Raw genomic sequence first — 144179 nt, 5'->3', positions numbered from 1 at the left:
ATGCACAAACATGAAAAATTGACAGTTTTGGGGACATGTACGGTCATAATAGATGTATCTTAATGCTTTTGTTACTAACTGAGTTGGAATTTAGGTGATTGCTGTGATTCTATTAGTATGTGTAGTTCAGATTGTAACATGAGTGCTTAAAAACAAAAAGTCTCACTTTTCTTGACGTGTTCAGGAGACCGAGTCCTGAGTCCTCGCAGTCTATTGATGAAAACAAGGGGAGAGTGAGTGTGTGTTAGAGAGAAAGTTACAAAGAGGAAAAGCAGTACATGGTTAATCACACAACATTCATACCAATCCAGCTTGTCCTGATGAAATACACCAACAAAAGAGAACAGAGAACACAAAAAACCTCATTAGCTTATTCATGCCTGTTGAGTGCTTTGCGCCAGGAGTTATGGCAGAACAGGCCGTCCTCAAGAAGAAATACATGCACCCTGTGCAGGAGCCAACTTGGCTGGCGTGAAGCTGTATATTTCTGGCGTACACACATACCCGAGCTCACTGCACCTGCCTACCTTCACCATGACAAAGCAGAAACCTGGCAACGCGTTTCTCCCTCGTGACATCACACAGTCTCGGCAGAAATACACACACAGCTGACTTTGCTCTGATTATGAATTGGAATAGTGAGGATTTTTGGCAGATTCTTCTATTCAGGGGAGACTGGAGATATAAAGGGAAGAGTTGCGTTGGGAGCCAGCTACGCTGATTTGTTTGGCGTAGCGCTGAGGCTCCCCTGAGCGGGCCTGGATACCTGCCTTTCAGCCGAGGTGAACCACCAAGGTGGCCTTTTCGCTCAGGACAGGAGCTTATGCACAGATATCCACAGACACTTCAGAGAATACAAATGCGCAACACACACTCACACACACACACAAAGAAATAACTACACACACAGGTTTACACACTTACCTGAAGTGCTCAGTTCTGACTGATTCTCTTTGGTGTGACTGCCGTCAGCTTTGGGGCTGGATGTACTGTGGTCTCCATTTGAATCCTCCCTAAACTCTTCTTCCTCCTCATCTCGACATTCTGAAAGGGTCAAAGAGGTCATCTTATTATCACACTCAAATGTAATGGGTTAGAACCTTAAATAATGTGTAAAAAGCATTGCTATACATTCAAAATGAGACTGTTGACCCAACAAGACTTCAATTTCATTGTAAATGTACGTATACCCCCAATAATCTTTAGGCTAGGTGTGATGTGAAACTACCATTATTTATAGTGTATGGCTATAGTACAGGAATTCTGCCCACAATCCCATTTGTTTAAGAGAACAGAGCACATTGCAGCCTAATAAAAAACAACTCTAAACCAGACACCCAGAGCCATATAACAATAGCCAGTTCTAATAAATTCTTCCATCGCATGGAAGGGAATACTTATGACGTAGGATGCAGTTACATACTTACATAAAGAAAGAAAAGAGAGAGAGAAACAGAAAGAGAGAGATTAAAAGAAAGATGTAGAGCAGTGATCCAGAATCCAACTTTCCGCCTTGCTTTTTCAGATATAACCAATCTCAACATACAATCTGAGTAACTCATCCAGACGGCCAGTTTTAAATGGATCATGTCCCCCCAGATTGACATTGACATGACTATTCAGATATTTTACTCACCCATCCCCTGGAACAGGTATCCATTCTTAGACCTCCCTGATGATGGGGCTTCTGTGAAACCAAACAATGAAGCTTTATTAAAAACTTTGTATATAATTAAAATATAATATTAAATTTCACATTTATTAGCATGAGCAAGGTGAAGACCTAGATTGATCAGCTATACAAAGGGAAAATTAAGCTTTATGGGCTGACAAATCTGGTGTCACACTGAAGAATCATCCTCTAAGAGGAAAAGAGCAGTGATTACAAAAAACACACTAATTGTCAAACATTTAAATTGATTTACCAATAGTGCAACAAATGTTTAAAAAAACTGGCAAAGAACAGAGAAAACATGTATGAAATGACAGACCATTTGCAATAAAGTCCACTTTTCAGCACAGTACAAGTGAATGTTCCTATGTCGTCTGAGTGAGTTTTCAGTTGTGTTAACACCTATGACAACCTCTGCATGTGAGGAAGTAGACAAGTGTGTCTTCATACCAAAAACAGCCTTGACTTCAACCATGAAGAAACAACGGCCCTGTTGTATTAGTAGGTTTATATCTGTGTTCTAAGTTGGCCTTCCAAAAACAGCCTTTGAAAAGCTCTAACCAACAAGAATACCATGTGACAACCTTTTGCATAGTGTGTGTGTGTGTGTGTGTGTGTGTGTGTCTTGTCTGTAGTGCATGTGATGTACCACTCATGAAACAAAATAGCCACACAGCCCGGAGACAGCCCAGACAGCTGTCGCACACTGACCCTCTCTGGGTTCCAGTGCATTCAACCTGCTGCAGTGGGTCAAAGGTGAGCAGTTTGCATGTTTCTGTTTTAGATGATAACACTTAGACTGATTATCCAAATAAACACTTCATACAACAATTACAAATATATATATTGGGGTGTTTTCCAAGTGTACAGTATTCTAAAAGAATAGTATGCCACACTTGTGCAAGTAAGCTTCGCCAAACTCGGCCCAGCGCCTTCTCACAGGGCGAGAGCTGCCACTGGCAGAGACTGTTTCCTCCTCTCCACTAAGCACACCTCTCTCGGCGGATATGTTGTTGTGATCGTCTCCTTCTCGCTTGTTTCTGTGGACTTCCTGTTAACAGACTCACTGACTTCCCATTGCTGACGGTGCTGTACTGGGGTGTGGACAGGAATATAGCATTATGTCAAGGCCCATGCCTTTCTCAAGAGCCACAGCTAGTTGGCAGCCCTTAAAATAGTAGGCAGAGCTTTGCTCTATGACCGGATGACACTGCCGGGCAGCATGTCTTAAAAACAACTATCCGTGCTGATGTTTGTAGAAAGGAAAACATGATTCGAGTATTGTCATACCTGAGATTATTTCTTTTCTAAACCTGCTAAAGTGCTTTAGACGGGTGATAAAAACTAAGCCCAACATGAGAGGTGTATGTGTGAATCAAGTGGAGCTTTTGCTATTATCCCAGCCCGTCCCTGTTGTGCACCTATTGTGCACCTGAGATTGATTTGCATCCAGACAAAGGATGGCCTTTCACCACACACTGTAAAACAACCAAGGAATGTCTTTGTGTTGTCTTTCTAAATACCATACTCATCTTTTGGGTCTTTGACTATGGAGAACCATGCCATAGTCCATAAATGAGCCTGCATGCATTTGGTATGGTCATTATATTTCCCTTCTTTCTGCCTTTGCAAGACCACAGAGGTTAATCGTAGACTCTATTTAGAATGCACAGCAGCACAAACCCAGTATCTGAATTATAGTACTCATAGTTTACAACCATATTGCGTGAGTAAATATTTTCACTTCTCCTAAACAAATTTGAATATACTGAATACATATTGGTTTAAACCTGGTCATATGAAGAAGAAATAAAACACCAAACTGCAAAAAAGAAGAGTGTTTGACTGAGGGCATCTCTTAGTGTCCTTGGTGTTGCCACATAATAGAATGTAATCACGGTCACGGCTCTTTAAGATGTTAATTCAAACTATCACAGTTCTTACACATCATGTGATGTAGGTGTATGTGGTACATGCACCGCAACCCTAAAAGTAAATAAGTTCGAAAAATAAATGTAATAAAATCAACAAAGGTATGTGAAGCTGTACCAAGGGAAAATGAAGCTTAATGGGCTGACAAATCTGGTGTCACACTGAAGAATAATCCTCTTAGAGGAAAAGAGCAGTGATTACAAAAACCACACTAAATGTCAAACAGAGTGTGTGAACCCTTGAAATTGGCCAGATTAGTGCAGAAGAATTTTTTTCTTCCCTTTAATCGTCTTAGCGCTCTCTGTAGCAAATCCATCCAGAACATTTTAACCCATCAGAGGCTCATAAGTCCTGAGACGCCCCCACCCCATATGAGACAGGCAGCCACACAGGATACAACTATATGACTACACACACAGTCATAGGTGTAGTCATACAATTGTAATGCAAACAGCCTCAAACCATCAGACAGTAGAACAACAGTCAACGGCTGAGCATTATGATGCTAAGCATTCTGATGCTAAGCATTCTGATGCTAAACACCTCAAGCAGCAGGGTGGTTTGTAACCTGGGCTTTCTGAAGCTCCAGAATGGGGGTCAGGGTGAACATAGCTTGGCGATACTGGAGAGAATGTTGTTGAACTACCTTATAAACAGGAATTTGGGAGGTATGTGAGATATGACCAGTCAAGGATAACTCGAGATCATAGAGATGCAGCTCACTTGACCTTATGGGTACCCAAGATAATACACGTGTAACAACATGAGATCTTTACAGAAGTTCCTGAACATTTTAGAAATTCATTGTCAAATCAGGACCTAGAGGTCCTCAAAAACGGTTCATCATGTAAGTGTTACATGTCTCATCACGCTTGTGTTGAATCTTGTTTTACAAGCTGTTGCAACACTTCCCATTTTAAGTGCTACATTATCACTTTAACAACGGGCATGGTCAATATTGACAAACACCCCCCGCCCTCACGCTGTTGAGTGTGGACTAGGTTACAGTATGCTAACAGAACAGTATGCTATAGCTCCTTTTCCCCTATCTACACAGATTGTATGGACACTATATGACACACAAAGAACTATGACAAACACAGCCGGTCTCCCATCCCCCTTCAGGGAGTTTGCAGAGCATATGGCAGCAGGAACCTCCACGTGTACTTCACAAGGTCTCTCAGGTTCCAGGAAATATGCCCCAAAATAACTAGCCTGTACTCACCAGATGGCACAAAATGAAGCACCTTCTTGCCGTCCATGTTGTCCATTTTTGTAATGGTTGTCCAGTTTTTCCCCTGCTGTGTGAGTGTCTCTCGGGTCAACCCATCACGGTAGTGAGTGTGAATGCTATCAGCTCCACTGTGTCTCCCTTCCCACTGCACACCGTTCAGCAAGCACCGAGGCAACAGAAGCCTCCGCTCTGCCCTACAATACTCCCACCCCACCCCACCCCCCACTTCCACCCCCTCCCCCCCGTTACGCACACCACATGGGGCCCCACCCACCCCACCCCCAACCCCACCTCCTCCCACCCCTTACGCACACCACATTCGGCCCCACCCACCCCACAGCGGCCCCAGGCCACACATGTGCAAGAGGGAGGAGGATGATTTGGAGGAGTGTGGTGTCTACGGCCATGTGTCATTGAATCTACTAAGTTCTGTTACTTCCTGTTTAAACATTCAAAGTAAAAGATTTTAGCTTACACTTCAAGGAAGATTTTTACACATCAATTGAATTTGTGCCACTTTTAATGCTTTTTTGTTTTAGAAACAAAGTTTATATCTGGCTTTGATTCCGAGTGGAAAGCAATTAAGATGATCTTTGCTGAAAACAGTCAGAAATACAGAGGGACTTCTGTTTGGTTTGTTTATCTCTGTGTATTACCTCTGATTTGTGTGACAGTGGCTTTTAAGAATACGACTCTACAATACAAATATGGTATATCCCAGGACTATAATATTTAAGTGCTAATATTAAATCACAGCTTTGTTCACAAGTCAAGATTTACTCTAGATCAACAATAGGGCTTAGCAAGATTATATAGCGAGACAGTGGGTATAACAAGGTTTTTATCTTGCAGTATGAGTTTGATAGGTTAAATCACATGTGTCAAACTCATGATCCGGCCCACCAAGCGATTTCATCTGGCCTGCCGGCTCCCCTGAATGTTGCAAAAAGTTCCATTGATATGAATGGCCCACGGTGTAATCTTATTTGCCCTGCCAGATAATATCTTATGTCTATCAGAGTTGGCCTGCCACGGCCGCCGGTATGTCACACTCACCACTATTACTGCAAGTCCCACAATGCACTGCCAACGGGTTGGTAGCCTACATCAATTTCAGGCCAACAAGCGCGAGCCCTTGCTCCACTGTCTGCAGCCTCATCACCTGAAAGTTTAGCTTGCGGCCTGTCTCTCCCCCCACAAAAAATGGCCAAACTAAAGGTGGGTTTTCAAGAGAGGTGGGAGGCAGAATAAATGTTTACAGATGTAAAGGGCAAACCTGTATGTCTTGTGTGCGGAGCCAATGTGGCTGTAATGAAATAATATAATTTAAGACGGCAACACCAAGACAAGTACAAACATCTGGACATGAAACAAAAGCTCAAGAAGGTAGATTGAAAATAAGGCTGGTGTCAATGCAGATGGGTTTCATAAAAGCCAAAACACAAAGTGAGGCTGCTGTGAAGGCAAGCTTTATTGTAATAGTGGAGAACGCTAAAGCAGACCGACCCTTTACGAAGGGAGAATTTGTCAAGAACTGCATGATAAAAGTTTGCGACATTGTGTGCCCTGATAAAAGGCATGCGTTTTTAACCTGAGCCTGAGCAGAAACACTGTTGCTGACTGTCTATGTGACCTTGCCACAAATCTACAACAGCTGATGGGAAAGGGAAAAGATTGAATCTAATACTTTTCTCTGTGGATAAGAGCATCAAAACATCTTATACTACCCAGCTGTTAATCTTCATCCGTGGAGTGGACTCAACTGGCATTATAGAGGTACTTTTGGGATTTAAATGAATGCATGGCACAACAACAGGGAAAGATCTCTTTGAGCAGGTATCCAAATGTGTAAATGAAATGGGGCTGCCTTTGGACAAACGTGTTGGACTGACCACAGATGGAGCGCCTGCGATGTTTTCGAAAAGAGAGGCATAAGAAATGAATGCAACTGATGTTTAATTTATTTTGAAATTTGATATCTGTGTTCATAGGCAATAACTAATAGGCCTAAGCTTGATTCAATAGGCATATGTTAAACTTAAATTCATGTTTACATATGAAAAAATATAATATATCTTTTTTGTTTTTCAATGAATAGTCTGCCCACGACTTGGAAGCAGTTTTTAATTTTTGCCATATGTGTATTTGAGTTTGATAGAGGTGTGTGAAATGAATCTTGCCCATTTCCCATGCACAGTGGCTTTTGATTTTGATACAACATACAATCTATACAAGTCTTTCTTGTTGTTTCTCTAAATCAAGATAGGTGTTTCATCCTGCAGCAGTGTAGATGTCATGATTCTGGACCTCCTGGCCTCTAGAGGCCGCTAAGCAAGAGAGTCCATCCCTGTTGTGTTTGTACATGTGCTTCTGTTTACTTCCTGTGTCTGTTTTCCCTTCATTGTTTCCACCTGACCAGTCCCATGACCAATTAAGTGTAGTACTTATACCTGGTTGTTTTTTGTGTTCTTTGCTGTGTCTTTGGTGTTGTGTGCCCTGGTTTCTTGTTACCTTATCTCAAGTGCTCAATTCTCAGGTCGCTGGTCGCCACTTGCCGGTCGCCGGCCTTGTGGTTATTTTGTGAGTCCTAGCCTCTTGTTTTGCTGTTCTTATCTGTCTTGTTTTTGAACTACTGAGCTTTTGGCTTTTGCCTTTATAGGTTTTGCCTTTTGAGAGGAAATTAAAGAGAACATTTATACTGGCACATCCTGCGTTTAGGTCCTACACTACCTTTTCTTGCCATGCTACGTGAGTTCGTCACTGGACCAGAATACCAGCGGCCAGGGTTCGATTCCTGAAGCTGGCCCTGACAGAGTATTAGAAGTTACCACATTGCTTAGATTTATGTTCATTTGCCTGGCCGCTTAGCTAACAGTGAACATTACTTTATCATTCATATCTAAGAAATGTAGACCACCAAAACACTTTCACTTTCTTCATTTCCTTGATGCGTTGTTGGACATTTCATTACAAATACCATAATATCTCATTTAAGTTTGCCTTTGTTCACATTCGCCCAGGGCTTGCCAGTGCGACTGATCAGGTCGCATATGCGACTGGAATTTTGGCCGTGCGACTTGATTTGAAATCACAGTCACACGCTTACGCCTGTAGAAATAGGCAAAAATTGCGGGTTTCAGGGTGTTTTTTCCCCCCACTAATTTTCCAAGAAGAACTGATTTTTACTTGACAATATTAATTTGGACTATCAACGTTAATGCGTTAATCTATGATATCATTGTAGACGGGCTTAATGCGATAAAATATTTTAATTTTAGGGAAAAGTTTCTATTTAAGAGGCAAAATGACGGAACAGTCGACCAAACTAAAGTTGTATGGAGCATTTGAAAGCTAAATTTAGCTAGAACAGAAGCAGCCCGTCTTTAATTTATCACCTTAATGCAAAGCACCCGACAGAAAGCAGTCCCAGGTTAGATGGTCGCCAACCCACACTCCACGACTTCCCTAGGAAAATAACTAGACCAGTCTGTGGTGATATTAGCGGAGAAATTGAGAAGTTTCTTAAGCGAAAGAACTACTACCAACACAATTAATATTCAGCGTAAATACAACCCTGATTCAATTATATTTGGTTTTGTGAATGGAGGTTGAGCCCAAGCGCAGTGTGTTGAGTGCGTTTTAAAGCTGTCTATTGAGGCGCTCAAATCTGAATCGACATTTAGAGACGTGACATCCAGCACTCACGTACAGATGAAAGGCAGCCCGCTCCTTTTAAAACAAGACGAGTCGACGGACGTCAGTAAAGCTGCATTAGTGCAGTTTTTTTTGCGTTATTATTGGAGTGTTATTCTCCAAGAGGACATGCCTTTCTGTGGAGAGCTACCAATTCGAACTACTGCCCAGGAAGTGCTATTTATGTTGATAATAGATTGCAGCCACAGATTTAAATAATTTTTCCAATTATTTGAATCATTATATTGAACATTATTTGAACCTATTTGTTTGCATGTCTGAAGCATCACCTATTTTAATTAGGCCTAGCTGAGTGGTCTTGTTTGCATGTTTTATCACTTGATTTGAGTGCATGCTACCTTTTGGGTATATTCTGGTGTTATTTCCTTGCTTGTTTGCTGTGCACAAATAGGCCTAAGCCTACGGCAACTAAGTTCTGTGTTTGATTTTATGTTGTTTTTTGGTGCACAATACAATTTTGATGCAATATCTGGAGTTAGATTTTCTTTTATTAATTTCTAGGCTTCCACCTGTAGCAGGTGCTGATGTTCGCTTATACATTAGAATTAATGGATTACAGATTAAATTAGCCTAATGGAATATAGATAAACTAAAATAAGCGGAGTGTCTGTTGGGCCCTGACCTGTTACAAATACGAAAAGTCGAAAAGGTTGGGAACCCCTGATCTAAATCACCTAAAATACCATGCAATTCTTTTCCACCTATCAATGTAGGCCTTAGCAAGGTTATGCCTTTCCATTGATCAATAGTAGTATTATACTTGGTTTGGCCAACTTTTTATAGTGGTGCGCCTAGATATTTGCTGGTGCTCCCAATTTTTCTGGGTTAGGAGCACAGTGCTCCTAAGCCAAAAAGTTAGTGTCAAGCCCTGCATTCTCCATGGAAAGCGAACCTTTGTAAATGCTCCCCCCAACCCTCCCATGAATGCTCTCCATGTAATTCCTGCATAATAATGTAATCATTCGAGGCATTCCTGCTAATTATTTTGTAGAGGTTACATGCCTTTTAAACCTTTTTCTCTCATCTAAACCTACATCAAAGGGCAACGCCACAAAACACCCAAGGCTCTCAGTTAAAATAAATCATTTTAGTGCGCACAAAACAGGTTGAAATGTGGTCAGATACAAGCCAGCCAAACAGCCCTCTAGGTGGTAAAAGTTTCGTGGTGGGCATCTTAATTGTTCCATATGTAGTGGAGAGAGAGAGAGAGAGAGAGAAAAAAAAAACACACTTTCATGGGCTCAAGCAGGCTTCATTACAGTTGGGTAGCAACAGAGATAAGTCATTGTGCTGTGTACTGTGCTGGTCTCAGACATATGGTTGGCCTTCCAGAAGCTCAGCTTCACAGGAATAACGGCCATAGGTGACTGTAACACTACACACTCTGTCCCGCCAGTGAATCAGTGCCTCAGTACTGGCTGCAGTAGCACAGTCGAGGGCAGAGAAAGTGTTGATTACAACTCTACGGTCGCTGGTTGAATTCCAAAGAAAGAAAAAAGGGTTGATATAAACTGCTGGCCATCAACAAAGACTCCCATTCGTTTTCCAGGACATTTTGGAGTTAAACCTTGACCGTTCTACCCCTTTAGCATTTGCATTGATGAGTTGGTATATTGAAATTATGTAACTATGTGTTCACAGTGCTTCCAATATTTCTCTGTTCTCAAGTACTTAATGTTCTACCAGAAAAGACATTCACCCATTTTTGCTAAATTGATACAATGTTCTTTGGCCAGCCATTTTCAAGTGATTACAAACACAATCTTTCAGTACAATGCGCATGATTACCCCTAATGCTTGAACACATGGGTTCAACAAAATCCAGGATATTATTCTACATAATTCTACATTATTATTCTCTTTCGGAAACATATTTTCTATTGTGAATAGGACTGTGACCTATGTGACCAAATCACACTGAAAACATGGCAAAAACAAAACTTGTTTTTGTTCCTTGGACCATAGAATGTGCCTCAGGAAATGTGGGAGCACATAGACACTAATCAGACACCCACAAGTCTACACCAGCACACCATTTTATACACGAAAACTAAACCTTTAAGGGGGCATTACTCCAATGTTTGGAAAGAACAGCACCTCTTAGTACATACATGAACTTTTTAACTGCTTCCGTCTGTGTTTGAACAAAGTTTGAGAATTGCATAAACCAGATGAATGAATGCAGTGCCAGGGTGGCGAGGAAGAAACTGAAGTTAAGCATCGCCATCTGCTGGTAGAACAGAGCACTGTAGCCTGCCCCTGAGCCAAGCGCATCCTGACTCGTCATGTGGCCTGTCTGTCTGTCTCTGCTATCTGCTGTCTGTGTTGCTGAGCTACAGTCGGATTCATCGATGAGACTGAAGCATGTCAGCTCAGTGATGACCACAACCAACCCCAATCTCACAGTTTTGGCTGTATCACCAAACCAACTGTTGTAGTCAGAGCTCTCAGGTATTCAATATGCACAGTACATCGACATTACTCTGTGGCAGCGCTAACTAGTGGAAAGATAAATTGGGGCGGGGGGGCTGAGACAAGGTGGGGTGAAGTTCTTTCTGCTGCCATCTGAGATTTGACAGAAGTAATTGTCTCGATTATTGTTCCGAGCTCGGGGACCTGGAGAATTTCCATGACAATAGGCACATTCAAACCCACAGAGATACATCGCTGTGCAGTCTAGACTCAATGTACTCCGACCTGCTGATAGAGACACAATAACACACAATGTAGTCAAGGTCTGTTGGCGTATCACAAAACCAGTGCCTGCATTATGGCGTTCTTTGATTCCAGCAACATTTACATTTCTGTCCGCTATCCAACACTTACTATGACAACAAGGAAACACAACAACATTTTAATGCATTATTGCACTTCCATTTGCATTCAAGCACATCCTGTGCCTTAGTTACCTTAGCTACGCTACTGTTCAAAGGATGTTTTTCCCCTCATGTTTTTTTACAACCTTACAAACACAACTTAATAACTATCTAAGAAAACATGACATTAGATGCACTCATATCATTTGTGTCAGAGTTATATTTTGCAATGGGCAATTATTAAAACCATGACCTGGCGTATGCAAATCATATGTCTTTAGAGGGAGCACATCTCTAAGAACAGTTTCACACAAGCATTGTTAATGGTCAACAAGGGGAATGTTAATTTTGCACACCTTAGTGTTCGAGTTCGTTTCAAGCTGACAGCTGCAGGAACATGCAGAAAAAATATTAACAACAAACCACGTGTAGGCATGAAGCACCCCGGCTAACTCTATTCAGAGAGAGCAGTGATATACATAACAGAGCAGGAAAACTGGCACTTTCATTCATCTTTCTGTCTATTCTGACGGGTGAGTTCAGATAGGTGACTGAATGGGAATGCTAAATGCATAACGGATGGCGAGGGGCAAACACAGATAAGGTTCATTTAACATGCATGGCAGTCAACCATTAAAGATGAGCAGACAAAAAGACTACCACAATCACCATACACTCATCAATCATCAATCAGGCACACAGACTGAGAGAGACACGGAGAGAGCCAATCACCGTGAACCTGGAAGGTACAAGACATCAGTGCAATGTATTTTGCTATTTTACTAAGTTACAAACCCCTTGGAGCAATTTAAGCTTTTTTTCACAAAACGACTTGGCAGTATAATGGTCGTATAATGTAAGGAACGCTATGAAATTGCCTCTGCAAACTACATGCACCTGGCTTCCATAAATGACTGTTTATATTATGTTGTGATATGACTTGCACCAGAATGAAACAATTTAGTTCAAATGGTGCGCATGAATCTTTGAACTTTGTGATATTTACTTCTTTGAAGGCCTTCAGGAAGTTATAAAAACCTCCCATAGCAATTTCTGCAAATTAACTTGTACATTTGTGTGTCAGAGTACACCCAATCTTACGCATCATTTATTTCTTTTTTTTTCTCAATGTGACTATAAACGTTCAAAAAAATCACACACGGCTAAAAATACCTGTCGTCTTTCTTACCTTCAGCGAACTTATTCACAGTGACTCCCTCCATGTCGTCTCTCACTCCCTTCTGGGTCTTCATGCTTGGCTTGTCAGATATGGTTGAGTGTTTTCCCTGGAGATTTGTCCACAGCGATGGTACCTGAGGACCAGAGAAAGTCACTCACACACTGACACTACCAGGGCAGAGGAGTCGTACCACAGGTGAGAGGAACGCTAAGGGAGGCGCACACCTTCCAGTCATGGAGCGAGAGCAGCCAATGAGATGATTTGGCCAGAGGTTTGGAAGAGGTTGCTGGGGGTGGAGAGACTGGGCTTTTGTGAGTTTATGAGCACAATAAGCCCTAAATACCACCATACCAGTAAACATTTACCATATATGATACCCAAAATGGTTTTATAATCTTTGCACTACTTTAGCAGAGGGAACAAACAAATTGTGTAATAATCAACACACAAAGTCCTGTTGATATCAGGGCTTTGCATGATTTTATAAAGAGTAACTTTGATCAGGATTGGAGTGAAATAATAAGTTGCCTTCAGACTGCTTTAGATATGGTTTGTAGTGAGGGCACTGAGAAATATTAGACTCCACTAAAGTATTTGTAAAACCCTTACAAAGAGGAATGGAAAACATTGTGTTCCGCAGCCAGTAGCCTGACCCATACATGTAGGGTGTTAATCCACACAGATCAGGGGTATCCATATTGGAGCTGCTGGACTTCATCTCCTCCATCCGCATCCTCTTTCAAAAGAAGCTGTTGCATGACAAAGTCATGGCCTAATGGGTCGCCTCACGGTTCCCAGCTTGAGACAAAACTTTATTCCTTTGAAAAGAAAATCTACAAGTGTGATCTTCAAACAACTCAAAGGCCTCCACAAAATCTCACACCATTCCCCTACCCGAGACCTCGGTGGCCCATCATTACACCCCCCCTCCCAAGCACCAATCCTAGGCTGGTGGAAAGTCCTACACCAGCTCTCTATCAGCTGCTTTGTAGTATTTTTAGGTCTGTCATCCCCTGGCTATGCAGGCTGAACACATCCCAGCCCCTGGCACAGTATATAACTGGCCAGTGGTTCGAGGGGTGACATCTCTACATGGAGATGGGCAGAGGACCGTGATTTTGAAGCAAACCCTGAAGCACACGCTGTCAAACAGAACGAGGCAAACACATAGACAAAACACACAACCACAAACAGACACAAACTTGCACAGGCCAAGCAAGGTTCAAGGCAAGACTCTTAAGGTAAGGTAAGCCTTTTAATCCATAAGTAGTTGTGCAATCAGGCTTGAGGACAAAAGAATTTGAGTAAAACAGCACTTGACTGGATGGAACTGGCACTGTGAAGAGTATTTAATTGAAATGCAAATTTGTGACAGAAAGGTATACAGGAGGTGCTTGATGTACCATAGCCAGCTTGGGTTGTCCTTAGCAATTTATATCTTTGACAAGAACCTCTCAGAGCCTGAACAAACTATTGTCTTTTCACCGTCTAAAGTTTACATTGAGAGGAAAGGAAACAGATTTGTCTGCTAGCTGCTATTTGCATAAGTGGCTGTATTTCAGTCACTGCAATCATCAACTTTCAAATGTAATCTGTTACCTATTGGATTCCTGAAAAGGTCACACAATACCTGCAGGTGAAATGTTTTCCTCAACTCTGAAGAAATGTCAAGGTTGTAGTACTAAATGAGTGAAGAGTGTTTCACTGTGTATGTCATAATCCGTTGTTGTTTTTTGATTTCTTCATCGCTCAATATGTACAGAGATCTGTTGTGATACCACAGGACAGGACAACATGGGTAATGTTCTCCAGCTGAAAAGTGAAGAGGCTCCAAAATCAAAAAGTCAGATTCTTAGTGATGTTGACATCCACGCCAGTCACCACCACAACTGCAATAACAGCAACAACACCAAAGTGACGGAGGAGCCACATCCTCTTAATAAGCAAACCACTGCCTCACAGGGGGACAGCCTTCAACCTCCAGAAAGGGACTTAAAAGCCCCTGCTGATGACACCTCCCCAACTTCATCTGAAGAAGTGGCAGATACATCTGTCATCAAACAGGCCTGGAAGCTGGAGGTGGGAAAGCCAGCGAGCGGCAAAAAGCAGAGTGGCGTCCCAACATCCCCTTCCAACATATCTGGTGTCATTTCAGTGAAGAGCGCTGTGTTTGAAAAGTGGGCCGCCATGGACAGGGAGTTCCAACGGCCGCTGGCAAAAAGGCAGCTGTCCGATGAGAGCAAGGCGTGCACCTTCAGCAGGGTGAAGAAGAGTGCAGCACACAGAGGACCCACAGAGGGACAGCACACACTTCATGCTGACACAGCCCTCACAAGGCACACAGAGAGCAGTGGGCCACAGCTAGCTGGAAATGCACAAGTCACACACAGAAAACTCCAAAGAGAACTTTTCTCAACCACGGATGTCTTCAGGAAGGTTGATGCCCACGCTATCAAAGTCGGCAAAGAGGTGAGAAGAAAGAAAAGTATAAACATAGGTCCATATGTATATGTTGAAAAGCATTTGAGTATGTATACTTCGCATCACAAAACACACTTTGCAAATGATTTTGCAGCTAAGAAGCAAGAAGATCTACTCTGTGCAGATGATCACACAAGCCATAACTGAGGGTGCACAAACTGACCTGCAGAAACTCCGGGCAATCTGGACATGGCTTTGCCACAACATCGGTCAGTGTCTCCTTCCCATCTTTCTATTTATTGTTTATTAAATAGCCTTACTACTGGCTGGGTTAAAAACTTTCCAATCTTTGCAGTTTTTCGGAGTGTCAACAGCCACATTCTGCAGTAGCGTTCTTTATTCGCCTCAGACCTTGATTATATTCACTTGTGACACACAGACAGATGCAGACAATGTGGTGGCGTAGTTGCTCTTTTTATACTTTCTAGTCCGCTTTCAGTCTGCAGCTGCGCAGATGGTGCCATCGTGGAGCCACAATTACCCCTTCTGACAGCTAAATTTACGCCACGCAGACCCTCACATACGACGTGCAAAGTATGATCAAGCCGTAGCTCTGCTAGGCAGAGGTACCACATTATAATATGGCCTGCTGTGTCCCTATCTCCACCATGACCTTCTACAAGTATTGCACTGGTAGTGCGTCATGTCTTAGCAGGGAATTACTGGGCAGGCTTGCTTAATGAGAGCTGGGTCAGGATGACCATGGCTGACATGCTTTCCACTTACATACAGCTGCCTACACTGAAGTGGCCCCTTGGCTCTGTAAAGATCCACATTAGATGAGACAAGCCGCTGTCAGTGAGTCCTATCCTTGTGGTGAAATATAGCAGCACCACAATTCAGGATAACAATGCAATAAGGGCTATTGGCCTCATAAAAATTGAAGTTCATCATGTGACCATTTGCATGTTGATCTCGTAGATTTGGCAAGCCCAGCAATCGGGCAATGAGAAGGATCAAATTATTACAGTCCAATATAAGTTCAGGGTAACAGACCATATAAGATTTCAGTCGGGCATGAAATAATCACATCTACAATGCTGAACATGGCACCATTACTAAAGAGATTACAAATATATCTTCTAAGTTTGCTCTGGCATCATTCATTTAATAGTTGGCTGTTTTGTATAGTTTGTAAAACAACTATCATTCTGTAATGATTCACTGCTGATTTCTAACATGTGTGTCTATCTGTGGGTGCATAGAATATGATGTAAGTGGATACTTGGGACTGACAAAGAAGGTGACCTCACCGGAGCAGGTCATCGAGACAGGCCGGGGCGTGTGCTGTGGATACTCCACTGTGCTTCAGCTGATGTGCAGGTAGGCAACTTAATGGCCTCTTCATTTCCTTTTGCATTCTATTGGGAATAAATAAGTAGTACACAACATCTGCACTGAATCTCTGTCCCTACATTAGGCCAATTAGCGACAATTAGTATTCATGTGTAAAAACCTCGTTATTAGAACTGAAAAATACGTCTGAGGGGATTTGCGAGGTGTCTGAGCCAGCTATCTAATGTTGGCATACATTTACCCACAAGGTAAACAGCGATGTATTGACGGATTGACATAGACGGATAGTTACAAAATTTGGGAGGTGCTTGCAGGCCACGGAGAGGTGCTTGCAGGCCATGGAGAGGGTTTGCCACGACGGAGAGGGCTCTCCGTGTCTCTGTAAACAGACAACCATAAATTGGACTTTATTTGTGCAAAACTAAGCTTTGCTTAACTGTCCTCACAAACAACATGTTACCCTTTTACCCCTAGTGCTATAAAAAACACAGGTGTCACACTTGCATTAAACAGACCAGAATCCTGTGTTACCAGCTTGGTGAGGGGGTCGGACTGCCTGTCTACCACTACTTTAAGGACTTCATAGAATTATATATAGTAACTGTTGTATATAGCAACTAGGTAATAACAAACGAATAAGTACCATGTACATAAATCAAACAAATAGCACAGTGCCCCCACTAAGGACATGCTATACCAGTGTAACTGGCAGGATATGCAAATCCTCAGATATAGTTACAATGGGAGCAGTAATGGCAAAGATTAGCTCCTATTCGCCTTATTCCCACGGGACGCCATTTTGAAACGAAAACGAGGCTTGGCTGGGTAACCCAACCTGAGGTCATTCTCTACAATACGAAGAGTAATGGACTAAAAATGGAGCACATATCTTCTGCCCTTGCCCCTTATTATCGCGGCATTAATAGATTATTTTTAATGGACCACATATCTTCTGCCCTTGCCCCTTATAACCGCGGCATTAATAGATTAATTTTTGCAACTCACCATCGTCTGCATCATGTTTATTTTCTTGGCTAGCTAGCAAATGTAAGCTAAGTTATACTGTCATAATTGCTAGCACGAATAAGTCAAAAATGTGTAAAATGGCAGGTGATTCATGGCATCTTTTTTCTTTCGGGATGATCTTGTAAATAACTATGCTTTTGCAGTCAGAAAGAGAGAGAGAGGGCATTTCCCTCCATGAGAAACAATGAGATCCCCTACATGGTCAAGGTAGCTAGTTAGATGCAACAGATGTGAGGAGTTGCTACATCGCTAACGAGCTGTTTGCGGCTAAGCCTGTTGACATTTCTCTAACCGGGATGATCTTGTGAATAACAATGCTTTTGCAGTCAGAAAGCGAGAGAGTGACAGGGCAAGTGTGAGAGCGAGGGCATTTCCCTCCATGAGAAAGAATGAGATCCCCTTCATGGTCAAGGTAGCTAAGTTAGATGCAACAGATGGGAGGAATTGCTAAATCGCTAACGAGATGTTCGCGGCTAAGCCTGTTGACATTTCTCTAACCGGGATGATCTTGTGAATAACAATGCTTTTGCAGTCAGAAAGAGAGTGACAAGTGTGAGAGCGAGGGCATTTCCCTCCATGAGAAAGAATGAGATCCCCTACATGGTCAAGGTAGCTAAGTTAGATGCAACAGATGGGAGGAATTGCTACATCGCTAAACACTAAATGGCAAATAAGCTTCTTCAGCAGACCGGTAGTCTTAAGGCAAACATACATAACGCAGTAATATGCCTACGGACCCTGGTATGGCAATAGCACAGAGCCCATTCTCCATATTAAACGTCATTGTAGCGCATTTAAGCTGTTATTTTAAGGTTAGATTGCCAATCCTTACCCTTAAGTACAATTGCTAAATACTGTTACTTTAAGGTATTAGAGTTCCTTACGTTCAGAGGCTGTTCAAAGGTTGCTCACGTTCTGAGCTTCTACAGTATTTTGGCACACACATTCCATGTTTGGTGCATTTCATAATAGTCAAGTAAATAAACATGATGCCAGCGTCGGAAATACATGAGGGCAAAGGGCAAAACTGCCCCTAAGAAATATAATTTTGCCCCTAAAATTACTAGGAGAGGAGAAAAAAATGCCCCCATAATTTTCTGTAATATTAATAATTTAATGAACGTGTCAAAAACATCTTTGGAGCGCTTCCTAATCAGACCTGTGACTGCGAGAGTGAGGAGTAATGAGGATCATTGCAGTGTCTGTCACCTCCTCAGGTTCTAAAAGATAAAATTCACACACCCAGCGACTGTCAAAAATGAAAGCTAGATTGGCTTGGGGTGGAGGATGACGACGACGAAGAGAAAAAGACCCGGTTTTGTTTTCAAGGCATGTCGGACTCGTTGTCAATCCAGCACAGGCAAATTCTTCTGCTGACTCCATCAAATACATGGAATTTCGTCACCAAGCGCCAAGCGCCAAGCAACACGCATCGCCTACGGTGAATGATAACTAGTAATAATACTTTTAGAAATGATTTAGTTCGGATAGGCTAGTTTAATGTTAGTTGCTAACGTTAGCATTGGCTACAAAGGCTTGCTTGCAAGCTAGCTAACTATTCTAATCTGTATTTCCTGTAGGCCTACTATGGTAGGTACATGATTAAAGGTGACACAAAAATCCATAAATATAATCTGTTATTATTATCAAAAAGGAAAGAAAAAAATGATTGTTAATAGTTGTTTAAAAAAAATTGTAATAACAACTAATAACCACGAAGAAATAAGAATACAATTGAATATGATTGTCTAATTTACTTTGTCTGTTTCGTTTTTGTTCAAAAAATCTAAGAAAACACTTTGAATTTGTAGACTAGTGCCTACTTATTATTGCCATTTGATGACAATTGTTCATAGTCATCACTATGAAGCCTAAATAAGTGTGTTTATAATTTTGAACAAAGGTTAAATGTTTTTCACAAGTTTCTAAAAGTGCCCCCAATTTTTTTGTTAAATGCCCCTGGATTTCAGTAAGTGGGGGGGGGGGGGGGGGAAATTTAGCCTGGTGACACCAGCCTACGTACCAGCCTTCCGCCTGAATTGATTTCAAGCTCATACTCAGTCTGGCCCAACCCCGTTGACAATCGTCTCCAGGACTCAAAATCCAACCGCACCAATCAGCGAACAGTTCAGAGCTGTGATGCAAAACTCACCTTGGAGGAAGAGACACGAAAAGCTATCGGGAAAGTTGTCTCAACTCTCGAGAACATCAGAAAATTAAAAGGAGAACAAGAGTATTGTCTTGTAAGTTTTATGATTGGAAAGGACGTTGTAGCTCTTCTCCCAACTGGCTTTGGGAAGAGTTTAATCTACCGAATGTTTACCAAACGTTGCTGATTGGTTAAGGGAACTCCAATGATTTTAAACCTCAAGCTAAGCACCCGCCCATCTCGGAAACGAAAATGAACGGGGTTAGGCCAGACTGACTGATGGAAAAAAATGGAGTCACAGGCTGGTAATGGCCAGGCTAGGGGAAATTGCCCCCCAAAAAATATGTAAATTTCCCTAATCTTTTTTTTCTTTTTCAATATGGCCGCGAGGGGAATAAGGCGAATTACCAGTGCTTACCAAACAATAGTGTTTGATGTTATTTCCCCTTTCATGTACAAATTAATTAAAGAAATTGTTTGTGTGCAATATGTAGGCCTTTATAAGTGACATGTAAGTAAATTGTCTAAATATGTAATCCAGCAATATGAAATTTGAAGTTTCCCCTACATTTGTGTCACTTTAGCACACATTCGTGTGACAAACTGAAAAGTATCAAAAATCACTATCATACTCGTCTAAGAAACCCAATGAACGCAAAATGGCTACATAAACTCCGCAAAGTAGGGAATATTGCACTAGGGTCCTTTATTCTGACACAGTGAAACTAGTGAAACAGGAAGTAAAACGAAGTCACTTAGATTTAAACTTACCGGCACTTTTAGCTGCTCAGGACCACTGATCTCAAAAAGAGAGATCAGTGCTCATGACGGGTTTGATTATTGTCATTTCACTGCCGTTATACATTAAAGCAAGTGAACAAATGGAATGTTGTTCTTATCTACAAAGGGAAAAAAACTTACATTATTAGAGGACTAAAGTTAAATGTAACACTGCATACATGTTTAACATATTTGGGTCCTGTTAAGTTGGTGCGCGTGAGGAAATCAGGAGCTCATTGTACTACTCATCGTACCTTTGGAGAATGAAATCCAATTAAAAAATGATTAAAGGTTCACTCTCGCTGTTACAGTTGTTCTCACGGTGGATGCGAACAGTTTGCCGTCACCAATAAAGCGGCTACTCACGTATTCTGTAGTCTATGATACTTGATGACAGGATGAAGTTCCTGGAGGCTAACTTAGTAGTTTCAGCTCTGTGACGGTGAAACTCGCCCAGCCTCGTCCCAGCTTCTTCATCAGGCAACGTGTACTGTACGAAGTTATAACGTCCCAGGTCTCGTTGTTGCCAATGTCTGTTGTGAACATACAATTTAGCTAATCTTCTCTGTAGCAGGCAGAAGCCTTCCAATTACTGCCTTCTAAAATCCAACTAGCACAAATACAAAAACGACTTCTCCTCATAAAGGATTAGGTACAACTTTGAAAAAAAACGAATTTTATGTTTCAGCGGGAAAACATAAATTTTTGCTAAACAGGAGGAAAATGCATCATGGTAACTGTACAGTGATTCTTGAGATAAGGGACAAAACAGGTTTTGATTTTCCAAAAAAATATTTGGATAACTTCCAAAATATATGATTACATTTATGTCAAATGAAGTTTTGTCTATCCAAACATGTTTTGGTTCAACCTCCCAGTTGTAGATTTTTTATGTTAATTGAATGTTTGCTGGGTCAGCACTTGATTTTCGTCAACACCATCATAAACATAAATATACTTATGGAAATTATTTGAAATGATCTTATCAGAAATATTTTTACTCATTAGTTTTCCTAGTTCCCCATAATGTACACAGGTCTTTAAATCATTAAAAACTAAAGTTTAGAGCCAAAGAAGTCAATGTTTAATGAGTAGAATTGAAATCATATCACGAATTACATTTGTCTTTAACCTTCAGATTTAACAGAGACATTTTTAAGCATTAAAAATACACATCTACATTGGAAATGTGTTAGTCTTTGAACAAATATCCTTCAAGGAATGAAACAGATACCATTTTCTTTAAAAAACGATAAAAAATATATCTGAAGGAGTTGACACTCTATATCTAAACTAGATTTAATTCGACACATTAAACTGAAATAGCAATAAAAATGCATAGGAAGTGATATTTTTGGCATAAACAGCATTAAAATGCTTAAAATGGACACTAAAATGGCCTTAGTCAACACCATCAGAGAAAGTCAACACCATCAGACACAAATGTTGATGGTGTTTGATGGTGTTTTGATGGTGTTGACGTCTGATGGTGTTGACAAAAAAAGTACATTTCTCCTTATATCACACAAGATTCTCACAGGAGCCATCTTGTTTTTCATCTGTTGATCATGGTCCAGCCAATCTATATAAATAAACACTAGATTGCAGAACATTTTACTCTAATGTTGACTCTTTAGCCATTTTGGAGTTGATACGCTATGGTTGTGACGTGTGCATATTAGTAAATAGATATGAAAAACAAAGTATTATTAAAAACTTACCAGAGCTCAAATTTTCTCATGTCACCAAGAAGACCAAGGAGGAAGGAAAGGGGTCCTTTGAGTTAAAGCTGCCCTAAATTATTCCTGATTTTTTTCCCAATTTAAAAAAGTCTGATGGTGTTGACGAAAACTCTGGACACATGTTCAACTGACCAGAAAGTAAATTCAAAATGTTTCAAAATAATTTTTTTTAATGTTTGTGAAATAAATACTATGTTATTAACATATGATATAGATAAAGTTCAATTTTATATCACTTTTCAGACTTTTTAAAGCATTGCAGTGTGATGTGACCTGCTTTCGGACATGGGTTTTTGTAGGTACTGGTCACATATCATATCATTAAGAATAAAAACAAAATGTTAGACAACAACAAAACACACTTTGTTGTGGTACCCTTGTCCTGTTGATGAGTTTGGTGAGGCTTTTAAAATATATTACGTACATTTTAAGATAAAAAAACTGTGATTTATGTCACGGACATGTTTTGTCCCAAGTCTCAAGAATCAGTACACACAGCACACAGTTTAAACTTCAACCACATAGCATTATCAATAAAAGAGAAAGCATTAACAAAATAAATAATATTCTGAAAGGGCCTTACAAAACATCTCTATTCCCCCTCTCATAAATTCACACTGTCAAAGACAATTTTACTAGCTTGCTCTGGTGACATAGGCCCTAAAGCTTGTCAAATATAAAAACAAATACAAAAAATGGGTCAAACTAAGCCCATTGACTAGCACTGAGTAATTTGGTGAAATTACAATATCAAAAGTCACGCACTCCTTTTAAGGATGCCATGTTGGCTGAAGACACCACAATATGACTGAATGATGTTTATATCAGATATGATCATTAATGAGTGTAATAACTTCTGAGGTAACAGACTATGGATGAACAGAGATGCTCAAACAGATATTCCCAGGCTGGCTTTTTTTCCCCCTGGCATTATCCCTAAACAAGCACCTTTTTGGTGGATGTAATTACTTGGCAGAAGTTATGATGGTGAACATTTGCGTCACCACCTTGAGTCTGTCACCCCTTAGGCTGTAATGCTATGCAGGGACTCTGGGGACCCTTAACCCATCACCGCCACCACTCACCCAACAGAAATGTGTGTGTGTGTGTGTGTGTGTGTGTGTGTGTGTGTGTGTGTGTGTGTGTGTGTGTGTGTGTGTGTGTGTGTGTGTGTGGACAGGACACATTATACAGAATCATGTAAGAAGATATTTAGGAAGGCAATTGTCATTTTCACATTGGGATAAATTAACCCTACCTTCATTTGGCTTATCTGTGGATAAATCTTCTTACCGGGATACACTATGAATCTTAAGATGTTGACTGTGTGGTGCATGTATGGGGATTGCACACCCTCACCAGTGTCATCAGTGCAGTTCTTAAAACAACGTTTATCCCATTGAGATTGATGATGACCATATTTCCACCTCTTCTCTGGCTGTATAGTGTGGTGGGGATAAAGTGTGAGGAGGTGTCTGGTCATGGTAAGGGTATTGGGTTTCGGCAAGGCCAAACATTTCAAAACACTAAATCCAGCCATATGTGGAATGCAGTGAATCTGCAGGGCCACTGGTACCTATTGGATTCCTGCTGGGGCGCAGGCAGCGTGGACATGGACAATAAAGCTTTCATCAAAAGGTGAGAGATACTTAGTCTTATTTAAACCTTTTACAGACTCTTGAATGTAAAGAAACTTTATAATATCATAAGTTATCAATTTCATCAGAACTTGTAATCACCAATCTGTGTGCCTGTGTGCCTTGGACATAATTTTATGTTGTGACAAATAACCTACTGTGTGCTACCGTATTAGGACTTGTCAAACCACCATTACAATAACCATTATAACGTATGGGAAGTGTGAAATACTACGTGTATGGAAATACATTACCTCTGCTCTTCATACATTTGAAAAAACTGTTTTTCATTGAAAAAAAATGTACTTGGCCTTATCTTAACAGATATGATGATTTCTACTTCTTGACTGATCCTGAAAACTTCATCAACTCTCACTGTCCAGATGAGCCTGGATGGCAGCTACTCGATAAGCCTATCCAGCTGGAAGAGTTTGAGAAGAGGGTCATGAAAACTTCTGAATTCTACCGGCTGGGTCTAACCCTTATTTACCCCAAACATTTTTTCCTAGTGACAGGTGACCCCCAGCCCCCTGCTCAAAATCTCCAAATGTATCAAAAGATATTATTATACCCTTACAAATGCATTCACCATTACTTGTCTCTGTTTTCACAGAGAACGGTGAAGCTACCGTCTCCATGGGTTTCTCCCAGCCACTGGATTTTACGTACCAAGCCTCCCTGCGAAGCGGAACGGACCAGGAGGAACTGAGCACATCCATCGGGCTGCTCACAGTCACCACAGGAAGCATGAAGCTGAAGCTGATGCCCCCAGTGTCTGGCACGTTTAACATCATGGTGTTCGCCCGGCCTGCCAACGCCACAGGGATGTTCAGCTGGGTCTGCTCCTTCCTGCTGGAGTGTCTGGAGCCCGCACCTGTACAGGAGCTCCCAGAAAACCCCTTCTTGTCCTGGGGCCTACAGCAGAATGCTCAGAGCTTAGGGCTGAAGCTATGCCAATATTGCTCAGACGTCACAATACTGGAGTCTGGCTCCTTCGAGTTGGTTCTACACACCACCAGACCTCTTATGATGCTATGTGAATTAACCCACAGAGACCTTGATAAAACAGTGGCCAAGCGATGTCTGGCAACACAAATTCAACCTAACCAGCTCACCTGTCATGTCCTCTGCCCTTTTATCGGTTACTATCGGCTGTCTGTGTTTGTACGGGACTATGAGAGTGTGGGTGACAGCTTCCAAAATGCAGGTAATTTCCTGCTCCATTGCACTTCTGGCGCCATCAATCTCAACGAGCTCTTTCCCGCCGACCTCAGCACTTCCTGTGGCCCAGGTGTGAGGACAGTCAACGCTGGTCTCTCCAAGTTCAGCCACACGACAGCCCAGCTCAGCACACAGCAGGGCAAATGTAATATCACCTTCCACAACTCACAAGACCTGGAGCTGCACACCATGCTTTCCAAAGAGCACCGCAAGCGGGCCGGGAAGCCCCTCTCCAGGCACGTGTTCTTCACCTACCACGCCAGCAAGGTCACCATCAGCATTGCCCTGCCAGAGGCTGGTGTCTACAAGCTGAGTCTTTATGGCAAAACCGCCGGCTCTACCAACCAAGACTTCAACCTGCTTTGTGACTTTGTCCTGCGGAACAGCTCAGAGAGCTCCTGGCCACCGTTCCCCTGCAGCTACACAGCCTGGCAGAAGGGCTTTGTGCTGTTCGAGCCTCGCAGCGGCTTGCTGGAGCCAGGGTCCTGGGTGCGTTTCCGTGTGAGGGTGCCTGGCGCCAAGCGGGTGAGCGTGCAGGGCGAGCAGCGCACGGAGCTGCAGCTCAACAAGAGCCGCGTGTGGGAGGGGGAGGTGTTCACAGGAACCAGCGCCACCCTGCTTAAACTGGCTGCCGCGGGTACTGCAGGCTGTGGGGAAGGCTCCAACAGCATGGCCATCATCATGTCCTTTGATGTTTTGAGTGGACAGAATGAGCTGTGAGATGAGCATTGGCTTGAGTTGAGAAAGGTGTTGGTGGCTGACACTGTGGTGGGAATCAATACATTATGGTCGGATGACTGGAAGTGAACTGTGAAATTACCACAAACACAGTGATAACATGTTTTGCAGTGCATTACTACAGATAATTAATGTGTCCTTCGGTGCAAACTCAATTATGAGGACTGTAATTAAAATTCCTTCAATGTGGAGTATATTGAACACAAGCATTTCGTGTTTATCAATAAGACAAGAGATGTTAAATATGTAAAGAGATAATACATAGAGTGGCAAATATATATTATACATATGCATCTTCTTCAAAAATAAATAAATAAAGTCCACTGAGAGGAAGTGTATATCATTAAACCTGAAGTACCTGGAGTACTGGACATCAGACATCACAATATACTGCAACCAGGAAATCCCACAAGATACTGCAACCAGGAAATCCATGGGATAAATTGCCAGCCCACACAGACACACACACACACCTCCAGTTTTACTGCTAACTGTAAAGGGTGGGGCGGCACAGTGCATATTCCATGCCATTTGACTACACACCAGTGCACTCGGGCAAAGGGCAGAGAGACAAGTCAATCTGTTGATATGTGGCACATAGTTATTTTATGAATTAGTCCTCCAGTTTTCAGCAGACTTTTGTTCCTCTCAGTAGATCTCAATCGTGTAAACCTGTGATACGTATAAGGGATATTTGACTGTACATGCATGCATATAAAATCATGTGGTATTATACCCACGATGACAACATAGAGCAAATGTGCTGTTAAACTGTGCCTGGGCTGTAAAATGCTCTTAAGCAAATATTGCACAAGCTTCAACTAGGTGGATATTGGAAGGTATATGTACTGGCACAGCTAAGAACACCACACCTAACAGCATTACCGTTTATCAGTCTTCTTCATCACTTCTGGTTATTCTGATAATGCAGACTTTGGTCTGTAGCCAGGGCAAGTATAAGATCTGCAAGCTGTTCAGGAGAGGAGATCAGTTGAAGATGGTGGTGGGAGCAAAGAGAACTGAATGAGAAGAATAGAACCCAAACAGAACAAGGCGCACAGTTATCAACAAACATGGAACAAAGGTAAGAGTCTGTACAGACAGACTGATGCAATGAACCCACGTCTTACTCCGACATTTAAAGAGAGCTATGAAGACAGGCGAATTGCTTGATTTAAAACAGTACCCCAGCGGTTAAAATGTCCATGAATGCTCTGTGACGTCTTTAAACTAATGCAACTGCTTCATCTTGTATAATGGACACACTGAATACAGTGTTCGTCATTTCTTTTTGATGACTGGCATGAAAGAAGGCACTGTATTATTAAAGCTAATATTTTCATATACTATTCTGAAATTACTTTCAAATGTAGTTTGCAACTCCAGGAGAGTTTACAGGGAATTTGATTATTCTCAGGAGAGTTCTATCATAAAGACTCGAACATGAAAATGAATATTTCTATTTCAAATGAATATTAAATCAAATATCTGACTCTTTCTGAAGTCCAGGAACATGAATCTTATAGATGCCATCAGATAGAGTGAAGGTAGGCAGCTAGAAGGACAGAATGAGGCCAAAAGGGGTGTCAGTGTGGTGGTGGAATAGAACCTGAAACCATCTTCACAGTGAAAGCAGCAGAGACTGAGAGGTGCAGTATTTAAGAGAGGCATATTTAAATAGTAGGGGCTCTACTGACAAGCTGAAACAATGACTGCATGATGAAATGTACCAGAACAAAGTGAATGTTGGTATATGAATTCATTTATGCTCTTGTAACAACATACATAACAATACATTTGACGTTGAGGGCAAAATAAGGTATAATGTGTCCCTGTGAAACATTTATTTAATTGATTAATTTATTTTGAAATACATTGAGTCAAATAATTAAATGATTTAATGCACATTTAGAAACAGTTTTCTATCTCTTTCCAGACATTATTGAAACCCAAGATCACACAAGATGGGAGCTGTTATCACAAGGCTGAGGAGGGTGGGCAAAAAAGGACGAAACCCCAAAAACAAAAAGAAGAAAGGAAAAGGTGTGGTGGTGAAGAAAGGAGGTCTAACACCTCAGTCCTCCCGAAGGGGTGCCAAGGCAAGCACAAGGCGGAGAAGGAGTAACGGAACTCAACGCAGTGAAACAACACAGAGAAAACCTCTGACTGAGGTGTTTGCAAATACTGATGAACCAACATATGAAAACGTAGTGATAAATAACACAAAACAACATGAATCTAATGACTCACAAAGAAACAGAAGAATGAGCACTAAGAGAAGGAAGAGAACTGGTTCTCAGCGTAGCCAGAAAGTGCATACTGTAGAGAGACGACAGCTCAACGACATTTTCCCAAAAGCAGAAGACACAACAGACAGCTGTAATATACATGATAACATCCAGCACCGTGCCACACAATTCCGTGCCTCGCAGAGAAGCGCAAAGGGGAGCCTTAGGAGGAGGAAGAGCAGCAGAAAGCTCAAAAAACACCTGTTTCCAAGCCCTGCAGTCTTCAGCCAGATTGATGCCCATGCCATCAAGGCTGGAGAAGAGGTAAGATTTTCATTTGGCTGCTATCTCAGTATCTGATAAGAGCACATATGAAACTGCTGACCTGAGGTCCACAGTGCACACATCTTTCCAAGCGTCTCCCAGCCTGTCAAACCCAATCAGCAGTAACATGCCTCAGCCTGATATAAATCACGAATTTAGGTGACAGAAACATACGTGTGTGTGTGTGTGTGTGTGTGTGTGTGTGTGTGTGTGTGTGTGTGTGTGTGTCTGTGTGTGTGTGTGTGTGTGTGTCATGTATTATAAGTAATATTGTTGTCTTTCATAGCTGAGGAGGAAGAGGATCTTCTCTGTGAAGGCCATCACTGAGGCAATCACTGTGGGTGCAGTGACTGACCTGCAAAAGCTAAGGGCGATCTGGATCTGGATATCTCACAATATTGGTCAGTTCCATAACTGTAATAATCATTCTATTCTATACTCCTGACACTGCATATCCATACCCAAGTATATTGCCTCATAGCAATTCTAATCATATTTAAATTAATATAACACTGTCTTACCATCGTGAATTAGCAGGATTACATTGTGGCCATGCTAAATGAAACCCAATAAAGCTGGTCATAGCATCATTGACATTGTGAGCCTACAAACTTGGCGAGCTCGTTTATTAGGCTTTGTGAGGGATGAAATCATTATAGTCCAATATGTGTTCAAGATTCCGGCACAGATAAAGCCTTGGTGTCAAAGAAAAGAATATCATGTTGGTTGAAGGCTGAACATTATGATGTTGCGAAAGAGATTAGGCCTGCCCTTAAACACCTCAAATGAGTTTATATTTGTTTGCAGGCCTAGACAGGGCTAGACAACACCTTATATATTTTGAAAATAAATATCCAAGTATTTATTTAAATGGAAGGCATAGTTTAGTAAAATTTTGATGCATCAGGTTATGGCCATGCCCTGCCATACTAGTGTAGATGCATCGGGTTATGGGTATGCCATGCCATACTAGTTGTATGTATATCTGTATAGTTGTGTTAGGATGTTTAGCTGATTTAGATCACTTAACAACATCTGACTGTGCTTGATGTCTGTGTAGAGTATGATGTGAGTGGATACTTGGGGCTGACAGAGAAGGTGACTTCACCTGAACGGGTCATCGAGACGGGCCGGGGTATATGCTGTGGATACTCCAGTCTCTGTGTCCAGATGTGCAGGTATCTTTGAATGACCGCTCTCGGTACAGATAATAACAAGCTGAAAAGAATTTCATTTAGAAAACTACACAAAGAGAACATTGCAGAATCGCAGTGCATACAGAACCTTTTCAGAGCCTTCCAGAACCTTTCAAGTTTTCATCAGTCAAAATGGATTCAGTTCATTTTTTTCTCATCAATCTACACACAATACTCCACTTTGGAGTGTTGTGTTAATTCATTAAAAATAAAAGAATCATCCTGAAGGTAAGTCCTGTTCACAATTTGTTCTAGATACAGTGTTCAACATAACAACATGTTATATAAATCTATTTTGGATGCAGTGTTTGCAATCTAAGAGGAAGAGACAAAGCAAAATAAAAGAATGGGAACAATCCACATGTAGTGCTTAGTGATATTACATGATAGTGATTCATTTGTTTACCAGCCTCTCTTGTGTGCTTCTGCAGTGAAGTTGGGATAGAGTGCCGTGAGGTGAGTGGTCACAGCAAAGGGGCCAGCTATCGGCCAGGTCTTCATGCAGAAGCCACCAAGTCTGACCATGCTTGGAATGGAGTGCGTCTACAGGGGCACTGGTATCTGCTGGACGCATGCTGGGGAGCAGGGAACGTGGACTTCTCCAAGAGAGTCTTCACCAAGTGGTGAGACTGGCTAGCTTGGAATTATTGATATTTACTGTTACAATGGAAAGGGTTATTGAATTGTGTTAATTCAAAAAAAGATCATAGATGATACAAATGGGTTAATAAAAAATCATGCAGAAATAACTAAGCTAATAGAAAAACTCATTACTAAAAGATTCGTACCTGTTTTCAGCTACGACGAGTTTTTCTTCCTGACTGACCCGGAGATGTTCATAAGTTCCCACTACCCAGATGAGCCTGAATGGCAGCTTCTTAGGGTGCCGCTCACACTGGAGGAGTTCCAGAAGAGGGTCCAGAAATCCTCAAGGTTTTTCCAGTTGGGACTGACTCTTCACCATCCCACACACTTCCTGCTGGTCACAGGTTGGCATTCCCATCTCATTGTCCAGAGTTTTTCAGAGAACCATTTACAACTTTAGTTAATGCTGAGTAAATCATTCCATCTATTTCGCTACTGTTTCTTTCACTGGTTTTTAATTCAAAATTCTCTGAAATCTCTTTTTTCATTTCAGAGAATGGTGAGGCCACCATCTCCATGACTTTCCCAGAGCCTCTTGAGTTCACCTACCACTTCCATCAGCGCAGTGGCTCTATTCAGAGGGAGCTGAGTACATCTGCTGCACTCCTCGTAGTCACAACAACTCACATGAAGCTTCAGCTCAGGCCCCCTAATAAGGGGACATTCGACGTTGTTGTGTTCGCTCGAACAGCCAAAACGTCTGGTTCTCTCTCCAATGTCTGCAACTTCCTGCTGGAATGTCCTAAGCCTTCACCTTTAGATGGGTTCCCTGAGAACCCTTCTAAGTCCTGGGGCATGGAACAGAAGGCCAAGGACATGGGGCTCAAGCCGTGCCAGTATGAGGCTGAGATCACGGTGGAGTCTGGCACTTTTGAGATGGTGCTCCAAACCAGCAGGCCTCTGATGATGCTGTGCAAACTCGCCCACAAAGACCTGGACGAAGCGCTAGTCAAGAGATGCGTCGCTACACAAAATGAATCTGATCAGCTCATCTGTCACGTCCTCTGCCCTTACAAGGGCTATTACCGCCTGTCTGTGTATGTCAAGGACAGTGAGAGCAGTAGTGATTCATATGATTCTGCAGGTACCTTTCTACTGCATTGCACAAGTAGTTCCCTCATCAACATCAATAAACTCTTCCCACCTAACCTGAGCAATAGTTGTGGGCCTGGGAACTCAACACTCAAAGCTGGGCTCACTAACTTTAGCCACAGCAGGGCCCTAATAAATACACAACAGGGGCAATGCAACATCACTTTTCGCAATCAGCATGGCTTGAAACTTCAAGCCAAACTGTCCAGAGAGGAGCGTCAGCAACCCAAGTACCCCCTTTCCCGCCATGTGCTCCTCTCCTGCGACGAGAAAGACGCCAGCATCAGGGTTGCCCTGCCAGGAGCAGGGGTCTACAAGCTGAGCCTGTATGGTGGACCTGCAACCACAACCACCTTACCCAACATATGTGACTACGTGGTACGGAATGACTGGGAAGGCTCCTGGCCTCCGTTCCCACTCAGCTATTCCATCTGGAGTAGCGGCTGTGTTCTGTTTGAGCCGCGCACAGGCCTCCTGGAGCCCATGTCCAAGGTGCGTTTCTGTGTGAAGGTGCCCAGGGCGAGGGAAGTGAGCGTAATAGGACAGAACCACACCCAGCTGAGGCTCAACCAGGAGAGCCAGATGTGGGAGGGGGAGGTGTTCACAGGCACTGATCCCCAGTTCAAACTTGCCGCCATCTTTCCTGGGGGAGCACCTGGAAGTATGGACATCCTCCTCTGCTTTGATGTCCTGAAGACCCCAAATGGGATGAGATGAGAAGTAAAAACAGTGTCCCAATTAGTTTTATTGATTAGCCTAATAATCGAGGCACTCTTGTGTTTATTATTTCTATCACAGTACACTGGTCTATCACCAACTTAATATTTAGGGTGATTTTTTGGCCTTGGCCTTGCTATTCTCTCTCATCTACTGGGCTGCATCATAGTGTATACTAATCATTTCAAAATGGCTTATTGCGCATGTATACAAGTGCAGTGTATTCTGCTGTTGCCATGCATGCGTTAATTCATTAAAGTGAGAGGGAGATGGGCAGGGTGCCACCTCCACTTCACTCCGGTATGAGTAATGGGTGAACAATGGTTTCTGCTTGCTCTAATCACTCTGTTGGTTTGGTGAGCAATAGGAAGCCAGGCCACCAGATCACTTGTATGCCTCAGGCACATGTAGCATGTCCGCCTCTGTGAACCTGTCTGCTCACGCATGTCAAAGGCCATGCAAGGTCCTCACACCCTCTCAAACTTACAGCTGCTGCTATTTATATGTTGCTGAGAATGACAAACATTTGCATAGCTGATCCATGGCTGTAAACAGCACTCAGCAGTTTCAGAGGCTGAGCTTTCATAAGTGTATGTGTTAGCCTCATGAGGCCATACAGCTGGTCACTCTCTTACACCACTGGACCGTACAGTACAGTGTGTGAACATAAAATGTGAAGGGGTAGTTTGTTGCAATGTTTAATAAATGTTTATAGGCAATATTTCAATAACGGCTTATGTGTATGTGCTACATGTCTCTGTAAATTCCCTGTTCTGCTGCGTTGTTTGAACGGGTAGGCAAATAAATGTTAAAGTCTAAAGAACTGTAGAAGGAAAGCCAAATAATGAAGGAGCATCACTTTGACTGTGTTGATTGGTATTCTGTTTTGACCTCAGCCTTTTCACAGAAAAGAGCACTTTACGTTCCATATATCACATTTAAATGCAATTTAAAAAAAGTCACATGTCAATTTAAAATTAAAATGAACTTTTCCAAGAGAGAATGCTATGGGGGCTTTATTACTTACCTTTCCCTGAGTTGTTGGGTTTAGCAGTTACAATGGCAGCTTGATAAAGGTCAAAGTCATCCTGTGAAGGCTACCACCATACCAGTACAAACCAGTTAATTGAAGGGACTGTATGACATTCATATCAATGTCAGCAAGCCTCATGTCAAGTCCTTCATATTTATGTTGCGTATTGGACAATTACAGATATACTTGTCTCTGTATTGGGTTGGGTGGGTTTGTGTCTCTAATGTTCTACTTCCGAGTTGTTTACTTGGTAATTCGATGTTTTTAGAGGCGCCTAGAGTCTGTGTCCTGGGAGGATATAATGTTTGTGATGGATTTCCTTTTTTCTCACAATTTATATTTATGTGTCTCGCTTTTGTGATGTTGCAACTCCTCGCTGTCCCAGATGAGAGTCAAACTCCGCCAAGGGGACAGAGCTGTCTGCTCAGAAAAAAAGACCAGATTGTTTTTTTCCCCTCATCAAAAAGATAACTTGCCTTATCATTGTCATTTTCATAGATGTCAAATTCACCAATAGGAAGAAAACAAATGGCCTGCACACCAAGAGAATCAGTTTAGCTACCGTGACCATAGTGGTGATGCCCGCCTAGATATGAGACTCTTCACATCTAATCAGGGCCGAACACACCGCACAGCTCTTTCATTTACAGACAATCATATGCTGTTAGACAAAAGTGCTGAGGCGTAGTCCTTATTGAGTGGGATGAAATGAGGAGTAAATGTGTGCATTAATCAGCGCAGCGTAGCCTCTTTGCCACTCTCATTTTATATACCATAGACCTCCACAAACCACACTGACAACCGCAATTGATTTTCATTTCCTAATTTCAAGCAGACCACAATAACGTTAATCACTGGCTCAATGTGCTGTAATCATGGTTACAAATCTGAAATGGGAAGCTACTGTGAATTGACCATTAAATCAGTTCTCCTCACACGCAACCTGGAGACGTGGAGAAAAAAACAAGCGAACGAGATGAAGACACTCTGCCTCAGTGTGTTGAAATTCACAGGTAATATAGTACTCCCACTGGAGAGACATCATGCGGAACGTTCCAGAAAACAAATTAAACCGGATCACTCTGCACAGTATGCTATCGACTCTCCACTTGCGAGCATAATGAAGGTTTCAGTTTTTAGAGGGCTTCTCCTGAGGCCGCAGAGTTCAACGAAAACATCAAATGCTCTTGGCCCAGGCTGAGTTAGAGACCTCTGGAGTTGAATCAGCTGGCTTTGTACGTATGATAGGATGGTATAAACATCCTCGAAGCAATACACAGGGAGACAAAAAACATTTTCATGAACCTGCGCTCTGTTCATGCAGCATACAAACTCATGCAGATACAGATACAGTGTGGCAGAGACCCTAGTATTTTGACAGAAGTTGACTTTTACACCAAAAAAAACACCGAAATGGGTTAAACAGGGGCCCATGCATTGTGTAATCGAGCTCATAGGTAACAATGTCAGATTATTTCCACGAAATAATTTCTGTGCATAACAACACAAGAGCAATATGAGATACAACAACAAAACCTGTTCGCTCTGAGGGGTATAAATAGTCACGATCCCTGCTCTGGAACACAGATTAGGCCGACACCCTCTCAGTTGCACAAAGAGGTGATTGCTGCTCCATACTACCATTACCAGTTCACTATATGCCAAGCCATTATCATGCAGGCAGGCAGCTGGTCATGTGCATATGTTGTAGAGGCCCTGGGGCCAACAGGCAGGGGCCTCACAAAACTGACAGCAGTCCTGCCACAACAGTCCTGTCCCAGCAGTCATCCCCGGTGCAGCGCCTGGAGCGGGGAGTGAGTTTGGCCGATGTGACTGGCTGGTGAAAGGCCAGAGTGGGCTCCTTGAGGACAGGGGTGTGAAAGCTTTCTTCTCTTTTGGAAAGTTGTTATCAGAGGGTTGCCTGGGAATTGGGCCCAGCAGTGAGAGGCGCACGGAACCTCTCACCGCTGAAAGGACGATGGAAGGACAAGACCCCGCTGGCACAGTGAGATTTGAATGAGCAGAATGCCAGCGTTGCCTGCAGAAAATGGGAGAGGTAATAAAGTAAATGTCAGTGTAACAAGAGATCCCTGTCATGAGTAATAATCTTTTACAGTGATCCAAGAGAGATGGAAAAGTTTAATTAATTTACTTGCACGTACCCTGCATAGAAGTGGTAAGCACAAAGAGTTCAAATGCCCCTTTGACACGATACTCCTGATGTTGACCAAAGCCAGACACACACAAGTGACACGTCAAACGTGCAATATAGATGACACAGAGCCAAGTGCCTTAATGTCAAGCAGAACCAGTTGGAGGGTGCTGGTAAACCCACCCGTACTCCTGTCATGCACGCTGGTGACAGTCATCATTCAGCAGACCTGTCCGAGCGCTGATCCCTCTGGCCCCACTCATGGAAAGGGTGTAAATGGTAACAAAACAACACCAGAAGTGTATTAGAGAAGTGTGTTGAATCAGGACCAGTTTTTATTAGCCTCCTAGTAGATTTCAATGCTTACATCATGGATAGAGATAATTTGCCTTATAAAACATAAAATCTCTGCCCACTTCAGTACATTCTCATCGTGGTTTCCATAACGATGGTATCAACCAAATGTATTAAATCTTGCCCTCAGAGGGAGAATTTACTGCTTTGAGCTGAGCGGGTTCTAAGATGTCATGGACTTTCACAGAAGGATTTATCTGCAGGGTCCTTCACCCTCGTCTGAGCTCTTCCGTGAGCTGTCTGATGAGCAGAGAGTAAAGGAGATGTGAGATGAACGGCCTTTTACTGATGGGGAAGATTAAATGCAGCCCTCCAACACAGGCTCTGATTCCAGATCAGCATGGTTATGGGTCTGGCAGGGGAGACCATGGCTGCATAGTCATTTAAAAACACTCAGAATTAACAATGTGTATGAATTGTGCTGTATAAATAACGCTGTTTTACCTTTTCTTGCATTGCAGTGTATCATGAAGTACAAGGTATGTCAGGTAGATGTAGTGGGGTAAGGAGATGATATCAAATATACTCATACACTGATAGAAGACCCAGGGGATGGTCCAACAGAGGGAGGCAAACGCTACTGAAACTGACAACAGTTCATACATAACCATGGTCTAATTCATTTTTACCCCATGTGTAAAAATGGACGAGTTATGACTACAAATGTATAATAGAGAAAAAGGTGAATAATGGAGACGGAATGAAATTACTGAATAATTCACTTCACTGTTCACATTAGAAAACAAACTACCTGCATCAGACAAACAAAGGATTAACCAACAGAGAGAAAAAAAGGCCTCAGAAAAAGGTATCATACACTGACGGTGAATGCATAACCTCTGAGTCTGGCACACAGGCATGGCAAAGTAGAGGCAGAGGAGAGGTAGAGGAGAGGCAGAGGAGAGGCAGAGGAGAGGTAGAGGAGAGGTAGAGGAGAGGCAGAGGAGAGGCAGAGGAGAAGCAGAGGAGAGGCAGAGGAGAGGTAGAGGAGAGGCAGAGGAGAGGTAGAGGAGAGGCAGAGGAGAAGCAGAGGAGAGGCAGAGGAGAGGCAGAGGAGAGGCAGAGGAGAGGCAGAGGAGAAGCAGAGGAGAGGCAGAGGAGAGGTAGAGGAGAGGCAGAGGAGAGGTAGAGAAGAAGCAGAGGAGAGGTAGAGAAGAGGCAGAGGAGAGGCAGAGGAGAAGCAGAGGAGAGGCAGAGGAGAGGCAGAGGAGAGGCAGAGGAGAAGCAGAGGAGAAGCAGAGGAGAGGCAGAGGAGAGGCAGAGGAGAGGCAGAGGAGAGGCCGAGGAGAGGTAGAGAAGAGGCAGAGGAGAGGCAGAGGAGAGGCAGAGGTGGTGTAAATCACTGCAAACAATAGCCAAAGGTGAGTACGAGAGTACGAGGGCTGTGGGGGACGAGTGATTTGGGTAAGGGGTTAGGGTTAGGGTGATTTGGTGATTTGGGTAAAGGGCTTTCCAAACCTGTCTGTGATCCGACTGCCGCTGTGGACTTGCCTCTTCTCTCATCACTGATCTGGTTTTCAGCCTGGCACTGAAATAACTTTCAATAAGCCAAATGAAACGTCTTAAGCACCACAACTGGAACTGAATCCCAACAGTAGCAACAGACAATAAGTTAAAGCCCCCCTTAAAGACTTGGGTCAATCAGTCACTTGGGTTTTGCTCAGTGCTGTGTAACTATTAGCCCATACCTGCAGGCTGGTTAGTGCCAGGCCGAGTGTGAGAACACAGGGACACGGACTGTGGACTGTGAGCCGGGGCATGGTGGGCCTCATAAGAGATGATACTGTTTCAGCTGGAGCGTGCCCAGCTCTGTGGCTCTGGGGTACTAATGAAGTAACCAGGGACACGGCTCTGGCAACACCGCCTCAGATCAGGCCATGATGAATGGTTCACAGGAATATTTAAAATGCACACTGAGACGGGCTTGCCCCAATCTCTGGGAAAGATCAACGCTGGGTTCATCCAGGGATTTGAATGTTCAGCTCTGGACAGGAGCAGCAGTGTGAAACTTTTCCTGGCAGAACAGTAAAGGCCAAAATAAATGTTGGTGAGAGTTCGACAAGGACAGTTCAAGTGGTGTGCTGACTCATTCTCTGCATCCTCTGACAGGGATTGATATTACTGTTAAAACACTGTAATACTCGCAGGTCATTGTTTGAGAAGCCACAGAGATCCCTAGCTCCACAGAGACATAAACATGGCCCCCAGCTGGAAGCAGAGAGGAGGCTGTAACTGAGTCTCTCACAGCACCCGGGGGGTGGGGTGGTGTTGGGTCGAGGTTAGCGAGGTCACTGAGTGCTGAAGTTTCACGTGGTCGCCGTCTTCCCACCAGTGTGGTGATAACGGTTTCATTCGCCCCTGCTCTCTCACTCTCTCTCTCTCTATCCTTCTCTCTTTCTCTTTTCTTTCTCTCTCTTTCTCTCTCTCTTCCCTAACTCACTCCTCCCTCTATTCTTTCTTTAGTCTTTGGAGTACACTAGCAGATGGCACAGACCAATCTCTCACACAGGCGCTCATAGGAAAACTCAAACTCACCCCTCAAGTACCATAACAGCTTGAATAGAACTCATCAGTCGTATGTTTTAGGAACCATATTCAACCCTGCAGGTGCCTCTGGAGAATCAGTTACATGTTTATTTTCTTGATTAAGCATTTGTCTTTCTTTTATTGTATCAATTTACAAACACCACGATTTGACTCTGGTAATGGAAAAAGATAACTGAATGAACAATACATTTTTCAGAAGACTAATGGGAAAAGATCTGGAATTTCTACTACTTAAAATGCCTTTTTTAAACCGGATTTGACCTTTGGTATGTTTTGCTTTGCTCATGACATTTCTTTATTTGAGTGCATGATAACATGGCCTATATGTTTGAGCAGAAGGTTTCCATGGTTGCAGACCAGTTAAGTGGTATCACAGATTAAGTCTGGGCTTCTATAGGTTGTGTAGATGAATTATAAAGGAAATGGTGAGGGTCTAATATGGCAACAGCTTTAATTCTACTCTCTTTCTCTGATCACAGATCAATTTTACAAATAGTAATTATACGGCAGATGGACACCTCTCTGAAAATATGGTATCTGTGGTATATTATTTGAGCAGTAGGGGGCACTGTCTCAACAAGAAATGGCGGCACTACATGATGACAAATCTCTGATACATAACTCATTTCAGTTCACTTCTCCCTCTCTCTCTCTCGATCAGTCACACACACTCACAGTCATGCATGCAAACTCGTGCACACACACACACACACCACACACACACACACACACACACACACACCACACAACACCCACACCACACATACACACCCACACACACACTCACAAACACCCCTCCCCACACACACGCACACAACACACACACACACAAACACACATACACACACCCATACCCACACACACACACACACACCCACACACAGCCCTCTCCTCTTGAACACATTAAATTGGATCCCCTGCTTATGCTTATTTGCTACTAAAATGGGCACTGCCAGCATTTCTTTCATTGCCTTTATATACGTATGAATCATCATGAGGTCGAGCTCCATATAGATAATCCTTCCATATACTTCTTCCTACCTTCTCTTCTCCCCTTTTAATTGCAGAATGCTAAGCAAGGCCAGAGTCCTTCACCATCTCAAGAGAACATTGCAGTATGCAGATGTGTTTGGACTCCTGTGTTTCTCTGTGTGTATAGAAGGCCTTGCTGGGACCATGACCCTGTCCATGTAACCTACTGAAAAAAAGTTCACCACAGGTGAGCTTACTCTGGCTTACTTAGTGCCAGCGTAATTGCTTATATCAGGGGTGTGATTGCATCTGAAGGACTTCTCTGATTGCCTTTTTTTCTTCCATTTGATTGCTAATTGCACTCAGCCTCAAATTGTAGGCACACTGTGTGGTCTGAAAGAGTAAACTTGGGAAAGAGGTGATAGATTTTAACCCCTGCTAGGCACAATGATTGAAACATTTACTTAAAAATGTCCTTTGATATAAGGTCAACACCCGCAGAGATATTGAACACATGAGTGAGGATAGGATATGTGGAAGTCAATAGAACAAGACTTTTTGATGATGGAGATGGATTCTAGGTCAATTGGGACATTTTATATAAAAGCGTTGCATCAATACAAGTTGGGAATATGCTTTCTTGCAAACGTTTATTGTAAATTTCATTCTATTCTCCAGAGATGCTTTGGAAGATCCAGAGCGAGATCCATGATCCAAGAGAGATGCACAGCATCCATCCCTGCTTCTGTTACTGTGCAGCATTCATACATGGGCTGAGTGTCCAATAGGAACACAGGAGGACTGTTATGGACAGACAGGTGCCACCAGAGATGCAGCTGGAGTCAAGAGACACACAGTAGAGGGATAAACGGAGTGTAACATTTCACACAAACACACACACCCACACACACACACACACACACACACACACACACACACATACACACACATACACACACATACAGAGAGAGAGAGAGAGAGAGAGCGAGAGAGAAAGAGAGAGAAAGAGAGAGGCTCTATAAGGGGAGAGGGATGGTGCAAAAAAGTGCAAAGTGAAGTGCACCACGCCATGCCTGTTGAGATCTGAACATTTAACCAGCGTGTCAAAAATGAGCGCTTCTTTTATTGAGCTGCCACAATAGAGGATCCCTTTGTCAAAGGCCTGCTACAAAGAAGATGGTTTCAGGATTAATTGCTTAAAGAGCCACTGACAAGTATGGCAATTTACCCTGGAGAGCTACTGACTGCGGCTGAAAATCCCTGCTTTTATAATTTGATGGCATATTTTTCCGTCAAAAAGGCATACGCTTCCAGAGCGACGTCAGCCATTTATGGGTCTAAAGTAATCTTCCCCTCACGAACGAGTGGGCTGTTGACATTCCCTGTCCCCCTGTTTTGCTGTACCAGTCAGTCATGGAGAGCATTCCAATTAATGGTTACATAATGAAGGGGGGCCTGTGCTTCAGAATGAGCGGCTTTTTAACCTCTTATCGCGGAGTAATCAGGGCATCTGCGGTGAGTCTTCCTTCTCTCTGAGTTGGGAGAGTTCTCACCGAGAGCCCAGAGTGTTGCTTTATGCACTATCTATCGATTTGCTGTGTCTCATTTCACCACTCATTGAGCCCTACTGTAGGAGTGACCTTGGGGAGGCTTAACCAGGGCGGACACCTCGGCTGAACAGGTTATGATGCAGTGGGCCTGCTCACTGTGTTTGTAAACACATTCCGTCAACATGAGAGGGAGAGAGATGTCATGACTTCTAATCAAGATTGCTCATTTCAGGGAGAGAAGAGAGAAGAGGCGTTTAACTTCTGCTCACAGCAGCCAGAGTTTCCCAGCAAAGAAAAGCGTGTGGATGCTGCATTGATAGCATTAATGCTCCTCCATCTAAACAGTGTATCTATCTATCTATCTATCTATCTATCTATCTGTCTATCTATCATCTACGTATCTATCTATCTTTTTATCTATATTTGTATCGATCTACTATCTGTCTATCTCCTCTCCTTGATGTGGCTTTGGCCCCCAGGAGTCCATTTGAAATGCAGTGCATCAGAGAGAGAGAGATGAATATCTGAATATGGAGTTGCATTTTGAGTAGTCAGTCTAGTAAAGCCCCTGGAGAGATTTAGTATGGGTCTGAAAGAGATCTCAAAGCAGTGGAGGATAGGACGTCATAAGCCTATTGATCTTCCTGATGCCCTCCTACCGTCAGACTAGAACAAATGCATCTGCTGCACTTAACGGAGAGCAGGGCTCAGAGCCACTAGGTAGATTCTATCATAGGACTAAATGTCTGCAGACAACCTGTTTAGTGTAAAGGGTGACACTGAATCACAACCTGTTTAGTGTAAAGGCCACTGAGTCACAACCTGTTCAGTGTAAAGGCCACTGAGTCACATCCTGTTTAGTGTAAAGGCCACTGAGTCACAACCTGTTCAGTGTAAAGGCCACTGAGTCACAGCCTGTTTAGTGTAAAGGCCACAGAGTCACAGCCTGTTTAGTATATAGGGTGCCACTGTGAAGGCCAGTGCTCACAATGCTGGCTCCACCCCTCAAACATCCACACCTGCTCCATCAAACCACACACATCCACACTTGCTTTACCACCCACGCCCAGCTTACATCCACACCATACAATGCATCCAACCAAAACCAAAACTCACACAAACAAACACACACACACACACACACACACACACACACACACACACACACACACACACACACACACACACACACACACACACGCACAGACACACACACACACACACACACACACACACACACACACACACACACACACACACACACACACACACACACACACACACACACACACACTCACACACAAACAAATACACACACACACACTCACACACACACACACACACACACACGCACACACACACACACACACACATAAACAAACACACACACACACACACAAACAAACATAAAATAACTGTGTTTACAACATGGATGCTCAAATAGGCACGTAATCCTTTTCGTTACAGAACATTCCCTTTTAAATCCCGGTGTTGTTCTGGTTTTTGTTATTATGGTACGATTCTGTGCTGGGTTTCTAATGGCCATTGTCAGAAATGAGGGGATTGAGCTGAGGCTCCAGAAACACCCAGTTTTCCCTGGTGGACAATGTTTACAAGGACACCTCCACAAAATAAGAAACTGTTGTGTTGTGTAGGCTTCAGACTGCCCCAAGGAACCTTCAGAAAAGATGATTTTGGCAACCAGTATAATATTTGAAATGAAACTGAGATCTGGGGATTTTCAGTATTGTGGAATGGAATGAGCTGCTGAGAGGTTCAGTTTAGTTTAGTTTGGCACATTCCGTTCACAATAGGGCACCTTTCTTGCCAGCACATTATTTTTTCTCTTTTTTTCAGAACTATGCTCGCTTTTTCAAGTCTTTGTGTCAGCGGCTATTTCAGTGAAAAATAATTGGTTCAGTGGCTCAATCTTGGAAAAAAGACACAAAGGCAAAAAATGGTAAATTTGTTCACAGTGCTTCAAAGCGTTTGGTCCCAAATTTCATTCAAAAACCTCACACAAGCTCAACCCAAAGTACAATAATGCAATTCTGTATAATAATACAATTGTGCACTCCAAACGCTTGGATCATTGAGTTTTGCATCTCCTCCTGATATTTGTGTACATAATTGACAAGAGAGGTGGGTGGCATGACGTCTGATAAGACGTCTAATGTATTACAGTTTTTTCCTATCGTTTTAGTCAATTTACCTAAACCATGTTCACATTCCCAAAACACTTAACACATTGAGCATACCAATAGACCATGTGAACCAAACTGGGGATACTTGCCCCTATGCTTAGATACAAATGCTGGCAATGACACCTTCTTCCAAAATTCATGGATACCTGTCCCAGTCAATGTTCACTCCCGGCAAAACGCTGTGCAACTATAGCATATTTTACCAATGTTTAGATACTCTGTTCAAAACAGTTAACTTTCATAACATATCAGTTATTATGACCGCCGCGCGACAGCGCGCAGCGGCGGTCATATAGGTTTAGTCGGAGTTTTTTTTCCATTTTTTTTTCTGTTTGCCGATTTTCTGTCAACGATTCCCGGGACACTGAAACACCGAGGTGCACAAAATTTGGTGGGCATGTAGCCCCACTAGATGAGCGTGGAACCATTGATTTTCGTTTTGATCCGTTGCACCCCCGTCGGACTGGACCCGTTTTAGAGAGGGTGGGGCGATTCAGTTTTCTGTGAATAACTCGAAAACCGTAGGGCTTAGGAGGACCACATTTTTTTTGTATGTTGGTCTTAGTAAACAAACAATTGAATAATTGACACACAGCTGATGTATGTTGGGTATATTGGGTCAACCACAGCTGATTCCAGTCTGGCTTAGAATCAATGGCATTACTTAGGTATACAGTAAAAGGAGGACTTTGAGGAGTGATGTTTTTGGAAACAGAAACCGAAAAAGATGTCTGGACGAGGAAGAGGTCGAGCAAGGGGCCCAGGGAGAAGAGCAGGCCCAGTGAGAGGAGCAGTGAGAGGTGTATTAGTGAGAGGAGCAGGAGTAGTGAGAGGAGCAGGAGAAGTGAGAGGAGCAGGAGTAGTGAGAGGAGCAGGAGAAGTGAGAGGAGCAGGAGTAGTGAGAGGAGCAGGAGAAGTGAGAGGAGCAGGAGTAGTGAGAGGAGCAGGAGTAGTGAGAGGAGCAGGAGAAGTGAGAGGAGCAGGAGTAGTGAGAGGAGCAGGAGAAGTTAGAGGAGCAGGAGTAGTGAGAGGTGCAGGAGAAGTGAGAGGAGCAGGAGTAGTGAGAGGAGCAGGAGTAGTGAGAGGAGCAGGAGAAGTGAGAGGAGCAGGAGTAGCGAGAGGAGCAGTGAGAGGAGCAGGGGTAGTGAGAGGAGCAGGTCCAGGGAGAAGAGCAGGCCTAAGGAGAGGGCAAGGTAGAGGTATAAGAATGCGTGGTGGTGGCATTCTTAGGGCTACAAGGGCAGTAGTGAGTGATGGAATTCGTGCCACTATCATTGACCATGTGATAAACCACGGTCTTTCACTAAGAGAGGCTGGTGAAAGAGTACAGCGGTCAACGGTTGCGTCAATTATACGCATCTTTCAACAAACCAACAGGTAAGTTTGCATTTTACATGGATTGTTTCTATTCTCACTTGACATGTCAATGAGGCCATACAGTAATGCATATGTTGATTTTTTTTGTCCCTCAAAAGAATGCAACGTCTTCCTCCCTCTGGGGGAAGAGGAAAGCTCCTCAATCATCAACAAGAGCTTGCCATAGTAGATATGGTTGTTGCAAATAACGCAATTAAACTGCATGAGATTCAAAGCAGAATTTTGGAGGACCAAGAGATATTTCACAATATCAATAGCATCAGCCTCGCAACCATTACGCGGACATTGTCCAAACACAGAGTGCGGATGAAACAGCTCTACACTGTTCCCTTTGAGAGGAACAGTGAGCGAGTCAAGGTGCTACGACAACAATATGTCCAGGTATAGTGTGTATATTCAATTCAATGTACAGTTCTATAAGCTTTGCACTTTTCAAGTAGGTAACCTACTCAGCAAGGCTTTGAACCGGTTCACGGAACGAAAACGAAAACCAGAAACTTTTGATGTTTTGCTAGGAACAGAAACGAAACCAGAAACTTTCAAAAATATGTTCCGGATCAGAATCGTTTACCTAAAATAATGGTAACCGGTTAATAACGTTATTTTTTCTCTCTTTCACAAGATTCCTAAATGCAATATGATTGGTGATGTTCTCTTCCGGTCGTTAACTTAGATACTAGACTAGAGAACCGTGCCGCGCGCAGCCAGCTGGTAGCCTATCGGATCAAATCTATGCACAAGCTGTAGCCACCAGTCTCTCAAACTCAATCTTAAGAAGAGGTAAATATTGTACCAAGTATCTCACACATGTTTGTTTTAAATAGGAATTCTATAAGATAGGCTACGAATTTCCAATGCATTGTTGTAAAAATCTGCAGGGTCAAGTTAATGAAATTATAGCTAAGTTGGACAGTTAGCATTGGCAGTAGACTACCTTGCTATTGCCCAGCATAACCGACCCTAGTTTGTTAAGTCTTTATTTAAAACGTAGGCTAATACGGTAGTTCTCATATTTGGAATTTTAACTTTTTTGTTCAGATGGGAAGACATTGCGAGAATCCTATGCGGCAGCATTATTCATTTGACCCCGCGACTAACAAATCCAAATACAACATTAATTTGAGGGATGTATGTAGATACCATTGTAGTTTTGTAATATTTGTATTGTCTCTGTTGACAAAAATGCACTGATTGGGCCCTGACGAGGTTTGGCCAAATGCTGTTATGTTTTGTTTGCCCAATAAACAACATAGCATACATTTTCCTTGTCTTAACTCATGTATAATACTTACAAAATGTCAGAATTACAGTTGCCGCTTACATAATGTAGCCTATAGTGCTTAATTTAATTGTTTAATGACAGGATAGAGACATATAAGATTATTAAGATTAAGTCCTAATGATCAGTCTACTTATTTGTATGTCCCGCAGCTGACATGGAACGCTATTAACCGGTTCAGGAACTTTATTTTTTTGTTCTAACCGGTTCAGGAACGTCAATTTTAGGGTTGGAACGAAAACCGGAAACGTTAAAATACTATTTCTGATCGGAACGAACAAAGCTCTGCTACTCAGTAATAGGTTACAGTACTGTATGGTATATAGTACTGTAATGGCATGATTTACATAAACTTTGTTTCAGAGAGTTATGGAATTGGAGGCCAACCAGGCCCCTCATGAATTCGTATACGTGGATGAGGCAGGATTTAATCTGGCCAAAAGGCGTCGACGTGGAAGAAATGTCATTGGAAAAAGGGCCACAGTTGATGTTCCTGGACAGAGAAGGGCAAATATCACTATGTGTGCAGCAATTTCAAATGCAGGATCACTCCTCCACAAATGTCAGGTTGGACCTAACAACACCGAGCGCCTCCTTGCTTTTCTTGATGATCTCCACCAGCGTCTGGTTCCAGAGCAGGATCAGGAGGGTGAAAACAGGAGGACCTTCGTTATCACCTGGGACAAAGTGGCCTTCCATCACTTACAAGCAGTTACAGCATGGTTTGAGGTCCACCGAAGACTGATTCGTCTATTTCTTCCACCCTATTCACCTTTCCTCAACTCCATAGAGGAGTTCTTTTCTACATGGAGGTGGAAAGTCTATGACCATCAGCCACATGACCAGTTGTCCCTCCTTGAAGCTATGGATGCTGGCTGCAGGGACATCACAGTTGATGATTGTCAAGGGTGGATCAGGCATTCCAAGCGGTTTTATCCAAGGTGCATCGCCTTGGATAACATCAGATGCGATGTGGATGGAAACTTGTGGCCTAACCCTGAAGATCGCAGGGATTAGATAAAGGAATTTTGTGCTTTTTTTAGTTCTCCCTTTTTACTGGGCTTTTTGCTGCTGCTTTTTTGTTCATGGATATTTTGTTAACTTTAAACAATACTGTAAAACGTTTTCTGTTGTATCATACTTTAAACAGTATTTCTACTATACCTCCTGTAGTAAACAGTAAAGAAAAAAAAACTGATTGGCTTTTTACTGGAATGCTTTTGAATGTGAACATTACATGTGGATATACAGTTCCCAACCAAAACATTTGGCGTAAATAACAGTGGATTGCATGTTTTGCATGCAAATATCTGTAAAACTGAAACATAAAAGTCTATGTCGCTTTTGTAATGTCCACAATAGCCAGTATTTTGAAACCTGGTGTACTTTGATTGGCTGCATGTTCCTTGTGAAGTGAAAACAAGAGTTATTCTTTGAAAGAATAATTTCATTCTGAGTCAGATGTCCAGTGTTTTGGTAAAGTTAGTGTGTGCAGAGAAAGATGTCTTCTATTTTGAAATGAAGAGTTAGTATATAGTTAACAAAATGTGCTTTTGAGAAGAAAATGATCTATTTGGCCAATTGTGTTTTGTAGGTGTAAGTCTGTGTTAAGAGTTTAGAAAAAGTATTTTAAGTAAAGGTAAGCTCTCGTTAGCGATGGAAAAAAAAACTGTAAGAGGCCACGTCAACCATTCCACTACCACTTATTTCATGTATAGCGCCACCTAGTTACAAATGAAAAAGCAAAAATCGAGTGTTGTAAAACATTTTAATTGTAAGTTGACAAGGTCAGAACTGCACAAAATCGGAGGTGTGGGATCATTATGACACCTTCTGACTGCACGTTAAGTTTCGTGGAATTCCGTTCACGGGGGGGCATGCAATAAATTGATTTATATGATTATACACCAACTGGCCTGTAGGTGGCGCGACACAGTTTTCTTCGAATATCCCGAGAACCGTAGGGCCTTGGAGGGCCAAATTGTTCTTGTATGTTTGTGTCAAGGGGCCATGTCAACCCATACCATCACCAGTCATTACATGTATAGTGCCACCTAGTTAAAAATTAAAAAGCAAAAATGAGGTGTTTTAATCGAATATATGTCAAAGTGCTCGAAAAATTACCAAATTTGCCAGGGACATCAAGCCTGGAACCGTCCATCTTCGTTAGAGTTTTTGTCCATGGATGGAGCAAAATGGCTCTGTAGCGCCCCCTAGAACATTGCAAAAACCCCTGCGCATTGGGGTTATTTTGGCGTAGCTTAACGGAATTCGGTACACGTCTTGATCATGCTTGGACGCACCAAAAAGTCTCTTGACGCCATGGTGGCAGGTCCACAGGAAGTCGGCCATTTTGAGTGGAAGATGCGTTTTGACGGCGTTTGCACACCTCACATCTGATCGAACGCCTCCGACAAATTTAATGGTAACGCCTTGAAATGTGGTCAGGTTACTCTTCAGCCATGGGCGACTAAAAGTTATATAAGATTTTCTCATTAGTCTTAAGGTGTGGGCGTGGCAGACCCTCAAACTTTGCCAACTTGCTAGTGCTTGCCACAAAACACTAAGTCTCTTATAACTCTTGCGTACATTGTTTGATCCAGAGAAAATGTCTTAGGGTGGACGCTGGATCCAGCCCAAACGCGTTCATATGCCTGACTGTTATCACCTATAGCGCCACCTGTTGGTGGTTGGAAACTTCACTTTGTTTCCAAACCTCTTTATTTGACCTGTTTTAACAAACTACATTGCAAAAGAAAAATATACCAAAACAATCCACAAAAAAGTAGTACACAAAACATTACATAACCAAATCATCAAAATCTATCACAAATAATTCCTTTAATACATAAAAATGAAACACGAACCAATTTACACACACAAAACACATAAAAACACACAAACACACTGACAACCATGACTCATTCTGTGCCAAAACCTACTGAACAGTTCGGCAGTCATGTCTAGTTAAGATCACTGTAGATGGAAAGATGCTGCATTTGGACTGACAAATGAAGTTACTGTATATGTTTGAATAAGAAAAATTATTTTACAGTTTACAGAGAGTTTATTTATTTTACAGTTTTTTCCTATCGTTTTAGGTCATGTACCCATACCATGGTCACTTTTCCCTATCACTTAACACAGTGGGCTTTAGAGACACACACCTCTGCATATCTGTTAACCTTTGGTGCAAAATGCACTACAACACTCACACCACAACCAATGCTGCCATAACTTAACACATGTTTCCTCTCAGAACACAATGACCTAAAAAACTGAAAGTGTTTTTCTTTTTTCAATGCAACACTACAGGAAATCTATGCCAAACTGGAGGACACAGCAACATTTTATATATGCAATTGGCAATGCTTTAAGATGTTAGTGTTTTTTAGGTCATTGTGTACTGAGAGGAAACATGTGTTAAGTTGTGGCAGCATTGGTTGTGGTGTGGTTGTTGTAGTGCATTTTGCACCAAAGGTTAACAGATATGCAGAGGTGTGTGTCTCTAAAGCCCACTGTGTTAAGTGATAGGGAAAAGTGACCATGGTATGGGTACATGACCTAAAACGATAGGAAAAAACTGTAGGAAGGGAATTATGAATATAAGTAACACGAGGGGTTAATAATTACGCTTCAGCATATTCAACTGCAAAAAAAACAAACCTATTAATTTCAGTCCCTATGTGAAACCAGAGACACAGCTAAATCAGCTACCACTCCAAATACATCTAAAAAAGTCTTCATAAGACTTCATTAGCTGATACTTGGAAGTGTGGATCAAAGAAGATAAAAAGATGTGTTTTGTAAGGTGAAGCAGAGCAGGCTCTTTAGAGACCACTGCCAGGGAAGGACACACCTTCCTCCTCACCATCAGCCTTCAATTTTGAATTACTAAGTGCAGCCAAATAAATAATTTATAAGCCATCCGATGAAAACATTTCATTTTCTGGTGTTAATGTACATAGTTGGCAATTGCATTTTGCATATACATATGCAACACTTGCATATACTTGTGCTTTTTGGATATGTGGGTAGACCAGAGCCCTTGCTTCAGTAAATGTGTAAGAACAAAATGAAACACACATCTTGGCTAAACAAGTCCTCACTTAAGTGTAAGTAAGTGCAAAGAAAATGAAGATGACATATTTCATGAACTCAGGGCCATAGCTTCGTCATAGCATTTACAACACTGAGAGAGAAATCAATCCTTATTCTCTCCTGCAAACACGGGCTGTAGAAATCCTGGAGCAGTAGGGGGAAGAGAGGCTGCTCAGAATACAGACGCACCGGCTGGGCGTTGAATGCCCAGGCACGTGCCGTGAGTTCAGGCGCAGGCTCAGCCGCACCAGGCTATCCTGCCGGTTTGGAATGCGTCTAGGTCTACCCGACGCAGGACCCAGCCATGCTGCTCAATTGCTTTATTGATCGCAGTGCAGGATTTAAAATTGTCGCCGGGAGTGAACTTTGGAGCAAATGGAGCCTCGGAGGAGGAAACGCCGCCACGGGCCCAAGAGGCTACGTGTCTGCCACCTCGGTCTGTGAGGAGACATTTCAAAAGAAGTCTGTGGAGTTGGGCTGGGGGTGTCGGTGGAGAAGGGACGGAGCGAGAAGCTGCTGGAAAGGCGGAGGGAAATGAGGTGGCCTGGCTGGGAGAAGTGCACTGAGTCGCACCACTCACAACTTCAACTACTAAAAGACTGAGTTCTCAATTCAAAAGCACACCAGTTCTCCCTCTCTCCTTCTCTTTATATGAAAATAGTGCTGCTGCTAGATAAAAACAAGTACTTGAATATGACGTGTGCAAAAATGTGTGTAACTGATACTTTCACATCATAGCTTATTGATTACCTCTCACCTTTAGGACACGTGGAACCGCAAAAGTTCAACTTGACACCTCCACAAAATGTTGCCTTCATGCCTGGCTGGTGAATACGTTTTGCAGAGAAAAAAGGACAACTATTTTCCCCAGGATGATGATAGCAAACACGGACACATGGGGAAGAAACAGGAACACCATTATCCATTCTATGAAAATAATTTCCTTGAAGAACTTTATTCTATTCATTTAATACAAGGATGCATCAAAAGTGGATGAATCAATGCTCTTCCTGTATCAACATCCCTGTTTCTATAGCAACAAATCTTAAATCTTAATGATGTCATAGCATGAAATGGCCCCTTGACCCTGAGGTTCTTGTTATAGGGTTCAAACAGTGGAACATTTTTTCAAGAAGTCTAAACTCTCCTTGCGCAGATCCAAGAAATAATCGCTGGACAACAAAGGAGCCGCAGAATCTGACAAACACACAAATATGGTGAGGCAGTGGGCGTGTCCTGAAGCATGTCCAAGGCCCAGGTCTTCATAACAAGAGACCAAGATACAAGAACAAGACTTCCTTTGACTGAAATGTTTGAGAATTATAAACACATATTGAAGTCCATGTGTGGAATTAACCTTAAGTTGAATTTGACCCGTGTCTGTACAACCAAATGTGTAGATTGGACTAACATTTTGTCTGCAATAAGTGTACTTCATGATGTTAAGGCATACTTAGGATGTGAGGCAAAGGGCCCGAGTGTAAAACGAGGATATTATTTGAGACCAGGCTAAGGGAAGAAAAAATAGAAAATTTGCACTGAGTTATAATTTAAATTAAGCACACTTACATCACTTAATCGCAGCTTTTATATTCACATAGCTGGATTTACACGTAAAGAGCCTCCTTATATATGGTTTGTCCTTTTCTGGAAATGACATTTTTGAGTGTAACAACTTTTTTTGCAAAGGTAAAGTGAAAAATAAACAGAAAAAAAACTAGAGATCATTTTACACTCAAGACCTCAGTTCCGCATAAAATGACTGTGTTTTCTCTTTTTGGTGGAGGTTAAGACAGGGTTCTGATAATAACATGGAGCAACAGCATGCTGAAACCAAACGCCTTGGGTCACACTGTGCCATGTTTGTGTGAAAAAACTGCCACACTTTGTAGCTTGGTAGGAGAATAAGAAGAAGGTGTTGCAATCCTTTACTGCCTTTAGTCCACTGAGGTTCTGGCTCTGAAAAGAGGCTTGAAATGACTATGTGTGTATAAACCATTGTGTTTTTATGTGTCATTATAAAGCTAAAACAGAGAAATTGCATCTAAATTATACCGTTGCACTGGCTATTTGAGTCATCAGAATCAATCTTTTTTCACTCAGGAGCTAGTCATGTAATATGATTTATGTGCAATGACGTTTTTGAGGATTAAACTATCTGCAACTCATTTAAATCCTCTGAAGCACATCTTTATAAACACGATAGTTCATTCTCGAGTCCAGACATAAATTGTGGTTATGCCAGTTATGTTTTCCGACTAGCTTGATCCAAAGAACTGCAGCCATTTCTTAACCTGTTTGATTTATCCAGCAGTAAACTGTGTACACTGACCTCAGAGCCAAAAACTAAAAATGACTCTTTCTGTCTGTAATTATCTGTAACGACTGTCTAAAGCTCTGTTGTTTTTGACAGAGACACTGCTCGCTTTCACCAGGATCATTTTGTTCTATGATTACATCAATTCATCCATACACAACATTTTTTTTTCGTTGTTTCAAAAAGTTGGAGTGAGCAATAAATGAACCGACAGCTTTTATTGGCAGTGATGGAAATGAATTGAGCAGAGTGAGAACCCCAGTCATCCTCTGTGCAGATGCCACATGATCACATGACAAACAACAACAGTGCATCCTCTCAGGGCCAGCGGGGCCCCTGGCCAACAGTCCTGGCTGCCATGGCAATCCATCATCAATCACAGCCATTTAAACAAATCACACCATTGGCATATGGCAAAGTTGGCAATTAAAAGGAGATGATTGAAGGGCGAACCAAGTTCAGTTCTGGTTGGTTAATGTCCTTCGTACTGAAGGTTTTCTGGAAAGAATGAACACACCAGACGTAGCTTCTGAAAGGTAGATGAAATGGTCCGATTCGCAAGCCCAGTCCAGTCACTGGAACGAGGATAGTGGATGGTATTTCCATTCCATGAAGGAGTGCACTTGGAATGATCAGAGCGTTGGCATGTGTCCACCTAGCTGAAATGAGTTTGGAGAGGCATGTTGTATATCTCCAGCCCAAAGGCTTTAGCATTTGCTATTGATCCAAAATAACACTCTCCTCCTGCTCCTCCTTGTCCTCCTCAGTGAAGTTGAACTGAATGATATTCAATCTCCATATCCTCAAGGGTGTTTTCCGGGCAGTTTAAGAGATGCATGAAATGCCTCGGGCAGGGAGGATCAGCTCGGCCACACCATCCTTGATTGAATTTTGTTCCCCTGTCTGGGCTAGTTATACAGGCCTTAATAGAAACCTATTTGGTTTCGATGTCTCCAAAGACAATTCCAACACAATTGATGATTCTGAAAACAGGGAATATTCACATACATTAAACTTTTGTCATGGCTATGTGACAGCATTGTACTGTACATATATACACCTTGATGCGAATGGTCTCCACATTTGTGTTCACAATATCTATCTGTATAGTCATTTATACAATGTGCCCCTCTGTCATGACGTCAATGTCCGAATCCAAAGGGAGGTTAAAGCTCAGTTTGTCCACAGGAACAAAAATATAACACAATGACTCTGCCAGTGTCCCTCTGGTCCGTCTTCCAAAGAAGGTCCTTCCAGGTTTTTTGTTTTGTTTTAAAGGAGCCCAGCCCGTTGTGCGGAAATGTCCCAGGCGTCCATGACATCCTTCATTGATCATAGCAGAACAGGAGGAGGAGGAGGAGGCCCCAGATGAGGAGGGGCATGGGTGACTCAAAGGAGCGAGGGCCGGCGGACTTGGGCTGAGTGCTGGAGGGACCAGTGGAGTCACCCCAGAGTCTGTCGTTCAATGTGGCCTGAAGGAAGAGAAAAGTAAAGAAAAGTATAACTTGCACAGCACGCTGCAAGACCAGAGTGTGGTGGAGTAGTAGAAACAGAAAGACTCATTTTAGCAGGGATTAAAGCAAAACTATTTTTTGTCATATTACCCATCTACTATTAGTCAAACAACTAACAGAGGAGGCCCCCACATTAGGGCATGTACACACTGTCCAGCTATTTATTTTCTTTTTGGAAAATGCCGGTGCAGCGCCACCTTTTTAGACCCGCCCCCTTTTGTCCATCTTGTGGTGGCTTCCCATAGGTTTCTATGTAAGAACGGAGTAGACAGCTGAGAACCAGGTGTGAACATGCCTTCATGCTCGCTAAACAGGCACAAGTATGACATTTCAGCACCAACCCACGCATAAAAATTGCTGCTGTTATGCAATGCAGCCATAAAGTTATAAAAAAGCTTTAACCTACACTCAAGACCAAGAGTATATTAAGGGAAGAACATACTTTTGAATAATTTTTTCAATTGCCAGTTTGCTTTTACGTTTTTGCTGTTTTCAATCAATGAAATAAAACTGATTGATTCATACGTCATACAAATAATCAACCATCTACAATTTTCAGTGCATATATTTTTATTTATCTTATTCTGACATCAAACAAAACAATGTTTTTGTTTTAAGTGAGCCTTTTATCAAAAAAAAAATGTATATCAATATGTACAATTCTTGTGCAAAAGTCTCGAGAGAGAAACTATCTCCCTGGAGCTTGGCTACACCTGATACCCATTTCAGGTTTTCTTCAGTGGGTCCAGATGTAGTGGCTCTGACTCCAGGAGAAGACGGGGAGGAGGAGGAGGAGGAGGAGGAGGAGGAGGAGGAGGCTGTAGAAGGAGCAGAAGGGTTAGAACCTTCCTCTACTTTTTTCACCCTAACTGCTGAGAGGACCTGCACAGCTTCCTTCAGTTTCCTTTCCTTTTGTTTGTCGATGTTCTCCTTCTTCAGATGATGATGATGATGACTTTGGTATTTCTCCTGAGAAGACAGGCACAAGCTCCTCAATGCAGGGCTTATTTACCCTGGAGGCGACTGTCTTCATGAGGAACCTAATATTGGCTAAGCCTTCATAAGTCTCAATTTTCAGCATGACCCTTTCTTTCTCAATGATGTCGTCTATGATGTTGAACGATCCTTTGCTGGGAAGGCTTTTCAGGAGGAATGTTGCTGCCTTGGTGCAGCCTTCTCTGAGAGAGTTGTAGACCTTCTGCACCCAGGGCATCTTCTCCTCTATAGCCTTGTTTAAGGCTAAGAAGCTGAGTTTCCCCACAGACTTCCTTTAATCAGTGTACAGCAGGTCTCTCTTCTGAACATCAAGCTTCAACAAGCCCCTCACACCCAAGGTCATGGCTTTAGGCTTGTGAACTCAGAGAGGAATTCCCGGAGTAGTAGTAACATCTTCAGGAACACTTGGAACGGTGGAAATACACCTGAAAATCACAATAGAATCTGATTGGAAAAGTGAATTATTATTAACCATTCTTTCCTGATCACATACATTGTAATGTAACATACTCTTCTTAGAATATATTCCTGAGAACCAACCCTTAGACTTAAAAAAAAGGAAATCATAAAAAATGGATAATGCAAACCTTGTGAATACAGTTAACCAAAAACCGAGGCTATTGTTATTGTTTGCTGCTTGATTGCCTTTAGCCAATATTTATATATACAAGTAGATTGCCAAAACAAATCAGCTACCTTTCACCTAGGGACATAATACTTGCCAGGATTTATACTGCCCATGAAAAAAGAAGAGATTAATTATACATGATTCCTAGAACAAATGGCTAAACCACTAATCATCTAATAACTGTATTTATGGTTTACTCAGATTCCATTTAGGGGAAAAACTAAAAAAGGATATATAAAAGGGAGCAAACACATAAGACATCTCTGTACAGTTCTCTCTACTTACTTCTGTATGAATCAATCAAGGCTGTGGGCCTGGCGAACTCTGAGAAAAACATACAGATGCCTGTCCTTGCAGATTTTGCAATTTACTGTTGCAGAAGAATGCTCTTGGCCTTCTCATCAGATTAAACGGCATGCTTTTCAAAACCCTGCTTCAGGAGCCATCTGCATCACAAAAAGCATATACGCATATGATTAAGGGGAGACAACAGAAATGGCTATATCTGTGCTGACTTATTTCATGAGATTTTGCAAACTGAGCTTACAGGGAAAATGGATGACATGAAAAGAATGCTAATGCTATTGTACCTGGCTTGTGTTGATCGGGAGGAGACAGGACGCTGTAGAGAGCACACTCAATGGATCCCTAAGCTCTCATATTCCGTTGCACACATCGAGCATTTGCAGGAATCTGCTGCTGATGGGATGTATTAGGCTCTACTTCTCCAAATGAAACTCAGCAGAAACTTCCTTCTGTTTGGGGAAGTGTCTCTGCTGATGTCCAGGAGTGATGGGGTTTCTCTTCTGACTTCTGACTCGTGTCTCTCCTCCAGACCTTTTCCTTCTCACTGTAGTCATCCAACCACACACCAACAACCTGACTCCAGTTCAGGCTATATGATTGGAGGTTGATTGGGTTGAAGCATCAGTAGTATTTACTTTCCTCGAGGGCCTGTACATTAGATATGGACAATCTTGAAAATGCCCTCTGGTCTTCGGCAAACGATTGGATTAGGTTAACTAGTGGTTGCAAGATAGTGAGCAACAGGTCATGCTCTTCTATAAAATTTCTGATTGCACACATGGTCAGCCATGCCAAAATTCGTGTATCTCCGGTATGGTGGTTGTCGGACCAGGGAAAGAGGACGTTCTGGAGAGCATAAATACCAGCCTTGAGATTAGCTTCTGACTGATGGCGAGCAAGCACTTGTTTTGCCACTACTATCATACTGACTTTTCTTGTGTCATACCATGCAAAAACATGTACAACAAACTAAAAGCCTTTCCGTTCTCCCCCGTTTCACCAATCTGCAACCAATCTCTATTTTTATTTGACTGCTACCTCGGAGCATTCCTTCAGTAAAAGCATGTCCATGCTAGCAAACCTGAAAGCAAATGCGGACCAAGACGAAGAGATGGATTACGTGCTAGGAAGCCGGTTCTGGGTTTTCTTCTCTAAAGTTAAAATCATATTTCTAAAGAGGATTTATTATTTAATAATTTGTTAATTTTCGTCCCCGGCTTTTATTTGGTCAACAAAAAGGTTGACAAAATAATAAGAATGAGTCAGGGATTCCAAGGTGTAACTTCATCAAAAACAGCACCAACAACAGCACAGCTAGCACTGATAAAAGCTTGCTTGCAGGCTAAACTGATGACTTTTGGGTGATGTAGCTGTCATTGTCGTACTGTAAAAGCTTTTCTTACATTTTCACGGGGTGGTCCGACCCGAACCACAGACCAACTACAAGTGCTTAGCCTGGGTGGCTAGGGGGACTGACAGGTGTGCTTATCGGTCCTTCACATGGCCATATAAAGTTTTTTCCTATCGTTTTAGGTCATGTACCCATACCATGGTCACTTTTCCCTATCACTTAACACAGTGGGCTTTAGAGACACACACCTCTGCATATCTGTTAACCTTTGGTGCAAAATGCACTACAACAACCACACCACAACCAATGCTGCCATAACTTAACAAATGTTTCCACTCAGAACACAATGACCTAAAAAACACTAACATCTTGAAGCATTGCCAATTGCATATATAAAATGTTGCTGTGTCCTCCAGTTTGGCATAGATTTCCTGTAGTGTTGCATTGAAAAAAGAGAAAAAACACAGACAAACCCTTCTTTGGACTACAGTAATAAAGTTTGTAATATGACAGTAAACAAATAATTCTAAAATGCTGAAATATGTCAATCCAAGACAAGAATCTGCTGACAGTGTTCATATGTCGGTTTCCCTCTCACAATAGATGTCACAATTGACAAGTGTTGTACATTTACTTTACTGTAATTGCAAATACAGTAAATGAGTGTTTTATCAGAACCCTAAAATAAGATTTTTTTTGGGGGGAAATTACGTAATACGTAATGTATTTGATCAAGAAACAAATTACGTAGAAACACAACAGATTTTCGTCAACATCGTAACATATGGTTTCTCTTGCCATGCATCGTGGATAAAATCTTTGTGCGTGCCTTATCCAGGCCTGGATGTCTTCGGGGGCTATGTCCATACACCCAGCAGCAATTGCCTCTAAAAGTGACATCTGGTCCTGTGGGCGTTTGGTATAGACCTTCCATCTCCATGTGGAGAAAAAAATCTCAATGGGGTTGAGGAAAGGAGAGTACGGCGGCAGGAATAGGGACACCATCCTAGGATGCGCTGCAAACCACCCTGTGACTTGGCGGTAGTTGTGAAAGGCCAGGATATCCCATACAATCACTAAAGTTGCTCAATTCTGCCTGTCTAGCTGTATTTCAATGAAGGAATTCGATGCCAATTCACCAAGAACTATGGTGCACAGGAAAACAAAAATAATAATAATTAAAATAAAATAAATAAACTATCTGGTAAAATAAGAATCATTTTTCTTATTCAAACATATAACTTACTGTAATGTGTCTGTCCAAATGCAGCATCTTTCCATCTACAGTGATCTATTCTAAATTACTGATAAGTTAGGTTTTTGCAACGGATCATCATTGATTCGTGATCCGTTCGGATCATCTATTTCGGTTCGGCACACGCATGATCCGCGGATTGATTTATGAAAAAAAAAAAATTGTGCGCATGTTCAGTCCACACACAGCCGTAACCATTCCTGCTAGTTCCAGGGACAGAGCTACTTAACACGCTCTGGGTAAAAGTCTGCAACAGTTCCCTTTTCAATAAGCAAACAGTCCTATGCCTCGTTGTGATTTATTGTCCTCAGCGTACAACATGTAGAACAGTGGGCATGGAATATAGAAGTAGGCTAGTCTTCGGTGACTACTGTAACGATAACTGCTGCCTCTAGTGCTACGTCTGTTTCCATATACTCGCGCTGCCACACAAACCTATCGCCTAGGTTACCACACAGACGTAACACGTAGCTGACATAACGATTGTTAACATAAAGAAAAACCTGCAACACATCGTAGTCATGGCGAGCGGAGGAACAGAAGAACTTCAACGCCCCACATTTAAATCCCCTGTTTGGGAGCATTTTAGCTCCCCTGTCAAATTGAATGCAGAAGGAAAGAGGTTGGTGGATAAAACCGTGACGGTGTGTAGGCACTGTGGCAGAAGAAAGCCATACAACAGTGGAAACACATCGAGCATGGCCACGCATTTACAGCGACATCACCCCGGTGTTTCACTGACAGGAGTGAAACCGAAAGCAGCTCAACAACCGCTCATCACCGCGGCATTTAAGCAGCCCCTTCCTCCACATGTTTATTTGTCTTGTCTATTTATTTTTTATTTTTATTTTTTTTTGCTGATCCGATAAATGATCCGATCCGTGACTCTGATCCGAGGAACGATCCGAACCGTGAGTTTTTTTGATCCGTTGCACCCCTACTATTACTTGAATCTGATGTCGGCCTGTGTGTAGGCCTACTTAAGTTGAATGTGTGTGTGTGTCTGCCGAGATTACTTCAACACACCATGGGGCTATATTATCCTTTATATTTAATATATATAGATTTATTAGTTTCACATATTACCATTGCCAAAAAAGGAAGTGTATGCTTTTTAGTTTGTGGCTTTAATTAGTAGCCTAAGAGAAGTCCCAGTCGTCCAGCAGCGTCACAAGGCTAACCTATAGAGCTCCATTACCCCATTCATCTCCATTACAACACACAGAACTGACAGTAAGCAATGGCAAATTAGATAAGTAGGTTCATGTAAATAGAAGAACATTATTATAAGAACATTATAACAAGCCTACGTTATAAGCATTCTAGAGGCATTCAAGTATATTATTGCCTAACGAGAAATATTAGCTATAGGCTTATAGGGGAGACAAAAACACATACAAGGCCATATCAAGGCCCAATGACACTAAATGGCCTATCTTGATACCTATCAAGATGCTTTTCATTAGATTGAAAATTCCTGTACTATTCACATCCGGACCCAATGCCCCATTCCTCACACACACAGACACACACACACAGACACACACACACAGACACACACACACACACACAGACACACACACAGACACACACACACACAAACACACACACACACACTCTCACACACACACACACACACACACACACACACACTCATACATACACACACACGCACACACACACACACACACACACACTCACACACAGTCATACACACACACAAACACACACACATACACACTCACACACACACACACACACACACACACACACACACACACACACACACACACACACACACACACACACACCAACACATACATATCACACTACCTGTGTGGGTATCAGTGGGCTCATTAAATTCTCTTCGGTATCCATGGAAACAAGTGCAGGAGTGGTGCCATTATCTGGCCAGCTGGTGACGTGGCTGGGCTGTCCTGTCTGGCCCGGGGTTGGTGTGAGGTCCACTGCGTTCTCGAAAGTGAGAAGAGCATTTCCTGTTTGTGAAAGAAAAAGACGTGTTGGGTCAGGGCACGATGTGTCTGTGTGAGGGCATTTGGACCCTGACTTTGGCACAGACACTAATGTTCCTTTTCTAGTGCTGTCCCGGTTTGCCCTAGTGGGTCCTCTCTCTCTCTCTCTCTCTCTCTCTCTCTGTTTCTCTTTCTCACTGTGGGCTCTCTCAGACGCCCCGCTTGTTAGAAATCCTAAGGAGAGAGTTCTGAGGCGGCGGTGTCGAGAGGCAGTCGTAACGGCACCAACTCAGTATTCCTCTCAGAGTTCCCCCGACCCACCCCACCCCACCCCACCCCTGTACCCCTCGTCCCCCCAGAGCACCTGCCACTCCACGTGTTCTCATTTACCCACCCACAAGTCACCAAACAGACGCCTCAGACTCACTCAGTCCCTCCTTTGTTACCGAGCGGCCAGATGAGCTGGCTGCCCGAGGTCTCGGACAGCTAACGCTCGCTCGCTCTCTCTCTAAGCAGGCAGAGAAGACAGGGAGAAAGACAGAGGGAGCTGCTTGTTCAAACATGTCGGAGTAAAACACTGTGACAATAGTCAATAATAAGGATGATTCATTATTCATCACATAGAAAGGCCATCCAGAAGATTGGAGCTGAGATGGAGGGCCAGAAATCTGAGACAGTGGAGAGGTTTTGAATTGCCAAGCTGCCGTCCCTCCACCTTTCCCCGTACACACACACACACACACACACACACACACACACACACACACACACACACACACACACACACACACACACACCTACCAACCCACCCACTACCCCCCCCCTCCACCACACTCATCCCCCTTTCTCCTGATGTACGGATATGCAGCGGCGCAGTGCTAAGTGAACGCTAGGTCTAGGTGAAACTAAAGCACTCTCCATCTGCCATCTGTTGCCAATCGCGACAGACACTTTCTTCACAAAACTTCGCACTTCAGCTCGGCACTTTTCACTGCACAGGAGACTACTTTCTTTTTACAAAATAGATAGCCATAAACTGAGAAACACGTGACCATGCCTGATGCTACAGAGGGGGGTAATTCTGTTTGCACGTGCACAGAGAAACAACCAGACCCATTACTGTTAGACTATCTGTTCAGGGTAATAACAAGTAGGAAGGGCAAAGTGTGTTATGAACAGACAAGGTGATTTTCAAACCAAATGAAAAAAATGTAAGCGGAGGCCTCTGAGGGAGAGAAATAGAGAGGGAGCGGGAGAGATAAAGAGAGAGGGAGCAAGAGAGAGAAATAGAGAGGGAGCAAAGAGAGAAAGAGAGAGGGAGCAAGAGAGAGAAATAGAGAGGGAGCGAGAGAGAGAAAGTGAAAGGGAGGGAGTGAGAGAGAGAGTAGAAAAGGGAGCAAGAGAGGTAAATAGAGAGGGAGCAAAGAGAGAAAGAGAGAGGGAGCAAGAGAGAGAAATAGAGAGGGAGCGAGAGAGAAAGAGAGAGGGAGCAAGAGAGAGAAATAGAGAGGGAGCGAGAGAGAAAGAGAGAGGGAGCAAGAGAGAGAAATAGAGAGGGAGCGAGAGAGAAAGAGAGAGGGAGCGAGAGAGAGAAATAGAGAGGGAGCGAGAGAGAAAGAGAGAGGGAGCAAGAGAGAGAAATAGAGAGGGAGCGAGAGAGAAAGAGAGAGGGAGCAAGAGAGAGAAATAGAGAGGGAGCGAGAGAGAAAGAGAGAGGGAGCAAGAGAGATAAATAGAGAGGGAGCGAGAGAGAGAAAGTGAAAGAGAGGGAGTGAGAGAGAGAGTAGAAAAGGGAGCAAGAGAGGTAAATAGAGAGGGAGGGAGAGAGAGAGAGAGAGTAAGACAGATAAGAGTATTGTTGTGAATACTTTGGCAAGATGACTGTGCACAATTGTCACACCAAATTAATAGAGTTTGAAGTTGAAGTTGAAATTGAGAGAGAAAGGGGAAACAAACAGACAAAGACTGCTTCTAATATCTGATTCGGACCCAACGTTCTGCTATAAAGTCTGCTCACTTCAATGCACCCAGCCTCCCCAAAGCACCTTTTTATCCCACTAGCCAGGGATACGAGATCCACATATGCAAGGAAGAGAACACAGTTTTTAATTCCTACCTCCCAGTGCAGCCCCTCTCATCCAGACTACTTCATTTCCATCAATTTAAATGTGAAAGTTAAACAAAAAAGCCCCTCACTTTCCCCTAAGAGCTTAGAGGAAAAGTAAATAAGTACTCTCCAGCCAAGCAGCTCATTAAGCAACTATACAGTTATGGCGACTGCACTTGAGGTTTAATGTAGGCAGGAATCCTCACCAAGGTCATTCTGACACAATTACAAAAGCAATCTTTTTGTGGCAGAGCCACTGTAACGAGCGGATGAAGCACATTTTACACATGATAGCGTTTCTCGTCCCCTTGAGCTGAAACGCTCGACCAGCGGCATTGGCGAGACTAAAGAGCCCAGTCCTTCCTGGCAGAATAACAAATGGGGGGCACAAAAAAAACAGCATGTAGATTTTCCTTTGAAGCAAACAAGCAAAAACACATCTGTCTCTTCACAAGCAAACAATAACAAACCGGTCTTACAAATAAAACTCACAAAACAAGCACAGACAAACATGACATCTTCGACAACCCTTGTGGGTGTATCTTCTGTCGAACACGCAAAGATGCGCTAGTGTTCAGATAAGGAGAAAGCGCAGGTGCTTACTCAGGCAGATGTTGTCGGTGAAGAAGTCCAGGAACTGTGCGCACTCCTCCTTCTGATTTCCGCTCAACGCACAGGTGCACCACGGGGACACGCTGGACGTGGAGTTGTCCATGTAGTTGGGAGTCACTGGGCTTCCTGTCAACGTGAAGTTAATGAGGTATGAAGACACAGATATAACACCTTCCTAGAGGTATTCACTCAGCCATGCAGAACAGTCTGGGCACTTTAATAGATATTCATGAAGCCTTCATGGTAACTCCCTGTAGACACATTGATGGAATAGCGTGCTAGTCCAGTGTTTGGGAAATAAGAAAATGTTTGTAAAAGATGGGATAATGTTTGGATGAAAAATATCCAGTTAGTTTGTTGTGACTGGCTGGTGGTTTGTATGCGTTGGTGAACATTTCACAGAATGGGAAGATAAAGATATGGAGGATCATTTTAAGTCATACATCTCCATGACGCACACATACAGCATAGCCCTCTCTCTGATGCAATGCGGTGTTCAACTCATGAAATGAGCCTAAGGCACACAGGCAGAGGAATGATGCTTCTATTTGAAACATCTATTTGAACATCCTCTTCCCCCCAGTTTTGCAAAATTAGTTGCCAAAAGTAGTACTCTCGGGCAAGCAAAAAGCTCTATTTGTTTGTGCTGAAGGCAAAACTTTGGTCTGGACACCTTGCAAGTACATTTCATATTCCCAGGTGCTGTTCTAGTGAGCATGAAAGAAAAAGGGGTCATTTGTAGAGGTTTCAGCACTATTGCCATCAAAGGCATTTTACAAAGAGGAAAAACACATTCTTTACTTTTCAGACAAAATATCCAGGACCCCTTTTAGACACCTACATGCCTCTCTCTCTCTCACACACACACACACGCACACACACACACACACACACACACACACACACACACACACACACACACACACACACACACACACACACACACACACACACACACACACACACACACACACACACACACACACAAACACACCAGACAAATAAACAAACAGACAGACACTGACACACAAACATGCACTCGAACCAGACAGACATACACACACACACACACACACACACACACACACGTACACCAGGGATTCCATCAGACTTTAATTATCAGTTTTTGCATGGTAAAATGAAAAACTGGCCAGTCAAAATAATAATGCATATCCTTAAATTAGTGTTAAACCAAAGCCAAATCATATCTTATTGTTATTATCTTATTTTATAGACTACTGCAGCCAGAAAAATCCCACCGCTTCTTACTCCTATTAAACAGCGTGAGGGATTTCATCCAATCATGCTTTATTCTCCTCACATCATGGTGATCAGGTAATGAAATTGTTCTATTTCTATGAGGAGGGCGTACTCTATTAGAAAAAAATCAGTGGCTCTCTACGTGGAGGGTGTACTCTTTTTGAAACATCGGTGGCTCTCTGGGTTTGTTTGATAGCACAGTATAGGTTTATTCACTTGACTGGGGCAGTTCTGTTCACCAAAACCACGTTTTGCTGTTGTTGACAAATAAACGATATATGGGATTCATCTTGTTGCATAGTGCCATTACTTTGATAATAACCTTTTGTGATCATAGCCTCGGCTGAACTTGCTGCGTAGGTTATGAGGGATCAGGAGTTCACACCGATTTAGCTAGCAACAGTAACCGATGCATCATTAGTGTTGTCCTTTTTCTTTTGCATTGTCTGGCATTTGAAAGCTACACTTTAGTTTCTTACTTTAGTTTTACATCTTTCGCCTAGTTCTTCAGTTTCATGCATCCACGCAGCACATTGTCAGTCCTAGGAGTACATTACATACATTATATACTGGAGTCCCAGTCCTTTGTCAACCTAGGAGTACATTATATAGGTTACATTATATTTGCGTTAGAAACATGTTATTGGAACATGCACTGGTACGTTTCTAATTTGTCTGGTAAAATATTTTTTTTTCCGAGAAATAATCCTAGCTGAAACCCTGACACAGACACAGACACTGTCACAGACACAGACACAGACACAGACACAGACACAGACACAGACACAGACACAGACACAGACACAGACACAGACACAGACACAGACGCACACGCACACGCACACGCACACACACACACACACACACACACACACACACACATACACACACACACACATCACGCAGACACTAACACCATCTCCCTCCCCTTGCGTCCTTTCCACCCGGCTCATTTTCTGCTTTCTTCAACGGCTAGTTATCTCATCTCTTTTCTCTCTCTCTCCGTGTGCCTTTCTCCTTTCTCGTTCCATCTCTGACTCCAGAGACCTTACACCTTCACATCTCTTCTCTGTCTATGTCTCTGTCTCTCTCTCTGCACCAACCTATCAGTCCGGTGTAGGCGATGAGACAAGCAGCATGGCTTCCCTGCTTGCAGCCACTGGCTGACTGCTCATCCGGCAGGCAGTCATACTGGAACTGGGCCAACCGGGACCTGTGAGGGGGACAGAAGAACAGAGTCACGGCAGGGATCAGGAAGGGGGGGGGACAGATACACGGACAACATATACAGACATGTATGTACACACACACACACACACACACACACACAGATGTGGCATGATAGGGAACGAGTTGTTCACGTAGTCAAACAAGGGATCAGGGATGCTGTAGCAAGGAAGGTGAGGTAACATTGGGGGATAGTGATCAAGATAACTACTATAGCCTTCTATACACAGGTACACACACATACACACGCAATAATATATATTCAGTGTTGACTGCTCTAAAGAGATCTTAAATGAGACAGAACTTGGATGGCTCCAATTATTTGGTCGTCAAAGTGCCCTTCTCTGTGATATTTTGGGAGGAGTTTCAAGTGGGCTATCAATAAGAAGACACTGTTGCATTTTATTCCTTGGCTTCAGCTCATTAGTGTGACCCTCGGGGGGCGGTTGAGAGTGCAAATGACGCTGGCGAAACCCAGAGTGCAAATAATAGGCTGTGAAACCTCCCACGTGATAAATCTGTGACAGTTATGCTGTTCATGGGTGTAAAACCCAGTCTCACATGATGATAAATGAGCTCCTCACCAAGATGAGGGCCAAGGCCAAGCGGTCTGAGCTACACTTTAAATTTGTTTTAGTTTTTTTAGAGTAGAACACACCCTGCCTGACATGACTGACCTTGCACTGTTCTTGTAAATAAATGAAACAAATGATCCATATTTGTTTAGCATAATCAATGTTCCCACGAGCTTCCTTCCGACTGAAAGCAGGCATCCATTTCACTTTCGTTTTGATGGCTTCTGCAGCTACTCACACGTCTGACTCAGGAGGGGAAAAAGACCTGAGGTTAAGGCTACCTTGACACGGGCGGGGGGGGAGAGTTGACCGAGGGGTGGACTTCAGCACCAAAGGCAGGTGAGGGACAGATAGTAGGTTGTGCATAAAACCAACAAATAAACAAAGTAAATGATTCAATAACTAACTAATTAACTGACTGAGTGATGAAGTGGCAAACTAACTGAATATTTCCAAATTCGCTGGAGAGGCCTATGAATACCATAAGTGGTCATAGAGTAGTGTGAACAGGGCACCTGACTCATGACCTGAGATTCTGATGTTGTCTGAGGTAACACGCGAGTGGGCGGACTGACCTGCACACGTAATCAGCGTTGCAGACCCTCATCTGAGTCAGGCAGCTGGGCTTCTCCTCGCCCTCGTAGGAGCAGCCGGGCACCACGGTCTGGCGCCGGCGCTCCGAGCAGGCCGTGTCGCTGCAGGGGCAGAAGAGCAGCCGATGGGTGTACTCGGCGGGTACGCGGTCGAAGAAGCGACGCAGCGCCTTGTGGCACTTGGGCTTGTTGCAGAGGCCCGAGCGTGACGAGGCCTTGATGCAGGCCGACACGTACTCGGTGCGCAGGCGCTGGCACTCGTCGTCCACATTGCACGCCTTGGCCGCGTCTAGGCAACGGTTCACCGCCACCATACCCACATCGGAGTCTGTTTTGGTTGGAAAAGACCGTGTTGAGACCAATATGAAGTATGGGAGGCAGTAAGTATGAAGATGAATTAAGTATGTATGAAAATAGAGTAAGAAAGCAAATAAATCAATAATTAATAACAGCCGTTATAAGTACAATAACAAGCAGTCATATCTATAAAATAGATAAATGTAAAATAAAATCTGGTGTTTTGTCTGTTTAATCATTCAAGGGATTCCATTTATCTCTTGTTCATTATGACCAGTCAAGCAGTAGTACTTTTAAATGGCTTTAAGACTAGATAGCCTTTAGAAGCCTAATTATAACTTGATTTTCACTCTATTGGCATTACAAATTAATTTAAAGGAGCTTCCGTGTCACTCCACTATTTAAACTCTTCACTCCCTTCACTTCCTTGTCTGGCCTCGTTTCGTAAAGGACTTTACCCTGAAGACACAAGCTCCGAGACTGTTCCAATCCTGTGTTCGTTCTCTAGTTCAACTCTGACTTCCAGGTCACCTTATCTATCCGCATTCTCTCCATAGCTTACCTAGTTTGCCTTTGTTTAATCTTTAACTTCTGAAGGTTGTAATTGTGGACATTTGACTTCTGAGACTTATATTTGAGGACTTTTATTTCAAGTCTATTGTGTTCTGTCCTCCCTGCCAGTTCTACGTTTGTGTTCTCCCCGTTTTTTCCCCTGTGCCCCCTGTTCTGGCTGTATCCAATAAACTCTCTCTACCTACGTCTCTGTGTTGCCTGAAGTCTGTGACATTCTGTGGCACAAGTGGTTAGTGCATGGAACTTATACAAATGGATTTAATAGCTGACAGTTAGTGACAGATAATGAAGGTAGCAGATCTATTCCTGCAACTGAAGTGACCTTAGGAGATCTCTCTTCCTCACGTGCAGGTAAGAATGTGGCAGAACATAACAGTCCTTGTGAGTCGGCTGTTGAGTGGTTGTTTACCATCACAACCAAATTGAAATTGTTACAGTAAATGACTCATAGGCAGCCATGAAATTATATTTAGGCATGTTGTGTTTGAATAAATGCCTCCAAATCACAATTCATTGATTGAAGCTATCGGGGGAACACACTCAAAGGCGGGAGGAAATGAAAATAAACATCCCATCTCTCCGCTCCTCTCCTCTCCGAGTCTATTGGATATTTGTGTGGAGTCTTCTCTGCGTCTGTAGCCAGCAATGTAAATACGGATATCACACAGGGTAAATAAAATCTGAGAATAATTTTGACCAACAACAATCTGTGGAGGATATTGCAAAGACAAACTAATAAACATGCCCGTGAAGGCCTGGTTCTTCCACTCCAGCACTGTGTTAAATTTAGCCTCCAATTACATGCAGGATCCAATGCCCAGAAACAAACACATCTTTTTAAATAAATGAGCCTAATTGTGCTCAGACTTTTGGCGATGCTTTCATTTGCCAATGTGCCTGTGGGATAAATAGTGGAATTCTCTCCGCCTTGGGGCTAGCCCGTGCGTGGTCAGCATGGAAATGATAGGTTGACCAAAGTTGCCTTTGAGGGGGAGGAAGAACATTTTAAAAGTTATGGCTCATACTTTTTTGTGTGTGTGTGTGTGTGGCAACTTACCTGCAGTGATGGAGGCCAGGCGCACGTAGTCATAGCCCTTCTGCACTGCCTCGTAGGGATAACTCTCCACCAGGTTAAGACCTGAGAGAGCAAGAGTTACGGTTAAGGTTGCAGCTGAATGCCATTCTAACGGCTGTCATTAAAAGATAAAGCGGGCGGAAACAGCTTTGGCTATTGCTGAGGCAGCTGTTTAATGTATGGCCTATGGAAAGCTTCCCTGCCTCTTGCTGCCGCTCCACTAGACCTGCTACATCAGCATGCATTGAGGTGCACATATAACGGATCCCTGCAACACCACAGCTCCAGGACTAGCTCCCACAGACTCAAGTGATGTCAAGACAAAATATTATTGCATTTCTATTTTATATTTTGTATATGTTATTGTAATCTGTATTTAACAGTATGTTAAGTATGCGGTGAGTCACTCTTCCTTAAAGCATGTACTCTTTGAGCCAAATGAGAATGATAACCCTGGTATAATCAGCCCCAAAACCACACTATAAAATTCACTTTGTGCAATGACTGAGCTGAGATCAACAGGTAGGTGGAGCACGGCAGTAAAAACATGGCATCTGACCGTGAATGCCGGACTGGTGGAGACTCCAGTAGATGCTCAGGCAGTTCTTCTCCTTCTTCATGCCCCTCCGGCACTGGCAGCCGCGTAGGGGGCTGGAGAGCAGAGCCGACACGGCGTTGGCACACTGGCTGCGGGCGCCAGGGCCCAGCTTCATGCTGCCGTTGCCCGCCACACATTGGCGCAGCGTACGCAAGCGGGGGCTGCAGGTCTCGTCGCTGGAGCAGGAGTCCCCGGCCAGCATGCAGTCCGTCCCAGCAGACAGAGCCTCCTGAAGGGCTGTGGGACCAAGGGGTGGACATTAACACCAAAGGCAGGCATGGGACAGATAGTAGTTGGTGCATGACACAAACTAATAAACAAAGTAACTGATTAATTAACTAACTAATTAACTGACTGAGTGATGAACTGGCAAACTAACTAAATATTTCCAAATTTGCTGGAGAGGCCTATGAATACTATGAGAGGTCATGGAGTAGTGTGAACAGAGCACCTGACTCATGACCTGAGATTCTGATGTTGTCTGAGGTAACACTTCCTTTTTACATAAAGGCTGCTGATGAGTTGAGATTAACAAGGGTAAACAAGAATCATTTCAAGGTTTGTACCACATCATATAATTGTCAAATAATTGTAAGTTCTTCAGATGCATATGCTGAGAAAGGCACGGCAATGTAGGAGAGCAAAATAATGAAGTCAAAACAACAGCTAACCTATTCCATGTGCATGCTGTGTTTCTTTCTGCATGTCTTTCCCACAAAAGGCTTCTTTACACAAGTCTAAGATGTGCAAGATGCTTGCTTTGGAAAAGCCTCTTCTTTCTGAGAAATCTTTGCTCAGCGAGTGCATGTTTCAGGGCAAAATAGTTTGTCTTTATTTAAGTTTAGAATTTAGTTTAGGTTTACAGAAACACGTACGCTCCAGAATGTAAGAGAAATGGCTGGTACAAATTATGTACAAGCTGCACCCCAGTCAATTGGCCCTGAAATTTAATTGCAACAGACAATGGCTCAAGGGCAGATTTAAACAAGGAAACAGCAAACGATTTCCAAGCAGCACCAGATTTATGCCAGTTCTGCACCTTAGCTCTGGCATGCCAAACATGTTTCTTGACTGAGCTAATATACCTCAAAGCACACACCACACCGCTGATACATAGCAGTACTCCAAAATGATCCTTTAATGACTTTGACAGTCTCACTCTTTCTTTTCTTTTTACTTTACATTTTTGCTACTCTCTGTGCTTGGCCAAGATGGCTCAATGTGTCAAGACAAGCACGGAGAGCGCCATGCTGCAATCAAGATGTCACAGGATGTTGGGCTCTCTCCAGGCAGGTGAGTGTGTGTGTGGTTGTGTGTGTGTGGGGGGGGGGGAGCACACTGACAAATGATTCACCTGGCTCCTCTCTGCAGTTCCCTGGTTGACATTTGGTCTGATTTCAGTTTAAAAAGATCTTCATTCCTTTAACCAGAATGAAAAAAGTTGTCACGCGTCACCGACATACATTACATGCATGTAGGTGTGGGAAGGGCTAGTTTTGTAAATTAAAGCACACAACTGTCTTCTTGACTCAGGCTTCTCATGGCTGGGGGAGAATATCTGCATGTGTGAAATCCACAGACACAAGACACACACACACACACACACACACACACACACACACACACTAATGAAACATGAAGTACAAGACAGATTGGGTCAGAGGTTTTGCATCTTTAGTGAACATGTGTCAGTAGTGTTCTCTCATGAGTAGACTATTGGGCTGAAGCACGGAAAACAGGCAGGCACAGAAGTGCACGATGTACAAACATATACTGTATGTTGAGAAAGTAGATCCCCCTAACAAACTAATCAGTAGTTGATTGAAAATATCTATACATAATGTTGTGCTTTATATGACTTTTCCATAGGGAAATTATATCATTTTCAGCTGAAAGCTTTTGTAAGTAACACAAAGCAGGACACCAAAGACAACATATCTGTGTGTCTCTAAGGGGCTGAAGTTGGATTTGATTCCATGCTTGAAACCTGGGCAACAATCTTCCATAGACACCACCTTTATTGCCTTTTTAAAAGCCCTTTTTCTCCATAGGGAAACCAACCTCCATTGTGACTTGCTCCATCCTGCTTTCGGAAACTATGAGGCAAAAATTGCTCTGAGTGCCGTATCGATTTCCACAAGACAATCTGCGGCGCCGGGAGAATCCTAAATAGCTGCCATGATTGTACAGGCGAAGAGTACAATCTTGTGAGTCTATGTTCCTACTCTAATCCTGAGGATTATTGACCCTGTAGCTCAGCGTGCCTCTCTCACACTGTGGCTGAGTCGACCCGCCCCCCACGCCCCCCCCCCCCCCCCCCCCTCCCCATCGGACACAACAGGCCGATGCAGTATTGACCAGGGAGGGGATCGGCAGCACAGTGGGCACAGGGGAGATGGGGCCTGAGTAAGGCAAATGCACAGGTGGACAAACACATTTCATCAGGTTTGGAGGAACACGTCTTGGTCTTATATATCAATATAGGAAAGTCTGGGTTTAGCTCAAATATAATAATTTATTATAGTAAATGATTAAGTCAAAAAAGGTATAATGAAATTATGTAGAGTATAAATATATGAATAAATAAATGGACAAACATGAATAGTAAATAAACAACTATAACAATAATAAATAAATAAATCATCAGTAAACGGCATGAAGTGGTGTATCCTGTGCTCTCTGTAGAAGTGTGATGGGAAGGGAAACTTGTAAGATCATTTCTCACAATCTGGTGAGGACTGTCAGACAGTCTGATGAGCTTGAAGGTGGGAAAGCCCTGACTGTTCTCCACTCTCTCGCACTGGTGTCAGTTTTGTGCTGCATTGGCAGAAGCCGGGATAGACACCATACATCACAAATGCAAATGAGACTTGATTTGACATTTCCAGTAAGCCCGTCTCAATGGAGCAGCCGGGTTTAGCCAATTAACCATGTCAGTAATCAATTCCCCCAAAGCATTGGCTAAGTCTTCACTTATCCTGCCACATTAATCACCCTCAGATTAGCTGATCAGTTACCCAGATGCACTGGCCTAATGGTCCACCCTGGATTGAATGAGATTAAAAATGAAAGGTAATGAACTCTGCTGGAATGACACTGAAGAAACTCCTTACCTCCTCCTATACCTGCGGCACCCTGTGGGGAGGGAAAGTGATTCTATGATTAAATGTCAAATCATAGTTTAATCATCACTATCTGTTTGCCGCATGTGTGTGTGTGGTTTAGCTCTTTGGGAATACGGAAAAAAACGTCCATCTTGAGAGAGTGTCATAAGCATCAAAACCAAATGCAGACTGCACCTGTACTCTTGTACTGACACATGGGCAAACGCTGAAAACTATCACTTCAAGTAATCATTTTCATTGAATTGCCTTCATGGCATTGGATAGTTCTTTCTAACAACATGGCCACCTGCGTAGTTTCAATTGGACGTAGCAACAACAGGAGACTATTAACTCACAGTGCGCCACAGCAGCAGTCATGACCCTGTTTGAATGACAAGTTTAGAGGAAAAGCAGCATTTATTCATTCCGTAGGTTTGAGTGTCCTGAGCGTGTGGCCATTTTAAAAGCTTGTGATTCAGCCTTATTAGCGGCCCATTCCTCCCTGCTCTTGTCAGGAAATGGAAAAGATGAGATGAGATGGCAGGACCTGGCTGACTTATCCCCATTCTTGACCCATTCCAGCTCTCATTTCTACCAATCAGAGCAGCTTGTTGGTCTCTGCTGTAAGTAAGACATCTACACCAGACCACCTTGATGCCATTAGAAGCTAATTCTGTGTGTGTTTCTGGAATCATGTTAAGAGAGTAAAACCCACTGGTGACATCATCCGTGCAATAGAGAAATGTGATCTGAAATATGCTATTTCACTTTTAAAATGGCCTACCTACACACTTCCAAGGGACCTTTAGCTTTGATCCGCATTACGTAACTTTAACATTGCAGTGGGCTGCTAATGGCTTTAGCCTGATGGACTTAAAGAGAAGTACATAATGGCTTGAGAGCTTACAATGTTCACGTCAGTCTCTTATAAATGTCACTTTTACATTATGGTGACGGTCTTTTTATAGCTCCATATGAAAAAAAACACAGGCTTCAGAGAACTGATCATTTCCATGATTCAAAACATTTCAAATAACATTTTCCTTGAAACATAACAACCCCCTCTTACTTTTTCAAAGCTTTTCTAAGACCAGAAAAACTCAGGGAGTGCAGGTACTATTAGCGTTGCACACACTAACACATTAACATCAAAGGCAGAACCCCCCAAAAAGACAAAGCAAAAATAAAAAACGTTTAACTACTTGCTACTACTTTGTGCTGAAATGTGCTTCTACAGTCTTTCTGAAAGACATCAAACATATTCAGGTAGACTTGAGAGATGGCCAAAAGCAAAGGCTTACATTCCTGTGAAATGTTTTGATGGAGAATCTATTCAGACAAATTGAGTTTCAAGGGAATTATAATGCGTGGTGGTCAGAGTTATATCCAAGCCCACAATGCTACTGCGGTGTTATTAAAAGAAAAGCATTCTGTTCATTGTTCACAATCACTTCAGCAACAGAGCCACTTTTCCTCTGAACAGAGTGACCTCATCTTAACTCACCACTGCGCAGAAGACCCACAGGACATAATAGCGTTCTGCAAATTCCTGCATTGCAGATCGCGATTAGCCTCTGCTACACGCCATTCTTTGATTTCAATAGTCATTATTTAGACATTTCACAAGGACTGAAGCCCGAAAAGACTTGCTCAAGACCTTGCTCCTTGGGATATTATCTTAACAAAAGGATTAAAGAAATGATTGCAAGCCTGACACATTTCCACCAGCAGCACCCAGCACCCTATGCATCAGTGACGAAAGTCTAAAACCAGCCGGGACCAGGACTGAGGGATAAGCCTCCCGCTGCTTAATTGTGTTCTGTATGTAGCCTGGGCCTCCATGCACCCACCTGCCAGTCCCCCATGGCTACAAGCCATTGACTAATATGGGCTTTGTGATTAGTCAATGTCCATTACCTCGGGCAGGACATGATCCTGGTATAATCTCACACGAGTATGAAAGAGCTCGGTTCAGGCTGCCTGCGTCTGCTTCAGGGACCAGTGGCAAAGAAAACACTTATGAATTGCCATTATTCCTCTCCCTGATTTTCCTGCGTGGCACTTAGATCAGATAACTCTCGTCACGGCATCTAGATGGAACGGCCTCGAAGCCTCGATGCACCTATACACTTCTAGTGATTTTGGAGTGCGTGTGAGTGCAGAGCTGCAAATCTACGCAAAAAGGTAGAGATGGAGGGGGAAGGATAAGATCTCACTTCACAAGAGATCTGAAACACTGTTGCAATTCAGCCTGAGAGGAAAAAGGGTCCTGAGAAGAAGAGGGGAAATAAGAACGGAAACACACACACACACACACACACACACACACACACACACAAACACACACACACACACACACACACACACACACAAACACACACACACACACACACACACAGACACACACACGCACACACACACACATACACACAGACACAGACACACACACACACACACACAACCACAGAGTCATGGCTTTAATGCAATTGTATGGAGGTGTTAAATAAACATATAGCTGTGATCTGCACGAATCCTGACACTGTGAGAATGTCCACACTGGCTCACTGGCACAGTGGGTCATGCCTTAAGGTCCCGGGAAGCGCTGGACCTGCTCTAAACAACACAGCTGCAGCGGTCGCCAAGGCCTGGGAAGGCTGCCAAGGACAGTCCCCGTGAGGGCCGGTGGCAGGCTCTGGAGCGGGCACAGTCATCTGGGGCAGTACCACCACTGACCCCAGCACGCTTGTTTATTCATTGGCCTGTGCAAGGGGAACTAGCTCTGTGATGGCGCCACATACACACACAGCAGCAGCAGCAGCAGTGATCTCCCAATTAGATCCACGCAATTTGCCACAGCAGAAGGTGAAAAGCAACATTTCAGCGATTTAGCCAAGCTAATAAGTAGGACGTGTGTCCTGACAGGGAACACTTAGTGCAGCTAGGCCGTACACATGAGGATACCAGACAGGACAAGCTGGCAAAGGATAACCTTGATCGCTTAAGTATGGGCAAACAGTCGTTAAGACTATTTGATACTTGGGAACAGTGTTGGTGTTAGGTATGTGTTCTCAAAAGAGCCGCAAAAGTGTGTGTTTGGATACCCCAAGACTGTGTATTAATGTTAAGAAGAGAAACAGTAGCCAAGCCAATAGTCAAGCCAATGAACAGTGCATCTGTTTTCATATGACTGGGCTCTATTCTTCAGATGACCCATTATGCCAAACAATGCCTTTTAAATGGATGTAAAGAAACCTGTGCGTGGGGATGCATGGTTTCCAATGCTAAAATCGTAGAGTGTGATGTGCCCTGGCAATGCTGAAGCAAAATGTATGCCTTGTGGGTTCTAAGGGTTCTTAGTTCTAAGGGGCCTTGTTCTTGAAAGGAGCGCTTCAGACAGGTACGGGGCCGTGTTGAAAAAGAGTAAACACATTGTCCAAACACCGACATGTTGCATGGGCCTCATTTGAGATTCAAAGCATGCGTAGTTCCAAGGCTGCAGCAGGCTGAGCAGGTTCAAGTCATCATAATTGCCACCTGAAAGTCGTTCACACAATAACTTCCCTGTCATGACAAAGCAGCCTGCCATATCTGCCCAAACAACCAGGCCCAAGTGTCGATACCATGAATATGCCAACGAACAGCAATTCTCTTAGTATGAAAAACTGAGCGCCCCCTTTTTTTCTGTACCCTTTCCCGGCCCATCTTGGTGGCATTTCATTTGATTCATTTCTCTGACTTGAAAATAGATTTTAATTATAATATTGTCTAATGGAAAGAAGTTGCAGACGATTTGCATGAACCATGGCAGCCTGTGAAAATGGAACCTCAAGGTCACAACACAATGGGCGTTTTTATCGCAAAGCACCAGTGGTGGCATTATGGTAACAAAGAGCAATGGTTTCTAATGTTGGCAATTAACTTATCAGCACACAGTCTTTCAGTCAGTGAATATGAGAAGGCGACACGTCTGATTTATTTTTCGTACAGAGATAGTGAGAAAGCTATTGTGCGTTGGGAAAATGTCTGCCATGGAGGATCCGCAGCAGCCGAGCGTCAGGGCTGAGTGCTTGAATGGGTCAAATGGCAGTCCCAAGCTCTGCATCATCCTCTCAAAAAGAAAAAGATACATTTTTCACTCTCACGGATGTTCAACTCTTTATACATACTTAGAAAGAAGCTTTATTCCCCTTCTTTTTGGTAGGTATCATAATGAAGGCCAAGGTTTCTTTGGTATATGAGAATACTTTGAGAAGGCTTTTTTGAAACATCTTGGGCAGAAAAAGAAATTCTATTCAGCCCAGACGGGTTGTCCTCAAGGCAGGCGATAAATACAAAATTCCACCAAGGAGTGGATCTTGGGGACGGCCCAGTGTTCCGAAAGCCCAATATTCCGAAATCTCAATATTCCGAAAAATAGTCCCCCTGGCATAATTAATAAATACTTTAAGTCGCACAAAACATGCACAGCATTTAATTTGCGCAGCGGAGGGGAGATGCTCATCGGGCTATCACGCATATCACTTTTCCTAGGCAATATTTGTTAATTTAGCCAACTCTGGTTTTGAATATAGGGTACCGTTCATGCGAAGGAAATCACCGGCAGATTGTCGCAGGACATTTCAAGCACTGAAAAAGCATGCATGCGTTGTAAGATAAAATCAAAATGTATCAATATAGCATGCATAAAATGTAAAATGTAAGACCAAGAAAAAAGTAAGACCAAGAATACAGCAGGCCATCACTCTGAATGTCAGTATGAGAAAGGGTGGCATCCATAGACAGGAAGAAACACTTGACACATAGACAGGAAGAAACACTTGACATTTCAATGTGCAGACCAGCAGTTAAGAATACAGAAGTACTTATAAGGAAAAGTGCCAAAACACCTTGTAATCTACTGTGTACAGAGGGGACCAGACGGTATGTCACCATCCCATGATCATGGGGGGTGGCTTGTGGGCCCAGAGTGACATCACTGGGCTGGGGCTTTAAATGTTAGAACATTGTCTGTATCAAATCAGAATCCGGGTTCTCCAGCCGTTGGTGTGGTGCTGATGTAACATTATTGACTGCACTGCATTGACGGCTGAATTGTATCATCATTTACCAAGTAAACTTATCTTGCTACAAAAGGAGCTTCGTCCGGTGTCTCCTCTCTTAAACCAGCACGCAGGTATAAAAAATACCATCGCGATGAAAATGCCATGTGTGTATAATAATAATCTGAATTAAAGTACATGCTTGTGAAATGAATGCATTTATATGATTATGATTGTGTGTTCAATTCATTGGGTCGGCATGGGGGCTGTAGTGGTTCACGTTACTGTGCTCACAATTTCTGAACAGCGGGCTGTCGGAATAATGGCCTTTCAGAACATTGCCATGAACCGTGGATCTTGGGCATAGGCGTAGAAACATATTCTTCTCTGACAGGGGACATTTGCATGCACCGATCACCAACCATCACTGCCTGAGTCTGATTTATCTATCTGGCAAAAGAATATCATGCTCCTTTTTTTGGAATAGTGGTGCACTATGCCTCCATATATCTGTACTAGCAAGGAAACAAGCCTGTGTTGTGGGTTAATGCAATTAATATACTTGAAGTTAATATCCTGACAGGCTTTGAAAAAAGAATAAAACTATTGTTTTAGAAGGTTAAACCTCTTTACAGACTCAAGCACCTGGGAAGAGGTCGTCTAATTTGTCTGAGTTGACTTAAATGGCGTCAGCTGTAAACAAATGGTATTCATCCTTGTATTGTTATTTCTGTTCAGATTATGTAATATAATAATGTAATATGTAACAAATGATAATTAGACATTAAACATTGCTCAAAACGTCCCATATCTTATGCACTCTCCATTCATGTATCATACTGCTCTTGTGTTTTACACCCCTGTTTCTCACCAGCCCTGACCAGTCTTAGTCCAGTCTTTTACTTCAATAGAAGATAGAGGTGCATTCTCCTGCTCCTACAAGTCACAACACAGCGTGTGCCAGAATGGCTGCTAAAATGTTTAACATTTAAACTCTAAGATTAAAAGATCTAAGATCGTTTCAGTACCCAGCTCTGCATTTGCCAATGTGTTCCATTAGATGAGTCGAGATGATTAAAGTGAATAAAGTGAATGTGAATCACATATAACGAATGTAACACAATTTCCATGCCAGGCCTGAATACATTCTTCAGAATGGGGGCATTTATTGGATAGGCGACATTTGATCTCGACAAAAAGAACTTGTTGAAAAATCCCTTGGCTCTGCATGTTTCATCTAGTGGAAGGTGGTCCTTCTCTGGGCCGACCTAAATGAAGTGACTGACAGCGGTATGGTGGCATGATTTAGAGTAGTGCTCATTACGGAGGTGCTCACTTGGACTGCAGTTAGGTGGCAGCTCGGACCTTGTGGTATATAGATGGTGCAGGGGAGGCTGGAGTGGAAGCACAAGTTAAAGTGGCAGAGCCATCACACCAAACTGTCTGTCACCAGGGGGACGCCAGCTGTGGGAAGAGGAGGAGGGTCTGTGCATGCTAAACACCCTGTCAGTTTGAATGATAGGCTCTTGCGCTGATGAAGGACCACGCCGCACGTCAAGCTCTCCTGGAGGCCTTTGGTGCTTGCTAATCAGGGCGAGGTAAAGTCTTGCACGCATTCAAAGGAAACACTAGCCAGACATGCGGTAAGATTTGGGGAACTTTGATTCATTCCTGCTCTCTGATGCAATAAGACCATCTCAAAGCGAGCTGGTGTTAGCTCTCTCTGTTTCTTCATCTCGTGGCTCATTGTAATCCCCCACCAATCCACTGTTTGCATCATGAACCATCATTACAAGGTTTAGAGTGCTCCTACCACCTTGGAGTTATCAGAGATCATTTCTCAGAGCATCACCACAAACAAAACGTGTGTACAAACATGAAACTATGAATATGCAAATGACTGTGTACAAACAAGTCATTGTGAACAAAACTATTGTCTCTCTCAAAGTAAATATTTCTAGTTACACAAGAAACAAAGCAACATATTCTCAGGGAGGATCAACACAAAGGATTTATATTATCGACCTGGAGCTTACAGACCTTGAGACTTAGGCCTCTTCACGACTTTAAAGCGCTCACTGATGATACATGAGTGAGAGCTCCTCAGTACACAGTTTAAACACATACCTGTATTTAAGCACCTAGAATATCTTTACGCTTGGCTATGATGTTAAAAGACTTGAAATAAGAGTCCAAATGATCTGCCATGGACTTAGAATACAGGTATGAACCACAGTGTGTGATAATCTGATGCCATCACATTATAATTATACATCTGTTAGCATGTAGCCACTGATGAGATATGAACCATCATTACGATAGCTCTAAGGGCACTTCATCACATGTACAATGGAGGGTGTGGGGCGTTGTTCATGTCAGTAAAACAGATTTGTCAACCCATCGTGATTGACGTCAGATCACAGGCATGGAGCCTCGCGTGCAGACGACACTGAGCAGATTCAGGAAGCCGTACTGAACGAGTCCCCGTTCTGGCAGCAGTTCTGAGCTGAGCGAGACCCGATGATGAGCCCTGATACTGTTGCTGTGCTCACGGCCCAGCCTGGGCGTGGGGCTGATAAGATATCATGCCGGAGCCAAATCTGCGCTGACGCTGAGCTTCTAAGAGCCCCGCAGGAGGTATTACGCCCCAGAGGCAGCACTGAGCGAGCTGTGAGACTGGTGGCACACAATCACAATACTGCTGCACAGTCGTCCGAGAAGGATACCAATGGTGTGTCGACAACCAAGAAAAGTCTAGACAAGGTCTCAAAGGAGAAAACAGCAAACCCTCTCTTTAGGGTTGAAGATCGGTCAATGGACAAGATAAAAAAAGAGAAAGAGACAAAGAGAGAGAGAGAGAGAGAGAGAGAGAGAGAGAGAGAGAGAAATGGAGCTTTCAGAGGATTGCAGACCTCAGAATAGCCTCAGGGGAAAAAGAGAGATCAGCCACAGTGCCACCGCACACACGTTCCTCTAGGTTCAGCAGGAACATCCCCACTGTGAGAGGGTGTGCTGTGGTCCAAGAGCATCCACAAGGCTCCACTCTTGAGGTCTATTGAGTCAGATCTCACAAAGACACTGACTCTGAGGCATCGACCCAAAACAAAGTGACAGGGAACAGGATAACAGTATGATTATCTGGATATCAACATCACCCAGTGTCAGCCCAGCCAGTCCTGCAGCAAAGGCACGGCGAAGCTTGAGCAGAACTGTCCATTTCTAGTTGCTTTTAAAAGCAAGCCTTTGAAACATGGTCCTGCTGGGATGCAGGTGTTTAATGTCTGCACCAGAACCATTAGCCACTCCTGGTTCTGAACTCTGCCCCTCCATGCTGTGTAGTAACCTGCTACCACTGCACAATTAATCACACATCAAAATGACAAGCACTGCGCCAGTAACATGTGCGAGAGGGAGTAGGGTCATCAACTCTGGGTCTTAAGAGGAGCAAGATGGCTGGGAACACAGTCAGATGTCTCCCTGGTGTCCCATTTGCATACTGTAAAGGTGAATTGCAACATGGGATTATGGCAGGAGCAACCTGCTTACTTGCCATCGGAGACAGCCGGCAGGTAAATGAACCAAACGCAATTCCCCCCGCTCGCCGAGGTGAAAATCCTCATCATCTTTAACAGGTAATTTTCTTCAAATGCTGTTTACACGTACCGCTTGCAGAAAAATAATACACATTTTAATATACAAGTGAATTATAGGAGAACGTATTATGTGCCGTGTTTTACATAATTCCTTTCCTGTTGGCTTTTAGGGCATTAGATGCATTATTTTGCATCTCCATGAAAAACAATTGCCTTGCGGTTGATATTCTATTACATATTCTAATTTAAAAGACATTGATCCGTAGAAGCAGTCTGCATAATAAATCTGACTTATTATCAAGTAAATGAATAGTTTATAATTGAAAAGTAAACTCTTAAATTGAAGTCCACCGGGGCAGCCGTTTATGTTGGCTCAACCACCGATAACAACAGCGCACTGTGTGTCCGTCCTCCACACACACAATCTCCAGCCCACTGTGTGTTCCGCCTCCACAAACACGATCTCCGGTACCCGCTCTGCCAGATGACAGTCGCAGCATCTCCTAACCAGCCATTAATGCTATTCAGTAAGTATCACACTGCATAAATAATGATCATGTGTCTGCCTGCAGACCTTGTCTCGTGAAGGACGAGGTGAAACAAACAAAGCAATAAATGACTGACTAATTACAGACTGACTGCCGCCACCGCTGCCGCTGATGACCAAATGAAAGCGTGATATGTTTTTTCTGGTAATGAGACGGCGGTTAAATGAATGACACTCTGACACACTGACAGGTCTGAGCTCATCATCTCGCGGGGGCTGCTGCATTGCCTCCTGATTGCACTCACAATCAGGTGGACATATGGGTGGGTGTGTCTAGAGGTGTGTGTGTGTGTGTGTGTGTGTGCGGGTGCGGGAGTTTGTGTGTGCATGTGCCTACAAGTGGATGTTTAACCATTTGCGCGTTTTTCAGTAACCAAACATGTACAGCCTATATGGTATTTAAATCACAGTGAGCTCATCGTTTCAGCCCCTTCCACATTCCATTTCCCTCTGAGGCCACAGTGGCACAAACTGATGCAAATTAGTACTAAAAATTCAGCCTTGGGAAACGGTGTTGAGTGGTGCAGAGGCCCGCTGCCTTCCAAGGCCCTTCGCCTCCTAGTGTCCTAAGGCCTGCGACGGGTAGAGTGCCTTGAGACAGCGCTTATTGGTAATACAGTATAAATAATTAAAATGGAATTGAACAGGCCCCCTCCAGGGATTTCATTATTCAATTATAACGACCTAGTGAAGGCCACCTGTTTTTCACGATAATCAATGTCCACGGTGCAATCAGAGGCGTGTTTGAGAACATGTAAATGCATTTATAGACTCAAATCCAAAAGGACTTCTCATTACAAACATGTCTTCAACTTGGCCAGATTCAGAACTTCACAGAGGACCTGACGGACGAGAGGCTTTTTACCTCTTGTGTTGATGACTTACAACAATGTCACTGTAGGACACGCAGGGGCCGAGCACGGCGGTGATTCGTGCTCATTCGTCAAAGACGCCGGAGTGAAGAGAGTGTGCGTGCGGTATGGAGCTTGGCCCGTGCGATTTATTCCTTCACACTCGCCACCCAGGAGCAAGGAAATAAAATATGATCCGTCGTCTCCACATGCACAGCAGTGTCAGGGACGGCGACGCCAATTCAGCTTCGCTCTTTTATTTAAGGCTGAGGGAGCTTGTGAGAGACATCGCCCTAATGGAAACACTCCGTCAAGGAGAAGGACAGGGCCGGGTGGGTGCTCTTCTTTAACGCAGAGACGCACCAAAGAGCAGTCAGATATAAAGTTATCCCACTACAGTTTCTCTCCAGCACCAGTGTCTCTGTGGCCTGTGAGAATAAAACATAATAAAAACATAACCCCTGCTGTGAGATTACAGTTGATCATAACAGGTCTTAAGTACAAAAAGCACTTCTGCCTGCAGAAGGAGGCATTTTCATGGAAAGAACGGCTCTGCAAAAGGCCCCTTGAGGCTGTCGAACCATATGGCAATGGCAATGGTTTCTATACACCGGTCAAAATAAATGAGAACTACATAAAAAAAATAGATTGTAACAGTTCTTACAGGCACTGGGTAAACACATGAGGGGATCAGCCAGTTAAGCTAAGTGTGCGTCTGCTAATGTGGGAAATGTGTTATAATTCATGATGTTCAGAGGCACTGGGTGTGATTGGAATGTGTACCTGCAGGCCCTGACGCAGCCACTAACCACTGGAAGAGCATGTTGTGTAGCTTCCCATTTGCATGATATTCAAAGTGGTAAAAATGCATTTACGTTGTTTACTGCACAAACATTACTCGGGTATTAACCTATAGGTACGAAAAAAACTTTTTTTGTCACACAAACCAAAAATAATGGAACATAAAAATTCATGCAGCAAATATATGCTATATCACTTCTTCTAAGGCAACTAGCGACAATGAGCATTTGTTACTAAAGAAGTGCCAAAGCCTCGACAAACTAAAGCTGGATTTGACATTCACTGCGTAGAAGCATATTTCCTGTGCACACACACCACTGTCAGTGTGAAGCACGTACAGCGAGTGCCAGACAGAATGAGTAAAGACTCATGGGGAGGGAGAGGGCCTCCCGTGTTTGCCAAGCGCTGGCTCCGGTTTCATTCAGCTGCTTAAGTTCGAATCAGACTTAATTCCACTCCAGCCTGAGTAAGTGGGAGGAAGTAAATAGGCCTAATATGGAGTGATGGCTCTCCTGAGGATGGATCTGCAGCTACGGGAAGCCCCTGTCCTGAACAGCGCCTCACTCAGGCCTGTCACAAGCGTGACGCGTGACGTTCCACTCAGCCCTGTTCATTTGACTTTAACCAGCCACAGCCCCAGCCAGATGAGGGAGGACCCTGAGAGTCATGAAAGACGCAGATCACTTCATCCACCACTGCAGCTTTGCCAGTGTGTAGAACTGAAGACACTGTAACTGTAACGCTTTGCAAGTCTGCAGCTCTGCATATTACGAGGCAGATTGGACAGAAAGGAATTAGGTGTTTACATTATTACCTTTAAAATAACTAAAGGTGCTGAATCCAATAGATATCATTCAAATCTAAATAATATAGATGGCATGGACATGATGATGAATTTGCTCTGTACACAGAAAAATGACTGCGTTTGAAATTTGCCCCGTGGTGCCTATAATTTGGTTTGGCGTAATAGCTGTGTGTTGCTGTGTTTATGTGCACTGCCTCCTTGGCATTTGATCTTTATGTTCCCCAAAAGGGAACTGATAAACAACTGTGACTATACAGTGTGCCATTTTAACAGCAGTCATGTCTCCCATCATTTACCTGTGTGTCTGTGTGGGTGTTTAAATGTCAATGCGAATCTGCTTGTGTTCTTGTATGTGTATCTGGGCATGCATGCATCCCTTTGCAATGTGTATGTGTGTGAGTGAGTGTGTATGTGTGTGTGTTTGAATGTACGTGTGTGTGTGTGAGTTTGTGTGAGGCCATGGAGCCATGGTGAGCATCGCATTTGCAGGTTTCTACTCCCCGTGCGCCTGCCTGCCTGCCATAATGAATCAGGTGAGAGCAGGCTGAGATGGCTGCCGACCAGATGCTGCACATACAGCTAAGACAGGTGCCCTCCAGCCGCTTCCTGTCTGTTACCACGGTAATGGTTTGTCCCCCCCCCCCCCCCCCCCCCAAAAAAAACATTCTCCATCTCCAAGCTCCATCCGGGACCCTCCATCATGTCAGCACTACAAGGGGGTGGGGGTGGGGGGGGGGGGGGTGTCTGGGGAGAATTTGGGGTCACAAGAGTTCAACAGTACATTTTTGAGAAGTGCCAACAGGTGTTGTGAGGGTTAAAGTACTCCCCTTGTGTCCTGTTGTCTTGTGCCATGCTAGCGCCATTTACTATTCTGATGGAGGCACCATACAAGAAAAGAAAACAAACCAAAGGATGGTCCGAGACCAATCGTTTTATGTCCTGTGACTGTGATGAGACCATGATTAATTTCACTGCTGTGATTAATTAAAGTCCTCTCAGTGTGAGAGATCGACTGCATTGCAGCGCGGAGCAACAATTCAAATGTTCTGTGCACAGTGTGGCCTGCACACACTGATAAAAGAGGATTTTATGTGTCAGGAGAATTGCCACGTAACTCACCTCTGCCCACTCACACGCGCATTCAATGTCCACATTTTTTTCTCTCCTCTCATCGTAATGAACTGCCACGGGTAAGCAGCCCACAGTCATGTTTATGAAACAGAGTAATTATAAAGAACATAATACATTCATAGTGGAGGATGTATAGCTCTGGCCCACAGTAGGGAGAGAGGAGGCCATTCATTCAGCCTGTCATATAGACTCAGCTCTGACCACAATGTGATCAGACAGCTGCATCCATCACTGCATTACCACAGACATCCTCTTAGTGTCAGCTCACAGTGAACCAGGGACTTCAGTGGCATCTCACCCGCATCATTTTTTCCATCAGATATGCTTTATTCTTTATGACTCGTATAGTCCGTACGCTCTCATATACTGGTGTGTAAAAAGTGATACAAAAGAGCATCTCCTGTCGTCTCCGCTTTTCAATTCTGATTGGTGTCTTGGTGGCTAAAAATACACGCAGGCATCAGTTAGTCACAGGTGGGGCGGAGGCAGGTAGGAAGGGTCTTTTCTGGAGACTGGTGAAGTCGTGTGAGAAGATGCCTCAAGGGACAAAGAAATAGCATCTTAGGATGTGTCACTGCATCTGTCAACAGAAGTAAACTTGTCCCGTCTCGGAAAGAGAGAGTGGGAGAATAGGCCAGTGAGCTGAAAACCACACCTGGACGCCATTTTGACTGCAAGTGGACAGACCCTTCAAGAGGGACAGACCAATGTTTGATATCTAATTTCCCTCAGAACCCGAAACCATAGAACAGGGTACTTCGGAGCTGCTCTGAAGGAGGGAAGGCACAGCACTGGAAAATGAAACCGCTGGGAATACTTTGCTTGCTTTTATCTCTGGAAGCAATTGTGTATTGGTGGCCTCTAAAAAGCAAGATATCACCAAGAATAACACTCGGATTGAGAGCACCAAATACTCCCTATATATACAGTATATATATATATATCCCTAAAGCATCTCATAGAAAATGCTGAGAAGACTTAAATCTCTGGAATCAGCCGATTTAGACCCCAGAATAGTGCTGCCAAAAGTTTCTGTTTGTTCTTGGAAAGGCTGGCACTTGTTTTGCCGAAACACTAAAGCCCTCCATTTGAAGTTGTGTCACAGAGGCTTCGCGTCTATCCGCCAGGAGAATATCTCCCTGTGCAACTGTCAGCAGATGCTCAGCTAATGAGGCTCTGTTTGGCCCTTGGAGGACACCGTATCTCTCTAACCCCAATGCCATCTCCTGAATTTCTGAGCAGGCAGGCAGGGTGAAGAGTGAGAAGGGCTAGCCTTTTCTATCCCCAAAACTGAAACCCCTCAGCTCTACTTTTATGAGTGCAGTTTCAATCTGTGAGCTCATTTCCAGTCCAGTGCACCACAGCCATTTTTTAAAATGACCTGCCACAGAGATGAATCCTGACCAGCAAACCTGAGGGTTCTCAGCTGTGACTCCATCTAACTCCTAGTCTTATGTACTGTTTGGAGTTATTAGACTTTAATATTGTAGGCAGATGATTGTGTGCAGCATTGAATAATGTCATGAGAAAAGGTCACAGCCATCAAACTGACTGATAGAAGATGAATGTGCTGGCTCAGAGTTTAAGGCAACTCAAATTAAAAGGCGAGGACACTTTTTAAAATGGGCACTCCGTGGTTGAGGAACTGACGGGATGGCACAGGTGGTGGTTTTTATTTTCCAAAGAACTGGAAGCGAGTCCCCTGCTGCTCTTAAGCATCTGTGGTAACGACCATATAAAATGGACATTTATTTTCAAAGGGACTGTGGCAGGATCAAATTGCTATGTTTCAGAATTGAAAGAAACGCGTAATTATTTTACTGAAACAGAAAATAAAAGGGTTTAATTTACTTCTCCACAGTAACCTCAATCAATACCCTATTTTATCAGAAAAAAAATGTGTTATGTTGTTTTTCAACGACCGTCTGGAGCCTTTCAGTACTTTTACCTCTGTCGTGGTTGTGTAATGGTTTGCTTTAGCAATTACTGTTATGACTACGGCTATAAAGTGTATGTTCTGAGATGCATGGGGGGGTGCTGGGCTTGAGAAACCAATCATTCTTGTCTAAAACAAGAAAATCAATAAGAAACCTTTAGCTGGAGTAGCCACACAACACGTCCACTGTTATCATGCATTGCCATTTCAACACCTCTTCCACTCATATACAGATCCTAAGCTACTTTAATGAGAAAGGAGACTGGGCATGTCTGGATAGCCGCAAAGGCACTAAGGGCCTTGACAGACACTGACTACTGCAAATGTAAATTCCCCACATTTACAATTTCAGCCCAGATAACTGTCAAAGGCCTGCAAACATTGGGTGATTTATTAGATGTTTTTTCCACTTCATTATCTTGGCACAACAATTTCCCACAGTTAATTTCTTGCTATGCACCTAATACCCACTATTTCAAAGCTTTCTCTCTCACCTTTTATAGTTTTGTTATCACTCATATTTTAAATTGAAAATGGTCCCTCGATTCAATGCCACAGGAGATGATTCTTCATCTATTCACAGTGATCCATTAATATTCAGTGCTATCAGCTCTACCTTACAGCTGGACGGGTTTCCACAGATGACGAGGTGCTGATCTGGCCGTGATGGACTGGAGAAGTGTTTCCAGCACAATGCTGTTGGCAAATAATTAAAAGAAAGCCCTAGGAGTGGGGCACACTGCACTGTGCTATTGCAGTTAATGCAGTATCGTTTATTCCCTATGGATGTGTCACTATGAGCCCTGGAGCACATTCGTCATGCAGATATGATCAATGCTTGGACTGTAGTTTCTGGCAGCGCTTCCTCCTCTCAAGGAGGGGGGGGATGCAACTTAGCCAAGTCAAAGCCATCTGAAGGCGGTGTCCGGCTTCACAAGGATCTCGGCATGCCGGGCCACCACTTCTCGGTCGAGAGAACACTGGGTCGGGGGGTCTAAGGGTGGACACCTCACGAATAAAAAGACAACGCGACCTGTCAGCCTAAGTTGCTGAGGAGTTTAAAGTGGCGTTTCACTTGAGTCACAGACGTGTGATCCGAGGCGAGTCACAGCATCCTTCTGCCCCTAATGTCACATCTGATAAGCTCTGTCTGAGACCAAAGCGTTGGAATGGAGTCAGAAGCGTGACTCGTTCAAAAGAATAATCCAGCACAGCTGTTCGACAAAGAGAAGAGCAGCGTGAGATGAGATCGCTAATCCATAATGGCTGCTGATGGATATTTACAAAGGGCCTGAAAAAAGCAGGCCATATTTGCACATTGCTGTGCACACGACTGGTTCTAAAACCAGCAATTAGGTGGAATAATACTCTTTTTCTGCTATCCAGCCTTACATTATGAATTCCCTTGTTCTCTCTTTCAAAACAAAGTTAAGTATTTATGCCTTTTCATCTGACGTTCCTTTAAATGGAAATGAGTTTGTTTAGTTGAAGATTGAAGCCTTTGCTCTCTTAGAGTTCTAATGAGTGGGGATCCATAGTCATCAGATGGCATGTCAATCAGGCCAGGGCCCCAGTGTCTCACCCGGGTCCACTGGAGGATACTGCCTTGCTGAGGCAAACTGCAGAGGATGATGCATTGAGAAGTCAAGGCCATGCTAATAACCATAATGATATTACCCCACCACACAACAAGGTCAGGATTAACATGTGTCACTGTGCTGGTGCTTGATGGGTATTGATAGTTTCCTAGCTGTGGCAGTCTTAACTCACTCAGTGCTGAGGTGGAAATCAATTACATGTTCAACTGATCACTAGAGTGAAAGCATCCCTGAACAAAGAGCAAGAGACTGCGTGAGAGCACAATATGAAGAGAAGCGTGAGTCAGAGTGATGATAATACTGAGACGGCCATTCTCAAGGCATCCAATACCACACAAGAACTTGTGGCTGCATGTCTCTCACTCTGTAGGTGACTGTATGAATTTTGCTCTAAATGTGAATTTATCATCATAGGTAAGGTACTTTCCATCAGGAAATGTAGACAAACATTTTAAATCATTCACCTGCTGACTAGGAATAAGAGTGTGTGTATGTAATTATTGTGACACCCTTGCAATTCAACTTCATTGAAATTATGTGAAACAGCCAGAGCGTTAAATTGAGTGATGAAATATCTTCGTGCCTCTAACACATCCATATAGATGTCCACCCTCCTGCCTCTAATGATGGAAATGTCTGCTGCACAGTAATCATATAAACCATTCGAAAGCCCCTTTGGACCATTATATAATCAGTGAAAAGGTGCAATCAGCAAATATCAAAGTCAATGTTGGGTCTCACTCGTAATATATGACTCAGTTAGCTGTGATGGAAATGTATTGTCTGTGTTTATGCAGTAATGTATGCTTGTCTTCTGCTAAATGAAAAGGTAATCACTGTTGCAATAACCCCATGGCGCCTTGACAGTGGCATGTGTCAGACAAAGAGTATCTGAAGTGCAATCAGCAGGCACATTTCTGTTGGCGGGAGTGAGGTCCTCACCTCGTCTGCTCCGTTGCTAAATGAGTGCTTAGAGGTTTTGAGACACTTCGTGACCAACTGACAGAGAACCATACCTAGTCTTGTAAAGTAAACTTTAACATGGCTGATATGACATTTGTTATAGTGACAGAGCAGGACAAATGTCAGAATAAGAGCAGCTTGGAATGTACATTTCTTCCAGCACCTGAACTCCACAAAGAAGGTGGCAATTGTTTAGCACTAGTACTGGTTCGATAGAGAATACCCCTGAGAATGCAAACGAAATCTAAACAGGTGAATTTGACGTCCATGCTCTCGGAAAACAGAGTATTTAAGAGTTCATAGAGAATCACTGGATTTTTTACAAGTGACCAAGCTCTTTCAGTTTTCACGCAATCAAACTCAAATCTAATTTTAATTCCAGGCAACATTTCCAGGCTGGTGCCTTATAGACGCTTTCGTTCTCTGACATTTTCAGCAGTTATGTGGTGCCTTCATATATTGCATACTGCAGAGGACTCGTGTTGTAACATAAAATAAATCTTAAAGAAACATATGGGGTAAGTTCTGTCACAGTCATCACGGCAACCATACCTGTGTAATACAGAGTCGTACGACGTAATGAGATATGAAAGTAATCCCCACACGCGAAACATCCTAAGTAAATAAAGTTATGCATCTGTATAGAAAGGTACATGATACAAGAAAGTGACAGTACATTTTCAGAAAAAAATGTTGAAGGTAGAAAAAAAAGCACTTACCAACAAATACGATCTGAAACAGGTACAATCCCAAAAGGTCCATAGTGATTTGCGATAGCCTATTGCAGGGCACAATTATTCCAGGAGCAGAATAATCTGTATTTTCACGTGTCTGGATTTATCATGAGACTTATTTTACCGATCTTGTGTGAATACCATGCAAAAGCTGATGTAAAAACATTCTCCTTAATACCCTCTTGTTGAAATATTGAGAGCGCCCGGAGTTACGTTATTTTGAGTTATCTGCGCATACAATAACGTTACATATATAATGAAACGGCAATGAAATGCTGGGCACGCAGTTGGAAAAGCTTATTTTTTACGATGATTTAAAATGTCAGTTGAAGATATCCTGAGATGCGCTCATTAACTTTGTTGGCATAGTACATAGCAAAAAGCGAGTTACACCACACCGGATCGCTGACGACCGTTCCCTCTGTGTTCAGACGAGCAACTGGATAGAATTTGGTGAATTCAATGATCATGAGCCTATAGGCACGCATGTCACTTCAAACTCACTCTAAAGAGGAACTGCCCGGCATCGTAAGCGATAGAGAGATGAGAGCGTTTATTTGTGTGGAAGGGTGGGGGCAGTGTGCCGTGTTACAGTTTTTTACGATCGGATACACACAATTTTGACTGCTTTGTTTTGCTTTTCAATCGCCCCACACAATAAGCACAACCACACACCCAATGAGCAAAAACATCAGAACAATTGCAAAATGAAACACTCTTGTAAAATCTATACACTCATTTAACAAAACCATATTTTGTTACCATATGAAACACACACATTGCATATACTGAATTCTGTTTGTACCACTTACACACTTCTGTTATAAACCTAAAACACTTTTAGCAATACTACTTCTCAGTGATTAGAGTAGTGTAAGTGAAGTACACAGAGAAAGTGAAAATACACAATACAGTAAAAACACTACCCAAGACCAATGCATGATGAAAATATTATTTACGTAATTCTCTCCATATACCCAAATCAGTCAACATGTCAACATGGAGAATCACAACAAAACATGTCCCAGTTTTCATGCTACTTCAGTAGTGTGCATAACACTGTAAGCTCAGCAAATATCAGACAAAGGTGAAAAGATGTTTCCAATACAGGTTACAATTCCATTTACAGTAAAATGTACAGATTTGTCAGTGTGGCCAGCGTTGACTTGAGAGACCTGATGGATATTACGTACTGTATTGAAAATGGCATGGTCACCGATAATGTTTGCTTGAATTTCTCTGAGCCTGATAGCATTACGTATTTGCAAAAAGCATGTTTATGATCTCTATATCTTGTTCTTGCGTGAATATGGGCCTGTCCTCCTTTCAAGTTTACTGTATTAAATACATTTGGTCTTCTTCTTCTTTGAGCACATTTTCCTCCTGCTACAGGTCTTCCTCTTCCTCTACTTCCACCTTGACCTCAGCCTCATGGCATGGCCTCGGCCTCTTCCTCTTCCTCCTTCTCCTCCTCTGTGGATTCCCCCTCTCACCCTCACTCTTCTTCTTCTGACTCCTTCCATTTTGGTTTCTATAGTGCTTAAACCTGTTTGTTGTGTCTACAATTAAGCAATCATGTGTTTGGGCACTTGATGGCTGTGTTTATTTGACCGGCTCATAGGTGTGGTAACTTGACAGAGTGTTTTGGAATTGCAAGGAAGTGACCTCTTGATATACGTCTGTGTCTAAAGCATAAAAGTGTGTTAAGTGCTTTGCAAATCACTTGTGTGTATGGTTTCGCAAAAAATGTGATGTTTAAATGTGCTTATAGTTGTGCAGATCTGAGCCGTTGTTTTGCTCCTTGAGTGAAGGTTTTGATAATTGTGTTACACTTTTGATTTTAGTGTGTATCCGATTGTAAAAAACTGTAATATTTATTTGGAATATTTATTTTTGAGAAATCGCGTTTTCAATGTCATTTTATCTCAGGCTCAAGCACAACGTGTATTGTTGCATTAAGAAGTCAGGTTTGATGTGACATGTACACGTGTACCTGTACACGTCTGAAAAGCAAACAAGATGCATAGAACATATTTCCATCGGATGCAGTCTTTCTAACAGAATGAAGGCTTACACGACGAACCATATCGTACGTCAAAACTAACAAAAATGTATGAACGCGCTCTTTCTCGCGCGCGCACACACAAACAAACACACACACACACACACACACACACACACACACACACACACACACACACATGCAGAGAGAGAAAGACCATGCAATACAACTTTGAAGTTACATTCTTCTCTTCCATTTTCTGCCAGAATGATCTCCCGATCTAAAGTCTATTTGTGTTAAGACTGAAAAAAACTTAATTGGGGAGGTGTTGTCAAATCTAATTAAGTTAATTAACTGGTAATCAATTTAAGACTACATTGCAGTAGGGACAGAGCTGCCCAAGTGTCAGTATCACTTAATGTATCCATTGAGGTTCTGTTTGGCATAATTAAGACTCATTTTGTGTCAAAGGTATATGCACTGCAACTATAACTGGTCCCTTTTTAATTGGATAGCCAAATTATTTGCTTTGATGCTTGCAGATGGTCTTAATTGGGGGTTAGGTTTAGGATATAGATATTGGGTAATGTCAAAGTTATGGTTAGATAGCTACTGAGTACCAACCTACTGATTTTGTTGTATTTGATTGACATTTGATGATTTGAAAGGCTTTGGCTAAGGCTGAAATAAGCCACCTCAAGACAAAGGCTATTCAAAGGCTATTATCCCTTTTGAGATTTGTAAGACTTAGCCGTGGAGATGTGCAAGGAGCATGTTGATCCAGCCGAGTTGCAATTGGCCCAGCTCTGGTTTAGCTGCATCCAGAAGAAGCTGGAGACAACAGGCCTGGCAGGGAAGATAAGGACAGCATGGATACTGGCTGAGGTCGGATAGGGATTACCCGGGTTCTGCTGATTCGGACCATGGACCAAAGTCTTGGCAATGATGTCACAGATGTGACTCTACTGTCTAGGTCCAAGTGCAGAGCATCTGAATAAAAACACAGCTGTGTGCCAATTGGCGTGGCATTTTAAAATGCTTGTAACGGTGCCCTTCATGGGACTAATATCTGTTGTTAGGGAATATATTATGTTTACAGTGCATTGGTATACTGCCATTGTGTCATTTCCATAGTATGAGATCATAATAGTTTAAAGAGCCGTGTGTGACAACGATGCCTGTTCCTAGAACCTCTAAATAAGTCCAACTATTGCATGATACACTATACACAAAATACATAACAGAACTCAGGATGTTTTTTTTCAGAGTTGTTTCCATGTGCGTTGCGAGGCCTGAGCCTGTTCCAGCACAGGCATGCTACACACAGACACACACTACAGACACACACTACAGACCACAGAGTAAATCGGCTAAATGACACAGCAATTGAACCACTCTTGACAAGATATTACCATCTCCCTAGGATGGCAAATGCTTATACCAGGGCCAAATTAGCTAAAAGTTTGTTTTATGAATTTTTAAAAGGGAAATGGAGGGCCTCTGGGTGCTTAGAAAAATTGCACATTGGTAAAAACATATTTACATTTGTAATTAAAATTGGTAATGAATGTTGCAAGAAAGCACAAATCTTTGGCGGGGGGAGAGCTGTGGGAGAGCTGAGGGGAATATTCTTCTTTCTCGTGCGTCACAGCGCGGCGATGTCTGTCTCCCCTGCTCTCTCTGACAGAGCCAGATGGATTTGGTACCACATCCACTTTCTTTCCTCTTCGCAGACCTGAAGACACCCTGCTTTAATCTGCACACACTGCTCATAGCCTCTTAGGGGGAAAAAAATATATGACTGACTGGATTCTGATAGGAAACTCCCACCATTCAAAGAGATTTACGCTGCTCAAATCTGAATTAATCCATTGGGTTAGGGTTAGGCATAATGGGCAGGCATTAAAACAATTTGCCCATTAAAGCAGCATTATGAAATTGTGGTCTAAAACTAGAAGGCTTACTACCTTAAAAGAATACAAAAACCTTGCAAATACCATCAACAGCCTGGTTGGAATTTATAAAAGCTTGCTAACAAGCTAACTGGTATCTTTTGGCGATATTGTTTGCGATGTTGTTGTGCCGTGAAAGCACTTTTTTAATGTTTGCAGGGTGTTCCTTCCTGGACTACAAAACTACATCGTGCATAGCCTGGATGGCTAATGGGAACAACAGGTGTGTTTGTCTGCCTTTCACATGGTCATATACCATCACAATGAATTTGAGGATGATACCCAAACATACCTCAAATAGGGGCAAACTGTTGCATTAAGGGGAACTGAGGTAATACACTGAGCAAGGCTTCACCAAAATACTCCTACTTACTGTTTTATCGCAGTCCATAAATCATGGGCACAGAGTCACAACTACTACTTCTTTGAATTGGGTCATGTTGGCAGAGTACAGTTAAAGTAATACATAAAGCAAACCACATTGTGTTTGTTTATTAATGGAGAGCCCAGGCGATGAGAACTTCATGTGTATATTTATGGTCGGGGACCTGAGTGAGAACATGTGTGGTGAAGTGGATCTATTCTCCCTGAAACACTGAACTCTCTATGAGGCTCTGCTCGCCCACCCGTCCAGTGGCAGTGATGTCATTGTAATGGTTCCTTCACACAAAGCGGGGCTTGTTCTACATTACTCGGGACATGTGCTGATGTCCACCTTCTTTGTCACCCCTCAGACACCAGAATACACATTCTGACAACAGAACGCTACGGGGTTTCTGTACGCCGGGGTAATTAATATTCCATCTAGCAAGGTTTATGAATGTTTTTGTTTTTCAATGCTTTGTTTTCCAAAAATAAAAAATGCCATTTTAATTATGCGTGCACAATTAGTTTAAGATATTTGCAGGCACAGTATGAGCAGTTATTTTTGTGCCGTCGACAAATGTCTACCCTTGTAAAAAAAAAAAAATCACAGCACAATTGTTTACCTCTTCTTCCTAGCTGTTAATGGAAACTGTAAGATTTATTTAGCAAGTTTTAGGTATGTGCAGGAACAAGGGGGATGAAATTAGCACCTGCTACTGAGGAACGTGTTTTTTTTTTTTTTTTTTAAGGAGTTTCCGCCGTGGGCTTCCACACACTGCACAGCCCGATGTGGTCAGTCTTTCTCCCTCTCGCCACAACAGCAGATGGTCTGTCTCATGGTTACTGAGTGGTCAGCTTCGGTTACACCACTGTGAGGACCCCCTCAGCTTTTAAATATAATTCAGCCCACACACACACACACACACCTGTACACACATAAACACGCTGTATTCACACACACACAAACACACACGCACACACACACACACACACACACAAGCACACTGTATACACACTCTTACACACACGTACACACATAAACATTCTGTATATACGTATGTACACACACACACACTCACACAAAACTAATCTTATAGGGCAATGTTAAAAGCAGGAGATCCACTTGAGCAGGGAGCGTCCCAATGCCCCTCAGATCAGTCCTCTGTGACTGCCCTGGCCCTCTTGCCCTTGCCCAGAGTGCAGAGATAAAGCCCAATAGTCCTGTTTTACATCTCAGCACTGTATCTAGTCCTTACTCTCTGGGGCCTCTCTCTCACTAAAGCTGCTCCCTTAGGTTTCACCCATTATCACCATTTTAATGAGGGATTAGTTCCGACACTGCATGGGATACACCAGCCAGATCGGGTTCCCAGAGCATATCATATGCCAGATTCACAAAATTGTTCTTTTACCTCCCCCCACCCCGTCTCTCTCTCTATCCCTCTCTTTCAGTGTCCAAACTCCCCTGGTCCCCTGCTCCATGGGGTCTTCCTCACTGTCCTGATGCTTCTTCAGTTGTGGGTGACCAGGTCGACCTCCAGCGTCCATCACCGGCACACCCCCCCCCCCCTGACAGTCCCAGCGGAGACAAAAAAATAATTAGATGCCACCTGAATCAACAGCTGAGGATTCGCTGAATCCATAACTTATGTGTCGAGTTTCATGGCTGTTCCAAGGCACAGCTCGAGGACAGGGGCTGGCGGTGACCCGGCTCTCCTGAAATAAAGGGGTTCATGTTATAAAAAGCTTCACAGCGCAGCACAGCGTGACTGAATCTGGTGTTGGATTATTTGTATTGGAGGTCTCCATGGGTTCCCAGCTGATTAGAATAGAATGTCTGACCTGACCCATGCCTGGGTTCACAGCTGTGTCAGAGTGTGTATGTGTGTGTGTGTGTGTGTGTGTGTGTGTGTGTGTGTGTGTGTGGGAGGGGGGAGGGGTAAACAAATGCAGAGGCGCACAATTATCTAAATGAGGAGCCAGGGGAGCCCAGGAGGGGGTCAGACAGGGAAAGTGCTGCGTACGACAACAGCAGGCTGTAAAGCAAACACTTAAACACAATCCTATTAAAAGGGACATACATCTCCCTACAAGAACAGTGTACATAAGGGAGTTGATATTCTTTATTGTGCTTGTTGTTCTGCTTTCTGTCCAGGCGCACATGAGCGATGAGTTGAGTTCCCTCTGTGCTCTCTGCATTTCTGTCACACACTCTCCCACAGCTCCTCATCACCCCCCCCCCCCCCCCCCCATCAGAACACTGGCTCGTCTTCTTTCAAGTCCACACAGAAGACGTTTTCATTCCCTGCTACATCTCCAAACAGAATTTTTTTCCCTCCTTCTTGTTTTCACATCACTGTCTTTGATAGACTTCAGACAGTCTGTCTGTCTGTGTGTGTTGAAATGAGATTGCCATTTGCTTTTGGGGTGCGAAAAAGAAACATTAGCATTTTATAATGAGTCTACCATTTGACAATGTCAGAAAGACACCAAACACACGCTTCGCAATCAGTCTGCAGCCGCAGTGACAAAGGCATTACATGCTTAAGGAATGCTTGAAGCCCAAGATCTTACATGGAATTTGTCATTGACATTGTGTTTTCAGCTTTCCTTGGTTGTGTTCAAATATTAAAACACAAAGAACATGAACTGCTTGAATACTGCATGTTCACCCCCAGCCTTCTGCTCTCCCAGCTACGCCCTCCGTGCGAACCAGATAGCGATCATGCCTGGATTTGATGCATAGTTTCATCGAACTGGAACGCTTCTCTGCACATACCTGGCTAGTTCCACTGTAGACTTGTGAACCGAGTTCCACCCTTGATTTACCCCCCCACACACACACACACAAACACACATTGGTTCGCCACACTCTCCAAGCTCTAGGTTCCATAAAAACCCATCAAAATGTCACCACAGCCATGGAGACCGATAACCGATAACACTGGTGGCCAGCAACATTGTGGGCCCATATTGGCATCTCCCAGATATATTTGCAGTGAGAAGAGCACAAACAGTCCATCCGTTACATGGGCTTCCTAATAAACAGGGTAGTTTCACCCAGTGTTTTCTGAGCGAGCGCTTGCCCGTGACGAGCAGGGTAATAATGTGCTCCATATGCAGCCGTACGCGTAGCACAGTGCATCAAAGCAAACACACAATGAGGAGTTATTGTCTCTGGCCTGGCCTGGCGGCAGCAGCAGCAGCAGCAGAAGGCAGCAGAAGGCAGCAGTGTGTGCAGTAACCAGCCACAGGCAGCCCATAGTCATTGTAAAGCCTCTCACAGAGCCGCGGAAAGTAACATTATAAATATTAAGTTCATTTGCTCAAGGTGTCGCTCCCTTTGCACTTAAATAAATAATATGTAATTGCCATAAAGCGTGGAGCTTGTGGCAGAGAAGGTTTACGGTAGCTGCTGTGATGTCATACACTTTTCATGGGAGTGCCAAAGTGTGTTTAACAGATAACAACTTAGTTAAGGAGCTGCGCTGAAAGGGACCACTTTGAGTTATATTGTAGAAATAACCCAAGTGACGGGGTATGTGATATACATTCTTTATTCTTCCCATAGCAATGGTCCAAGTTTTACATTTTCCCATTGTCAGGTTTGCCTTTGGATATTGTGTTCTGCAGACCTTTTAGAAGTTTGTTTGGTGTACCATTGGCATTTATTCATTTGGGTTGGGGTTAGGGATGCTCTTATCCAAAGTAACTTACATTTGAGGAACAACACTCAAGCTACAGTAAGGCGAGGTCCAAACCAAGGTTTGTGTTTTTGTTACACAGTGTATACATTTGATGCGGTAAGTTTTGGTTTCACACTGCAGTTTAAACGGGCTGTCTAGGTTGTGTTCAAGTTGACTTTTGACTGATTTGTTGGACCAAATGACCCTCCCCATGTGCTACTGCGGCTCAGCTTTACTTCTCTTCCGGTTCTTTATCCAATTTCTGTTTAATCGGTGACGATAGCCTGCCTCAACGTCCTATAATTGGTCCAAAGGTCCAAACCATCCAAAAAAGATCACACTGCGAATGAACCGAACCATGGTTCAGTTTGACCCGGGCCAAGATCACCTCTTTTGATCAGCCCAAATTGTGGTTCTTTGGTCCAGACCTTAGGCCGAAGCACCTCTCACACTTATACCAAACTGAAAAGTCTGAAGGGCCGGACCAAACATACTAATCATTTAAGTTCAGCTCATTCATTCAAAAGATGAGCTAAAACTACCTCAATTACAAAGACATCTTACACTGTTAAAAATACAGAAAAGATAAACCCAAATCTGTAGTATAAGCCTGCGATAGCTGCTACATAATTCATTTCCTACACCAGAAGATTCAATTCAATTCAATTGTATTTATATAGCGTCATAACAATACAATTGTCTCAAGGCACTTGATAAAAGTAATGAGTGAATGTTTGTGGGTCAGGGCCTGGACAGAGCAACCTAATGACCAGATTCGTACTTCCTGAACTTTAAATGTTATGCCCCTCTATTGCGGCAGAATAATTAAGCTGCTTGAAGCAACTGCATCAAATCACGGTTAATCACAGTGTCCTCCACTTAGACTTCATAAATGTTGTCCACAGACCACACATTTGCTGTGGTCTGTATACATTTGTAAGCTATTGTCTCACAGCTTCAGTGCAATAAAAAGCTAATCAGAGGTGTGGACTTGAGTCACATGACTTGGACTTGTGTCAGAATCATAGACGTATTTCATAGGTCAAAATATGAATATTATTTTTCTGACAGGGATATAGCCATCTGGCTAGTTAATGTTTTTAACATAAATTCGGGGTAGCATGCCGTGTCAACTGTGAAGTTCACATCACATGAAACTGATTGAATTACTTAACTAGAATGCGTTTCGTGAACGAACTGCGAGAGTGTGCTTGCTCTGTTGCGGCCATGACCGAGAGAACAAGTGCCTTGGAATTGGGGCAGGTGTCAGCTCTCCAGCTCAACCTGCTGGATGAGCATGCACAAATGAGTATGCATGAGTGAGCATGCATGAGTGAGTAAACATGAGTGAGTATGCATGAGTGAGTATGCATGAGTGAGTAAACATGAGTGAGTATGCGTGAGTGAGTAAACATGAGTGAGTATGCATGAGTGAGTAAACATGAGTGAGTATGCATGAGTGAGTAAACATGAGTGAGTATGCATGAGTGAATAAACATGAGTGAGTATGCATGAGTGAGTAAACATGAGTGAGTATGCATGAGTTAGTATGCATGAGTGAGTATGCACGAGTGAGTATGCATGAGTGAGTATGCACGAGTGAGTAAACATGAGTGAGTATGCATGAGTGAGTATGCACGAGTGAGTAAACATGAGTGAGTATGCATGAGTGAGTAGAGCCCTGGTATGGAAGGTGTCTCTTAATATTCCTAGTTATACAGTTGAATGGAGAGGGACAGAGAGAGAAGAGGAGCCGCAGGTGTCAGTGAGAGGTGTCAGTGAAGCACAGGTGCAAGCCAGTTTAATGACCCTATTATGATGTCATAATGGCACAGAGTTCTGCCATGCAAGTCTATGGAGAAAAAAGGTGATGGAAAAAGAGGAATAAAAAAGGAGTGGCAAGGAGTACCGCCACGAAAAGTCATAGCAGGTTGCACCGGATCGGGCCGGACGTTTCGGTGTTTGAACGGCGTCTCTATCTCAATCGGGCGAGGAGTAGTTAGCTGCAAGAAAAACGGGGAGAATAAAGAAAGAAAACTTGACAACAACAATACTGTGCTTCCCTTCGGGCAAGCACACTAACTAGAATGCGTTTCGTGAACGAACTGCGAGAGTGTGCTTGCTCTGTTGCGGCCATGACCGAGAGAACAAGTGCCTTGGAATTGGGGCAGGTGTCAGCTCTCCAGCTCAACTTGCTGGATGAGCATGCACAAATGAGTATGCATGAGTGAGTATGCATGAGTGAGTAAACATGAGTGAGTATGCATTAGTGAGTATGCATAAGTGAGTAAATATGAGTGAGTATGCATGAGTGAGTATGCATGAGTGAGTAAACATAAGTGAGTATGCATGAGTGAGTATGCATGAGTCAGTATGCATGAGTGAGTATGCATGAGTGAGTATGCATGAGTGAGTAAACATGAGTGAGTATGCATGAGTGAGTAAACATGAGTGAGTATGCATGAGTGAGTATGCACGAGTGAGTAAACATGAGTGAGTATGCATGAGTGAGTATGCATGAGTGAGTAAACATGAGTGAGTATGCATGAGTGAGTAAACATGAGTGAGTATGCATGAGTGAGTAAACATGAGTGAGTAAACATGAGTGAGTATGCATGAGTGAGTATGCATGAGTGAGTAAACATGAGTGAGTAAACATGAGTGAGTATGCATGAGTTAGTATGCATGAGTTAGTATGCATGAGTGAGTATGCATGAGTGAGTATGCACGAGTGAGTAAACATGAGTGAGTATGCATGAGTGAGTAGAGCCCTGGTATGGAAGGTGTCTCTTAATATTCCTAGTTATACAGTTGAATGGAGAGGGACAGAGAGAGAAGAGGAGCCGCAGGTGTCAGTGAGAGGTGTCAGTGAAGCACAGGTGCAAGCCAGTTTAATGACCCTATTATGATGTCATAATGGCACAGAGTTCTGCCATGCAAGTCTATGGAGAAAAAAGGTGATGGAAAAAGAGGAATAAAAAAGGAGTGGCAAGGAGTACCGCCACGAAAAGTCATAGCAGGTTGCACCGGATCCGGCCGGACGTTTCGGTGTTCGAACGGCGTCTCTATCTCAATCGGGCGAGTAGTAGTTAGCTGCAAGAAAAACGGGGAGAATAAACTAGAAAATGCATTTCCTGAAGGAAATACCAGTGCATGAAATGCAAAAGTTAGGAAAGGAAGAAGAAAAGAAAGAAGAGTGAAAGAAGGAAAGAAGAAAGGAAAGAAGAGTGGAAGAAGGAAAGAAGAAAGGATAGAAGATGAAGAAAGGAGAGAAGAGAGGATGAAGGAAAGAAGAGTGAAAGAAGGAAAGAAGAAAAGAAAGAAGAGTGAAGAAAGGAAAGAAGAGTGGAAGAAGAAAAGAAAGAAGAGTGAAGAAAGGAAAGAAGAGTGAAAGAAGGAAAGAAGAAAGGAGAGTGAAGAAAGGAAAGAAAAGTGAAGAAAGGAAAGAAGAGTGAAAGAAGGAAATAATAGTTGAAGAAGGAAAGAAGAAAAGGAAAGAAGAGTGAAAGAAGGAAAGAAGAAAGTAGAGTGAAGAAAGGAAAGAAAAGTGAAGAAAGGAAAGAAGAGTGAAAGAAGGAAATAATAGTTGAAGAAGGAAAGAAGAAAAGGAAAGAAGAGTGAAAGAAGGAAAGAAGAAAGGAGAGTGAAGAAAGGAAAGAAAAGTGAAAGAAGGAAAGAAGAGTGGAAGAAGGAAAGATGAGTGGAAGAAGGAAAGAAGAGTGAAAGAGAAAAAGAGAGTGAAAATATTGAAAAAAGGAGATAAAAATGGAGTGAAGAAGAGAGATTGAGTGTGAGAGAAAGTAGACTGAGAGAGAAAGATGGAGAGATGGAGAGAAAAATTTTTTGAGAATGAATGGTGTCTTAATGTTCCTAGTTACAGTTAAATTGAGAGGGACAGAGAGAGAAGAGGTTCCTTTGATTTGGCGCAGCTGTCAGTAAAGCACAGGTGCAAGCCAGTTTAAAGACCCTATTATGATGTCATAATGGCCCAATGTAAGTCAATGGGAGAAATTTATATTCGTTTTTCTTTAATATCTTAAAAAGTATAAAGTTTAGAAAAGTGAAAAATACATAGCATAAGTGTCGTTTACAAGACCTACGCAACAAAGTTTGAATGAAGTTTCTACGTTAAGCGGTTCGGGCTGAATTAATCGCAGTAAAAGGTAAGAAGAATAAGAAGAAGAAGAAGAAGAAGAAGCCTAGGAATAACAATACAGGGCATTTCATGCACTGTAATAAAGAAAACTTGACAACAACAATACTGTGCTTCCCTTCGGGCAAGCACACTAATAAAGAAAACTTGACAACAAAAATACTGTGCTTCCCTTCGGGCAAGCACACTAATTAATGATTCAGGAAATATTATTTCTATGTTAATGATAGGATTAAAGAGACTTGATAAACAATGAATTTGTCCCACGTCTGATGATAAGTGGTTTAAATGATCTGCAGTTCTGTCTGGCATTTAAACCACCTATTATAAACACACAAAAGTTAGTGATCTCTGACCAGAACAGTATTTGAATGGCTTAAAGCAGAGCATTCAGTTGTGTTTTGTTTTCCAGCAGAGAAGAGGCAGCATAGACAGGTCCTCTAGTAAGCCTCACTGCCATGTTTTAACTGGCTTTGGCATTGATAACACACCCGTGCCAGCAAACAGAGATAGTCCAGCGCTGCCATGGCATCTATCTACAGCTCCCTCTGCCTCAGTACCAGATTGTATGGTCACTATCTGCAGCCATCACATTTCTCCCCCGCATCTCAGTGTAGTATGAAACCTGTGTTTGCCGTGCGGTAAAGGGGGGTCGGCGTAAATGCTGGAAGTGAAGATTCCGGTCTCTGTGACAACAGGAAACATCCAGGCAATATGGGCAGATGCAGCATTTATGAGCTGAGATTCCTGGAGATGGGCCTGGCCGTGAGTATGGGTGTCGGGTTACGGTAATAGAAAGACTACAAGCCGTGTTTAGGATGAGTTTCTGCCGCCATTAAGCTCCCAGGGAGGAGCGGCTGGCATGGTGTCTGCTTTCCGAACCATTACAGCTACCAGTGTACGAGACTATACTGATGAAGTCACCTAAGTGCTTATAAAATGCACAGTTAAATAAAGCGATTTCATGCATTGTTCAAACACAGCATTGGACTGCAGAGCTAGAGAAGTTCAGAGAGATGGGGATCTAATCAGTAATGGCGAGATTCTGACTGGGAGTGAACTGGTGTGCCTCAGTTGGTGTCCTGCATGACCACCCACAATGAGCACAAGCACCAGCCAGCACTTGATTGGAGAGGCCTGGAGACACTGCCGTAAATGTAAAGGCTATATTGGGTCTGTGGCCGGAGCCACCCTGCTGCTCATCCTGTGCTCAGCTAATTGATTAGGTCAAAGGTCAAATTGTAAGTGACAGTGAAAGGGAGAGGCATTTCCTGTTGCTGCATCTATAATTCAGTGGTTTCCACTTTCTCTCACCCCTTTTGCTCTCTCTCTCTGTCTAAAGCGGTCCGCATGCCTATCCGACCGTGCTCTCCGATCTCACGAGGCACGCCCTAAAACGACCTCCTTGAAGTGGGACCACACCTTTGAGCACCTCGGACAGCCTTCCGAGGGTCTCGGATGGCCTCTGGTGCACCACTCGAATTTTCTCAACTATCCGATCCGAGCTGTCCGACACCCCTGGCTAAAATCACGCTTCCTGTTTCGTTCCCTATATGACAGCACCACCGTTTTAAAAAAATCGCTGAGAGATCACTGGGAACCTGGGGCTGGAGGTCCAGGAGTGCATTAGGAGTTGGAGGAAGATCAGGGACAAGTTTGTAAAAATGAAAAAAACTATGAAGGGCACCAGCGGTGATGCAGGAGGAAAACCGACATCTCCCTTCTTCCTTGCTCTATCGTGGCTCTCGCCGCATATAAAGCATAGGGAGACGTTGTCTAATTATGGCAATAATAAAAACATTTCTTGGTTTTCGAACAGCCTCTTTGCGTTTGAGCTAGCATAGCACGCAGTGTAAATGATTAAATTGTAAAAGAACCTGAATTGTAGACGTAAAAAAGCAGAACTGTTTGTGTGGTATAATAATAGAAAATATTCGGCAATAACCGCCAGCTTGGTCATTGTCGTTAGTAATTCATTTCACAACAACAGCCTCTGATCATTAACGGAAAATACGCGGGATAAAAACAAACGATTTCTTATTTTATAGTTCTACTGTTGTTGTTGTTGATGATGATGTAATGGCCTTGTAACATCATAATAAACCGATGGTAATCTCAACAGCCCCTTGTAGAACCATGCAGGTAAAGGTGAGTCGTAAGATCATCCGATTAGAAAGGGCGTGTCTCTCGTGAAGTCGTATGAGGTGAGTTGGATAACCATGCAAAAGCCTTAAGTCTCTGTGTGTGTGTGTGTGTGTGTGTGTGTGTATGCAGAGGGGCACAAGCTGTCTAAATCCGTATCTGCCAAAACCCCCTGCAGCGCTTCTGCCTTGAAAGGTTGGTGGTGTTCTCCGCACGTCCCTGGACTCGGAGACGACCGCACAGAAACATTCTGACGCTTGACGAGCGTGAGCTTTGTTTGTTTTCTCTGGAGTTGCTCCTCAGTCCCGCGGAGAGAACGCCATAATAACAGTCTGTCACAGGCGAGACTCAGAAGTGTTCCTTAGAGCTACAAAGCTAAAGTTCACCACTGAGAGACTATCCTGCGAGGCTGGGGGGGCAAAGTATTTATGTATTTTGTTGTATCGGAGTCCAAAAGTCAGGTTCTTCTCATTTACAAACAGTAAATTCAATGCCAAATGTGTTCACGATCCAAGAGCGTCATAAAGTGTGTTACCTCTCTTTACCGCTAGCAAAACCACATGCCTCACCATAATGGCCAGGCATAGCTGATTTAACTAGCAGGAAATAGCGAGGTCCTTCCTCCATCCACCCACCCATATGGTTGGGAGAAGAATGCCTGGGGCTGGACATTCGTTTCAGGTGAAGTAGTCTGCTCTGCAACCTTTAGGGCCCCCATGGGGATTCCTCCCGCAGCAACCCTCTGTTTACTGTTTCCTCCAGCACTGGACCATGCCATGGTCGACGAACCCCTGCTCATTTAAGTCACTGGGTCAGTGTGTTTCTAGCCTTAACTCTCCTGGGGGTGGGGATGCATTTCTCCTTAAGTAGAGGTGCTTAGGGTGTGTGTGTGTGTGTTATGTGGAGCCTGGCACTGTTCTGTATTGCTAATAGCCAACAGCAACAAAATCCTCTACAAATACTCCTTAAAAAATCCTGAGCAATAAACAGACACATCTGCCAGTTGGAGTCTCTTATCCTACACCATGCAAAACAGGTTTACGTTTAATAAATGCTGAATTCAGAGCATTGCCTCGCCCATGGCAATTCCACATCCCATCAGACTGGGCCATTGGGGAAGAAACTTTCCAGAGTGCCTGGAATGGAGAGCGCTGTTAGATATATCCGGCAGGAAACCACTCCTGAATCCTAAAATGGCTGTCTGCTGACGCACCACAGCCAGACGGGTTGAAGAGACTGAAAAGCCAAAGCACAATGAGCCACTGAGGGATGGTTTAGTCATTTTGTTTACTTATTTATTTATTTGTGAGTTTTAAAGGGGATGCATAAACCACCTGTCTGTACCTTGATCTTTTATGCTCCAAAGACTACATCATAGGAAGCCAGCCTCATCCCACCATGGAAACACAGAGTTCAAAATTCAAAACATAAATATCTTGGGGTTATGTGGTTCAGTTAATGTAACTACACACAATTTGTCTGCCAAAAAGTGCCAAGTGTCATTTACACCCTCTCAAATGCACTTTTCATCTCCCCATCTACATGTAGTTCATATTAATCAGCACAACAGTAGGAAGGCCTTGAATGTGAAAACCAGCTGTGCTTCATTTTTCAAAAAGGTCATTCTGTGCCATTATCAATCTGATTGCTTGTGAGGTCATTCTGTGCCATTATCAATCTGATTGCTTGCGAACAACAGATTTCCAAGTGTACTGGAAAAAAAGGAAAAAGCAAAGACTCACTGGTGTTTCATAATGACAAATACAAGTTGGCGTAGCATGTACAGCTCATGGAAGCATGCGAGACATACCGGATATTTTAGCATGTCCATCTGTAAACAATATTAGAAAAGCCCAAGTAATTTCAGAGCTGCACGCAAGAGTCAAACTGTGGCAACCACACAAAATCCTGCTCTATTACAGTGAGGTCCAGTTATATTCCGGGTCTTTTCTAATGACAGGATCTGGAGAATCTGACAGGATTTATTTTACACATGGTGGTCTTAAAGAAACGTTCAAGCTTTGCCTGTGTTGTTTGTCCAGGAAATGCAAAACAGAAGGGTTTTGTGGATCTCACCCCTGGGGCTGCCCTTTCATCTCAGACAAATCAGAAAGACGCAGGGGCCAGGGGGGGACATCAGAGCCTGGACCTTAACCGCTACGGACTTCCTCCCCCCCTTCTGTAGTCAAAGTATGCCTGCAGGGCTTGATGAAGGGGGCAGCAACTGGCTGGCCTCTTCCCAGCACAGGCCCTGTGTCATTTGTGATGGACCTCGCACTGAATATTAACCAAGCGGGGGATCCATTACTTTTTAAATGATGAAAGCAACCTCCCATTGATCTCTAAAAGGTCCGCTCCCCAGTGGGCTCTTGAGGCTCTTTGGGCCATTTTCATTAGTGTGAAAGGAAGTCCGACTATTTTCCACAAGTCCCAGAAAAAAGGGAAGTTTGCAAGAGGTAGTAGAACAACAAGAAGAGTAGAGTTTCTACTGATTTCGAGTATGCTGGTCCTTATGCTGCCGGAACTAATCCACTTTGCCAGAGACAACATTTTCATTTCACAAATGCCTTCCAATAACCCCCTGCCTGAGTCAATAACCGGATCAACATATCTTTAATTGCTCACTGACCCTACTGTCCACCTTCCCCCCGAAAGTTGTCGATATCCATCATAGGTTTGGGCTTGTTGTGTCAATCAAAGACATACTTGAATGGTTTCCGTCTCTGTCCTTACCACCATTCCACCTGGACATAGAGTCCCCCTAGCCCACATCTTTAAACAGAAATGTCAAATAAGTGAATCACTCAGACGCTAGCATTTCCATTCCATAATGTTGCTGCTGCTCTTCCATATTTATCAGTGGCGGCACAAAGCCCCACTTATTAAGGTGACTTTCCTGTGAGAGCAGGGAAGCATGAAGTTGCTCAGTATTTAGATCACCAATGCACAATTAATCAGGACTACAAAAAAAGCCTCAGTGAAAGCCTCTAAATTTCAGAGCAGGGAGTTCTCTTGATTATACTGAGGTGCTGAGAGTAGAGGCTTTAATCTCACAGCTTTTATTTGGTCTCTCCCACTAATGAGCTTGTAGCAAAAGATTTCAAACAGACCTTTGGCGCTAGGGTTAATGTAGTCACACTACTGTTTGCTTTAGTTTACATGTCCAGTTGAATTATTCAATCTGAGCAACATCCAGAACTTCATTTATTTCAGGCACCTCTTGAATTGTATTAGCATGAGTTGTCAGCAATGAGACTTGGTTTGAGAGTAATTAGGCTGCTTCATGGTCGATCAGGCACAGTGCAGTGTGTGGGCACAAAAGGCGATGACAACTGTTTGAGAGAGATTAATGGGACATTGTGAAAACATTCAGTGTCCAAATATGGATGAAATCCCCAGCTTTGTGATGTTGAACTTCCCCATTCAAATTGTGTTGGTATCCCCAAAAGAATTCTGATATAATTGCTTCATGAATATGACCTTTTGAGTAGAGCCCATCAAAAAGCTTGCCTCCGGATGTGAAGGAAACTTGTGACATTGAAAAAAGCACTCCTTATCTGGTGGGACCATCTTACAGGCTTGCCGAATATTCTTATTTCCAGCCTTGGCTAATGCATAGTTGCACATTGTTGTGAAACAGTACAACTGTTAGTTTCACTGAACAAGAGGGAATGTTGTAAAGACTCAGGACTCGATGGTGGAGAGATAACGCTGAATGACCGATGTGTCTCACGATTTCTGCTTGCACCCCATGCTTCAGTTCAGTGGGCAAGACTTGGGCCTGGATTACCAAACACCCCCCACCCCAGCCAACCCCCCCAGGATGTACTCATTTGTGCAGGCATGCTCTGCTCTGCCTCCTCCACAGACCCTTTGGAAGCATCCGGCTCTGGATACTTTGATCGTGGCTCAGAATTGGATAGAGTTCGACAAATTTAGCAAATGTCAACATATTCCAATGGTCTTCAGCCAATGCTGCTATGCATGGGAGGAATACTAAACAGTTTCTTCTCCAAACCCCTCTGTGATTAAATTACCATGCATCAAATTAGAGATTGTGTGTGTGCACTAAAACAATGATTTGACAAAAATGGGAGAAACAGTGACAGAGAGAAAGGCAAAAGTGGTGCTTCCGTGATTTTTAAGAAATACACACAAATCAAATGGAAAATGTGAGTTGTATTTGGTCAGTCATAATTGGATCGTTTTCAACAAGGAAAATGTCCTGGAAAAACAAACCATTACAAATCAGTGTTCGTTTGTGTTTTTGAATTGCAAAGTCAGTCCGTGGTGAAAACAGACCACATCCATTTCCTCACCCAAAGTTTATGTTTTCATGTAGGGTCAGCGGTAGGTTACAGCTCTGGGTTGGATCGGTGGGACAGAAATCTGTGATTGGAGCTCGCAGTGGCCCTTGGAGGTAACCATGGGAGTTCTTGCGCTAACCGACTTGGACAGCCTATTTCCAACTGTTTCCATATGCGGCTCATTTTTGTTGAGAAGGTCCCAATGTCTTTGTCACAAAATAGGTCCCACTGGTTAGTTTAACAAGGTGGACTGCCAAACCTGAAAACACAGTGCATAGGTTAACACTCTTTGAGAGGGTGCAGTTTAGTATGGGGTTAACCCCCACAATTAGCATGACTGATGGGGCGAAGGCTATATAAATATAATTTAAAGAATGCGTGAAACTTCTCGACAGCTATATACTTCCATATGACAGCAACAACATGGGGTGGACATTCCATTACCACACAAATTATTGTTACAAATTGCTGCCTTCAATTAGCGGCTCCCTCATAGATCATTTTATGAGGGCAACACTAAGAGGAAATACTGTAAACATCTTAATCAAGACCAAAGCTTTCTCAGTAGTACACATTGTTTTTCCTTTAACACTGCAGCTCCCCATCACCCCTCATGTCAATCAAAATGAGGGTGGAAAGAAATTCATTTCCCCCCCCTCAAGGCCACACAGCCTTTCAAAACTTTCTCTGTGCACTCTTTTCAGCACTGGTCTGGTCTGGCTACAGACATTTGTAATGATCAGGGTGAAGGCAGATCATGGCAGGAAAAGGCCTCAGCCGAGATAAAACAGAGCGAGTTAAAAGTCTTGGCTGATGGTGAGTGACAGGAGAGACTCAGCATGGCGGTGGCTTTATTCTCACATTGCAGAAGGCACCACCACAGCCGTCAAGGATCACACACGAACAGAGGCCGGGTCTGGATCAGGCTACACAGCACTAGGAATGCAGAGGTACTTTATGAAAAATCTCACTCACCTTGGTACTATTCAAATGTCAGACTACGACAAATTGCAGGCAGGTAATTGTTCAGAGATGCATAGGTGGCATATAGGTCCCATGTTGAAGATTAAGATAAAGGATGGTAGGAGACCATAGTTCAGTGCTTGCAGTGGAAATGTATGGAACGTTTTTGGCTATTTCTATGGAACAATCAATCCTGAGCCAAAAAGGCAAGTCTTGAAAGCTCAATTGCTGAAAAATCCTGTTTCTAAATCCAAATCCACTAATTCTACCTTCAGTTGAAGCAGTACATATTCCATAAACATACAACTGTGAAGAGGCAAAAGTTTGAGTGTTATGAAGTAACACTTCAACAAATGAGTCTGTTATAGATATCAACCACCACTCCATTATTTTGTTGTTACCATGGTGACTTTAACAGCCATCACCAGACAGAAAAATAAGCACAAAAAACCCCTCATAATTTCACTTGCCCGCTCACCAGCTTTCCCAACACATACTGTTTTGATGCAGACTTTGATGTCTCTATTGGCATGTCCTTCTGTTGGAGAAAGGTATCTTTAAAAATGTATGCTATTCAGGACCCAGACGCAAGTTGAACTCACTGTATTCAGACAGACCTTACCAAACCATCCATATTTCTTTTCTCAGTAGATACAATACTGGCATCAGATGTCTCCGTTTTCATTTCCCAAATGCTTTAAATATTAATGTCATTGTGTATCGGCTCATTTATTATCCTGTATTTTGCACTCACATCTTTACACCTGATCTGAACGATCTCAATAATTCATCACAATTAAATGGCACTAAAGCTTAATGCATAGGATCTACGTGTAGTTATCAAATCAGACTGCCACAGTTAACATGGCTAAGACTGAACTAAGACTTGGGTCTGACCAGGTTATCTGCATCTAGGCCAGCGGCACTAATGATAATTGCAGCAACCTTTTGCCTCACTCCCCCCTCCACATACGCGTCAGGTTAACTTTACTTGCTCTGAAGCGACAGAAATGGAAAAATAATGATGGGTAATTGTGCTGGAATAAATTCACAAAAATGAAGCCAATTAGATTATTATTAATCCGAATCCATTTGTCATGTGTATGCACAAGATAATAATTTATTGCAGAGTTGAGGGTTTCTGGAGTATTGACATGCTTGTGTAGCACTAGGCAGGCTTCATGTGGACATGTTGATTGCATTATCGTGGCCACCACCACTTCGCAAAAGGGCATAATTTGCCTTCTTCTATTCCCCTCCGATCTCATTTTGAAATGTAAATTACACGTCTATGAGCCTTTGGTTAGCTGGAATAAAAGATCCTTTTTTCTCTCTGTGGTTATAATTGTCTTCTATTTGCCTTTGTCTCCCTCTCCACCCCTCCCCCTTCTCTCTCTCCATCTTCAAATACATATCAGCATCAGGGCTCTCTTTCTCCTGGGCCGTGCCCTCTGACCCCCGCGCTCCACCCACACCCCCTGCCCCCCCCCCCCCCCCCCCCCTCTCGCCACAGTGGGCCATTCTGATGGAACATTCCAGTGACGCCGCACTCCTGCCGAGGTCTTGGCAAGGGCTCAGAGGAACAAGGCCGATCAGTTTTTGCCGGGTCCAGAGATTGTTCCTGCCAGGCTGGCTCCCAGGTGGCGGTCCACTCGCAGAAAAGAACCCTTCCCTTTCATCCCTCGAAACAGCATCCAACTCACATCTTCATGGAATGCAAGGAAACAAACGCACTAGAGACTGCGGAACAAAAATCCATTCATTGATCTGTGCAAGATAAATACTGTGTTTATTCACATATGGCAAGAAAAATGGCCTCAGTATTAGAAAGGCTGCTTATGACAAGAGAATTCTCAGAAGAACAAGAACTAAGGACCCTTCACAATTCTGAGGGGCAGTTACTGAAACGGAACTAGAACTACACTACAAGCACAGAACCTGAAACGTACGATCTAAAATGGAGGATTTCTAGTGAAGAGCAATTACACTGCAAGAGGGTCTCCAGACCAGACCCAGCTAACTATAGATGTAATTATCTGAATTGATGGGATTGTCAAGGCAGATGCTCGGATGAGATGGTTTGAACCACTCCATGTGTACCACTCATGTGTTCTGCGGTAAAGGGGATAATCCTACCTTACTTGCAACTCTTTATTGGACATCTCCCAGTTAAAGGAAAAAAAGAAAGAAAAGATGGATTAATCTCTTGGCTATGTAAGAGATGGGACAGAGACAGCCACTGCCAGGAAAATAAGACATTTTTTAATGGATGAGCACATTGACAGACACCCAAGAGGCCAGCATACATACACCCACATCCTCAGCCCTCGCAAGCTCCTCTCCTTTCCGTCTCTCCTCACACACTGCCAGCAGCATCAGAAGCACAGGCCAGCAAACCAAAGCGTGCGAGACCGCCTGCCTCCCGTCTGCCAGGTAGCACTTGTGTTACGCGCTCGAGTCACGTCTGTTTTCCTACTCGTCTGCAGTCGAGGCTTACTTACGTAAGTAACGGCAGACCGTAAACAATTCACTCATTCACATCAGCGAACACACTGACATGATCTTTAGCTGAACATGATGGTGTTGGCATGGGGTGGAAAGGTAACAAAATGATCATGAACACGGATCCCATTCTCAGACTGGCATTTACCTTTAAGATGACGACTAAGAGATCAGAGTTAGAACTATAGATAGCAAGATGGATAGCTGACTTAAACACTCTGCGATGAGGATGGGGATGGGGAGGGATGTGTTGTGTTGTGACTGTGGGGCTTGGATGAAGTAAACAATGAAGTCTATCACAACAATTTGCTGTACTGTACCAACTGCACCGCAATTACGCTTGCTGAAAATGGAAGTGCAGTGATTACCTCAAAGAAAAGAGTGCAGAGCGACTCGTATCCCTGATGCATAGATGCGTTTCATAACAGCTTGGATTTAGAGAGAGCAGAATGGTGCTTCTGGATGCATATAGAAGAGAAACTATAGGAGAGATAGTATAGAGGAGAGACATTGTTCTCTCCACTGGTGAGTGGTGAGAGGGAGATGTACAAGCTCACCCTCGTGTGATAGAGTACGTTACATCTCAGTATTTGGACCTGTCCTGGGACCGCAAGTGTGAAAGTGTTGTGTAACGTGTGCAGGGTCATAGCAGACATCATCACTCTGAAGGTGGAAACTGGCAGCTTTAAACCTGGCACGGACATAACTGCTAACGTCACATTGAGATTTTCACTTCATTTTTTTTTTTTCTCTAATAATTTGGGCTGGCTGTTTTTCTCTTCTTCCTCCTCCTCCTCTTCCTCTTCACTGCCGTGGCCCGTGTCAGGATTCACACCAGGGGGTAGGGGTGGGGGTCAGGTCCAAGCTGGTCACACGTCCGTCATCTCGTCCTCCGTTTCACCCTCTGCCTCCCCCTCGTCTTCCTCGTCCGAGGTCACGTCCGGCTCGTCCATCTGCGACACGCACTTGGCACACGAGCAGACGAACAAGTAGTTCTCCCTGAAAGAGAGTGTGACCTTTAACCCCGCAGCCGGCTTTGCTGAGCACAATGAACAAAAAGTCTGAGGCAGCCGCTTGTTAGAGGGTGAAGGAGTTAACAGTTCACTTAGAAATCCAATCTGTGACCGGCAACCAACCAACCACCAACCACACACACACACACACACACACACACACACACACAAACTCACTAACTTATGCGTGCACTAGACACACACACACACACACACTTGGCATCATTTCATTACATTTGTACTGGACAGCGATGAGGAACGCTAATTTGTTGCATGGAAGACTCACCACGCTCCAGTTAGCCTCCCTTGAATTACAGTGGAACCAAATCTGTACAAGGTGAACAACACCTCCACCCACCCCACACACACACTTGGACGGGCGGGGAGTACAGCTCCTACCTGCCACATATCAACACACACACAGACACACACACCCAGCTCAAGTTTCCCTGGGTGGGAACCAGCTTCCGCCCCTCCTGGCAGGTAACTAATCAATGGAGAGGGCTGAAGCCAAGGGGCAGGCTGCCCTCCCCAGCTCCAGATGTGCTATTGATCTCCACCACCTCCAAACCCCTCCCCAGCTCCAGATGTGTTTGCCCCAGCTGGAGAGCTATTGATCTCCAGCGCCCCCCACCCCCCCACCCTACGGGCAGCCGCTCAGCTGGGCTTGCTCACAGCCATGTGCTCTCCATGCGCAGAGGGCAAAAAGGCATTTTAACTCTATTACTATGTGTAAACTACACTGACACAATGGATAACATGGAAGGAGATAAGTTGGAGGGAATGAAATAGGGAAAGAGAGACAGATAGATAAATAGAGATAGATAGTTAGATAGAGAGAGAGCGAGAGAGAATGGATGAATTAAAAGGAAAACGAAGCAGGACTTTTTCTTTTCTTTTTCACACTGTACATTTCAGCAGTTTCTCCTGTAAAGCGCTGGTAGTCTTTTACCTCAGGATCTTGTGGCGGCTGTGGCGACTGCGGTCTCTCTGGCAGCAGTCCAGGTAGCTGATGCAGATTTCCTGCGAAAAAACCAAGGACAGCGCGCTCAGACGGAGGCAGATGGGGGGATTCATGGCGCACCGGTCTCCAAAAGGAAGCATCATGGAATCATGCTTCCCATCATGGAAGCGCTAAGCTCACACTGCAATCCAACTTTAATGTGACAGAAAAAAAACATCCAGATAACTGACCCTGTGTGTCTGACTTTAGGATGTTCATGAACAGCAAAAGCGATATATGAAGAGATCATTAGTAATTAATGATAAATACACACATCCACTGTTCTGCTCACTTAAATCTATCTTTACATCAGTACTGTAGGATTTTAGAGGGGGCAGGAAGAAAGTGGTTGGGTAGAGGGGCAACATCAACTATCCATTTCTGCACCCTAATACCCCATTAGACCCATTTTCCTGCCTTTCAAAGGTGAAGCTTTTTCAATCTGCCTGACAGGCTGCCAAAATCTCGACTAACCTCCCTATTACAAGACTACAATTTCAACTGGCAGTGTGGAAGAGGTGTGTGTGTGTGTGTGTGTGTGTGTGTGTGTCATAGGTATAAATCATGCACTGCTAGTTGATGCCAGCTCCTCTTACCTCTCCTGCGCTGATGTCACTCAAGGCGTTGAGGTGAAGTAGGAAGTTGTTGTTGGGGAAATTTACTTCAGAGTTGGGGATGCAGCTGTGGTTGCCTAAACATCGCAGGACAACACATCAATCAAAGCCTTCACATTGAACAGCAGCACATGCAAAAATATACAGTTTTTTTCTTTTAGAAAGTCATATTGACGAAATTGAATTTGACAAACTACAGAAGTCAGTCATGTAGATGGTTTTTCCTACGAGCAGAAGGACCGTCCTGTCTGACTATGCTTGTCAGGAGTGAACATGCTCAGTAATCTACCCCCACGGGGAAGGGCAGTTTCTAGACGGAGGGAACTCACACGAGCTCTGAAGCAGGAAGAGACCGGAGCCCTCGCAGTTCAGGAAGTCGCCCGTCTCTGCGGACAAAAAAGGAGCTGAATGAGAACCTACGGGGTGGAGGCCTCACCTGCTGTCGCCCCAAATCAATCAGAAGCGAAGCAGGTTTAATGTGTAGAGAGAGGGCAGGAAGCCAAGCGTGGATGGGAACGAGAGGGAAGAGGTGCACTTCTGTCAGGCTGTGTGCTTCTGCGTGGGTAGGCGGATGGATGTCAGAGTCCATCAGTTTTAGGCCCGATCTCAATAGTCCCCCTTATCCCTTACTCTTCCCCCTTACCCTTGAAGTTGCGCGTTCATGTGGTAGTGGTGTCTCAATACCCAATTTGATCAAGATTAAGGGATAAGATTTAGGGCTATATGGCCCTTGGCGTCAAGATAATCCCAGACCTTACTTGCTCCTCCAAGGGCTATCCCAGAGCACACAGCGAAACCAGCCCGTGAATTTTCTAAAAAACATGGCTGCTTGAAGTGAGGGATATTTTACATGAATAAAGCTATCTACACAACTTTTGATATGTTTATAATGACTCGGTTTGATCTGAAATGTGCTACACGAACGATGCAGAGTATTGTAGGTCTTAACTGAAGCTTTCAAACAGCAGTTTTAGGTTACAGCTAACGCTTATGCCACCACTTCTTGGATTATATGGTAGCTTGCTAGCTAGATGCTACACACAGCCGAAAGTCTTCAAGGATGGTGGCAGCAGCTCAGAGGGAGTCCCACAAATGTAAGTATTTTTGGCTTATAATTAATTTAAAAATGACGACAGTCTTGTTTCGTGCTCTATACAGTCGTATACATATATATTTGCAACCATGAGCGTTTCGGCGCTCTGGTGACGTAGCAGCCAGCTGGCGACGATGTATGATGACGTACCCGAAACCAAGTAACGTACCCGAAACCGAGTGGCGTCTCATTTCATAGGGGAAAGTTTTCAGCCCTTGGCCCTTACACTTGCAAGTGCTAGGGTTAAGACAAAGACAAAGAAAAAGAAAAAGGGGCAAAGGGAAGAATCGAAAATTGGGCCTTAGACCCGTCAGGACTAAAAGAGAGGTAATGTCTGTGAATGTGTGTGTGAAAGACAGACAGACAGACAGACAGAGATGGGGAGAGAGAGCAAGATAGAGACTAGAGTTTGCAAGGTGTTTCTGTAGCCAAGAGGAAATGGTGACCTTTTTCTATGTCTTTGTATAACTGGTCAATAAAGGAATCCAGCTGCTCCCTCTTGTGGCCAGGAAGCTGAAGTGCATCACAGGCATGGACCCACTTGCTGAGGGAACTGGTAGGATCATAGAAAACATTAAATGAAACATTACAAAGATCAAGACTGACATATAAATAATATGTAAATAACTAGGCAAACACAAACAAGTTTGATTTAAAAAAAGATGGACATTTGATGTGTCTTTACCTGGTGCCAATCCCCTGGCCATTGGTCCCCACTAGGGAGAAAAGTGAGCGGAAGCCCTCTGGGGTAAACCACTGCACAGAAATAGACAGAAAGAGAAACACAGAGAAAAGGAGAGCACTTTTATGTTAAAATGGCCAAAGTTTTTATGTTCACATCAGTGTAAAAGTGATTCATGCCTCAGGGGAGATGAGCATTTCTTGAAGAAAGTTAAGATGTCTTAAAAAGAAGAAAGTTGAAAACATAATTAGCAAGTTTAACAAGTTAGCAGGTGTTAATGAGGAACTGTATGCGAGTTATACAGACCCGGTTGAGGTGGTCGTCGTAAAGTGCCGCTTTGAACAGGCTTCGGAGAAGGGTAAGCTGTCCCTGAAATAGAACATTTGTCAATTAAAATAAATACCTCAGGTTAAAAAAAGAATATCTTTTCTATCAATCTGTCAGTTCACTGTAACACAAAGAGATACACTTGCAAATGGAATATATATATATTTTGAAACAAAACAAAACAACCCTGTGAGATGACCAAGAGGACATGCCAGAACTACACATCAAGGACCTTTTAGAAAGATGACAAATACCTGAAACTCCTCTCCAAGGAGCTTGTGAGCGATTTCCTCCTCCTCGTTGGCGGAGCGACTACAGAACTGAGACAAGAGCCTTTGCCAGCGGCCTTTCTCTTGAGCCTACAGAAGCATTCAACAGAGCACAATTCAGCTCCTCGCACTAATTTTTCAGTTTTACACAACAAACATTGTGAGCATAAACATTTTGAGTTCAGTGTCGAAGGGGACAAACATTCTACAAAGGCTTTTGCCTCAGACAGAAACTCTTTGGATTAAACATACCTTATCGACTGATTTGAATGACAACTTCTAGTGACATACCTGTTTTGTGATGTGCATCACTGTATTGTAATGTGTGATTGTATGTTGTTTTCAGCTAGATAGAAATGTTTTACCTAATCTCTCAGTCAACCAAATTTTCCATTAGGTGGAAACGTGGCATGAGGCATGCATAATATGAGTGTGCCCTGATATTCAGCGCTCCGAGAGGTGGCTATATGTTCAGGAGTCTGCCCTGAAATGAAGTGCTCCGAGAGGTGGCCATATGTGGGCGTGGGTCCCCTCTTCAGTCAGACTGAAATTGCACATGGCAAGTGCAAACTCATTAAGTCAACAGCCAACCCCATTTCCTGGAGCATGACATGTAAGGTGCTTAAGACCAAATACAGCGAGCAGCTCAGCCCATAATAGCCCATGAATAAAAGCCCACCAATATTGGTTATGAAGCATACATTTACATAACAACCCCAAATACTGCTGAAATTGCTGCCTTGGGGCCCTTGAGACTTCTGCTTCAAACTAAAGGTAAACGAAAGAAAGTATATATAAACATATACTTCAGGGAAAATACCTATTTCAAAAACATCAACAGCTTACTATACTACTAGTGGGGAAGTGTATGAAGGTGTCATAGTGCATATTTCTGTACACCTATGTACTTGGTGTATCTTTCAGATATGAGCGATATGTTCTTGGTGGAATGTATACAGACATAACAGAAGCAGCATGCACACAGTGAGAGTTACCTGTTTGACTAGAGCAACCATCTTTGCCATCAGCATAATGCTGGAGGTTTCAGGGGGATAGTGGACACTCCTGAGGTAAAGAAAAAATGGATAGTTAGTCCTCCTGAAGGCAGCATGACCTCACAGTATATCCTTGGTAACAAGAGCCACAGTAAAGCTTGAAATGCTTGTTTGATTTGCCAAAACAAGGAATTTCCAAATGGACGACTACTGATGTTGTTCTGGAATTTATTCACAATTTTCAGTCCCTGAAAACAAATAGATTTTTTTCAAATAATCAAGATGCACAGAATTCACAGGAATAATAATGGAAAAAAAACATATGTCATCACTTTGCCTTCAGAATTACATCATCTTTGTACAGCAACATTGTTATGTGTGTACAAGAAAACTAGATACCTTTAAAGCATCTCATTGCCATGTTTCTTTCCCCCTGTTCACTAGCTCATATTAACACCTCTCACCTCCATGCATCCTGCAGTTTGTTCATGGGGTGATCAGGATCGTCCTGGGAAGGGCCAAGACACAGGATTCTGTGGTACTGCTCTTGAGCAGCTTGTCTACACTCTGCACTGCAGTACATCACCTGCAGAGGGAGACAGAGGAACAGAATATTATGATCAGTTTTCAATCGGAACATTCTGTACCACAACACCAACGGACGGTCTTTTGTCTAATCTTAGTATTTGAATTAGGTCCTTAGAGGAATCTGACTAATGACATTACTTTCATGACCATGTTGCCATTGGGCTTGCCTTCAGGCGGTTTAGGCTCTGGGCTCTGTAAAGCGCCTAGAGACAATCGTATTGTTATGGCGCTACATAAATAAAATTGAATAAAATTGAACTGTGTTACAGCAATTCCCAGTATCTGACTTCTCTAGCAAAGAACATTCCAGTGTGGTAACTGGCAATGTCGGCCAAAGAGGGAGATGGGGAGGTGGGTAGGTAGAGTAGTTGGCCCACCTGGCACTGAGGGCATGCTTGGTGCAGCTCGGACCGCACCCTGCACAGCTCAGGGTGGGGCAGGCTGAGGGCAGGGAGCCCACTGAGTCTCCGTGCATTCTCCTCCGCGGTCTCCAGGGACCGCAGGCAGTACTCACAAGCTGAAGAGAAACAGGTGTGGAAATATGGATATATATACAATAAGCAATTGTGCAGATGCTCAACCTTGTTGACTGAATGTTGAGTCATTTTGACACAGAATTTGCACCTCTACAATTCTCAGCTTTTTTAACTAGAACAAGGGTCTCAAATCTGGAACTTTTTTATGATGACGCCAAACACGTGCACACTGGGGATGCATTTGATTCGGACTTCATAAAGGCAGCTTACCTTTATATTTGTATAACGCATTCCACAGGAACTGAGAGGAGACGAGTGGACGCTCAATGAATATAGTGTCACCTTTGCGGATGTCTCTCTTTGCAAATAACCCCTTTCCCTAACAAGGGTCACAATAAAAGAAAGTGACTGATTAATGACGTCTTAGAAGAAGCGATCAGTAATCAAATCATTAGGACTGATAATGGCCTTGTTGTAACATTACATCTAAACGGGCGTTAAACTTACGTTTCAGGTAAACTGCTTTTCTCGGCTTGTATGAATGCAGAGGTAACGAATTTACTTACATTGCTACACATGTAACGTTAAAATTAACAGGATTTATTAATCTTAAATATACAGAGCTGTCATAGCAACAAGACAAATTAAAGCTGTAACATTTATAACGACATCAAAACACAAGTCCACAATTAAACTAACGTTTGGCAAAGCAATTTAACTGGACAACACGTTATCTAGCTTTAGCTTCTATCACAATCTCATGCACAGATGAGGGATAGCTTTTGATTTTGGAAACGATAAGAACACAATAAGCGCTATCCGTTATATCAACACTGCTTGATTGAAGAGGCACCGTTTACCTTTATATTGTCAATGAATTGGACTTCTACCGCACTGCTAACTTTGCCGGGTTCCACGCAGAGATAAAACATGTCATCTTGGGGGGCCGCCATGTTGGATTTTCTTTTTCAACCTTGACACGTGGAATTGGCCAATGGCACGTCTCGCTGCTCTTCTTCGTTTTTAGAGTATTTTCTACACGCAGTCGCGTACTGCCAACAGCGGAGAGAATGTTAAAACACGGATTTATGGAATATACAGAGCAAACCTATCTCATTCAATCGTACGAATATACAGACCAAACATATCTATTTGTATAGTACTAGGAAAAACACAATCAGCATGAATACATTAACAAAGGAGGAAATAAAAACTACTGGACCGAAATGTTTCGACATTGACTTCATTTTATTAATTTTGCATTACAGTATTATTTAAGAGTATTTGCATTGCAAATATCATTCAGTACTGATCAAAATTAGCAAATAACCTTTTGCAATACAATATACTGTATTTAAATATGAATAGATTAATAGGTAAGTTACAGATTTTTGTTACAAAATGTTATCTTTACATTTTAAAGACAATTATGCAATAATTAATTTTTACAGTGTACTCATCTAATGCACATTGAATTCCAAATATTTCACTGGCAAGCAATTAGCTGCATTTGAACTAATTGGTCATCAAAACACAATAAATAATGTCTACATTGAACATACATAGAATACAATTATTTCACAGATAAAAGAATGTCGTCTTTAAAAGTATTCTTAGACCATGCAATCAAAGGACATTACATATTATATAGTATTATTAAATTAAATTTCACCAAATCATTTTCATATTAAAAAATCTCAAAACAGGTAGGAACAATGAAATCCTTTGACAATGTTAGTAATAAAAAGAAATGCATCCATAATTGGCATTTCTGTTTGTGTTACAGTACTTGATCAATATCAAAATGGAAGCAATATTAGAGATATGCTTGTTCCCTTTTAGTTTGTTAGAGGTTTATTAGACAAATACTTCAGTGCAATTGAGACCCTGCATTATAACTCATTATACAGCATTAATCTGTTAGTATTGCTTTAGGGCTACATAAAAGTCCTCTATGAAATTAGAAAGGTCCAGAATCAGCAGACAAAGACTTTGCCAGTGGGTTGATTCAAGTTCCACAGCAGAAACGGGCTCATTCCATATCCACTCTCCTCGCTGCCTGCACTGCTCCTCATAGTCCCTTGTTGTAGGTCACCACCTTGCAATCTGTTGCCATGGCAATCTCTGGCTCAAGGTGAGACACCTCAATCTGTAAAAAATGGATTCTGATAAGCAAACCGTCCCCCACCTCCAGTCCTCTGCCCACTCACCCTTTCAACCAGACCTCCCAAAAAAAAACACCGGATGTAACCACACACAGAAATCCTGTATAAAACGCAGTAAGCTCAACTGTTCAGCAATCTCTCTCTTTAATGCTTTCCCCTTCTTGTGTACACACACACACATGCGCACACACACACTCACACATGCACACACACACTCAAACTCACACACACACACACACACACACACACACACACACACACACACACACACACACACACACACACACACACACACACACTAAGGCACTCAGCTGCTGCATCCACTGGTTGGGAGGGTGTGCAATACCTGAGACATCTGTGGGAACAGGCTGATGGCCAAAGGCAAGGACAAGCCGAACACAGCCAGGCACACAAAGCTGTGGATGGGCAGCATCAGCCTGCGGTTGGCCTGGAGCAGGGGAAGCCTGAGGAGGGCAGACACACACAGAACTCCTGAATACATTTCAGATGTTTCGACAGGCTTTTTAAACTCTGAACTTTCACTGTCCATAACAAGAACAAGGACAGAACTGGGTTACAGTGTCCCAGCTAATTAGAGCCAGTTTTGGGTTGGCCCATTATATTTAAGGCCTAAGGGACTGGTCCCATGCAGCAGTTGTCTCTGCGACCTACACAGACAGTGAACCATGGGGCATTTTGAAAGCTGTTGTTTCATCAGTAATCAATAGTCTCTGTGTGTATCCTTTTTTGCTGAATTGGAATCAACAATGGAGGGGTGTTTATCACCAGCTGGTTACTTTCAGGAGTTAGTCATACTTTTCGAGGTAGGCCATTATCATCGGCGGGAGGACGAATATGGGCAGTGGAAGGACCACACGTGTAAAGGCTGTCTCCATCAGTGCCTGAGGGGGAAAAAGAAAAACTATTTTTGTGAGTTTTCTGTCTACTGATTTGGGAGAGAAAACATCTTGTAATAAGCCTCCTGAGCAGTCCTCCACTGACGTGTTTGGCAGCGATCCGGGACGACCCCACCACGTTCCCGTTGTTGTCCAGCACGGCAATGCCTTCGGTGAGCTCGCTGTGCCTCATCAGACCCACGTTACAGATGTTGGCACTGGCTGAGAGTGGACGAGGTTAGGGTTAGTCACTGTCACACTGCACTGACTTCTCAGCACTAAGCATGGCTAACGCCCGCTCTAACCAAGGCCCTGTTACAACTACGGGCAGCTTGTGAGATCTGACAATCAGGAACACAAGACATCATATATACTGAGCTTGTGCTAAAATGAAATGGATCACATTACGTACAATACATTGATGTCTTCACCCATCCAACAGAGCAGAAAAGGTAAATATAGACGTCTTATCTCTTAGGAATTTGACTGATAATCCTCTGGGAAATACATAATCTGGAGAAAGCCATAATCATATGTATGCTCAGGCAGCTGCCCAGGGAGACTGTGTTTGATGAAATACTGGCTTTAAAAGTAATACATCAGGTGGACTCGTGGCTGTGAATTAATGAAGCAGATGAAATTAAACATAGCTGATAGTTTGGAAAAAGGAAACTGATATGACAGTGAATTAGCACCTATTGTAGCCATATTTGCAGAGTTGAAATCTGCTTATGAGGAGTCCGTGTTAATATATCAACATGATACAACTGTAACATTTTGATTTGACTGAAATATGTCACTTTCAAAACAGCCTGGCAGAAACTGTGTGGTGCCTCACATCTAAATTGTTCTTCTACCAATAATATACAAGCACCTTTCCTGAAACAGAACAGCTCCAGCATTTTTAACAAGCTAAAAATAACAATGGATGCACAACATTTAAGGCACAGTGTGCAACTAAAACAAACACTGAAAACTGCTAATGCTAAAGACTACTTCAACCACACTGATAAATGGTGTATACAAAACAACTTAAAGCAGGCTGAAAGGCCTAGTGTTGCCATAGTAACACCGTAGATGAAAGGGAAATATAACTGAATGCATGATAAAACATACCCACAGCAGGAAAGGGGATGAATCTCTGGATAATTACACGAGTTGCTGGACTGAACTTGCTGGACTTCTGGATCAGTATATTAAGCCCCACCTTCATAGACACCGTTTTAAACACAAGACACACACACACACACACACACACACACAAACATCACAATGAATTTGAGCACAGCAGGGTGTATTGTGTGTTTGATGTTTTAGTAACTAAGAAATACAATAGGTGGAGGAGGCTAGGTGAAACTCACTGCAATAGAGACAGCACTGCTGACAGCTCCAACATAGCCTTGCACAAACCTCGAAGCTGGCGTGGGCTGCCATAACATGTTACAGGATTAGATTCTTGAGTACAACAACAGGTGAACACAACGCATATTCATGCAAAGCACATGGTAGTATAACTGAAGGCGCACTGTAATAGAACTCTTAAAAAAACTTCCATATCAGGCGGGTTTTGTGCCATATGCTATAACAGACCCCCCTTAGGACTGAGGGGTGATCGTTCGTTTGGAAGTAAACAGCTTCTGCCGCTCCAATGAAACTCCAGCTGTTGGAATGTTAAACATTAATGGGTTGGCCTTGAAAACCCCCCCAAGCACATGAGGTATTACCTTTGTGGCGTTGCGGTTGGCATAGTTCACACAGGCATTATGGCTCTGGTTCAACCACTGTAGAGAAATGAATAGAACGCAGTAGAGTAGCATAAGTAATCAGTGTTGCATACATGCAAAATACACTAGAAACATTATGCCTCCTTGTATTTGATATTTTAATTACAGTTACTTTTTTCAATTTAGTTTTCTGGGTCCTCCATATGCCTGTGCCCCATGTGGTGTACGAGACACAGACACCCATGTGGACATCAGAGAAAAAACACCTCCTACATGATGCCAGCTGACACGCCAGCCTTCTCCTTAGTCTCCACACAAGCTGCTAAGGTCCCAGAGCAATCACAGAGGAGAAACACGCTATTCAACAAGCAGCATGCAATCCCCCTCTGTCTCAGTGTTGGTTTCGTAACTGACCCTGGTATCGCCTGGATCGTGGACTTGTCAAACTGTAATATGAGGCTATTTTTATAAAAATTGAGGGTTGTCAACAACTGACAGCTTTTATAAAAATTGAGGGTTGTCAACAGTTGTCATGATTACATTACTTCTACATTATTTTTATATCAATTTTACATTTTTATCAATTTCCCACCCCATTTTTTACATTTACATTACATTTTTTAACCACATTTTCAATTTGCTTTTATCCCAAAAAAGTATTAATAGTATTAAGTATTAAACTAATATTTAAAGCAGAAATGTGTGACTTAACTGACACCTTTCCTGTTATAGTGTTATACAACTTTATCTTGCTTGTTTATAGGGCCATATCTACATACTTGAAAATCAAAATAAGTTATTCTGCCAATACATCTATAGATTTTGTGTAACACAGCTGAACAGCTGCAGCAAAAACCCTATGTTTAAAATAAACACTAACTGTTTATGCATTTGCATTTAGGCTTCTGAAGGTTGGCAGAGGGATGATAAGGACTTTCTGCTGTCTAGCTAATGAGCAACATTGCTTTTTGCTGACCCTTCACCCCACTGCCAGGAAAACAACCTGCAGGTTCATTTTGCTGTCTGTCTCCCCAACCCTCCATAGTTAAATACCTCCCCACTTCCTGATATGTTTACAAGACGCAGGTTAAGCATATTAATAAATAATATGGTAACAATGTAAAAACTATTTAATTCATTAACTTCCGACTGCACAGTTCAAGTGCAAGTTCCGAACACGTCTTCTCGGTTATCTGTTAACTGTCTGAGTGACTGAGTGATTTAAGACAGAATTTGTTCCTTACCTGCCAGAAAACAGTTGAACCCAGTGTCTGACTAGGGAGCAGAAGGCCCACAACCTAAAAAGGTAGAACAGATAGCAAAACATTCATTTAAAACTACTAAATATGCACAGCTTTAAGTTATTGAACCTTTGTTAAAAGCCCAGCAAGCAATATCCAGGATATGTAATTTAAACCCCCTGCACAGGCCTGTAAAAACAGCACTGATTAAAATCCTGTCAGTCAATGTAACAACCTTCTCAGGCCTTCTCGGCATAAATAGTTCTCTTTCAGAGCTGCTTCATTATTTTTTAGATGTTATTTTGACACGTCAACAAATTATCCATAAAACCAATCCCAAACCCATAATAATAAACCCATGTGAACTATTCTGTATTTACAATGTACCATTTACAAGTGGTGTCTGCCTCTATCTCACTCTTGAGGACCTGCTCTCTGTGAAGATCAGTGAAATGAATGACTGTGAATGCATGTGAATGACAGAAAGAAAAGCTGTTCTAGGGAGATGACACGTGGTACCCTGGACGGCGCTCGACATTGAATTGACACTCTGACCAATCTGATGTCACTCCTGTGAGAAACCGCAAACTTACTACTGGTGTTCCAAATGGGACGTAGCCTGCCAAAATCAAACACACTCGATTACAAGGCTGAAAAATAACAACAGCCAACTGCAAGAAAATCAACCATATATAAACATCTCCATCAAAACACATCAATAAAAGTGTTTTTTCATGCATTAAATACTTTCTCCACAAAAAGAAGCACACAGTAGGCTACATGTGGAATGAGTATCACTGAATCACTGAGCCATGCATGCAGGTGTAATGACAATGTTAGAGGGCAATACCTGACATGCGAAAAGGCATAAAGATCTTTTCTCCTGTGTCAGGATGAATGATTGCCTGCATTCAGACAGATGACAACCTTAGTGGTCATACCATGACCAGCACTGTCAAATGTGCACCTATTTGACAGTGTCAGTGTGTTTTTGTCTTTCAAAAGGCAACACGTGTCCGTTAGAGATGCGCGGTTGGCAGTTGCACCCGCGGACTCCGCGGTTAAACCGCGGATCGGGCGGGTGAGTGACAAAAAATAATATTTTAATTAAATTCGGGCGGGTGGCGGTTTACCCAACGAAATTCAAAATATCGACACGTTGTTAAATGTCGCTACCTACATCCAAGCACATTTTTAAATAATCAAATTTTCATCAGGCAGTAAATTGGCCTAGTTCCGTGTATGCATACAAAGCAAACAAAGGAAGCAAAAAAGTTCAAATTAAGTGACGACCCCTATCATGTCGCGTCTCTTTGCAACGCCGCAAACCTGCAAGCTATGAGTCAGCTGTCAGTATTGGAAGAAGCCTTAACGTGTCGTAGATGAAACTGCCTGGGTTATTTTGTTTCGTTAGGCTATTAGTTATATTTTTAAACAGCCAGTCATTGTAGCCTATACCACTCATGGAATAAGGAATTTCAAAGAGCTGATGGAGTGATTTGACTCAGAAGTGACATTGGGCATTGGCAGCGCGAGATGTTCAGAACAACTTAAACTTCTAGCTCAGTAACATCACCAGCTAAGAAAGAAGGTAAGAAAAATAGTCGGAAAACTTTGATTTGCAAGGCAAGCAGGCAAGTGTTGGGGTTGTTACAGTATAAAGCCTACAATGCGGTGAAATTTTCGGAATTAGGCTAACAGACTCGGCGTTTCCTTCTAAACTAAAAACAAGGCTATATTACCATATTAAAATGGTGTACCAAATTGCGTTTTATTACAATGATAAAAAAAGTGTAGGCCTATGGTAAGGTCAGGTTTGCCGATGTGCTTGGCTATTTTAAAGTTTCTCCCTGTGCATCGATCGGAGACAGACGTCACTTCACTGATAATATTCTGGGGATAGGCTACAACATAGCCAAAAGGCTTTCATACTAGGGGCTTTATCCTTTAAATATCTTTGCGGCATTGGATCAGTCTCATTTCAAGAACAGGCAAGAACTTTCTAGCCTCGCGTCAGCAGTGCCTATACCTAAAAACAACAGGCGGATGGCGGGCGGGTGCGGTTTTGAAAATTGGTCAAAAAAATTGGTGCAGTTGCAGATGAAATAATAGCCCATCCGCGCATCTCTAGTGTCCGTGCCTTTTGAGGGATGACCAGGACATCCTACAGCATGTTTATTGCAGGTTTATAATGTGTGATAATATGCTGAGGAAACAACACTGTTATATGAAATGTATCCACAAGAAAAACAATGTCAACAACACCTCATTAAGTTTTCTTCTTTTTTTTTTTTTACAAAAAATAATTATATAATACAAATGTTATATATGTGAGCAACCATTTAAAACATTGTTTGCAAAAGACACTTCAGCATCAGTGAACAAACTTACCTGTTTGACTTTTTGTGCTTCCCAGAGCTTTGAACAAAAAAATAATGTTCTGTAAGAATCTTATGGAATATTGGATTGTGATTTGATGATGAATAAAACAATCTTACACCGATAATAGAAAAATATGTTTCACCACTTCTACCAAACTAATTTCTGCAGTGCAAACTATTAATTTTGTCTCTACCCACAGGGGGTTTGTTGACTCTCAAAACAAGGACACCACCAGGCACGTGCACAGATAGACCCCTAGTGGTGCTCTAACACCAGCCCTGTGCCCTGGTTGGGAAAAAGTGCCCTTTTTGCTGGAGCCCAATTTTTTTTTCATTCATCAATATTTTTAGAATACAAATTAGTCATCAATTTCTCCAAATGTGTTTTGATATCTAAGGGGTAGGGATGCACGATAATATCGGCAAGACATCGGTACTGGCAGATATCAGCTTCAAAACGTAATTATCGGTATCTGCAGATATGAAAAATTTCTGCCGATATACCTGGCCGATAAGGTGACGTTTAAATTAGGTTTAAATTATGCGCACGCGAAGCAAATGTTTATGAGCGTCGGCTGTGTGGCAGTAGCCTACTTCACAGTATCAGAGGATGATGACAAAACGCCTATTTGTCACAAAACTTTTCAGGAGAAGGAGGAGGAGATGCAGCTTGGCCATAACGTAGGTTGTATGCATAGATGCAGACCACCCGCGTGCCACGCTTTGCAACATTACCTGTCACGCTAATAGACGTTAATAAGTTACGGATTTAGGTAGACAACACTAGCTTGTTAGCGTGCATGCTACGTGACACCAGAGAAGTTGATGATACCTCATTTCACGGGATGTGAAACGTTCTGTCACAAGCCCACGCTATCTGTACATGGCTCACTTTTGCATTTATGGAATTTATACAGCTAACTTGGCAATAACGTTACATAGATTAGTCTAAAAATCCTAGAATGGACGTTATTAAACTGTAAGTCAGTTAACCAACGTTAGCTTGCCAAGTAAGCCAAGCTGCATTTCCAGAGTGTAGTTGTTCAAGTTCAAGGAGGTACTGTTCAAGTATGAAAATTTTGACGTGAAAATATAAATAAATCTGCCATATTTTAAGTGAATGTCTATTTCGAAAATGATACAAATCAAGTCTGTAATGTCCTGTATTTACAGCAATACACTAGCATAATAACAGATTAATTCTAGTACAGGATAGACTTTTCAATAATTAAAAAGCTGAGGTGTATATATCGGTATCGGCATCGGCAATCGGCCAAAATTAGCTTGTAAATATCGGCATATCGGATATCGGCTAAAATTCAATATTGTGCATCCCTACTAAGGGGGCATTTATTTGAGTTCTTGTGAGAATATGCCTTTACTCCGCGGTGCTCACAAGCCCCCGCTGCGGCCCTCCCTCCTCACCCCCTTAAACAGTGCTGAGCGCCAGCGCCAGGCCGGTGCAGCCTACTTCTTCACTGACCAGCAGCATCAGACAAACAGGTAATGACGGTGTTTGTGCAACCCCCCAACGTTGTTTGTTATAAATTAACAACAACATTAGTGCCACTGAAAACATTACGTCTGAAAACATAACTGGTCCGACATTTCCTAAAAAATAAACAAACCACTAGCTTGATTTCACAGCATTGTCCAGCTGTTTACTGACGTTTGTCATGTTTAATGACATTATTTGTCTGAAAGTGCATATTTTGTGTTGTATAAATGCCATTTAGACAATTTCGTTTAGAAATGTCACGAGAATTCACAGCTAGAAAATAGCAGGTAAACTATGCTAGCTCTCGGTGTCATGCTATCCTTGTCCCACATTGTTTAACGTGATATTTATGTATCTCTTCGTTTTGCCTGTTTTACAATGATCAAACTTGTATGAGTAATTGTAGAGGTTGAAAAAAAGTAAAATAAGGGAAATGTAAGCTAGCTGTCTTATCCTGCCAAGAGGAAACACAGGTTGAGAACAGCATAATAAGTGTAATGCTGCTTATGCTTTAACCTTCAGAAAACAGTAAAATTATTATCCATAACATTGATTTATCTCATTCACAAAATTTGCAGCATAATGCCAAAAAAAGACAGACTCAAGAAGCAGAAGGACAGGGAACTGCAGCAAGCAGCTCAGAGTAGCCGCTCCCTTTTAACTTGGAACAGGCCATCAACGAACAATCAAATGAGGGAGAATCAGTTACCCTACTAATATATAAGTTATATATAAATATCCTTCTGTGTTTTTTTAATTTATTATTATTTTTTTTAATTTCATAAATCATTTTGGCGATGGGTGCCCTTTTTTTTTTTTGAGCACCTGCCCCCCAGAATGTCTGTGCACGTTCCTGGACACCACCATTTTAAACTGTAACAATACCTGTGAATCAGTTACTCCAGGCGAAAGATTGCCTTTCTGAAAATCATCAAGAAGCTTCACACATTCATTTAATCGACCCTAAAAGAACAAGGAGAAATACATTATGATGTACAAAGACAACTATTGTCCACATATTTGTGGGCAACTTAATTTGTTTTTGACCAATTTAACTTTCAGCTGTCACTAACAAGAGAAACATTTTGATGACAGACGTAATGATCGTCAATGAGAGTTGCTTGCGCACAATTCAAGTCCAGTGTGGATCTCCATACCTCTGTCACAAAGAGTGTGCTGGGGTCTATGATGTCAATGAAGTGCTTCAGCCTCCCCACAAATGAGCTCTAGAGGAACAAGATGAGGAACAAAACAAAAGTTAACATCATAGGTAGGGTCAGAGTACCTCTACAAGGTCCCCACGTCTTGAGGGAAATACACAATGAGGTGCTTCAGTGTAGATTTCTGTAGATTTTTCAGACACTTTTGGACATTTGTGTATATCTGGGTTGTAGTGGTAGTGAAATCTTGAGTTTAGAAGGATTTTGTGGAATGCTGACTATTTTTGGTCGGTTCTTTAATAATCTTATGTAATGATGCCAATTTGGGTATAAGAATCTTCTCAGTTGCGTTTAGATACTCCAGTGCAGATGCTTCTGTATATAGAAACTCTCTCAGTATGTGATTCTATCATAACTAGAGATGCATTTCCACAAGGAAATGTGAATGTGTTTGCACCGCAGAAGCAGTGATCCGCTGCATACCGTAACCTATGCAATTACATGGATGCTAACACTGCACCCTAGAAAGGTTAGACTCTCCTACTGCCTGTTGAAGGAGCAATAAATATCATCCAACAAGGCGAAGGGCAGCGATTCCCCTAACACCAATGACCCACTGACATTCTGACACACACAGGCAGCCAACACACACTCGGCCACTATGATATGAATCAGTCAATGTTCGGCATGAGTTGATGCTCTCGAGACTTTGTTTGCAATGCACCTTATCAAGATCTAGGAAGAACTCAACCACTTAATTTCTCCGAAGAACGCCTGTTGTCTTTGCCTTCTCTACAGTAAGGGATGGCAATCAAGACGCTTTCCATTAGTGGTACCTCAGTGGTGGAATGACCTACCTAGTGCTATCTGATCAAGTGACAGCCATGGTAGTCTACATTTAAATAGTATTACAACGCGTTCAACCCTATGGAGTCGGAGGCCTCTCAGGCATCTTTTGAGGTAGATTGACATGGCTTGACATTTTTGTATTTTCCCCCCACCATCTAAAACATTGATCCCAGTGCTACATATGCTATCATATGCAACAACAACAACAATCTGAGAGCAGTGATAATGTCATTATTATAGTTTTGGACTGCACGGACAGAAATGTTTTTACACACATTTAACCAATATCGTCTTCACACAAAACACAAGCTGGCCTTCTGCGGTGGGTCTAGCTAAGAAGTGTGAAAATAAGGGACCATTTTCAGAAACTCAAAACACTGTTGTTGCACTAAGATGCAGAAAATGAGCGTGCAAACCAACTGCACCCGTTTGTCTGACTATAAATTCTACATTGAGGAGGACAGTGGATGAAAACTTCCAGAGGGAACACTGGATGTAAGAATGTCACTGTAACTCGTCCAATTAGTCTCTCTCACTTCAGTATGGCCATTGCTCCTCAGCACCCCCCCCCCCAAATGCTCCGTCTATGTGGCGGTGCCAACGCCAGTGGGTGCCAAGAGTTAGACAAACCCAATGGATTAGGGCTGCCAAGACTTTGCTTGGCAAATGCTGGGGACCAAACATGGCAGCCTCAATCAACTCTCTCTCTCTCTCTCTCTCTCTCTCAATTCTTCCTTTGTGAAATGAGGCCGGAGAGAGCATAATTAAATTCCTCCAGAGCCGTATGACAGTGACACCTCTGCCTTTTGTTAAGCTGTATTTAGTTCCCCCTCGCTCGCTCATTTGTGTTCATTTTAAACAGGTTAGCGAGCAGCACTCTGGAGCATCACAGCTGCTCTGCAGGAACATGTGATCTATGTGTGTGCAAGAGAGAAAGAGAGAGAGAGAGAGAGGGAGGAGGGGAGGGAGAGAAAGAGAGGGAGGAGGGGAGGGAGAGAAAGAGAGAGAGAGAAGCTGGTGCAAGAGAGACGCCTTTAATTATGCATGTCTTTCAGGTCCCTTGAGACTGTGCAACACCGTAAGCAGTGATGCATCTGTGCAAGAAGAAAAACACACCCCCCATTCAAGTGCTAAGAAGATCTCACTGTTCAAGAGAAGTATGGAGGCCAGTACAGCCAAATGAAGTCAACCTGAGACAGTATTATTATCAATTTTGAACTGTTTTATACAATGATCCATCAAGAGTTGTGTGAGACAGTGAAGTTGTGATTACACAATTACTTTAGCCTATCCTGAAATCACACATTCTGAATTAACAGCAGATGTTAAAGTACAGCAACATAGAATGCTGTATTTTTGAAAGCAGCTAAAGAATCATGCAAAATGCTGGCACAGCTGATTCGCAGCAGTCACTGAATATTTATGACACCCATTGTCCTCTCCATGCTATTATTGCACATACTAAGTCTATGGTTTGGGGGAGCAACATTAACTGGAGTTGTCGATATTACACCTTACTGACCTCTTTAGTAGGCTAACCCATAAAGGTAGCCTATTGACTAATTCTAGACCTAATAGGCTAGATGAATGAAATACCTTAATGGGAGAAAACAGCTTTCGCTTTCTCAAGAGTCTGCATATAACGTTGGTATAGCACTCCTAGTATGATATTACGGGCATATCATGGACCCATCTTATCTACTGTAGCTCATTAAATGAGGGGGGATTTGATGTGCCCGCGACAGACTCGCATTGCAATTAGCTTTTCTAATATATTCCAACCTCATAGTGGCGTTTCCTTTAATTTAACAATGGTAACCTATTGGACCAACGTACACTTTGCAATGGTATACATTTTAAGTAGATCTGAACGATATGGACAGCCTGCTCATTAATCTTACATGCTTAACAGAACTGACCCAGATTTCTGAACGTTGTAAAGTTAATCACAAAAATGAGCAAGTAATACGAAACAATGACATTTGCAAGCAAATAAGAAGACCGGAATGCCGAGTGAGCTGTCCCGATGTTCGAAATGATTAAGTGCTGCGCTATAGCCTACCTACATCCAAGCGAATCAGAAAGGGCCTCTTACTTACATTATCATTTGACCCTATTTGATGGATGCCTTTTAAGTGGCAGTAAAAGGCAACCTTCTAAATTAGTTTTACATTTAACCTTAATTAATTAAAATGTACCCTTGTATTACATGATTTACCTTTAGTTAATGATATGAAGACTTCTTGAATGTTCGCAGTTTGATTAACCTACAATGATAGGTTTTCAACTTCATGAAATTACTTCGAGTTATCTCATTTCAATCAAACAAGCACAGCCCATATGCTTGATGTTATTTACAACAATGATTATCATACAGTAATTACAGTTGATGTGGCAGACATATTACGCGAGATGGACTGTATACCTGCAACTTTCAAACTGCGAACAGCAGGCACTATAACACCACAAACATATCGGCAAAAATGAAATGTTCTTTATTTGTACCCGAGCCAACAATGCACTTTGCATGAATGAGAAAAACTCCTCAGAGCCTAGTTACCTGATCATATCGAGGTCTTCCCAATTGAAAAGGCGGACAAGCTGCAGATTCCGCCATGGCAGCAACGACGAACTGATATTAGATAATGACGGGTATCATGAAACGGAATTTTAAAGATTGAACTCCAGTAGCAAACAGTGAAGCAAGGAATCGCAAAGACTTCTGGGAAGTGTAGTGTTCGTTCCTAGCCACCATGTCCACAAGGAGCCCACACGGGGTTTAGGTGGTTAACACGGGATTTCGGTGGGCAGTGGTCTGGGGGTGTATATCTGGTTGAATCAGAGCCAGTTTCAAGGAGACTGCCCACCTCCTATTCATCCCGTTATACCAAAATATCTCTGTAGAACGCTAGAGGGCGCGCTGTTTCACAATGAGAGGTGACTGAAGGTGCTTGCAAATGCTGCTAAACAGTTCATAAGTGTGATGTGGAATAGGGGGCTACATTTGTAATTTAGATGTGCCATGATGTATCAGAAACATAGCTGTCACAACAAATTCAACATGCATGACTTAATAATTAACTGTAAAAGTGACAGTAAAAATGTGTCTATTGATCCTTCTGTGATTGGGGTTATTAAAGGATATCCCCATATGGTCATAGGCACAAGGCTGGAGGCCGCAGGTCATCACTTTGCTTCCTTTGGTGGAGTTCTTTGCCTCTGCCTCGTCCATTATTTTCGTAAAATCGTTCACTCAGATCAGACATGAAATGTAATATGTGAGCACGCAGCTTCTGAAGCAGTTTACACTCTGCCTACGTGAAAAAGAACAGATGGCCTTGTCCCTCATGCATAGTCATTCATTGTATGGGAGAATGGTGTGCGATTACAGATGCTTCAGGTGGGGCCTCTAGACGTGCTGCTGAGGATGCAGCCTCTGTGTTGACATCTGGAGGTCTTACATTCATAAAGGTCACAAAGTTTTGCTGGTTTCACTCAGTGGGGTTTAGGTCAACTCCAGCAGCCTGTGGAGAGCTAGGAGTTAATTAGGAACAAATGACACCCATCAGTCACAGACACTCAAGAATCACATGTGTAAAATTGCACACATCTGTGAAATCTGTTTTCACAGTAGCATAAATATCATCATAATAACAACACATTTTTACTAGATGGAACAATGATTGCTGTGTAACTGAAATGTGCCTTTTTACACAGTCATGAGTACAGTCAGGTGCATATATTATGTATTGGAGTGCCGCATTTTTTTATTTGATGCTTAAAAACTCTTCAGTCCTCATCTTCTCCAGGAATTCTTAGCATTGTCTTTCCACTCTTGACCCAAAAAAAGAGCTAACAGTCAAAAATACTCCAGACTTTTGGAGGCTAGCCACACCCGGGTACAGTATGCATGATGGCTGATGGATGGAAATGTGCTGAATATACAGCTTAAATCTCAGCAATGCTTAAACCTTGAAGCTTATGGGATCAGTGAAACTAGTAAATGTCATTGTCATGACAAATGTTTGCTTCTCTCAGTTTGTCCTCTAATTCAGTTAAGGTTTTGTGACTGAACAAGATTGTTGCATGTCGTATGAATTATGGTTTGCAAGAGTCTGTTATTGCCTTGCAGGGATGGTTCAGCAGTGGAGATTGTTGGCCTCAGCAAGTCTACCATGCGCTGGCTGGCTGAAATACACAAGGCTGGTGTGTTCTCTGTCACCATGACCAGGGATGGTATATTCTCTGCATGGACATGCTTTATCATAAATCTTGTGTACCTGCACAGTTCTCTCTACTCTGTGCATACTGGAACAGACTTAATATTTCGTATTGGGTTAACTTTTATGTGATTATAATATTAATTAACCTAGGGTGAGCTGCAAAATGTATAGAATATATGTTTTCATGTTTGTATTGTGTTCATTATTCCATTGAAACAGTAAGTGTATAACTGCATCTGGGTTCTTCTCTGCTACAGGGAAAGAGGTGTTTGTCTTCTATGAGGAGGGGAACAGAATGATCCAGGACTACTTTGAGAAGATGTTCTATGTGTCCAATGACACCGAAGACCCTAGAGAGTAGCTGGTCCATAAAAGAGGCATATACAAGGACACTCCAGTCGATGGTTTGACTACCAGCTCAGGCCCAACATAACGATTGCCATGACAGTGGTACGTTCTCTGACGTCTGACATTAAATGTAATATGAAACTTTAAATCAAAGCTAAGCCAGGGGGCTTCTTTCAGAAAAAGTTGTTTTTTTTCCTGGTCATCAGACTGTGTCTGACTGGATGTGTCTCTTTTTAGTGACATGGTGTATTGTGGTGTTTATTACAATGCCCTGGACAATGACAATTACAACTTGGCTAAAGGTTGCAATTATCACCAAGGACCTGTAAGTACATCATTCTCTCTTTGTGTTCTTCTAAATTAGTGCAGTTTGGCAGATTAGTGTTTCATATGGTCTTATTTGCAGGATTGGCTTTGGCCTGTTGGTTAAATCCTCCGTGCCAAACTTTACTTCTGCAAGATTGCAATGAAATATTAGTACTGTTAATGTGCCTTTTCAAACAATACATTGTAAATCTGACAATTACAAATATCTTTTCTTTCATCAGATCTAAACCTCCTTATTATATAAATCCCACCTACAGTACCCTTAGGTCTCTGTCAGCACAATCTCACTGCACTAGTAATTGTTTACCTAATTGTCCACCACAGTGTTTTCCAAGTGCTGCTTTTCCTAGTCTTCCAGTGTTCAAAGCTCATACATGGTATTATTTCCATTTACACATTTATGGCTTTGTGCATATCTGTCATATGGAGAGATGATGCATACACCATTTCTGCCCACAAGTGTGCTGTTACCTTGTGCCCAAGGGCTATAGTTCATAAAGACATGAGAAATATCACCCTTCCTGTGGGCTACAATGTAACACAAAGCTCCTCAGTGGTGAACTGTGACTACTTACTCATTCATATTTATGCCCACATGTTCTTACACACACCCCATCCCCCCAATTGATACATGCTATCAAGTGTAGATGATCATGTAGATCAGGCTAAAGTTTGCTATTGAACACACTGTGAGTGTAAAAGCTGATGAATGATATTTTCTGATCAGTTATGTCACTACTTTTTGTGGGTTTCTGTGAGTTTATGTGTATATTGTTCATTCCATGGAATTTTAGCGATGCCTCTGTGTAAATATTTAGCTTTTAACCTCAAACTGCACTGCACTCCCTCTTCTTGTGAGGGCCAGTGAGGCCAGATAAAGGTGGCAAACTCAGAAGCAGACTAAGGAACAGATGGACAATTTAGGTGAGCTTTTATTTAAAGTAAAAAGACAAAAACAGTTGGGCAAGAAACCCAGTGGGCAACAGAGGAGTCAAAAGGGTACTCAAAATATCCAAAAATCACAGCTGAGGTATAGGCAACAATCCAAGGTCCAAAAAACAGGCAGAGAGATTGGTACACAGGTGGAGACATGTGTGGTGGAACAGGCACCGGTGATTGGATGCCATGCTTGTCAGTCAGCCAGGATCAGGGGCGGACTGGCCATCGGGAATACCGGGGACATCCCCGGTGGGCCGATGGCCCAAAACACCAGCCCATTATCATCATCAACCGGCCCACCGCCATCAGGCCCACTCTCAACGCATATCAGTATAATATATAACATTATTTAACATATATTATATATAACATTAATTTAGTTTTCTCTATAAAATACAAATGTTTTGATGCACTGACTGAACTTTATACTCCTACTTGTAATCTATCTTCACACCTATGGTGACTATTTTTCGATTTTTTTTTTTTTTTTTTACGTTACTTATGTGTTTAACGGACTTCGGAAGTTCAACGTAAGAACATATCTCTATGTTATTAATGAACACCTGAAAATTGGTTCTTACACAGCCGAAGTGTTCTCAGCTGTGCCGATTGAGGTAGGCCTAGCCCTAGAGGATTCTGGGATTCTTACATTTGGATTTGCATACAAGCAACACGCCCAGCCAGGGCAAGCAACCGTATTGACGTGTGCAGTCAGCCCTAGCCCTTAACACGGATGAGGCACAGCTTGCTGCTGCCTCTGTCAAGCTCTTCCGTCAGTCTGATTTAGTTTGAGATGTTATTAAATGTCAATTACTCTAGCCTACATTTTATTTGGAAAACCACTGACTGGTGACATTGTGATAAGGTAAGATGTGGCGTTGACCTTGCCAAATGTTAGCTTGCTATTCACAGATGAGGTAACGTTCCCTACAGCAAGCCTAGCTAACGGTATGTCTTAAATTGAAACCGTTATGATCTGGTAAAATAAGCAAGCTGTTGTCAACATCGAGATTATCTATTTTAACATGTTAGCTGTAGTCACTTGCTTACAATCGATGAGCAAGCTATCCATGGTGGTAGTTGTAAATAGGGCAATCTTATCATTCCTAATACTGTAACTGGTGTCAAATAAGTTAACCAGCTAGTTTGTTATGCTAAAATCACTGTGTTACACCAACACTTACATTATAAACAATGTTAATATGTTATCTAGATCAGGGGTTTTCAAAGTGGGTGCCGCGGCACCCTGGGGTGACGTGACACATGCTCAGGGGTGCCGTAGAATGGCCCAAGGCTTGATCATTTAATATATATCAATTTCAAAATTAATTGTATTTTATTATACGGCTCTTCAGAACGTTCCAAAAAGTACCGTTGATTTGAATGGGCCATCCATACGTCATACCCATACATTAATTCCTGCTAGCAGACCTCTGCCAAAGATAAGGTCATTCGGTCATTCTACAAAAATAATTCCCTTCGGTACGAAACAACACCCTCCGCTGTGCGTCGGGGTGTTGTTCGCCCCGTCGGGAATTATTTTTGTAGAATGACCTCCTGACAATACATTATCCCTTACGTAATTATATAAATTAAAAAATGTATTTGCAGCACAAACAACAATAGGCTACAGTTTACAGTTGATTCAGGGCGTAACATCAACAACAGCTCTCTCGTTGACTTTGTTTGTTATTCCGTATTGACAGCAGTGAAGGTAGGCGCAATGGATACACTTTTAAAGAGAGTGCATCCATCTCCACAGTAACAAACATCGGAATCGAATTTAGCAAATAGAAAAGTGAGCCATTATAACGACCTGTACCTCCAGTATGTTGCGAGTTCTGCAGGGAGACGTTGGCTAATGCAGCCATGGTGCCTAGCAAGTTGGCAAGGCACCTGGAGACCAAGCACCCGACACACAACAACAAAGACTAGAATATTTTGAAAGACTTAAAACACAGAATACCACACAGAGCGAATGCTTTCTACCGTGCGTGTGTCTGAGAAGGCACAAAAGACTATTTTTTTACTTGCCGAGTTGCTTGCCAAATCTAAAATGCACACACTTCAGAAAAAAATCCCCCTCTCTGATAACACGATCAAACGTTGCATTGATGATATGTCGGGGAACATGGAATCTGTACTGAGTGAGAAACTATGGCTAAGGGGGACATTTGCGCTTAAAATAGACGAGTCCACTGATGTTAGTGGCCTTTGCCAGATGATCGTTAACGTGAGATACAGTATGTGGATGAGGACAAATTTACAGAGAACTTTATTTTGCAAAGAACTGGACAACCATGCTAAACTTAATGGGACACATGTGCCCGTCTTTGACTGCAGAGTTTGTTAATGGGAGGAGGGATTGTGGACAGTGCAACACCTGAGGCAAAGGCTGTCAGTTGAACAGGACCTCCGTGTTGCACTGTCCACAATCCCTCCTACACCTGAGGCAAAGGCTGTCAGTTGAACAGGACCTCCGTGTTGCACTGTCAACAATCCCTCCTTGCATTAACAAACTATGCAGTCAGAGACAGGCACATGTGTCCCACTAAGTTGATAAGTTGTCTGAAGGTTTGTTCCTGCTATGTTTTGTTACTGCCAGCTAATTTCTCGATTATTACCCATACGTTTTGGCTGTGATATAGTTGTGAGAGGGACAGACGTTGTCTGTTCATATTCTGTTTACTATTTATTCAAAAGTTCTATTAAATGAGTTGAATTAAAGAGAGTGGTTAATTTGAATATAACAAAAATGAGATAAACCATACCTTCTTAATGTAATGCCTTTAATAAAAGCAGTTATAGCCTATTCAACACATCACAAGGTTAAATCAAATGGCCTAAAGTACAAATATGACATAAAAAATAGGGGTGCCGTGGATGGAGAGAGATATGTTTAGAGATGCCGTGAGCCAGAAAAGTTTGGGAACCAGTGATCTAGATAGATGATTCTGGAATAAAACATGGATAAATGGATACAAAATAAATGAAGGGACATTTATAATAGACAAAAAATTGCGATTAAATATTGTAATAGTTTGACATCACTAATTTCAAGTATATTTATCTAATACGCTTTGAGTGTACTAACCCATAGGCTTTGTAGTTATACGTATAACCATCTGATCTGATAACCATCTGATCTGATCTGATACTATTCATCTTGCAAACTATACCTACCTTGGAGTGTTACAATAGCCAGTATCATTTTATTCCATGTGTCCATCCAGGCAAATTGGTGGATCCGAATGTTATTAAAAAACAAGCATATATGATGTAATTTCTTTGTAATTAACCAAAATAATGTTAAGTGTATGGGTATTTTTCCCAGTAGGCCACTGACCGATCGCGCGATCCATTGAGTGGGCAATGCGGTGTGTACTGAGTGGGCAGTGCGCTGTGTACTTAGTGGGCCGCGCGCCGTGTATTGAGTGGGCCGGTCTGACAGTAACTCCCGGGCCACTTTTTCCCCCCAGTCCGCCCCTGGCCAGGAGACAGGGCAGAGGGAAACGCCTCGCACGGAGCACACCGAACCAGCTGACATGCCAGATCACTGACTAGGGAGGGCGTGTACCAGGCTGGCTGAGACACTTCTCTAGGGTTCTCTTTTGATGATTTAGGTGAGGGTTTGGGGCAGTGTTCCTCCTTGCTCTGTTGAGCGGTTGACCTTGAGTTGACCTAGTATGTCAAGTATGCCCTGAAGAATCTCCTCCTGCCTGTCTGGGATTCATTCTGACCTCTAGTCTCTGTTTCGGCCCACGCTGTTCTTTTGCTTCTGCCTTTTCCTGCTCTTTTGCTTCCTTTATTTGCGTTTGATGTCTCTGCTTTTTAATTTGCCTTTTCTTCTCTTCCTTCAGCTCAGCATATATTATTGTGATCTGAATCGTTTCCATTTTCTCTCTTTTCTTTTTCTCAAGCTTTGATGTCTCTTTCAATTCAGCTTGAACTAGTTTAGCCTCCTTCTTCTTGGCCTCATTTCTGATTTTGTGAATATTTTTCTTATACTTTTGATATATCTTATCCTGAGCTGCATTAATTGACAGTATGAATGCCTCAATTTCTTTGCCAAGGCAGAAATTTTGAAAACAAAGTAATGTTGAGACAGAAACACAGTTACATTTTGAAGACTTTAAAGCCTAGCAGATAAGAAAAGGCAGTTTTGAAAGGTACAAACATGTATATAGTACCTGAAGATCATCATTGAGGAAGGCCTGATTCCCCTGGAGATTTCTCCATTCATTGCGAATCCTCCACTTCAGGAAACCATCTGGTACATTTCTGCTCTTCGTATGGCCATCTGTGGAACTTTCTGAAGCCTAAGGAATAAAAACAGACAAAGAAATCCAAAGTTAAAGCCCTGTCACCCAGTTCTGTACTAAAACAATAGAGTCAACTAAAACAATATAATTTAATGGTAAAGAAGATTAATTAACTTCATGTAAAAAAAGAAGAATTCATTACATTTCCAAACATCCATGTCTCAGCCTGGGTCCTCAATTCTGACATTAGCCTCTGTTTGATAACAGCAGTGGTCAGGGCTTCAGACAAGACAAGGTCTTCCATTAGCTTGGACCTCTTTTGCCAGATCTTTAAGGCCTTCAGCACGCTCACTTTACATTCATCCCTTTTCTTTTCAAGATATAAGATTATCTCATGTTTCTCCCTCAGCCTTAAATTCATGTCAGATGTGGCTTCCTCGTAATGTTCCTTCATTGTTTTAAGCTGCTGGTCCCTGGAGGCCACCAGAGTTTCCACCTCCTTCAATAGAGCCTCTGTCACCTTCTTGCTGGATGTCTCTCTCTCTCTTCTTCATCCCTTTTCATCTGGGCAATGAGGCTATTGTGTTCAGCCTCCATTTGCTCCCTCCCTTCCAGCCTCTCCAGGTTCTCTTTCTTAATCATTGCAGCCATTCCTTCAATGGCTGCCTGATATTTGATTTGCTCCTCTTTGCGAGCAGCTTCTATGTCCACCTTCAATTTCTCTTTCTCCATCTGCCACTGCTGTTGCTCCAACCTCCCATCTCCCTCCAAAGCCTCGATATCAGAGAGCAGTTCGCTCAAGGTCATTTTCACCACTTCATCGTGGTCTGCGGCTCAGTCAACTGAGTGTGAAAGCTTGCACTAAACTGATCCATTTAAACCTTTAAAGGCCAAACATTGTAAGTACAATAAATAGAATGTTTAGCCTCAGCAAAGACTAAAGAATTGGCTCTGACATGATTTGGAGCCTATGCTAAAAGCTGCATGAAAATGACTGACTAAAATCCCTCAACACTTTCATTTAAGACCCTTGGTAACCATTCACCCTTTACCATTACCCCGGTTACTCAGTTACCTGCGAAGTTAGGTGTATTTCAAAAGTTAGATGAAAATGAAGAGATCACGCACTGAAAAAAAGGTCTCTTTGGGGTTGTTGAAATTGCATGAATTTATTGAAATAACCTCACATGATTTATTAGTGGTGCTTCTGAAATTTAAAGAAAGGATTGTGCAGAAACTACATGAGATGGAGGAAGATGGATACATTGCAAGGGTGGAGCAGCCCACTGAATGGGTCAGTTCTATGGTGGCAGTCTGCAGGGGAGAAAAGATCAGAATCTGCATAGATCCCAGCGATCTCAATAAAGTAATCAAAAGAGAGCACTACCCAATGCGGACTGTAGAGGAGGTTGTAGCCTCCATGCCGGGCGCACAGATCTTCTCTGTCCTCGATGCCAAATCGGGATTCCTCCAAATTGAACTGGATGAAGAGTCCTCAGTACTCACAACTTTCAACACGCCTATTGGCAGATTCAGGTGGCTAAGGCTACCATTTGGCATCAAATGCGCACCTGAAATATACCAGCGCATCATGGATGGCATGCTTGAAGGCGTCACGGGAGCCATGGCCATCATGGATGATATATTGATTGCGGCCCCCAACGTAGAAATGCACAATGAAATCCTGTGCAAGGTGATTGAGCGAGCAACCAGCTCCAATTTAAAGCTGAATTTCAGTAAGTGCCACATTCGGCAAAGCCAGGTGTCATACGTGGGCCACTGCAGATGGTCTGAAACCAGACCCAGCCAAAGTCGAAGCTGTCAGAGGCATGGCAGCACCCACTGATAAAGAGGGGATACGCCGATTCCTGGGATTTGTCACATATCTATCCAAATTCATACCCAACCTGAGTGAAGAAGATTCACCTCTGCGACAACTTCTGAAAAGTAATGTTGAATTCTCATGGCAACCAGCACAGGAACAAGCCTTTGCCAGGCTCAAAGACCTCTGTTCGAATCCTCCAGTGCTGAAGTACTTTGATCCAGCACAGCCGGTGGACATTTTCTGTGACGCCAGCAGCAGTGGATTGGGCGTTGTACTATTGCAAGACAATCATCCAGTCGCTTTCTCGTCCAGGTCTCTGACTGATGCTGAGACGCGCTATGCTCAGATAGAAAAAGAGACGCTGTCTATCGTCCACGCTTGCGCCAAATTTCATAATTACATTTTTGGCATGACAGTCACCGTATATAATGACCACAAGCCACTGGAGGACATTTTCAAAAAGTCCCTCCTGTCTACACCCATGCGCATTCAGAGGATGCGCCTCTGCCTGCAATGGTACGATTTGACGGTCAGATACAGGAAAGGGAAGGATATGGAGCTGCCAGACACACTGTCAAGAGCCCAGCTACCATACAACACTCCAGAGCTGAAAGAGTTGGAGTGTGTGTCCATGCTGAATTACGTGGCTGTGAGCGGAGAGAGATACGCTGAGGTCAAAGAGTGCACAAAGAGGGAACTTAGCTCTCTGCAGAATGCAATACAGCACGGATGGCCAGAGAAGAGGAGGAAGGCACCAGCAGCTGTCCAGCCGTACTGGGACTCAAGATGCCAGCTTGCGGTATGGGATGGAGTGATATACAAGGGGCTGCGCATAGTTGTCCCACCCACTATGAGGCAACACATGTTAAAGCTCATACACCAATCTCACCTAGGAATAGTGAAGAATAAGCAAAGAGCGCGGAAAGTACTTTACTGGCCAGGCCTGAATGCTCAGATAGAGGAAATGGTGAGAAATTGCGGTCCAAAATAGGCTACCCAAATTGCCACTGAAACCGACAGAAACTCCTGAAGGCAAACACTACATTATTTTAGTGGACTATTTTTCAAAGTTCATTGAAGTAGATGGACTAAAAGACCAGCGCAGCCGCACCACCATTGAAGTGCTGAAATCTCAGTTCAGCAGACATGGCATTCCCGCTGTCATTCGAACAGATAATGGCCCGCAGTACACATGTGAGGAGTTCAGAGATTTCTGTCACTCTTATGGCATAGTGCATCAGTCATCATCCCCTCACACTCCTCACTCTAACGGGGAGGCGGAGAGAGCAGTGCAAACTGTGAAAAGACTTTGGAACAAGGCTCCAGATAAACACCTGGCCCTGCTCAACTACAGGACGACCCCCCTGGAATCAGTGGAACTGTCTCCTGCACAGCTCCTGATGGGTAGGAGACCCAGGAACCAACTCCCTGCTGCTCAACAGCTGCTCATTCCCAAGGCG

At 42.9% G+C, this 144179-nt stretch overlaps 5 protein-coding genes across 5 annotated transcripts in view; 1 reads left to right on the top strand and 4 right to left on the bottom strand.

The window, feature by feature from the left end:
• Nucleotides 1–4998, bottom strand: part of LOC308366816 (solute carrier family 4 member 11-like) — a 17385-nt gene extending 12387 nt beyond the window's left edge. Inside the window, exons 1-4 of the mRNA XM_080840570.1 lie at nucleotides 4830–4998; nucleotides 1637–1687; nucleotides 925–1044; nucleotides 167–210 (exon numbers count right to left, since the gene is read on the bottom strand). Coding sequence (XP_080696696.1) covers nucleotides 167–210; nucleotides 925–1044; nucleotides 1637–1687; nucleotides 4830–4875 — 261 coding nt within the window. The 5' untranslated portion in view covers nucleotides 4876–4998. The remainder of the gene's footprint in view (nucleotides 1–166; nucleotides 211–924; nucleotides 1045–1636; nucleotides 1688–4829) is intronic.
• A 9344-nt stretch (nucleotides 4999–14342) lies between these two features.
• LOC308367121 (kyphoscoliosis peptidase-like) lies at nucleotides 14343–25600 on the top strand (the record flags this gene model as incomplete). The annotated part of the gene is made up of 6 exons (XM_080840940.1): nucleotides 14343–15017; nucleotides 15124–15238; nucleotides 16235–16352; nucleotides 23469–23660; nucleotides 23984–24174; nucleotides 24273–25600. The coding sequence occupies 6 exons, from the start codon at nucleotides 14343–14345 to the stop codon at nucleotides 25598–25600; spliced, it is 2619 nt and encodes an 872-aa protein (XP_080697066.1).
• A 27431-nt stretch (nucleotides 25601–53031) lies between these two features.
• Nucleotides 53032–89776, bottom strand: gfra4b (GDNF family receptor alpha 4b; the record flags this gene model as incomplete). The annotated part of the gene is made up of 8 exons (XM_080840349.1): nucleotides 53032–53178; nucleotides 59590–59753; nucleotides 62440–62570; nucleotides 64808–64921; nucleotides 66086–66431; nucleotides 68031–68111; nucleotides 68608–68883; nucleotides 89734–89776. The coding sequence occupies 8 exons, from the start codon at nucleotides 89774–89776 to the stop codon at nucleotides 53032–53034; spliced, it is 1302 nt and encodes a 433-aa protein (XP_080696475.1).
• Nucleotides 89777–111636: 21860 nt separating this feature from the next.
• On the bottom strand, nucleotides 111637–119834 carry smyd5 (SMYD family member 5; the record flags this gene model as incomplete). The annotated part of the gene is made up of 13 exons (XM_080840378.1): nucleotides 111637–112820; nucleotides 113787–113857; nucleotides 114434–114528; nucleotides 114781–114837; nucleotides 115991–116097; nucleotides 116230–116300; nucleotides 116533–116595; nucleotides 116808–116912; nucleotides 117818–117887; nucleotides 118282–118403; nucleotides 118783–118922; nucleotides 119152–119260; nucleotides 119742–119834. 13 exons carry the CDS (start codon nucleotides 119832–119834, stop codon nucleotides 112691–112693), a joined length of 1233 nt encoding a protein of 410 aa, XP_080696504.1. The 3' UTR covers nucleotides 111637–112690.
• Nucleotides 119835–120952: 1118 nt separating this feature from the next.
• LOC308366613 (sideroflexin-5-like) lies at nucleotides 120953–133412 on the bottom strand (the record flags this gene model as incomplete). The annotated part of the gene is made up of 14 exons (XM_080840336.1): nucleotides 120953–121030; nucleotides 121393–121510; nucleotides 121863–121948; nucleotides 122049–122164; nucleotides 123059–123149; nucleotides 123304–123369; nucleotides 123667–123723; nucleotides 124911–124964; nucleotides 125501–125526; nucleotides 125758–125812; nucleotides 127299–127325; nucleotides 129672–129749; nucleotides 129944–130012; nucleotides 133356–133412. The coding sequence occupies 14 exons, from the start codon at nucleotides 133410–133412 to the stop codon at nucleotides 120953–120955; spliced, it is 978 nt and encodes a 325-aa protein (XP_080696462.1).
• Between the last annotated feature and the right edge of the window lie 10767 nt (nucleotides 133413–144179).

The sequence above is a fragment of the Sprattus sprattus genome (genome assembly GCF_963457725.1).
Source record: "Sprattus sprattus genome assembly, chromosome: 6".
Classification (NCBI taxonomy): domain Eukaryota; kingdom Metazoa; phylum Chordata; class Actinopteri; order Clupeiformes; family Clupeidae; genus Sprattus; species Sprattus sprattus.
This window is presented reverse-complemented; position numbering and strand designations above follow the sequence as displayed.